Here is a 144179-nt window from a genome sequence, read left to right as displayed (position 1 = left end):
TTTGACAAATGAACTTTGAAATTAAGTCTTCATGGATGTTAATTAAAAACCTCTGTTGCAAAATTTGAAAGCAATGCTATCCCTAGCCAGTTCTGCTCAATGAGTAGAGCACTGGCCTGCAAACTCAAGGGTCTTGGGTTTAATTCTGGTCAAGGGTACATACCCGGGTTGCAGGCTTGATCTTCTTACATAGTTATCCTGATATATAATTCTCTCCAATATGTTGTGCTATTATTAAGCATTGCTAATGGTTATATCTACAAGACACACACACACACACACACACACACACACACACAAACACACAAACACACACAAACCCCCCCCAAAAAATTTAAATTATCTAGGAATTTTACTTGCATAGTAATAAACAGACATTTAAATTTACAATGTTAAACATTTTTGTCCTTTGACAATTGTCCTAACCCTCAGTGCTCTTTAATATTGAGACATAACCACAGTTCTTGTAGCTATTAATAGGATTTTTCCAAGCATCAGTTTACACAAATATATGTAGAAATTCTTACTGTACTTTATAAACTTACTAGAGGCCCAGTGCACAAAACTTGTGCATGGGCAGGGTCCCTAGGCCTGGCTGGTGATCAAGGCCGATCAGGGCCTTCCAGCTGCTGGCTAGGGTCTCCCTTCATTTCATGCATCCCACAGATGTTCAGTGCACGTCATAGCAAACGATCAAACTCCTGATCTCCTGGTTGAACTCCCAGGGGGATACTTTGCATATTAGTTTAAATATATATATATATATATATATATATAATTTGTCACACAGATAAATAATATTATATGGTACATATTATTACAGTGCAATGTAATAGTGGAGAACCTAAACTATAACAAATAGTATGGATTTAAATTATGCCTCTGCCACTGTTATTTTGAATAAATTACTTAACCCCCATGAACCTCAGTTTAGTCACGTACAAAAGAAGTAATAATATGCAATTCATAAGTCTGTAATGAAGATTAAATCATAAAACCCAAGTGAGGTGTTTACAGCAATGCTTGGCAGAAAGTAAACATTCAGTAGAGATTGGCTAGAGTTATCACACTCCAAAAATAGTATCTATCACCATCATCATTTAATTTGTTCTGGTGGTAATTTTTAGGGGTAATATAATCATCTCTTTACACTTGTGGAAATTAAAGTTCAACCACTTGGTCACAAAACCTTTCTTACACCTATGTATTTTAATTCCAAGCCCAACATGTTTCCTACTTGCCCATGCAAGAGTGTTTTACTACTGATTTGATTAAGAACCCAAATCAGAAGGAAATTATCAAAATCAAGGTAGTTTAGTTATTCACTGATCTGTAGGTTTATAGCACTTTAATGGGATTGGTCTTAAGATCAAGTAAACAGTTGGTGTGACTCAAGAATCACCAGGAACGTTTCTAACTTAAAAAGTATGATTTTCATTTCTTAAATTCTTAACACTTAAATGTTTAAATGCAAAAATTTTTAGGAGATACAGAAAATAAGCACTGTAAATAGAAACCACTTGATTACAATTAGCAAATAGGTTTATGCTTTAGTGAGTGATAGATCTAAAGACCACAGTCAATAACTAATTGAAGGAATAGAATGCAGACTAGGTAGTTAGCCTAGGCCCTAAGCCCAGTGATTAGCAAACTCATTAGAAAATAGAGCCAAATATCAACAGTACAACGATTGAAATTTCTTTTGAGAGCCAAATTTTAAACTTAAACTTCTTCTAATACCACTTCTTCAAAATAGACTTGCCCAGGCCATGGTATTTTGTGGAACAGCCACACACAATGGGCCAAAGAGCCACATGTGGCTCACAAGCTGCAGTTTGTTGACCACAGGCCTAGTGCATGGTGAGGATTCAACTACAGCTGCAGTGCATGGTCATTGGCTCTGAAAAAGGAGAGCAGCCCCCTAAAAAGTAATATGGTGTCCAATATGAGCTTTCATAGCTCCCAGATCCATCGGGAATGGGTTCTGTCTGCTACAGATAGACAATGAAGGGGTGAGTATGTTTGCCAAGACTCCTGTGGTGCAGGCAGCTGTTGTAACTACTGTGCTCTCCAAGTGGCCTGTACCCATCTGTGGACATCACCAGAAAATTCCTAATGCTTCCTTCCAATTGCTAATTGCTGCTGGCCTGCTGCTGCTAGGACAATATCCAGATACAAGGGCACTGTGCTATCCATGCTCACCAGCCAAAATCCACTAGGAATAGAGTTGGAGCTCAAACTACTAGGCTTATTAAGCTTGCTTCAGGAGTGGAGTGGGGACACCACTGGGATTTTAGTTGATATTTGGTGTTTAAGGAGAAGATTCAAGGAAGCAGAGATCTATCTAGATAGGGTATTGCTCAAAGCAAGAGTAATTTGACACATGGGCATCAATAATTTCTTATCTAGAAGGTCAATTAGCAGAATCAGGCTAGAGTCATCCTATATAACAAAAGCCTAATATGCTAAGTGTCCAGTTGTCCAGTCAGCCATTCAAAGTGTAATATGCTAATAAAATGTTAAGGCTGCTCAACTGCTCACTGTGATGTGCACTAACCACCAGGGGTCAGACGCTCTGACCCGTAGGTTAGCTTGCTGCTGGGATCTGGCTGATTGGGTTTGAGCCAGATGGACCAGACATACCCTGGAGCCTTCCCAGTCTCTCCGCAGGTGGCCAACCTCTTGCATCCTTCCCCAGCCTTGATCGTGCACAGGTCGGGTCCCTTTTGCAATCCAGGCTGAAGGGAACCCTCCCCTACACCCCGAGTGCACAAATTTTGTGCACTGGGACTCTATTCATTGAATGAGAAGCAGTGGACACCTCATGTTAACCAGGAGAGGGAGAGGCTGGGCAGTTTTGTGGTTCAGGTGATTTGGTTTTACCTCTGGTCAGGTCTGGTTATAGAGGCGTCTTGTTTTTATCTTGTTACATCACAGCCATGAAAAGTCCTCATCTGAAGTTGATACTCTAAAGTAGGGGTGTCGAACTCAATCAGAGAAGGGGCCAAAATCTAAAATCCAGCCTAAATTGCGGGCCGAATGGTTTACTGAACAGTCATAAACTGTCATTGTGATGGAAACGCAGCGGAGTGCAGTGATGACAGCGTGGTGCGGGCCACATTGCAAGGCCTGGCGGGACAGATTTGGCCCGCGGGCCTTGTGTTTGACACATGTGCTCTAAAGAATTATGTTCCATAAGTAAATACCAAAGTCTGACTGTTAGCAACTAAACTGGCTTCCCAAAAGCTCTCAGGAGTTTTTTTTCTTTCTCACCATTACACAAACCTCACTATTACATACCATCCTCTCTTCTACTCTGCCAACAGAGGGAGACAATGATGGAAATCCATGTGGGAAGTAGTAATATGATATGAGATGGGAAAGCAGAAGGTATTTCTATGAGATGAACAGGAACATCTTAGTTAAAGAGATAATATAGTTGCAGGCTGAAACATCAAGCAGGCAGCAAAGTACAAACTGATCATGGTCTCTATACTCCAGAAGCTTATAGACTAAAAGACAAAACTTGATTTCAATATATAATTGTCACATCTATTACGCAAGACTAAGATTTCATGTGCAAGCATGCTAAAGGTTGAAAGTTATTCTTAAGTTCTTTAAGAGGGCCAGATTTGCTTTTATACAATACTCAAAACCTATTTAGAGGTATTCCTATGCAATGTATCATTTTCAGGATGGCTGATTGAGAACAAACTCTAGAACAACTTTTAGAAATTATCTTTTAAAGAACACAAATTAAAGCAATAAATCAATGAAAAGCCATACACAAATTTATTACAATGATGGGGAAAATTCTTGGCAGGCAGCCTAAATGTTTAAAAGATCCTATTAAATGTCACTCCTTCTTCCCCTGATAATGTTTGGACAAGTTGAGAGATAAGATGAAATGAATCAGCAGATAGAGAAAAAAAAATAGCATCTTTATTGTTGGCAAATACTTTGCTGGTGGTTGTGACTTAGCTGACTGTGCAACTATAATAGCTTCCTAATTCTAATCCCAGAATGAATACACAAACCTATCTAGTCACAGACCTGGACCACAGGTAACCTTCTCATATGGGGACCACGCCCTTTGAAACCTGCTACCTGGAATAGTTGGATACAATATGTGTTTCCTTTGGGAAGCTGGACCTTGGGAAGAGACCGTGGAAGGGAAAGAATGATGCATATCCTATTCTTCACCCTAAACATACAAACTTAAGTCATTCCTCCTTCTTTTGAAAGAAGTGATGGTGCAACAGAGGCAGGTCAAGAGTGTTGGAGACATTGATGACTTCATTCATGTAATGTGAGTTCATAAGAAGGGGTTTCCACAATGGAGTGGATTTCCACAGTAGTGGTAGCCTGGTCAGTAGCCACTGGTGTGTTTTCCCGTCTATAGGCTACACAGAAACAACAGTGTCCATTTAAAAAGTGGTGCAGTGCTTGGGGCAGAGATACTGGCTGTACCTGGGAGACCAGCAATGCTCTGGGGGATTAAGTTAGCCACCAGTGCACTGTGGCTCCCTCAAGCCCACTCCATCCTCTCCTCTTCCTGGAAACCGTATGGTGCAGTCTAATCCCAGCTCCTGTCTCGGTCAGACCACACAGCAGAAACAGTGAACAATCTACCAAGGAATATTAACTTCAAGGGTCAACTCAAAATCAATAGAATCGTATTGTTAGTGAATGACTGTACCGTGAAAGATGTTGGGGGGGGGGGGGGGGGGGAGACACAGCAAACAAAAGAACTTACGGTACACTTAAAGAAACAGAATGAGCTGAAACCGGTTTGGCTCAATGGATAGAGGATCGGTCTGCGGATTGGAGAGTCCCAAGTTTGATTCCGGTCAAGAGCATGTACATTGGTTGCGGGCACATCCCAATGCGGGGTGTGCAGGAGGCAGCTTTGATGTTTCTCTCTCATCAATGTTTCTAGCTCTCTAGCTCTCTCCCTTCCTCTCTGTAAAAAGTCAATAAAATATATATATATTTTTTAAAAGAAACAGGATGAAATAGCAATCATACAAGAACTTTAAAATACCATATTTAATATCTTCAGGGGATGAAAGAAATTATTTCATGAAACAAGAAGCAATTAGAAACATAATAAGAGGTGGTTATTAACTAGAAACACATTGTAGCTAATAACCCACAAATAACCTGGCCTTGAATCCTGGCTCCAACAATTGTTACTGATTATATTGTGGTGATATTGGTGGAGATGGTGGTGAATGAGAAAGGAAAAACACACTTTGGGGAATATCGCATTTGAGAAGCCAATAGCAGGCAGAGATGTTCCAAAAGAAAGTCGGAAAGACAGTCAAAGAACTGAAGAGATGGACTGTGAGTCCTGGAATTGATAGTATTAAACCATAGATTATTAGAGAATCAAAAAAAATAGAACAAACTCAGTACTCTTTTAAAAATATGTGATTCTGCCATTACATTGGACTTTTTTTTTTTTTTAAGTCTCGGAATTTCCAATGGCTCCAGCATGGCCATCTTTAAAAAGAATATGGAAAAGCTTTGCATGCTTACCTTGTTTTAGTTAACAGTGGGCCAAGAATTTCTGGGACAAACTACAACATTATCAGAAATGCACTCCCAGAATTACACATGGCCCAGCATACAACATAGAGGCACATTTTTAGTTTTAGATGGAATCTAGAGGAACAGGAGAAAATCTCAAACGTTCTCTCCCTTGGGCTCTCTTGCCATGATGCAAGATGGTCATACAATGTGGTCTTCAAAGCTCCTTCTAGATCCTACTTCTCATCATTCATGATCTTGTATAACCAAAGTTCTTTTTAAATTTAACAACTAATGGACAAGGCAAAATGAATGTTCCATGTTCACTTTTACTTCAAAAGCTTCAGATTTATTTTTTTTAAGTTTGTTTCACAATAAATAAATAAATAAATAAATAAATAAATAAGTAAAGTCATTCAAACCCTTCTTCCTTCATTTAATTCTACTCAACAAGCATTTACTTGTATTCGTCTTGTACTGGGCTCTGTGCCAAATGGATAATGTAATTCTATCTTTATTTCATTTAACTTTTATGTTCAGGCTGTCTTTTATATTTTATTTATATTGAGTGATTATATGTGCTATATCATCACCAAAAATATAGATAAAGCTTTATATTTATTGTACTAAGTACAATAGATAAAAATTTTACTGACTATTCATGCCCTCTAAAATATTTGAGGGCATATATACACTATACAATCTACAATATACACTCAGGTTTCTTCAAAACACAATTTTCTAATATTAATATTGGTAAAATTATTTTATCCTATTTTGAAGTCATTTTCATTGTTGTTCTTTCAATATATAAGAAATACCCTGGGGTATAACATTGTTTGATATTATGTATACATGATATTTTTACATACACAACTACTAGATTTTAAAATAGAAGAAATTTAATTTTCTTTTAGAACTCTCAAATTTGAAGGCAAGTAATTTCTAAGCTCTAAAAACTAAGTATTTATAAGAAATACAGAACATCTTTATCTATGATCCCAAATATACTATCTCCTGAGACAGATATTCTGATGCTGTTTTTGAAGTCATTTGGACTAAGGATGAATAATCTACATATTTGCAAACAAAGAAGTCAAGAATAAGGCCGAAACCGGTTTGGCTCAGTGGTAGAGCGTCGGTGTGCGGACTGAAAGGTCCCAGGTTTGATTCCGGTCAGGGGCATGTATGTTGGTTGCGGGCACATCCCCGGTGGGGGGTGTGCAGGAGGCAGCTGGTCAATGCTTCTTTCTCATCGACGTTTCTAGCTCTCTATCTCTCTCCCTTCCTCTCTGTAAAAAATCAATAAAATATATTTTTAAAGTAACGAATAAGGCTAATCAAGCCTACTATGATGCTTTATATAAATCAGAGGATTTAGCCTAGTGATATATGTCTATACAACATAAATATTAGTTATATCAGAATACATGAATCAAGAAAGCAAAACTTCTGATCAAAGAAATGCTATTCATGTCCTAAAGTAGAATGAGCAGAAATCAAATAAAGCAGGAAATAAGCACTTCCTAAAAGTGTAAGTTAAACATGGTTAAGTAAAGTCTCTTAGCCATAATGGAAGCATTTCTCCTTTCATTTCCAGAAAAGTAGCACATGGATGGACATAAGAACATGTTCTCACCCCATGCTTCACAATTTTAACTATAAAATCTGAATTTTATTTATATATATAGTTAAAATAAATTATCCAGTGTCTGGACACTTGACTGAGAGCTACCTGTACCTGGCACATTCTATGTAATAAAAGCCTAATATGCAAATTGACTAAATAGCAAAATGACCAGTGGAATGACCACCAGGGGGCAGATGCTCAATGCAGGAACTGCCCCCAACCCACAGGTCCGAAGCCAGCCAAGATGGGTGCCAGTGCTCCCCCCACCCCCACCATCACCCCATGGCAGGGTTTAGGGACTCTAGTTATAAATAAATCAGTATGATACCTATTATCATGACCATTTTATAGCTAATAAAACTGATAGGTAGAGAAATTATTTATTTAGCCTATCAGCACATGGCTATAAATAGCCAATCTAATATTAGAAAACAGCCCTGCTCATATAGCTCAGTGGTTGAACATCCACCTATGAACCAAGAGGTCATGGTTCAATTCCTGATCATGGCACATGCCCAGGTTGACTCTCCCTCATCATTGATGCTTCTCTCTCTCTCCCTCTCCAAGAAAACAGTTCTTCCATAAAATGAGTCTCAAATGCTTTCCGCTAATCCTTGCAGGGTTTTTTTTGTTTTTAATTATTGGAAGTTTACCAGTATTTCACATTGCTATCTTTTTCTGACTCAGCCTCTGCTCTTCCTTCATTTTCTAGATACACCAAAATGAAGACGGCCACCAACATCTATATCTTCAACCTCGCTCTGGCAGATGCCTTGGCGACCAGTACCCTGCCATTCCAGAGTGTCAATTACCTCATGGGAACATGGCCATTTGGAACCGTCCTCTGCAAGATTGTGATCTCCATAGACTACTATAACATGTTCACCAGCATATTCACGCTCTGTACCATGAGTGTGGATCGCTACATCGCCGTCTGCCATCCCGTCAAGGCCCTGGATTTCCGTACGCCCCGCAATGCCAAAATCGTCAATGTCTGCAACTGGATCCTCTCTTCAGCCATTGGTCTGCCTGTGATGTTCATGGCCACAACAAAGTACAGGCATGGTGAGTAAGGTTGCAGGCCTGAGGGGTGGAGAGTTTATTGAACAAAACGTTGGTGAAGTCATTAGCCAACTAGAATTTTTTTGGAGTGTTCCAATGTCTTAGTCAAACTGCAATTTTAATAAAATAGCTTTCTAGAAAAAATGTCTTTGAATATTTTTTGAAATAGGAATTTTCCCTGTGACTTTAAGCCCACTAAACACTTCAAAGAGAATACCAGTATAATCTACTGGTTCTTGATGTCTTTTCATTTCATCAAAATGATGAGACATAATAAAAATACAGTTCTTCCAAGAGTAATTAGAACTTAAACCCAAACCAGCAGAGGCTTGTTTGATAAATTTCAAGTGGCTGCCTCTATTAAAAAAATGCATCTTTCTAGACCTCGTGTCAGAATGATATACCACCAATCAAAAAGTGGAGTGAAGATGTTCATTAGCTGGGATGTCCTATAGACTCTGGACAGTGATTATATATTTTTTATATCAACATAGACCCCATAGAGGACATAGCTCATGGCGGGAGGTCCATAATTGTTGGCTGAAAGAAAACTTAGTGTGACCAAAGTGGACAGCAAAATGAGATCTTTAGAAATAAATAAGTTTATTTCTAAAAATCAACAGAGAGCTGAGTTATTCCCACTGTTTCTTTAAGTATTCCTTTACTAGCATGTATACTAATAGCCTTATGTTAGCTAATGTCAAGCTTGAAAATTAGTAAGCAAGAAGGCAATATTAACACCTAAAATCATTAAATGGTGCTTCTAATTCTTCCTTGTAATGCTTTTTTCACGTAGGTTCCGTAGATTGCACATTAACATTCTCTCACCCAGCCTGGTACTGGGAAAATCTACTGAAAATCTGTGTGTTCATCTTCGCCTTCATCATGCCCGTCCTCATCATCACGGTGTGCTACGGGCTAATGATCTTACGCCTCAAGAGTGTCCGCATGCTCTCTGGCTCCAAGGAAAAGGACAGGAATCTCCGGAGAATCACCAGGATGGTGCTGGTGGTCGTAGCTGTGTTCATCGTCTGCTGGACCCCCATCCACATTTACGTCATCATCAAAGCCTTGATCACAATCCCAGAAACTACTTTTCAGACGGTTTCCTGGCACTTCTGCATTGCTCTGGGTTACACAAACAGCTGCCTGAACCCAGTCCTTTATGCGTTTCTGGACGAAAACTTCAAGCGATGCTTCAGAGAGTTCTGTATACCAACTTCCTCCACCATTGAGCAGCAAAACTCCACTCGGATTCGTCAGAACACTAGAGACCACCCCTCCACGGCCAACACAGTGGATAGGACTAACCATCAGGTATGCAGCTTCTAGAACTGGGTATACTTACTGGGGATGATATGCAATGATAGAGCTTTGTACCAATCCACAATTTCAACCCATAAGAAAGAGACCAGCAACTAGGAGTCTGGGGTTTCGCATGAAGATAGAGAGAGGAGGAGACCACACTTTGACCACACTGTGTTGGCGAGGCGCTTCATTCATAAGCCACGCTCTATATAGTTGCATGTTTTTCTTTATATTAGAGACCTGCCAACTAGAAACCTGTAAGCCTCTAAAAACCATTATCTCCACAGTCTTGTCTTCTTTTCAAAATGAATGACTTTTAGCGTGTTGTGGAAGTGATCCTGATCTAAATTTTGCCTCATTTTCCCCAGCAATGCCATGTATTTTAGGCATATCGCTCCAATGTCCCTGTCACTTCTCAAAAGCCAGGCCTGCTCTGGCTCTGTGGTAGAAGAGAAAGGTCAGCACTTTGCTGACTCTGGTGACAGGTACAAGATGTTCCCAGCAAAGCAGTGTCACCGCAAAGGAGGAAAGGAAAGGACAAAATGAGAAATGATGATTTACTGGAAGATGTATTCCTACATGCAGAAGAGTATAGATGATGACCCGCATGAAAGAGTCGAGATATTTATGCACAATCTTATCATTAAATGAGGATTCAAAAGGGAGAAAAGAGAAAAATCCGTCTCTAAGTTCAATATTGGCTTAGGAAGCCCCTGGCTTGCATGATTTGGAGTCTGGCCTTTAAAGTAAATCAAGTATATCACGTCATGATTATGGTTTATTTAAGTAAATTTTCAAATGCTGCCAGCACCCCAAAATCACAGCTTGTGTAGTTTTATAACCCAGAACTCAAATTAACTACCTGTAAACTCTTGAGTCAGACGCTTAGCTAAAGTTGCTAGGGCCAAGGGTGGGCCTGTGGGGACAGATGGTACCATAACAAGGCCTAGAAAGAGAACTGCAAGAGAGGAAGGGAGAGTTCGCTGCCTCCTCTCCACTGTCTCCCCACCACACCCACCTCACTGTCCCCTTTGAGCCCCACTGCAGCCACCCAGCCAAACCCAGACTCACCCTTTCCAATTAACCACAGGACTAATGCAATCCTGGGGCCCAGAGGGGTCATTAATCCTCATGCCCCTGCTATTAAATAATGCTGAAATGAGCACAGGAACTGGTACCCTCCAGGGAGGAGGAGATAATGATGGCAGACGCACTTCCAACCAAAGGGAAATTAACTTATCATGTCTCACTTCTAAATCCATCTCGGAAATAAAAGCCTGAAAGAAATGGTTTCCTAGCCTGCATCTTTCCCTATTTTTTTTTCCACATCAAGACCTTCAAACCTGCTTCCTTTACTAAGTAGCTCTCCTCCTGGGCAGCTATCAGAAGCTTAAAGAGGGCAGGGATTTAAATAGACTTTCTTCAACCTGGAGATAACGTATTAAAGAATGCAATGTAAAAGTTTCCGTTCTAAAATTGAAATATGTTCCACTGAAGCACAATACTTCCCCTGGAGACCATGATGGCCATTATCAAACACGGCTTCTTTCTCCTTGAGTGCCCACCCACACCTTCCCTCTGCTTTCTGGCACTTTAGGGTGTGGCTCAGGGTAGTGTACCTGGGCCACTGCCCCACTGTCTGGGCCTCTTGTCACGTCTGATCTTCCCCGTATCTTGCCCTGTTCTCCCAGCAATTCAGCCCCCTGCTTGCTGGAGCATTTCCCCTGACTTCAGCACGATTGACCTTCCATGGCCCTGGGCAGTGCCCTTGACTCCCTTCCAATCGCAGTGTTTTCACATCAGTGTGGTTCTTGCATAGCCAGAGAGAGGAGAAAGGAAGCTAATCGGGGAAGCTCTGTTCTAAGTAACTAAAAGGTTTGCTTTAAAAATGCATCCAATTAGCGCTTATCTCCATTGCTGCCTCCATGAGACAGCATCAGTGTCAGATCACAGCAGAAACACATTAGCCCTGGAATTGGCTGCTTTCCCAAAATGCCCAGCTGGGAGAGCTGGACAAAGAGCGAGCGGCTGCCAGGAAAAGAGGAAAAGACACTCTGACATATTTGAAAATTAAGATAAATCAAAGATCCTTTCGCTAATCGCCACTAATGTGATCATTAGAATCAAAGCAGTTACACAGGCATCTGGAATGATACATCAGCCTTTGGTGATAGTTTCAATAATACATCAAAATAATAACATTATTTGAAGGAGGAATCGGAGACTTTGTGGCTGTCTCTGTAGGACATAGTGGATTCGTCGTTCAAATTCAGAATGTGACAAACAGGTTGGTGTGTGTGTGTGTGTGTGTGTGTGTGTGTGTGTGTGGTTTTTTTGTTTGTTTGTTTGTTTGTTTAACATCGTGAGCCATTATGCTAGGAAACAAAGCTAACTGGATTTGCATTAACTTTTTAACTGCTTGTTTGAAGTTTGTACTGTTGTAGATGTTTGTGTCTGCCTGTGTATTTGTGTTTTCTCCAAGAAATATATTGTACTGTATATGTCATATCTCAAGCACATTAGTCAACTTCATATTCTGCAGATCAGAGAGCCAATATCAAACCTTCCCAGGGTGTCTATATTCTGACAGCTGTGCACTGAGACCGTGCCCATACAGCGCAAAGTGAAGTGGAGAGTTGGCAGTTACCAAGGTAATTGGATAAGCCATATGAGAAAATTCTGGACCCAAAATAAACTTTGAATCATACTTACATGGTGAAGAGCTATCAGTCAGTTTTAGCTGCATAACAAGTCATTTTAAAATTTAGTAGCTTAAAGGAACCACTTTTATTTTATTTTTTTAGTTTGAGAGTCTATAGATCAGTCATTTGGGCTGCAGTGGTTTGGACAGTTCTAGATCAACTAGCAGATTGAGGATGCCCACAGGAAGAATGGCTAGCTCTACACGGACCTTCCTCTTCCAGTATGTTAGCTCAGGCTTGTTTGCACAGTGGGCACAGGTTTGAGATTCAAGAGGTGGCAAGCAGACTCTGCCTACGGGTGGTAGATGCTGCTGTCACATTGCAAAGGGGAGTGGATAGAGGGAGAGAACCGAGGTCACTTTTGCTAACCATCTACAGGAGGCATATGATGCATGGGACAGGCACGCCATCACTTCTTGAGGGCTTGAACCACATCTGCCTTCTCCTGCCTCCTATAGCTACCAAACCCACTGTCTGGCACATTACAATTTTGTCCAAAAATATCTGTGGACTGAATGAATAATCAGAGGGCTCATGATATTCAGGAGATGTGAGGGATGGTGGGAATGGCCTCTTTCATGCGCCACTGATTGACAACCTAAATGATTATGTAACACTCTGACATTATCTCGGGCTCATCCTTCAGAACCTAAAAAATGCTCACAGGGAGGATCTTCATTTTCTCTCTGCTGATCCTCTGATCAGAAGTTATACTGTTCAAACACATGCTTATTTACACTTGTGCGGTGTCAATTTTATTTTTTAATAAGAATTGGATTCAGTGCCCAAAGAGATCTTGCCTTGGCTAAGTATGAAAAAAATATATATGGTCTCATGTTATTTTGTGTAATTCACAGCTCCAGCTGTAGCACTGCATGCCTGGTTTATGTTCAACTTATCTTCATGGCTAGTAGGTTTTTGTTAAGTAGACTCACACTTAGGCATCCATTTTCCATATGCTCTTCATGCAATTTGATTTCTCTGTGCATACTTCAAGTCATTTTATTTCAAGTTTCTCCTTCAGAGCAAATGATCTCTATCCTAAAAATATTATTAGGAAATAAGTAAGGCTAATAAAGGTGAAGATAATTGTTACAGAAGTAGGAGGCTCTGAATGAGCTCAAATCTTCTGGTGATTATAAAACATTAAGAGAACTTTTCAATGATACATAATTAATGAAACCAAATGATAACTCCAGAAGCAAAAAAATTGGAGGATTCCTAAAAATCTAGAGGAAAGCCGAAACCGGTTTGGCTCAGTGGATAGAGTGTCGGCCTGCGGACTGAAGGGTCCCAGGTTCGATTCCGGTCAAGGGCATGTGCCTTGGTTGCGGGCACATCCCCAGTGGGAGGTGTGCAGGAGGCAGCTGATCGATGTTTCTCTCTCATTGATGTTTCTAACTCTCTATCTCTCTCCCTTCCTCTCTGTAAAAAATCAATAAAATATATTTTTTTTAAAATCTAGAAGAAAGAGATTCCTAATTTTAATGGGAACTTTGTGGCAACCGAAAACCACACAGAATATTTCACTTGATTGTTTTTAGAGCCTAGATCACATTATGAAAGTATATTTTGAGAGCACTTAGAAAGTAAGCAGTAATCTCTAGGAAGCAACTAAGCTTTCTAAGAATTAGTTGTGACAAAACAAATTGTATCTTCTTAGATGACGGTAGAAACAGGGAAATCAAATAAACCCAAGAGATCTAGCAAGCTCTTAATTTCTGTAATTCCACGCTATGAATTATCATCTTCAGTGTTTCCCAAAGTGTGATATGCGTACCCCCAGGGGTACGGGAAGAGTTTGGTGGGGGTACGCATTGCACCGGAGTTTGGTGGGGATATGCACTGCACCGTGCTTAGCTGTGCCTAATCCTACATTCTCATGAGTATGAGGGGTACTCAGCATTACAAAAGTTATAGAAGGGGTACACATATGTCAAAAGTTTGGGAAACACTGAAGATAAATGGTACAGTGACATAGATTTATAAACTTTGACTGCCATCTTAAACATTCAATCAATAGAAGAATGCTAAATATATTAGGATAATGAATCAAAGTTAAGTTATATATTAAAAATTACCAGAGGAAAACTTCAATCCAAAAATCCAACTATCCTATATAATAAAAGGGTATTATGCAAATTGACCAAACGGTGGGGCGACCAGTCACTGTTATGTGCACTGACCACCAAGGGGCAGACGCTCAAAGCCACAAGTCTGGCCACTGGTGAGCACAGTGGCGGTGGCAGGAGCCTCTCCCACCTAAGGATATCTGCCTGTGGACATTCCCCAAGGGCCCACCCTGAGGGACCTGCTCCCCACACCCCACACACCCCTCAGTGCACGAATGTCACGCAACAGGCCTCTAGCAGAAACATAAAATATGAATGTCCACAGATATAGACAAAAAAGTCCTAGAGATTTTTAAATATATATATATATATATATATATATATATATATGATTTTTATTAATTTCAGAGAGGAAAGGAGAGAGAGACAGAAACATCAATGGTGAGAGAGATTCATTGATCACCCACCTCTTACACAACCCCTGCTGGGGATCCTGCTGAAACCTGGGCAACCCCAATCTCTGTTCATAGGTCAACACTCAACTACTGAGCCTAGCCAGCCAGGTGAGGTTTTCTTTCATGGAGTAACAATATGATACAGTCCATCTCAACTGCTATAATTGCAGCTTGACTGCATTATTTTTTGGTCTCAAGAACTTATACTATATATTAACATTTCAAGGCTTTGGAAAGCCCTACTGTGTGTGTGTGTGTGTGTGTGTGTGTGTGTGTGTGTGTGTGCTGCATATATCTATATATCTACATTTTGTTTTTTAAGCTGAATCTCTCAAACTTACCTGAGCACAGCCCCAGTTTTCCAAGGGACATTCTGTAACATCTCAGAGAATGAAGGTTTCACCAAGCAGTTTCCAAAAGCCCACTACAGACCATCAGTCCCATTCGTGCACAAATCTATTCAAAATGCAGTGTTTCACTGGAATAAATGGCAGCATCCCATAATCCCAGGCCTTCACCACTGCTCCAAAATTGTTTCTCTCTTTTACTCGCTCATTTAAAATACATGGTCTAAATGCAAACAAAATGCTGAAACTCCCTATCTCTGAAAATGCAAGAGGCTGGGCTGTGTTTGGGTTTTTACTTCTGCGCTGCTTTGTTTTGGGTCTTGCCACTTTCTGGTTGCCGTCCCTAAAGGTGGTGAGATGGGAGAGAAGTCATTCTATGTTGCTTTCCGATATATCTCCACTGACTGAAACCGCACTGTTGCTAAGAATAAGCCTTATCACTGACACATCGTTTTGAGTGAAACATCTTTGAGAAAAACAGCTTTCTTTTTCAAAGGCGACCCAGGGCAGTAGTGAGAAGCACACCATGTATTGAATAATCTCAACCTTTTTTGACAAAGAGAAGAAAACTGGAAGCCAGGGAACACAGGTCGTGGCAGCTGACAGCCAGCTGGGTGAGCTGGGCATCCACGCACTGGCCATCCCTTGACAAGCAGGACTTTCCAGACTTTTCTGACTGACAACCCATTAGGACTCATTTATGTGTCTGACTGACTATGGGGCTAGCATCTCCTAGTGAGCAAGTGTAACCTCCAAAGCTCCCTTTTATGAGAGAAAAGATAAATTGAAAAAAATCCATATTAAAAGCAGGGGGTAGTATATGGCATATTAGTCTGAGTCCTTTGAACTACCAGATTATTCTACCTCCCCTGGAATTCTTCTTTACTAAAGTTTGACCCCTTGTCATGCCTACAGCCTAGTAGGTGTGAGTCCAGCAATGGAGCTTGGAAGAAGAGACGAGTTCTCTATGAGTTAGTTCAATGGAGAACTTTGCCACTGAGTCATCAACTCTGAAAGTATTCCGTGCGGCTCTGCTCCCACGGTTATGTAATGAATACAATTTTGAAGCTTGTTATTGACTGAAACATTGATCCAGTTCAGCAGAACCCAAGGCTGTGATTAATTTCAATTGCAACTTTGTATGGCATCACAAATAGGAAAGAGACAATGGAAGTGGAAGAGAGTAGCTGCAAAAAAACAAAACAAACAAACAAGAATTCAAATATTAAGCCAATTTTCCCTGACCAATATACTTGGGCATGTCACTTCACTTCTAAAGACCTGTGCAGATTAATGAAGTTGGAAAAATCTCTTCCATTCCCTCTCTAGGGGTAGGGAACATCTTCAATCACCATATGGATAGCAGTGCTTTACATAAGCTTCAGTTCGAATCGAAAAATTTCTCAAAAACTTTATTTTTCAAAATAGGCTAAAAAATAGCCCAAATGGATTTGCTCATTGACTTCTTGGAATGAATGAATGAATGAATGAATGAATGAATGAATAAAAGCTTAAAAAACTGTTGGCAAAACTGGGAAACGGATGGTAGATTAAAATACTGCATTGATGTCAAATGTCAAGTTTACTGAAATGCGTAACATTGCTGGGGTCGCTGTCAGGGAAGAAGCCCCGTCTTAGAAAGCTGTGGGCAGCTGACAAAGAAGGGGTAGGTCAGCGGGCCACAACCATATGGATGAGAATAAACAATGTGACCCAATGGGCCGGAAAAGGCAGTTTACTACCAACAGCTCAGCAAAGAGCAGAAACATTAGCACAGGGGCGCTGGCCCCCTGCCCACATGCCCCGTGGTGTGACACAATGGGCTCAGGTGGCTGCTGTGCACACAGTGGATCGTACTCACGCTAAAGAGCCCGGAGCTAAGGGCTCAGCACCTTTGCAGCAATCGGTAAACAAACCTATCCTTCCCCCGGAGAGCAGGAGCAGGCAATCACGAAGTGGTCATGCTGTGGCCCTCATGCGGTCTGGCAGCAAAGGTTCTTAATTGATGATGCGACTATAGAAATGACTCAGTCAAGAGATATTTAGGCCTTGCATTTCAGCTCAGTAGACAAGAATGTGCAGGGATGCGTGGTGGACTGCCTCTCCCTATAATTCACCTGTCAGCTGGACATATTCTTGTCTGAATTCAATTTTCATATATTTATATCATCCCATTAGCAATTTGGGTTAAACATACTGACAAGGGCTAGGAACAAATCCGTTCCATTTATTTCAAACAGCACTTGACTAGGATTATTATTCACAGAATCCCCATCCACAGGATCAGATCGGATGGGCAGTGTTGGCCTCAGCCATGCACTTTAGGATCCTAGTCCCAGAGAAGACCAATGGGTCTGAGCTCAGACAGCCATTGAGCTTCCTCTTTTATGGTATGCATGAATTGTGCCACCATACTGTTGGTATAATTAGAACCCAACAGGAGTGGTTAGCAACCACACCAACCAGAATGTAGTCTCAGGCCAATCGATGGATCCATGTATGAGCAGGGAGTTTATTGATCTCCTATGAGAGATTGATCTCCTATGGCTTGTTCTGTCTTATTGGCTGTGGTAGCTAAAGTTAAGGACAGGTTCCTGACCTCTCTCTCAAATGTGGACTCAGATGCCAGGGAACAATACTCACACTGCCATACAGAGACAAGAATCCACGTGGGATACTCAGAACAGCTCTTTTTATCTGGAGGCTGAGCAAAAGGAATGTGACCCAAGGAGTGATGTTACAGCTAATCATTGCTGGGGGGAAGGGGGGGCGCGCGCGCGCACAACGATGCGTCAAACTGCTCACCCTTGCTCGATAGATGTCCTGTGGCCCACTCTTCCCCATGAGAAACCATATAACTGAAGGGGACAGGTCTGATTTGGGATTTGTTGATAAACTTAATTTGGATGACTACTACATTAATTTGGATATTCCATATGGGCACATCACCAAATAGCTGTAGCCTTGAAAGCCACCAGTGTTTCCCAAAGTGTGGTACGCGTACCCCCAGGGGTACGGGAAGAGTCTGGTGGGGGTACGCATTGCACCAGAGTTTGGTGGGGATATGCACTGCACCGTGCTTAGCTGCGCCTAATTCTACGTTCTCATGAGTACGAGGGTCCTCAGTGTTACGAAAATTATAGAAGGGGTACACGTAGGTCAAAGGTTGGGGAAACACTGGAAGGACACTCAGGTGTGAGGAAAAGCACAGGGACTGTTATGGGCCTGGCTGTGTTTGTACGTGTACAAGGCACTTCACATTTAGGAGCCGCCTTTGATCCTATCAGGCGCGTAGAGTAACTCTGGGCCAGCCAAGCCCTCAGGAGTTTTTCTGAACCCATGCGTACGGCTGACGTGATAAGCCCTGAAGTAGGTCAGGTTGGCAGTCAGAGCTGCTGCTTGTCTCAGTGGAGCACGTGACTGTTTTTACCAGGCTGCAGGGCTGGAGTTTGGAGATGAAGGTAGAGTCCATCATTTCCTCCTCCCAGTACCTACCTCCAAGGTCTAAAGTATTCCTTCCCCAACTGAAGTGGTCTCCTTGACAGATTCTCTAATTATCTGCAGCCTCAACAAAATGCATGCCTGGATAAGGCACATATTGTCTCGATGCATGAATACTGCAATGATGTGCCAAGCTTCCTTTCTGGTAGTGGGGAGCCATCACACAGGAAGTACTTTCTTTACTGTCATTAGGATCCACTTTGAAGTGGTTACTCACGTGGCTCCCAAAAATCTGAGTTGAATGGTTAGTCCCTGAATCTTATCAGAATTAATGAGCAATCCTGGGCCTTCGCATGAGTCAGCAGCTGCTAATTCCATTGGGGCTTAGCCACAAAAAATCATCATCAGTAGTAGGACCAAGTCACCTGCAAGAAGAGAGATGATTGTTCTGGGTGGCAAATCACAGAAGATCTAAGTATTACTGTGGCTGCTCAGTAAGCATGTTCAGGAAGCTGAGTCAGGGAACTTGATTTTCAAGTGCCAAAGGGATTGAGAAAAAGACATGACCAAAGCCCAAGATGGCATTCCAGGTGCCATCATGGGCAGCTGATTCAGTGATGGTCACAACGTCTGGAATGGCCAGAACTGCAGAAGCAAAAACTGAATTCCGTTGGCAATGATCCTCCACCAGCCTCCAGACCCCGAGAGCTTTTCTCACTTGCCACACAAGGCTGTTCTACCAAAAGGGAACCTGAAGCTGAATTGTCATCTGTTGGGCCTGTGTCCCACCCTCGCCTCTCTGTACATAACTCTTCCGGACTGGGCATGGCTCCCATGGACATTATGAGCATTCACAGAACAAGCATAGAAATTATCAATATCAATTACATAGTCAGTCTTGGGAGTAGCAGAAGAGGTCATCACAGCCCTACTCAAAGGTCACAGTCACTGCCTTCCCTATTTAACTCTGTTTCAAAGATGGCTATTAAATGAGTAGTTCTTATTCATTAGTGTATACAAATACAATAGCATATTCATAATAACCCAAGAGATTATGAATAATGACCCAAGAGATTATATTATATCTTGACATTTAGGAAAAATTCTGAGAGTTGAAGGAAAAAGTATACACAGAGACTCCCAATACAGTTCTGACACACAGAAGATGCCCAATAAATGTGTGCCATAACCCAATCTGAAATGCTCACTGTCTTTTTCTCTTCTTCTAGCTGGAAAATCTGGAAGTAGAAGCTGCTCCATTGCCCTAACTGGTTCTTCATGTCATTGAGACCCTCACTGAGCTTAGATGGCACCATCTTATGTGGAAGCAGGTCTCTGCCCGTGTGTGTGGGAAGCTCTCATGTTCTAGGAATGTGTCTACTCTGAGTCATCAAACCTTACTCCTCTCTGGTCACTTCACTCTGCATTATTAGAGAGACACCCCAACTAAGTCAAGCACTGGGAAGGAAAGAACAACTAATGAGCTCAGCCTGTGTACATAATTACAAGGAAGACACCCAATGGGACCATATAATAGGCTACAGTCTGTAAATTCAGGTCGTCATGGAAGATGAACTTTCTGTAGGTAATATTGTTTTCAAGCAAATATTTATGGCCTCATCAAAGAAAAACCATAGGTCGTTTAATTCACCATAGTAACATGTAAATGCTACCTCTGATCAAAGTACCTTGTGTGGACATCCAAGACTCTCTGGTCTTCTGTAAGATAATACTTTGCTCTGTTTTTGACCTCTAATGTTAACCTTAAAAGTACCTTTTGGATAAGACTTCATTTCTACCTTCATTTTTTGGTTTTATAGCTTAAAGAAAAACATCCCCATTATTTTGCAAGGGAAGAGATTAACATGAAAGGCAATCTGAAACCCAGTAATGTGTCAGCTGCAGAAGAATTGATTCTTGTGCATTGCAAGTGCTTCCTAGTGTTCAAAAGGGAATAGAGGTCAATGAGCTCATCATTTTATTATGCAGGAAGTCAAGCACTACAATGTACTCTTCATTTCTCAGTAGTTTCTTCACACAGCATGCCCCTTTGACATATAAATTTCTTTTGTTAACGCTGCTCAGAATACTTGTGCTTTTTGAATCAAAGTGATAAATTGACAGATGTTTTTGTTGACTTTCAGAACAGCTTAACATTTCCTAAAAATATAGATTCAGTAAGCTTAATCTCAAACAGAAAGACTCATATGACCATAGAGAAAAATAGATCACCTATTTTCCAATCCTGTATTGTTACCTGGACATAAAGTATTAACAATGACCAAGAATACTTTCCTGAAGGTTGTGTTTATGTAATGTCTTCACTGATGTGTTGGTCTTTCTGATCTTTGCTAAATGCCAAGATTTTCTTTGTAAAATGTCAGCCTTCTGAGTAGTTTCTCCAAGACAATTCTCTTTGGCTGGTAAAAACACAGCAGAGATTTGGCAATCACTCATTTTGTTTGACCTATATAGATCTTCAAGTCAGATGGCCCATACCAGGAAGCTCTGCACTATGAATTTTTGTCTGCATTTATTAAAGGAATCAAGTACATTGTAGATATCCATGAAGACACAAGTAGAAAACTCGGTGCCAACTTCCCTGATAAGAGCATTCCCGAGTCTACAAGCTGCCAGTAGCACCAACTTTAAAACTACAGCTGCCTTCGATCTAATAAGGCACAAATATGCACCAGGCATGGATCAGAATAACTGTGCCTACTGTCTCAGATCTGATAGGCTGTAATTATGTGGACCCAACCCAAGTATCAACTGGAAGAAGAAATAACTAAAGTCAAGATAAGTGTTTTAATGTTTCCTTCTAATGAAGTCTTATATTTGCCTCTAATAACCTCCATTTCTCAAATATTATGTTCCAGAATGTATATGCATTATTTTTTTAATTTTTCACATTTTCTAATCAAAGTAATTAAAACTAGGGCCTTAAAACTATTTAGAACGTTAAATAGATGTATTTGTGTGTATATATTTTCATATATGTACTACTAGGGCTTCCACAAGTAAAAGGAATAATCCAAATGAAACACAATAAGGGAGAATGTAATATTTGTATATAAGTCACTGGGGAGGAAAGTTTGTTTTTAATGAGCTATAATAGCATGAGCTCTCTCAAGGGATGCTACAGTACTGCTTTCTGCTCATAAGGTTGTTTCTCAACAATCACTATCTCAGCCTAATGACCAGCTCTCAAATTAAAAGCAAATAATAAGTATGTTTCCATCAAAACCACTTTTATCATAAATTTGCTAAAACTACCTTGAAATTCGCTGGCAAATAGGGAAGGAACAGCCTTGGCTCAGTCAGATGGGCTCAAATTTCTTATGAAATGTTAAAGCAAAGACAGCGCATTGTTCTGCTTTGTCCTTGTAGATGGGACCTCTTCCTACAATAGTTTGGTGGCTCAGTAATGCAGATTGCAGATGTGAAGTGGAAGTTTCGCTTCTTCATCTAATTATTTGCTATGGAGGTTTTAATCTCAAGTGGGTCCTGTTTTCTCCTTTAAACTCAGCCTTCACAGTTACTTTGCTCCTACAGCCTTCTCTCCCTGCCAGTCACTGGAAAGGAAAGAAGAGGGGAGATGAGACTCTCAGCTGGGGCACATGTGAGTGAGTCATTGGGTATTTTATCTCATTTTTTTGTGTGTGTGTGTATTTTTATTCAAATATATTTTTATTGATTTCAGAAGAAGGGGGGGGAGAGAAAGAGAGAGAGAGAGAGAGAGAGAGAGAGAGAGAGAGAGAGAGAGAGAGAGAGAGAGAAGCATCAATGATAGGAGAAAATCATTGATTGGCCACCTCCTGCAGGCCCCAGACTAGGGATCAAGCCCGCAACCTGGGCATGTGTGGGCATGTGACTTCCTGGTTTATAGATCAATGCTCAACCACTGAACCATGCCAGCTGGGCTCTCATTTTTGTTTTAAACTTTTAGTTGTAACTGTCTTGATTCGTATTAACAATTTGTGATGCCAGATAAAAAGTTTGTGAAGAAGCTAAAAGTTTAAGCTTTGAAGTCATCTGCATCCATGCCTAAGCACACATTGTGGCATTTTTTGGCTTTGTGACTTTGACCAACATATGTAAGTTCTGTTCATTCCAGTATCCTCTTAAAAATAGGGCCAATAATAGCAAAATATTGGGCTGTGATAAGGATCAAGTAAGATAATTAATATAACAAGCTTGACCTACCATCTAGTAAATGCTCTCTATTTACAGTGAAAATTAGAAATGAAAGCTACCAATGTAAAAAAAAAAAAAAAATAGAGATAAACTTGGCGAATTCTCATGGGAACCACCATTCTGATCACCCACTATTGGCACAAAACACTGAAAGGAAATTGCCTCTTGAGAAGACAGGAAATGTTTCCACTAGAAACTCTACCGGTGATAGAATGGCATTCCAACAATGCCATCAAAAGAAGTCAAGCTCTTAATTTGGCCATTGGCAACACTTCTCAACGTTGAAATAGACAGTTGGCAGCTTTAAAATAAACTCTTCCAAAAATTAGGTTTGCGTTGGTAACACGGTATTCATTTTCTTAGATAATAGGACATGTATTTCTAAAACTGACATCTATTCACTTGCAAATTTCATCACTGAAAAGGCACACTTAGTTCACTTAATATTACCGGAAAGATGCTAACAGAATTCTTTTTTCAGTGTCCTCACAAAATTCCCTTTTCATCTCAGGATCCAGGGAAAAGTTAAAATTTAGAAGCACAGACACAAAGCCCCATCAAGATAAGTAACAGACATAAAGAAAAGATTCTTTCTGACCCCATGGATCACAAAGTCCAAAAAGCATTTAAAGCCTTTACTTACGTCAAGTATATTTATTTGTTCGAAAGTAAAGTAAAATCCTTCCCATATGCTTGGGTGAAATGTCTCATTCAAAATGTGCTGTGTTTCTCCTATAACTAAGGTGAACATGTGTACAGACATTCTCAGTCTGCCAGCAATCACCAAGATGAGGTGGCCCATAACCAATTTTTCCGGCTTCAGCCGTAAATACTGCTTTTACCTCTTGGGATTTCGCAAACTTTTCAGCCTTCTATCCAAACCAAACTGAGGATAAGACTTGGTAGTTCAGCTTCTCTACTGGCCAGGTGTGCACCTGTTTATATGCAGTCAAAAACACGGCCCCCTTCCTGGAAATAGCCAATGAGAAATGGGTGTCTCAAGAATCCTTACTTCCATTGTAGAAACATCAAGATCCTTAACAAAGATTCTCCACATAATTTTTTTTTCCCCCTGACAGGACATATTGCTTGGGTTAGGAGAAGTAGGAAGAAATATAGACCTACCTGTGTACCTTGGCCTAACCATTATATTTTTTTTTTTCTGTGTAAGATACTTCAGGATTCATGGTCACAGAATAAGGCATCCAGATTATATTTAAGACCATAGCTATTAGGACTTTAGGACCTAAAGCGACGAGTCAAAGAGTTGAACTTCGGGATATCCATCCAAGAACCAGTTGAATTTAATTAGAGATAATTTCAACTCACAGTCGTTTTCCAGTTATGTACATGACTGAGTGTTTAAGAATTAAGCAAAACCAAATACTTAGTGGTCTGCAGTGTATGGTAAATATTCAAACTACTGTCATGAAATTTTGTAACATTTCTTAAAGGGAGCAGAAAATTGGTCAAATTCAACTTAACTCCAACAATATCACTGTGTCCTAGGCACTTGGGTTACAATAAGGACCACTGACACTGAGATTTTAAGAATACTAAAAGTGGGTTATGGATAGATTAAAGGTAAAGATCTTGAAGGAATTAAAAGGTAGCATCTTTTTTTTTTTTAAAGTGCTTCCTATTAACAATAAGGTACTTCTCAAATAAACATTTAATAGCTGCATAGGCATTTTTTAAATAATATTTTTATTGATTTTAGAGAGAGGGGAAGGAACAGGGATAGAGAGATAGAAACATCAATGATGAGAGAGAATCATTGATCGACTACCTCCTACATAACCCACACTGGGGATCAAGACACCAGGCATATGCCCCGACTGGGAATCAAATCGTGACCTCCTTCCTGGTTCATAAGTCGACACAACCACTGAGCTCGCTGGTCGGACTGCATATGCATTTAAAAGTCTTTCAAGAGTTCAGAAATCATTAAGTGAATATAACTATCTTTTAAAGCATCTCTTGTCTCAAATATATGAAGAGATGATTCTAGAGCTTGGGCACATATTCAAAGAAAGATCAATTTTCTGGGGTTCTTCTCATCAGATATTTAATACAAATTTAATGATATATTTTTCAATTCATTTTTCATTTCCTATAAGATGACAGTAAGTAACTCCATTAAATTCTGCATTGAAATTGCACTTAAACTTCACAAAATTGCAGAGGACGCTGGGAGAGTTACTGTGCCTCTGCACTTTGAGAGAGGTGCAGGTTTGCATTTCACAGCAAACCCACTTGGAAACCAATGCTTGGCTATGCCCCTATCCCCAAAATCAACAGCCTGATAAACTCATGTGGTACAAGAGGTGAGCTCTTCCTTCACTCCCAACCTCCAGAAACAGGAGTTTTGATCCATTCATATCCAAAAGAAGTCTTCAGATGCTTAAAGAAAAAATAAAAGTCTCTGGCATTAGATTAAGATGTTCCCAGAGTCTACTACTAGTTCTGAGACAATACAGACATTTGTTAGTTTAGAAAAATTTAGACTCAAGAAGAACCAAGATTGGATAAGGAAGGAAGGGGTGAGCTTATCATTTTTATCATTCAATCATTCGAATTATTTGGCAACAGACTTCACAACTACTTAGAGAAAGTAGCTGGCATTACTACCCTTTATACAAAGATTTTCTCTAAGAAGTACCCAGATGATTTGTGGGGCAGTTACCAATGTATTCAAAGTTGCAAAAGTCCTTTAGAATCTATCAGAAACAGGAACCATCAGAACCAAGTTTGAGTGCAAGCAGCTATAATGGATAGATTTACAGCTCTGTTTTAGGAAAACCTCTGTAGTTGTGAAAACAATATAAAGCAGTCCTATGTTGCTGTAAAAATTGCCTGATATTGATCACAACAATGCCAGATTTTTCAGTGAAAGCACAGATATGTTTATTTCCTTCAGATCAGGTGTCTTTCGTTTGGGTTTTGAAAGAATGGGAATATTAAGTGGATTTCACCAGGAGGGAGGCTCACCATTTCTGCAGTGACTGAATTCGCCTCTATCCGCACATCCCGAAGCTTGTATATCCCAGTGATGTGTTGTCTTTCAGGCTATCACATAAATCAAACAGATCTTGCTTCTCACCCCACAATCATGTGCATGAAATCATGTGCATGAAATCAATCAGTGCAATTGAGAAAAAGGGTTATTGCTTAAATTCCATCTACAGTATCACCTTCTTAGCAATGTGTGCATTGTTAACGAAGAAAAGTGTGCACTTGTTTTATGGCTCCAGGGAAGGATCACACAGGTCATTTTGGAGGCAGTGAAGAAAACTCATCTTAGTATTATCACAGGAACTATAATAACAATGTTTAGCTACAAAGATCTTCCAGTAAAAGATGACTTGAAACACTGCCTACAGCTTTTTTCTTCTTGCCTTGCAATTTTAATTTTGTAAAAAATAAAATAAAATAAAATAAATCATCTTCAGAACAGGCTATCATACTTGTTTTCAAGTCTCTTAAAAAAAACTGTTAATGGTTTTGATTCAATACATAAGTATGATTAGAATTACCCACTAATATTGGAAAAATTTCAATGAAAACACTGGGTGACAAAATACCAAATAAAAATGAGAGAAATGATACAAACTAAAGGAACTATAAAAAGAAAAAGGGAAGAAAGAAAGGAGACAAAGATATTTTTTAAAATCCAAAGAAATAAACTGTTCTCCTAAGAGTCTGGGTAAAATCAAACACAGTCACACACACTGAACAGTGTGAGTGTACTTCATAATGTAAGCAGAGTTAAAACTGTTTGAATTAACAAATTCTGGAGAAAAGGGAGAGATGATTACATTTGTGTGACCTGATGATTGTGATTTCACCATCCATAGTGGGAGGACAAAGTTGATAAATTGCTGAGAAGAACAGCAATTATTTTTTCCCATTTTGAGGAGGGGAGAGGTTCCTCCACCCTATGCAATATTTTCAAAATTCATATATCTCATGGGCCCTCCCATCTTTGGTTCCCTTTGGAAACCAGAGGAGGGCTTCTGGTTTGCAGAGATATCTTTTACATCCCATATCCGGATATGACTGGAATGTCACTACCCGAACTGCTATGACATCCAAACAACCAGGCCAAGAGATCAGCAGGTACCTCTTCCAGTCTAGATTTGGCTTCCACAAATATTCCCATATATAGGTGTATAGTTGTCCTCATGAATTCTTTAAAGGATCTTCTATCAGAATTAAACCTGTGGAAATCCCATTGATTTTTTTTTTTTTTTTTGAGTGACATACTGGAGTTCTTACACTCCTAAGACAATAAAAGGCAATTTGCATGAATTTTCCATCATACTGCATAGCAATGATATTCTATAGTGAGTTCTGTACTTTTCCTGGCAAAGTATTACATATGACTTGTCCCTTGTCAGGGTCAAGAGCTTCTTTGAAATCAGAGCACATTAGTCAGCCTAAGGAATCTGATTACCAGAGACTTCCAAAGGAGAAGTTTCCATTTATAAAGGGGACTGGATAAAACAGGAGTTTCAGAATGCCTGTTTGGTGTTTGACTACTCTTTGATGTGTTTTTGCTTGTTGGTTGGTTGGTTAGTTGGTTGGTTGGGTGTTTTTGTTGTTGCTGCTCTATTTTCTCTACTGAATAAATTTCCCTCTGAAATGACTAGAGCAGGGGGTCAGCATCACCTACATCAAGTGGAAAATTGAGACAAACCTTTGCTCACAGCGTAAGATCATGGTATTACCAACAGGGAGATCTCCACATCTCACCAGCTGCTAATGAGAGTGGGATCCTGCGATATCCCAAGAAAAAGCATTTCCTGAGACTCACACAGGAAGATGAGGCATTGTAGAAAGCTTTATTTCTGTGGAAATAAACCTCTGAGTTTCCAAGGTCCCATTTCCTTTTGTCCCACCAAGAAAGAAGTCCCATTTTGCTTCCAGAAGAACTAAAATCAAAGCCAGTCTCCATAGTTTTTATTTTTTGTTAGGGCATAGTCCAATGCAGCATCCGGCTAGCTTAGCTTGTGTTTTCTGCTGCACACCATCATTCCACTGCATGTGGGATCTACATGGCCACATGGCCATGGAGGGAACCCCAGGCAGGAGCAAAGCCAAAGAAAGCAGAGAGCCAAGAGAGAGTCAATCAAGTGAGCTCCTTGATTGGGGGGTGGAGGGTGGGGTAGAGAGATTATGTATTCCCAAACGTCCACAGGCTTGCAATGGCCCTGCCTACTCTAGCCAATCCATGGTTCCCCAGGCTTGACTGACAGGTATTTTCCTTATCTTATTCCAACTTTACTGTTCAGGTAGTCATCTTCCCTCTGTTGGACCCCTTCCTCAGGTGATCTGTAGGGAATGGGCTGGTGATTCCTTGGGGAGTGTGAAAGTGCAGCTTCCTAGTGAAGCTGCCCAATGACATGCCTATGTCTGGCCCTCCTTTTGCTTCTTTTCTGTTATTAATAACTAGCTAATTACAATGGTACCAATGGTGGGCCACCTACATTATCATTTCATCGAATAATGGCCCCCTTCTCTGCATAATTTTGACAGTAGAATCTGTCAGGATTCAACCTCCAATAACCTGACTACTACAAGAAACCCATCAGCCTATTCTTGTTCTCCTGCCTCTCTGCAGGTGGTAAACTTCATTCCTATTGCCCTCTCCTGCCTCTGCATGGGGTCCTTTGAGAAAACAGAAAAATAACAAGGCCTTCCTGTTACTCTCTTTGGTTGTGAGACAATTTGTTCCCATCTGCCCCAGGCTCTCCCAGTGCTCTGACTCAGTGGGAAGCTGCTACTGATCGCTGCTGTATTAACTCAAAACTCATTTGCTTCTTTATGGAAACTCATAGCCCTTATTTCTCAAGGGAATGGCGAAAACCAATAGGCCTCCTACCCAGCTGAGTACTTTCCATGCAAGTTACTGCATCTAAATAAATGAGTTTCAAATAACATTAGGTTATTTTCAGGATTTATAAAATCAATCTTGTAAATAATAGAATCTGACAAGTGTTGTTAGGATGCCCTTGCTATCTGTGAATCGCTCACATAATTCTACATGGATCGGGGGGAAATAACAGCAATAAGAAAAACTTTTGTTTATATGAACAACTGCCCAGTGATTTTCGTTTGTTTTAATAAATTCCATCCATTTATGGGGGTGAGGGGAGGGGAATAGGGATGGAAATAATCTTGATTATATGATTTATTTTTTCACCTTTATTATGAAATCCTTTCTTCTTTAAGAATAAACTAAATATTTCCAAATCCAAATTCACAATGGCATAATACAATTCTTACTAAAGTTGATGATCCATTCATTTTAAGTTAATTTCACAATAAAATTCCCATGGAAAGGAAGAGTTGGGAAAGTCCATTGAAGTTACTTGTAGCTGGCTTAACCTATACATATGAATATGCACATAAAAAATATGATATCTCTTTTAAAGTAACATTTTATTAAAACAAGGCTGAAGCTTCTAGTAGACACTTGGGAAATCAAGTTGGCTAGTTTCTTATTGATCCTGAAGACTATTGAAGTGATCATGCTGTCTGTCCACTAACTGGCTGGTTTCTTACTTAGATTGAGCAATTAAAGACAGACACTTTGAGGAAAAGGTCTACCTTATGTTTCATGTGGCGCTGTGGGAGAGCAGTTAGAAATCCAGTAAATGCTAACTGCCTGGTAACAGCCATGCTGCTTGCAACATCAGTTTAAAAACAAAGTGTTTCCTCTTTGTTTTTGTATGGCACACAGATATCTTTTTAAAAATGGGAAATTAAGATTAGATTGAATCTATAAACAGAGGTCAATTTGACTCTATTTTACTAAAAGAAAATAATATGACCTGTATCTGTGTTTTATAATGTTTTCAACTCTAAGAAGCTCCTGGCAAGAATATCCCACATACAAGTATAATTTGAGTTTGAATGCCCACTGTTTGAGAAAAATCCATAATAATCAGGTGTTTTGCTTTATATAGTTTATTTTAAAATAAATGTCACCAACACACACACAGTAGCAAAATGGATCCTTGGAAATTAGATGGTAACTAGAGGACTGGTGTGTAAATTCATTCACAGGTGGGGTCCAGCTGGCCCACCCTGATGGGCTGATAAGGCAAGGCCAGCCGGAAGGAGAGGCTGAAGGCTGTTGGCTGGCCAGCCCTGTCCCCTGGTCAAATACCCAGTTGAACTTCTAGTCGAGGGGACATTTTGCATATTAGCCTTTTATTATATAGGATTGTAATCAAAACAGAAAGCAATAATTAAAATTAAATTAATCAAAGTCTTAGCTCCTTATTTGAAAGTTCACAATCAATAAATTACTTGCAGACTCATTATTTACATTTATACTATGAAAACAAACTTAAAATAAAATTAGAAGATGCTTTCAACTGTACTTTTTCTATTTACATCTTAATTTGAATTTCAAATTATGCTATTATCTCACTCAACACATTAATTTCACTGAAAACTTTGAATTATCATAAATCCTGGGTCCATAAAATTCCGTGCTGCAGCTTATAATGTAATACTGCCACCATAAAAAATGTCTACTTTATGACTATCAGAATATAAATCTCCACTAACTTAATGAAGATTAAATTTAAAATATTGGTATATGTATTCCCATTATATTACCAGTGTAAATGGAATATATAAAGGGATCATATGTCTACATATACCAATATAAACTTACTATATATTTATATCAGTATTAACATTTTCATTAATTTTGGGGGAATTAAAGAAAAATTACCAATTTCCACTAACTCACCCTCCCTTTGTCAAGGCATTTTCTGACCTCTTAATCTATTTAATAATTCTGAAAACTTAAAATTATAAGTGATCTTATTATTTTCATTTTATTATGTTAAATGAAAAGCCGAAAATTTTGCAACTGGGGTTTAAAAAAAGAGAGAGAGATTGCTCTAGCAAATGTAGAAAATAGGCAAGTTTTTAAATGTGTAAATCTAACCATTAGGTGCTCTGTGACTTGTCATTACATTTTGGTAACATCAATGACACATTTATACTTTCCAAAGATAATTTCCTTTAGAAAAGAGATATGCTGTACATCTTTAATTACATTAGACATTCGGGTAACTAAAAGCACTTCATTTAAAAATATGCTTCTAATGTTTCCATGGGGAAAATAAAAATGTTATAAAAAATATGTGTCATTAAGTAAGACTCTTTGTGGTTGACTTAGTCCAAATATTTTTTAACAGGTTGTAGCCAACAACCTACCTTTCTCCCAGCAATAGAAATGGCAGCAGAATTGCTACTTTCTTTTCTGAATTTGAAGTCACACCTAACGGAAGCAATCACCTCCCTACCAGTGTGCTCATTATAGTGGCTCCCATGCAGGGGTCTGTGAGAAGAGCAAAATCCGTCATTTTTCTCAGAAGTGTTGGAGGGTGGGAGGGAAGATACAGACCTGCTGCTCTGCCTATGAATTCTCTGCAGCAGACAGATATCTAAAGAGCATCTAGGTATGCCCAACCATAACCTACACAACATCTAGAATAGTTCATGTTTTACAGATTTTGTATCTGAGCAAATGAAAGCACGTTTTTCAGGACAGAGTATGAAACCCACGGATTTAACAATGAGCACAACGTGCTTCCCGCGTTCATTTTCAGATCTGCTCCCATATCTGCCTTTATCACCCTTAGTCAAATGTATTGGCCTGGGTAATGGTGCAGTATTTCATCCATGTGCCCCTGCCCCAAAAATAGAGACAAATGAATATATTGTTGGTTGTGGTAACACACAAAGAGGAATGTTTAAACATATACAACATTCTTTTCATTTTGATGGCCTGAAAATTTTGCTTTTGTTTTCTGTTTGTTTGTTTGTTTGTTTTTGTTTAATTTGTGTGTTAGTCTCCTCATAATTCTTTTTCACTGTTGAAAATTATTTTCCCTTGCAGGAAAGACTAAGCTATCATTCCCAGGTCATACACCCTTCCAGGTAGCTTTAGCTTTCAAAAGAATGACCCACCAAATCACAGTGGTCTGGTGAGCAAATCAAAATGGTGACTCGTACATCAGTGAGCATATTGCTACATTATTTTTACATTATTCTTACTTGACCGTTTAAGGTAATTATATGTAAAATAAAATGTTGCATTGTATTGCTCTTCTTGTGCCAGTATACATAAACATTTTAGGCTGTATTATAATTTTCCTGCATATAATGTATAATGTATAATAAAGAAAAACCTGACCGTGATACAAATTTAGATTTTTCTCTTGTCTTTCTCATTCATACATGATAGCTGACCTGTTTAAAACGTATATTCTCCAGGTAAGTGATGCAAAGTGGGTCAGGCATCCGAGAATCAGAGAAATGGATAGCTTTGCCGTGGATTAGCACTTCAAAATGAAAGAAAGAAGCGAGCTTTTCTCTTTGTAAATTATTTCCATTTTTGTCCCTAAAACTTGAAAACCATGACTCCTTCAGCTAGAACTGCTGAACAAACTGAAAAATCAATCCTCTGCTATAACTTCTGTAGTTGCAAATAGATGTAGCTTCATTTATTTTTTAATATATTTTTATTCCCTTCAGAGAGGGAGAGATAGAAACATCAGTAGTGAGAGAGAATCATTGATTGCCTGCCTTCTGCAACTGGGGACCAAGTCCACAAGCAGGGCGTACGCCCTGACCAGGAATGGAACCATGACCTCCTGGTTCATAGGTCGAGGCTCAACCACTGAGCTACACTGCCAAATAGCTACATTCATTTCTAACCTACTTTTAAAAAATAAATTTGATATCTTATGAAGTTACCTTCTTTGCGAACAAACAAACAAAAAGAACAAGAAGTTCACTAGGGCGACATTTAGAGCATAATATAAATTGTTAGGAATTATTTTTTTGAATGTGGAAGTAGTCTCGACATAAAAGCACTTTACTGTAAGAAAACAGCTATTTCAAAATCACATTGGATAGCTTCAGTTCCATACTGAAAATAGTTGTAGACAAGAACCCTCTAAAAAGAAAAACCTATGTCCAAATCCCAAACCATGAAAATACCTGCTCTGCCTAGTCACGTGCTACTTCCTGCCTTATAGCTTTGTTCTGCTCACAACCTCTGAAAGGGGTCCCATTAGCTAAGAGTTAAAGTCCAACCACTTGTATGGCATACAAGGGCCTTCATACTTTGTGTGAATATACCACAGTTTATTCATTTATTCTGCTGTTCATGGACGGTTGGGCTGTTTTCTGTCTTAGGCCATCATAAACAATGTTAGTATGTGCATATCTTCTAGTGCACATATATATGCACTTATCTTGGGTACATGCCTGGGGGTGGAATTACATGGTAAATAATATTGGATGATCTTCTAAAGTTTACCTTCCCTCTAGCATGTGTGTGAACAATTCCCAGTGTTATGCATCCTTGCTAACTTTTAATATTTTCCATTTTTAACCATTTTAGCCATCTTACTGGTGTACAGTGATATCTTATTATGAGTTAATTTGCATTTCTCTGATATAATTATGCTGAGCATTTCATAACCTTATTGGCATTTGGGAATTCTCTATTGTATAATGACTATAAAAGCTTTTGCCTATTTTTTATGGGGTTATATGTCACTTTCTATTGACTTGTGGTTCTTTGCATTCTATGGATACATGTATGGAAAGTCATTCCCACTGTATGTCTTAATTTTTTACTAATTTCCTGGCATATTAGATTGATGAAGTTCTAGATTTTAATGTAGTCAAATTTATTAATGATAGTGGCTTGTATGTCCTATTTAAGACATCTTTTCCCGATACAAATTGAAGAAAATATTCTCCTATGTTTGCTTCAGGACTTTATCATTCAGAACCTATAATCCACCTGAAAAGTATTTATATGTACAATATGAAGTGGGTATAATGTTCATTGCTTCCATATGACCATTCAATTGACCTAGCACCATTTATTAAAAAGATTATTTCTCCTCTGCATTGCACTATGACTCTGCTATAATTCAGGTAACCTTGTATGCATGGTTCAAACTATGCATTGGTCTATTTAGATGGTTTTATAACCATGACTTTACAGCGAGTCATGATCACCTCATTTGTTCTTGTCCTCAAGATTGACTTCGTTGTTCTTGGTCCTCTACATCTTCCCATAAATCTTAGAATTAACTTATTTCTATAGAAAAGGCCAACTGGACATTAATATAAAGAGTTGTCTGCTGGAAATGGCCTCTGGCGGCAGTGTAGGGTTTGAATGCTGAATGATGGGAGATGCTTCAAGTTTGGCTGAGGCCAAATGTTAAAGGACTTTGAATGTTATTTGAGGAATGTATGCTTTATTCAGAGGAGAGTAGGGGGCCATCAGAGATTGTCAACAAGGAAGTCAGATGATTAGATCTATATCCCGGTATTTTTGAAAGACCAGCAGGACGCATCCATGCCCAACTCTATCCACCTAAATCCCCAGATGCTTACTTTAGAAGTAGGGTTATATTCGTACCCAGGTGTGGGGAAATGAGTTATTCTTCCTGGAACCCCAAAACAGAGATGAGCCTGTTTTAAGCCAGGGAGTGGTGGGGGATAGGACTCCTCATGTGACAGAGTAATCACAGGAGCCCTACATATTATTGTGGATATTAACTTCTTTCTGACGTAACAACATTCAGTCTAAGACTTGGTTTGGGCAGAAAAGTGCTCTATCTCTCTGAACCGGCTTATGGCTGCCTGGAAGACACAAAGTTCTCTGGGGTGTCGAGATGATGAGAGGAAGAAACAATGAATCTGGTACTGGCATTGTGCCCAAAGTACCCACCCAATACCCCACATTATCCTTCCCCATTCTCCCAACCCCTGAGCCAGGGGACATACACTGCCCACAGAAAGTGCCGGAAGCATAATACCTCAGAAGCCATACTAAGTACACTAAAGCTGCACACCAAACAGCAACTTGTTAAAAGATATTCAGCCATGACTCAGACACCTTCCCCTCCAATTCTGACCCAGATAGCAGGAGCAATCGGGCACAGACAGTTCCCTCCCAGAACCCAGCTGGCTGAGCAGCATAGTTAAAAATGCATAAGCATTTTTAGGAGAAGAGTCAAAGAAGAAACGCTCTTTGAAAGAAGAAGTGTGAATAGTACTTAACCCACTTATCAAAAGTAAGCGGCAGGAACAGCTGTTCACGTTAGGTTCCATATTGAGAAGTTGTCGCAGAGCCCTGTTTTATCTCCCTCCCTTCTCCTAGGGGGTCTTGGGGCTCCCAGGGGCACTCTGCTGGCCACCTGGGCCTTTGACCTTTCCTGTAGGTCAAATCCACCCTCCCCATCCTGAGGAAGCGTCATTTGCTGTATGTATCATGGAATTAATTAGAGGTGTCTTGTGAAAAAGCGAAAAAGACCAGAATCACTAGAAGTCTATGAGAATAGATATAGTTCCTTATTACGTTTATATACGCTTCATGGGCGAGACTGATAGACTTAATCTCTGTCCAGACCAGGGGAACTTTCGTTCTATCTTTTCCCTGGTGAGGGACTCCATGGATAGCATATGAAAGGCTTGGGCCAGCCATAGAGCCCAACCTCTCTGAGCTACCTAGGCCTTATATCCAAGCATCACCCTCTCAGCCTTGGCAGGGACACAGGGAGGCTCAGAGAAATGAAGGAAGACGTGTGGGCTTCATTCCAAATGTCCCTGGCTCAGCCCGACGTTGGCAGAGTGCTCAAGCTTTCCCATTAAAGCCAGGCATGCACTTTCTTAGAGGACAATCAACGCAGGCACACTGAATAGCACCAAGACAGAGAAAATTGAAAGAATTTTGATAATAGTATTCCCTCAAGAGCACCATGAAATCATAATAGAAAAACTCAAATGCTCCCTGGAATTTTTTAGTGCTGTTTTCACTATTTTGATTTGCTATGCAGAGCAGGCGGACCATTATCTTTTGAGTGGTGAGGACCTGTAAAGACATAAGTCAGCTCTGCTCTTTCAGAAAGCCTGAGACATCGTGCCCCAGAGAGTCCTGGTTGGTCACATGGAAATGGCTGGATGAATGTGTGGGTCCTGGATATCATAAAAGGGTAGAAAGCCATATCAAAGGGTTACATGCACAATCCTGCGTTCAAACTGTCCCTAGTGCTGTCTTCCTGGCCTGTTGTCCCCATCTTCTTTCCCCTCCCATTCCTGGCTGCACCAGAGCTCCATTCTGAGGCTAATCTATATTAATAGAAGGGTAATATGCTAATTAGACCAGGAGACCTTCCAGACATCCTTCTGGACAAAGCATGGTAGCAGGGCCGAGGCAGAGGTGGTTAGGGGCTATCAGGCCAGGAGGGGAGGGCAGTTGGGGGTGATCAGGTGGGTGGAGAGGCAGTTGGGTACAAGCAGGCTGGCAGGGGGAGGGGGGACCAGTTAGGGGTGAGCAGGCTTGGCAGGGGGTCTGTTGGGAATGAGAAGGCTAGCAGGGGGAGAAGTTGAGGGTGATCAGGCTGGCATGCAGAGTGGTTAGGGGCAATCCAGGCAGGCAGGCAGGCAGGTGAGCGGTTAGGAGCCAGCAGTCCCGAATTCCAAGAGGGATGTCTGATTGCCATAGTCGGCAGTCAGACATCCTCCAAGAGGTCCCAGATTGGAGAGGGTGCAGACCGGGCTGAGGGATACACACCCCCATGCACAAATTTCGTGTACGGGACTGTGAAGGGATTCACACCTGTTCACTTGCAATGAGAAGGCTAAGAACGAGGCACAGCAGAGCAGCTGGTAGGAATGTAAAATGCCTTTGAAACACAGTCATTTTGTACCCTTTTAATGATAATTAAGATGTTAATAAGGATATTATGCATACTCATTAAGTGTAAGCTAGTTACAGTTGTTCCACTGAGGGCTTGACAATCACTGCCTCAGTTAGTCTTCACAACACCTTATCAGGAAATATTACGAGAATCCTGTTTGCAGAGAAGGAAATCAAGACTGAGAGATTACATTCTCCAAAGTAACCCAGATAGTAAGTCTTGGGCTTCATTTCCCCTGCCAGGAGCTGGACCTCCATGGATGCTTGATATCGGAAGATATGAGTAGTCATAGGCATACTGGAGAGGCTTTATGGTAGACCAAGTAGCCACTGCTTGCAAGGAGCCATCAGACAAAACAGTTCTGCAAAGTTGCTCCACAAAGCAGCCATGCACTGGCTGGCCAGTCACACATCTTTAGACCAGTTCACACAAAAGAGGCTTCTTGCCAAACAGTGTAATCAATATTTGGGTTACAGAAAGGTACGCCTGTGCTGTGTGTACAGTAAAAAACTGCTGTGTCATTGCCTTTGCACATGGGAATGGCAGATTGACCTTGAATATCCGGCGTACTCTGATTAGGGTTTTCACAGAAAGTTATTTTAAAACTATGCTTTAACTTCTACATTACACTACTTCTTTCAAAAACTACTCCCAAAGCTTTAGATGGCATGCAAGGAAATATAAATAAAAGCCCATCATTAGAAAAATAAAGCTAAAGTTGAGTTTATGGTTAAAAAAATAATTACAGCTATATATACTAGTAAAAAGAAAGAATGAGATAGTAGTATATTCACTCTTAAAAACATACCTATTATCTCTATGCTTATTTTCTGTAGCATGCCTTGTGCAAGACTTTCTATTTATTTTTATGGTTAAATAAAGAGATTAGCTTTTCTGAGGCTGTTTCTGCCTCAGAAAAATCACTAGTAACTATTGTATCATGGATATTACATTAAGCAAATTACACAAAGCTTTCAGTAATAAGATAGTTATGTGGTTTTCCATAATGTTAATATTTCAGAATCCCTTTGTCTAGAAGTAATTCTTACCCCCATTTATTCATTTAAATAATCTGATTTTTTAAAAGAATCTTTCATTTTTTTAAATATATTTTATTAATTTTTTCAGAGAGGAAGGGAGATAGTTAGAAACATCAATGAGAATCATCGATCAGCTGCCTCCTGCATGCCCCCTATTGGGGATGTGCCCCCAACCAAGGTACATGCCCTTGACAGGAATCACACCTGGGACCTTTCAATCTGCAGGCCAACGCTCTATCACTGAGCCACACCGGTCTTGGCTCATCTGATTGTCTTAACATTTAAAATGTCTGAGTCTGCTTTCGATGAATTTTATACATTCAGTGTGTGGAGGTGGGATCTGGTCATCGGGACTTCTGAACACTCCCTAGGTGATGCTCTCCTGTGTGCCTTCCTGGTTGAACACAGAGAAGGGACAGGAGCTGTCTCCTGTGTGTTTGCAGGGAGGGGAGACAGCCAAGGTCGGTGTCCTGGAATGGATGGCTTCCGGCTGGTGCAGCAGATGTCAGAATACCACGTAAGAGATGGGAGGAGGAGCAGATGTGTACCTTGAATTCCATCGGAGAGGACAGGAGCGGGGTTCTATTTCTCCCTTTAGGGACTTTACAAAGGTCTCCCTGTATGGCTGCATCTCAAATTCATTGAGTTCTCCCCTTACAATGTCTTGCCTTTAAAGTTTCTTTGCACCGGGAGCCAACTACAAACCAGAAACTACACGGAGCTGAATGAGTACAGTAGAAAAGGACAGCAGCTGATAGCAGGGACCCTGTTCGTGGTCCCATGTCCACATTCCCTTTGATCCTGCTGACCGCCCTGGAGATGCCCTCTTTAGTTTAGAATCGTCCTGACAAAAAAGAAGACGGCACTGTGGCCGCCTCTGGGTCTGACGTAGTCATCAATACGTGGTAGGTTAGGAGATCCAAGATGGCTGCACCCAGGTGAACACCTAGCCGCAGCCGCACACAACAATTTCAATAAAATACAACTAAAATATAAAACGGACATTACCCAGAACTACAGGAAGGCTGACTGACTGGAAATTCTACAGCGAGAAGCAAGGAGAAAACCAGAAGGAGGCGCGGAGGAGCTGGAAAAGCCCAAGGTACGGAGACGCGGCACGCAGAGAGGACGGAGCCGGAGAGGAGGGAGGCCGAGTGCCTGGCGGGCGTTCCCTAGCGGAAAGGAGATAAAACTCCGACTGTGCTGGGCCCCCAACTGCTCTGAACCCCAGTTCTAGGCCAGACCCCGGGGACTCGGGCTCAGCCATAGGGAGCCGGGCTGTAAGGCAGAACCCCAGGGAGAGGCGAAAGGAGGTCCCGGAGGCGCGCACACTGCGCGCAGAGAAGGGACGGTCGGCTGTGTCATGGGATTGCCCTGGCGGGAAGGAGACTGGGGCTCCAGACTGCTCTGAACGCCACCTCCAACTCCACTTCCAACTGAACTGAACCCCAATACCGGGCTCATTGTGGGAGAGCATAGACTGTTTGGCAGCAGGCGAAAATCGAGGGCACCTTTCTCTCAGAGGCGCCGGCAGGGAGCACTGAAGGACCCGCATAGGGCGGGGCTGACAGAAGCCAAAGCTGCAGGCTCCACCCTGAAACCCCGTCCCATCTGTAACTGTGAAATGCGACAACAAAATAGATCACAAACGAAAGAAATAGAGGACAAAAAGCGTCTGGATATAGAGTTCAAATCTACGCTTATAAGGTTTTTCAAGAATTTCCTAGAAAAGATGGATAAGACCTATGAGGATATGAAAAGAGATCAACTAGAATTAATAAGGAGTCATCAAGAAATGATAAGGGATCAACAAGAAATAAAGAATACATTGTCTGAAATAAAAAATATTTTACAGAGTCCTAAAAACAGAATGGAAGATCGCAAGAATCAAGTCAAAGATTTGGAACATAAAGAGCCAGAAGACACTCCTCCACAGAAGCTAGAAGGCAAGAGAATCCAGAAAATTGAAGATAATGTAAGAAACCTCTGGGACAACTTCAAGCGAACCAACATCAGAATTATGGGGGTCCCAGAAGATGAGAGAGAGCAAGATATCGAAAACATACTGAAAGAAATAGTGACAGAAAACTTCCCCCACCTGGTGAAAGAATTAGACTTACAAGTCCAGGAAGCGCACAGAACTCCAAACAAAAGGAATCCAAAGAGGACCACACCGAGACACATCATTATTAAAATTCCAAGAGCAAAAGACAAAGAGAGAATATTAAAAGAAGCAAGAGCAAAGAAGGTAGTAACCTATAAAGGAGCACCTATACGATTGTCAGCTGACTTCTCAACAGAAACCATGCAGGCCAGAAGGGAATGGCAAGAAATATTCAAGGTGATGAATAGTAAGAACCTACAGCCAAAGATAAACTATCCAGCAAAGCTATCACTCAGAATCGAAGGTCAGATAAAGAGCTTCACTAATAAAAAAAAGCTAAAGGAGTTCATCAACACGAAACCAGAATTATATGAATTGCTGAAGGGGGTTCTTTCAGAAGAGAAAGTAAACAAAGATAAAAATTATGAACAACAAATACGTAACTATCAACAAGTGAATCTAAAAACCAAGGAAATTAAAAAAAAAATCTGATGAACAATAGTAACTGTTAAATATAATAGAATCAGAGGTATGGAAGGGGAGTGAACTGATGATTTTTGGGAAAAAGGGGAGAGGGGGATGTGGGAAGAGACTGAACATAAACTGTGCACCTATGGATGAGGACAATGGGGGATGGGGAAAGGGCAGAGGGTGGGGTGGGAACCTGGTGGAGAAGAGCAATGGTGGGGGGGAAAAAGGAACATTTGTAATAATATGAACAATAAAAACTTATTTTAAAAAAAATATGTGGTAGGCTAATACATTTTCAAAGAAGCAATCAGAGTGAAAGACACTTGTTAATGTCAGAAATATTCAAACCTGTAAAGAATTTTTATGACTTTGAGGCAAACTGTCAGCCATTGCCTGGAAGCAGAATTTTAATGTATTGAGATAATGCTGTGAAAAATAGAGGGTTGTTTTTTGGGTTTTTTTTTTTTTTTTTTTTTACCTATTTTTATAAATTACCATCAAAGGAGGAGATATAAATGGGTTACATGAAATCCATTGGTGATAGATGAGGGAGGTGGGGGAAAACAAAGTGGGGGGAGGAAGAGGGGGGAAATCTCTGGGATCGAATAATAAGTAAAATGATAGACACATGCTTCTTTTACTCTGGTGGGTACAACAATTAACCTGATAACAATAACAATGAGGGAATCGGTGGCCTCAGCCCTGGCACCCTGGTACAATGGTTGTACCCTGAAGGTTCCAGAAAAAGGGAAGTTACAAGTTATCCTGACTATCAAAGGTGTATTATGGTAGATGCAACAAGACAATAGAATCAGTTAAGATCCAAATTGATCTTCATCAGGGAATATACCAGCCTAAGACAAGACTACCCAGCATTGACAGCTTTTTCATTTAATCAGTTTTGCCCTAACAGGTTTGGCTAAGTGGATAGAGGGTCGGCCTGTGGACTCACGGGTCCCAGTTTCGATTCTGGTCAAGGGCACGTATCTTGGTTGCAGGCACATACCCAGCAGGGAGTGTGCAGGAGGCGGCTGATCTATGTTTCTAACTTTCTATTCCTTTCCCTTCCTCTTTGTAAAAAAAAATCAATAAAATATATTTTTTTAAATAAAAAAATAAAAAGTTTTAATTCCAGACCCTCCTCTGTGGTTACTTTATGTCTGAGTTTGCAAGGCCACCCTGCAGGCTTTGTCTGAGCTGGTCAGGTAAGCATGCGGCCCCTTTTTGTCCACACACTTACAGGTCCTCACAAGCGGGGGCCCTAACACCAGCTTGTAGGAATGTAATCAAATACTTTTCCTTCTCCACGGTATATGAAACAAAAAACAAGATCTGCAGATCAAAACGGCCAGAAATAAAGAGTGTGATCTCCCTGTCCACATTTTAAGCATCCCGAGGATGATCTCTCTTGGCAAAAGTTGCACTTGAACCAACCTGCCCCACAGAAAGACGGAAAAGCCAGAGTGCAGACCCCAGCTACACGTTCAGGCTCTCCACAGAAAGCACAGAGGCTTCTGACACAGGGATATGCAAGTCGCTGTTGGCTATGAGTCAGTATTCTTCTCAAAACAATCAGCAATTACCAGCATTTATTCAGGGAGCAGAAAGCAGGCTGACAGTCCATCATTATCACAACAAAAGAACCACAGCTTTTATCCTCCCCAGAGGAAGTGAAATTTTAAGAACTCCAACTTTCAAGCTCACACTATTCTCAGACCTATTATTCATTTCACCATCAACCTTAAAAATAATATGAAGTTCAACCATGTATTTTTAAGAAGCACGGTCCTCCCAAGGATCAGGTGCAGCCCCAGAAAGCTCTGAAACTACTGAACTTATAATAGATGTGATAGCTCGACCTACAGGGGGCGCCACCTCTACACTCACCATCCTATTGGCTGCCTCTGGGAGAGGGCACCCTTTCTGCAAACCCCCTGCAGAGGGCTGTCTTTTTGCCATACCCTAACCATTCTGCCGCTGTTTTGATGTGGTCAAATCAATCATTCTTTCCCATGTTCCAATTATAGGCCAATAGTAGACACTATGGAAGCAAGAATGAACAGAGTCCCCACTCTTGAGTACTAGACCTACAGTTGGGTCAGAGTTTCAGTAATGGAGCCCAAACCAAACTGGAATCAAATGTTTTCCCCCTGCACCTTTCACTGGTTGCATAGTTTTGGGCAAAGCATCTACCACACGGAGTGTTAGTTTAGCCCCTCATTTATCAAAAAGATAAACCCTACCTCACATAAAAAAAATTTTTTAAAAGATAATATACAAAGTGGGACAAAAGTAGGTTTATAGTTTTTCATCTGGAAATTTATACAATACTTAATAAAAAATAATACAAGAATAAGCTGTTTCACATACAGTACAACTGTAAGCCTACTCTGCCTTACACACAACACCTGGTCATCCGCCCGCCCGGCCAGCCTGCCCCTGCGGGCCTCCCACACCCACCTCTCTCTGGGCTTCTATTTCCACTGCCTAGATGTGGCTCTCTTCTTCTCCAACTTGGTGGCAAAGAAGCACGAGGGCGCCCCAGGTCTCTTAAAGATGCAAAACCACGGGTGGCTGAGTTCTCTTCCAGAACATGTTGACACCTCCCGAGATGAGTGGGCAGAACTCAGGGCGCCATGCAGACGGCCCTGCCCTTGGAGAGGACTGACCCAGGCTCTTTGGAGCTGCAGACTCTCAGCTCTGGGACTTCCTGGAGAACCACTTCCGGGTGAGGAGGTGAAACTCATCAAGGAGATGGGCGACACCAGACTCCCCTCCGCAGGCTACGGCCTCAGGCTGGGCTGGGCGAGGATCTTTCCCCCTCCAGCATGACCAGGAGCCTGTGGAGCCCAGAGGCCTTGGCGGGCCCCTCTGCATCCCCTGGGGTCTGGCTTTTGCCTGAGCCTCTCCCCGAAACCACTGGCCATTCTTTCAACCACCCCGGAGCCCTCTCCCATGCATTGGGCCAAATGGAACAATAAAGCTTTTTTGCAGAAAAATGATAATTAACTAAAGCTAGGAATTTTTTTGCTTTTCTGCTCATAAAGATAGAATTACCTTTTCTATGGTGATCCAAGTTTTAATAAAATCAAATTCAGCCGAAACTGGTTTGGCTCAGTGGATAGAGTGTCCATCTGTGGACTGAAGGGTCCCAGGTTCGATTCCAGTCAAGGGCATGTACATTGGTTGCGGGCACATCCCCGGTGGGGGTGTGCAGGAGGCAGCTGGTCGATGTTTCTCTCTCATCGATGTTTCTAGCTCTCTATCCTTCTCCCTTCCTCTCTGTAAAAAAATCAATAAAATATAATTTAAAAAAATCAAATTCAAATCACATGGTATGACAAAAAGGTCTTTCATGCTTTTATAATAGCTAAACCTTGGCAATCCTGGAATTTCTGGGAGGAAACAATTATGGTTCAGGGCCACAGAGCAGAATGTTTGAAGTAGAAATGTATGGCGGGCACAGTGATGGACATGTCCCACCCCTGAAATCTGTGTATATGTCACAAAGGGAATTAAGGGCATGAAGGAATGAAAAGGTTGGAAATTGAATCCAGGTACTAGTCAGCTAATCTTAAAATAGAGGCATTTTTCTGGATTACCCAAGTGGGCCCAATGTAACCACAAGGGTCTCTAAGAGTCTAAGGAGGGCATAACTAAGAAGAAAGGTACAGAGACACAACATTGCTGACTTTGAAGATAAAGAGGACCAAGAAGCCAAGACTGGGGGTGAGCTGGAGAGCTTAAGGAAATGTATTGTCCCTGGGGCTTCTGGGAGGATAGCCATTCTGGAACCCAAACCCGCATCAGACTTCTGGCCTCCAGAACGATAAGAAAAGCATTTTAAGCTGAATTTGTGGTGGTTTGGTACAGCAGCAATAGGAGACCAGTGCAGGCTTGCTCTAGAAGTTAGGAACACTCTGTACACGCTTTTGGTCTAGAAAACTTTTTTACTGCTTCCACATGGCACCTAAACATATTGTACTTGGTGGTTAAGTTAGAAAAAAGCGAGGCTAGAGCTCAGCAAGTAAAGTGAGAATTAGGAGAGAGATAAAGCAACGTGTTGTAAAGATAGCAGTCAAGGAATTGTAAATCAAGTTCAAATGCAGGCTAACTTCCTCTGATCAGTGGATCCAAAATAAAGGTGATTTAGTATGCTATTTCAGTATTAGCTTTGTTTATTTTTCAGAGCAATAGCTTATGTATTTTAAATAACTGGTATGCCACAAGTTGTAACTTTTATAATCTGAATAAATGTTTAAATCTTTAAGGAAGATGTGGGTGCTGAGTAATGATAAGGGATATATAATATGCAAGTCTGTTTGTAAAGTAATAATTTTGAAATATATATATATCTCTGTGCTAACAAACCTGTAAGCTGAAGACCATTGTAGGAGACCACATCAATTACCGTTGAAAAAGAATTCCCAACAGAATTAGATCTTTTTACAAATAAAAATATCAGTAGTCTAGAATCTATTATTTTAGTGACTGGCACTAGAGGGTGCTGTAACCTTTACAGAAGATAAACATCCCGCCCTCAAACACTTCCTAGAGAATTTTTTTTTTTTTTTTTTTTTTTTTTTTTTTAAGAATACAACATTGCAGGGAAGAAAATGACCACCAGTAGTATATTTTCTTTTTTTTCCATGTAATTTTACTATGTATATATTATTTCACCTTGTTTTTATTTTTGTCTTACAAGTCAACTTCAAAAAAATAAAGCAGGAGAAATGAGCTGTGACAGTTTTCAGAATAATCCAAGAGGGTAGGTGACAGAGAACGAACGCACAATGAAATTGAAGGTGTCATTTCCACATTAACATCTTGCCCCCAAAGACCATGCAGTGCTACAAGTCACATCACCCTCATGCAAGGACATTAACATCCAGGGTGACTTAGAATCTCGGTTTTATTATGGGATACTAAGTGTTTCCATGGGGCATGCTTCCCCTCTGGACTCAAAGAAATACCAATACAGAGCAGGTGAGTGCCCTCATAGCAAGAGAAATGCAAGAACTATCTTTTTAAACAAAATCCATTTTCTTAAATGTTTTCTCTGTGGCCTGTGGTAACATTGGGGAAGAGTATTGAAAGGTGTGCAGAGGATGCAAGAAGACAGCTTCCTGTCTCACCATGTTGAGAAACATGTAGCCGCTCAATATCCGGTTCCCTGAGATTGGCGTCATAGTGTGAACCCGGAACTGTCCCCTCCCTGGTCCATTTCACATGGGTTGTCACAGTCCAGTTTCAGGGTTTCCCTTTTCAACTCCACATCCCAAAAGCCCGGGCAGGACAGTCACCTCACATTTCCAAGACTTGGTTTCTCTTGTGAGATAAATATACAAGAAAATTGGAAGGGAAATGAATGGGAACACTCCAATCAAATACCATATTCAACTAGCCTGAAGAAGAGATGCATCCTAAAACTTTGTTTGGACATGGCAGCTCTTCAATAAATATTGATAGTAACTTTCAGACAGGCAGCTGGTGTGCTTAAATTGCTCCCTAACTCTTCGGTGTGGCTGTACGAAAATATTACCTTTCCATGTCATCTCTCTGAAAAGTACATTTTCTTTTTACGTTTTACCTCTGGTTTTGTTTGTGATTTAAAGGCTCTCTGGGGAAATTAACCTCATAATTACGTGACTGGTGGCCCCTTGCCACTAAGCTCGGTCTCCGACATCTCCTGACACTCTTTGAAAGGAAAACAAAAAAATACGCTCCACTTCTTGAAGTCTATCTCTTTCATCCAACGATCTCACAACACCTCACAAGCAGCAGACTTTTCAGAAGGCAGGCAAGGAAGCTCACAGAGTGCTTAGGTTAAACCCCAATTCACCGTCAATGGGTCACTGAGGGAGGGACAGTAACCTGTGGGAAGAGACTGTGTTCAAGGAAAAGAAGGCTCCCTCCTCCCTTCCCCAGGGGGAATCCAATGGATGACTTTGCAAAAGCCACCACTGCGTGTGCCCATTTCAACACAAAGACATGGGCACTCCAAGTCCAACTACTTGGACGCAACAGTGACTGAACAAAGTAAGGAGAGAGGGAGGAACAAGTTCAAGTCCTGGCTATACCACCTGGGCTCTTTCCAGCACCTCACCTGTCAGAGTATGTTTCCTAGCTCCATCAGACAGAGTAGTACTAAACCACAATCATTCCATGAAGACCACTGGGGGGGGGGGGGGGGAGGGGAGGAGCCTGAAACACACTGTTTGCAAACTATAAAGTGCTTCATATATAAAAGGCATTGGTTCACATTGAAATCTCACTTAAGTTCTTTCTTAGGTTTCCTGGAGTCTACAAAAGTATGCTTTATGATTCTTCTTGATACTATGCTGGGATTGTAGCAGAACTAAGAATTATTAAAAGCAAAAAAGATGGGACCCAAGAATGTTATCATCTAATTTAGCGTGTGCTGTGATGGAAGGTATCATACATAGCAGGCACCATTTTGGGTCTACAGACTAACAACGGTGAGAAATGGTCCTCCCACCAACCCCAAGGAGGAGTCTGATCCTGATGCCAAACAGTAGAAGGTGCCCAAAGGTTTTAGACCTGGTTATGCTTAGAGATTCTCCAATCCCTTACTGAACAGCCATGGTTCTGGGTCATTCCACAGTCCTCAGACCCTATGTCTACAGGTGTGGGTAGAGCAGTCTCCCCTTAAGGGAACTTTGGTCTAGGAGAGCAGGATGCAAATGGTACAGTTCAGTTTAACTTCCATTTGGGGAGATTCTGCACGGTGGCTGCTTTAACTAACACAGCAAACGCTTCTAGACTAACTCGACTTTGAAAAATAACTGAATGGCTTGACTAAGTAATGCCATGAACCTACTTTGCCTCTGGATGGTTCTAAGGAAATGTCTACCAAAAGGTCAGTTAAATATGTATAATAAAAAGCCAAAATAGAACACTGAAATATATCCCAAGCCCTGGTTAAACGCTTTTGCAAGAATTCAATTTAGGGGAAAACAAGCAAACAAACAAACAAAAAACAACTCGTGGAATGTATACATTGGTGCTGGGTACCAGAGAACCAAGGTGGAGAACAGTACGTCAGACTCCATTATCATTTCCTCCATTACCTCTCCTTCCCTCCACATGTGACTGACATTGTGCATCCTCCACAATCAATGCTCTAACAACTGCTAAATGGTCATTTCCAGAGGAGAGATGAAAGCATCAGCCTCTCCTACCAGAAGCTCCAGGTCCCAATCTGAAGACATGAATGCTTACTTCTCTCCAGTGCCAACAGTAACTCATCACGGACCATGCGCCCACTTCTGTGGGCCTGTGACGTCACCCAGCATGGTCCACTTGGTAAGGGAGCTTTGAAGAATTTGCTGGGCTAAATCTTACACAGGCTTCTAACACTTTCCAACACTACAGGTTGCTTCCTCTTTTGTGTGTGTGTGTGTGTGTGTGTGTGTGTGTGTGTGTGTGTGTTTCTGGTTTGATTTTTTTTTCTTTCCTGATTCTTAGGTTGGTGTTTTCTTTTTTGTTTTTGTTTTGTTTTTTGGAGGGTTTTTTTTGCAAAATATTAAGACTTCTTAGTAAAGCTTGGGAAAATATTCAACCACTATTTCCATTTAGTTTACAGATAAAATTCAGGGGTTATTTCCATTTGAATATCAAGCCATGATTAAATGTTATACAGAAAACTGTTATGCTGACCATTTGCTAGGGATAGGGCCAAAGTGGGGTTTTGGTGGTTTATGGTTACTTTTATGGTGAAAAATATTCATGATGATCAGTAAGAAGAGACTTTCATATTGCTTCTCTAATAAAATTAGTTCTCTTTAACAAAAGACCCCTAAATTTCTACTTGTCTTTAGACAAAAGACTACATTAGTTGTGTTTCATTTGGTTTAGGGCATAAATGCCATAAGATTTAAAGTTTATTTACCCAAAGGGATAATGTAAGATCAAAGTCTATTTCCAGTTAAGACAGTGACTTAAAACAGAAATTTAAAACCTCTGCAGGGAGAAAGGGAGGTTGGGGGTAAGGAAGGGAGAGAGGGAAAGGGGGAGGGAGGGAGGGAGGGAGGAAGGGAGGGAAGGAGGAAGAGATAAATCAGAAAATGAAAGATAATTATTGCATGCCCCCTCATTGATCCCATAATATTTCCTGAGCATTCCTCATACATTATATATGTAATAACTATAATTAATCAATCAATAGTATTTCTATTTTTCTCAAGCAAAAATGTATATCCTTTGAGAATATATACTGAGCAAAACATAGAATAGTATATCATCTTTTAAAACACTAGTAATTTGAACTTCTATAAATATACTTAAATAACAAACATTATAGATGGCTATTCACATAGGACACAATGCGACGTAAACGTACAAAAATAAAACAATCATGTTTGAACTCTTTTGCTGTTTTTGTTGGCTGGTTGTTGTTTTGGGAGTAAAGGTATTTAAACAATTCAGATAACAGAATGATCTCATCAATATTTATCTGGGGGAGCCTAGATATAAAGTTATACTGTGCATCGGCACACACCCAAAGACAAAGGCAGCAACCATTCCTATGGGACCTTTTACTGTCCCCTACAGGGGCTCAGGAATGCTGGGAAGGAGTAGAGGCCTCCCAAGTTATGAGACATTTTTGTTAGCTGTTCTGTGGAAAGGAAATATAATCAGATCCCACCCCACCCCCAGCTGGTGAAGTGTGAGGCCATCAAGCTGTCCTTTGAGTGAGGGGAACACAAAGCATGCCTCCTTCTCGGGTTCTCCCACACCCCACTCGCTATGAAGTGTTTCTCCACTCGTGGAAAAGGTACCACCATTCTGGACCAGGGGTAGGGGATTTCAGTTCCACAAAAACATCTGTCCTGTTCCAGTTGCTGCCATGGAAAACATTCCTTCATCCAACAAAACGATTTGGAGAATTCAGTAGAATTGGAGAGCTGAACATTTCTATGGTAAAAGAGTGATCTTTGTCCACAGAACGTTGTAATTCTCTTGAGAGCAGGGAACAGTGTTTTCACATTGCACCTAGAGTCTGGCATAACTGAGCTCCCAGCAGGAACACAAGGACTGTTCAACTGGGCTCCATCCCTCCGGTCTCCATGGGAACGCCACACCTGGAAGGATTCCTGCTGCTCCTGGTATTGGTCCTCACCAAGACTGCATCTCTACAGGAAGCTGATACTTGAGGACATGGTCTCAGTTTTCTTACTGTGAGCTCTGGTAACATCCTGAAGAGTTGCCTGGAGGCGGGTGGGGGTGGGCAGAGAATGCTGGCTTGATGTCCAAACAGAACTTTCAACAGAGGCAGAGGATGGTGGTTTCTGGAGTCCCTAGGGGGAGCCTGCAGGGGCCGATGCAGATGCAGGGTCCTGCTGCTGCTGATAGATGTCCTGAATCAGCATGGTGTTCATGACCTTCCACTCCCGGTATTTTCTGGCTGTCAGCTTCGGATCATCCAGCAACTGGTTAATCATGGCCAGGTCATGTTCTTTACACTGTCCAAGTAGAAAAAAAAAAGGGGGGGGGGGGGGGGGGGTGGGGGAGGTTGTAGTGAATATCTCAATTTCAATAAGCCACCTTCATCTATTTTACAAATAAGTGCACATACACATTCATCAAAATTATCAAAGTGTGTTTACACATTAATATTCAAATCCCTACAACAACCCTAAGATATATGGCAGGACAACTGTAAGTATCCTACCCAATGGAAGAATTAGACATTCAGCCAAGGTCTCCTATGTGACTCTTCTCTGATTAATCCATTTTTGCACACCACAGTGATAGTTCTGTCTCAGTGTGACCATTATTCCTTCCGAAACTCATAACTCTATCATTATTTCATTGGCTAGCCAACTTCACCAAGTAAAATGGAAAACAGTGCTTTCCCTAAGATATAAGATAATAAAAAATATATTTTTATTTTATCTTAATTTTTAATAAATCACACATTTATTTAATTAATATATGCAGAATATTTATATAGGCCTTTCTTTTAATTCAAAGACTACTAACCTTCCATGAAAACAGTATATACTGGTGCCTAACAGAGTATAGAATCTACTCCTATTAATTTACATTTCACCCTGCCTCCTCTGTAATCAATGACACACATTTCTGAAATGTCGGACCCAGGTTAGGGAAGTTTTTTGTAGTCAAGAAATGAGGTAAAAATAAGATGCAACAGCTTCCAGATTCAAAAAAAAAAAAAAAAAAAAAAAAAAAAAAGATGGTTCAGTCCTAACAATTTTATCTCAAATCTATTCTTCCTTCCTCTATCCCTATGACTATCACACCAATTTCAGATACTAAGTCCAATATACCACACTCTACCTGCTGTACAGCCTCCTAAAGGAGTCCCTGTCGCTAATCTCCACTTCAGATCCACCTTTTGCATGGCAGTGCTGGGATCCACCTAAAATACTGAGTCCCTTTAACGGTTCATCTTCACATCCCCTGTTCCATGGGCTGGTGAACCATTTGTTGCTCACTATGTTATGCTTAGATACTCATGGATTCCTCAGACAACTTTTCTAAAGCTTTGTAAGGAAGGTGATAATTAACATGGAATTCATTGCTGTGTTTTTTATACCTAACACACAATGCCAATTGCAGGAAGACATTCAACACATAAATATTAATGAACCACTCTCTCTACCTGCCTCTAGGATAGCCTGTGTGTAGCTAAAAATTTACAGCTGTGATCATTGGTTACAGTTCAAATTCATAACCACTGCCATTAAGTGGACTTTCATCACGTTTTCTCATCCCTTTCCTCTCTCACTCTTCCAAAGGACTAGTTCAAAACTTCCTCTGCCTATTCAAGCCTTGCCCCTATCTTCCCTTACAGCTGATGACCTTGTTCAATTTTTTTTTAGGAAAAGAAACAATGAGAATATTTCTCCCCAGTTCCTATTGCCCACTACCTACATCTACATAATTATTTTACTCAAATTCCATCTATCAAAGATTTTCATGCCTATCCTAATTAATAAGTGATCCCTCAACATTCTTTATACCCCTTCTCTTCTCTATAAATCTATCATTACTTTGTACACTATAAAATTACTTACTTTGTTTATTTCTCCCTCTACCTAAATATAGCTTCATGAGGGCAGGCAATTTTGTATGACATATCCACTGCTATGTCCCCCAGGACTTGAAAGAATGCTGACACATGGTGGACATTCACTAAATACTTGTTGAAAAATTAATATGTGAAATAAGAAATGAATGAATAAACTACTTATTCATTTGCTTTTTAATTTCTCTTGTATCATGAACCCTATTTGGAGCCCAAAAAGAATCCTCTCCAAACAAAAATATTTTTATACATGATACACACACACACACACATAGGATTAGGAATTAGTAAATCCTACATAATTAAAGGCAGAACAACCTGTCACTATGATTTGCACCAACCACCATGGGACAGACTCTCAATGCAGACTCTTAATGTGCTCATGGCTGGTGAGCACAGTGGCAGTGATGGGAGCCTCTCTTTCCTCCCATATCAAACATCCCCTGAGGGCTTCCAGACTGCAAGAGGGCACAGGCCAGGCTGAGGGACCCCCCTGAGTGCATGAATTTCATGCACCGGGCCTCTAATATATATCTTATTATATATTATATATCACACATCTATATCTGTATAACTATACAGACATTTCCACATAGTTTTAAGAATTCTAGAATTGTCAGCATTTGTTTTATCCAAATGAAGTATCTGGTCATAGATGATCACAAATGTAGTGGCACTCAAATCTATTGTTTTATTACATTTTTCTTGTTTGCTTCTTTTCTAGTTTCTATATTGGCCAGGATAATATAGATTTCAAGAGAAAAGTATCTCTCCCCCTCACCCTCCAGAAGTCTGAGTGATGAGATTTATAATCTTGAATCAAGTGAATAAGGATGTGATAATATATGAAGATCAAGAGATATATTTAGATTTAAGAAAAGAGAAAAAATTTTTCAGTAGGAAAGTAATCAAAGAAGGACAGATAACAAGCAGGCTGGCCAGGACCCAGAAGCAGAGAAAGGAGGCGAAGTAAGTGGGTAACTGGGAAGGATTACTGGCAGAATGTCAAGCCAGGGTCAAGGAAGTTTTCTTTCTTCTCTCTGAGTTCTCAACATTTATGCTTCCATCAAAAAAAAAAAATTATTTTTTAAAAAAGAGCTTTCATCCTCTAACACCATAGTGCTATTCATATGAAGTTATTTAAGGATTCTTCCTTTTGCTCTAAAGAAATTTTGTCATCTGTTTACCAGAGAGATCCTAATATTTTATTGAAAAACAAGATCTTTGCAGTTGAACAAAATTTGGAAAATAAATTGTTAAAGGCAAAAATGCACTAATCATCCCTCTAAATCTGATAAAAGGTTTTGGAAAGGGTCTCCAACTTTGGGCTAACACCACATATTTTATAATTCTAAACAATCCAAATGTTTTACCATTTGGCTCAAGTCTGTATTAGTTTGTAATGGATAAAAGAAAAACACTGTAGACAAGAATTCAGAGGAAGAGAATTATGAAACAACAAACCCTCTAAGCTCCCTCCTAGACCCAGCACCCTGGACTCATCAGCATCACACTGGGTCCTGCTCTCCCAATGCTTTGAACCACTTTTACATCTTCCTTAATTTCTGGCATGTAGGCTGGGCTTGGTAGGGCTTCCAAAAAATACTGTGAAAGACAGATGCTATAATTTCATTTTTCACTACAAATGTGCAGCAGATAACTTGAATCAAAACCTAAGCATTGAAATTGTATTCTATCGGAGCAGTTGGGCAAAGAAGGGTTAGTTCCTCTTGAAGTAGGTCAGGGAAAACCTGAGATGAACTTTCAAGCGGACCCCTTAATTATTCCAGTAATCATTCATTATAAAATAAAAGAAGACTTAGCCAAAACTCAGTGGATGTTGAGCTATTAGAAATTCCTAAAGATCTATATTACGGCATGACATGATAGTCTGCTCAATGTTCTTGAAGGATTTCCACATTTGTTCCAATACAATCCCCATACAGGGATTTTTTTTATGTATGGAATGTGCCTATCACTAATATAAACACTATTGTTAAACAGTTCCCTTGTTTCTGCATGAAATTGTTGTCTCTGCTTGTCCACACTCAAGCTTTGAAGTGTTTTATTTTTTATTTATTTATTTTTTAAATATATTTTATTGATTTTTCACAGAGAGGAAGGGAGAGAGATAGAGAGCCAGAAACGTCGATGAGAGAGAAATATCGACCAGCCGCCTCCTGCACATCCCCTACCAGGGATGTGCCCTCAGCCAACGCACATGCCCTTGACCGGAATCGAACCTGGGACCTTTCAGTCCGCAGACCGACGCTCTATCCACTGAGCCAAACCGGTTTCGGCTGAAGTGTTTTATTTTTTAAATAAATCTTGATATTGCAATGTAACATATACAGAGAACAGCACACACACAACAGGGCTTGTGCTTGATGAATTATCATAAAATGGACCAGTCTGTAACCAACACCAAAGTCAAAAAGGACCCTTATCAGTATCTCAGAGGCTGTACTTGCGGCCTCTCCCATCAAATCCTTCCCACCTCCTCAAAGGCAACAACCATCCTGACTGCTTTGAATTTTAAAGCCAGAGAAAGGCAAGTACCATATGATTTCACTGACATATGGAACCTAATGAATGAAATAAACTAACACAATAGAAACAGACTCATAAATACAAAGAACAGACTGAAAGCTATCAGAAGGGAGGTGGAGGGCGGGGCGAAAAAGTAAAGATATTAAGAAAACAAACAAAAAACTCACAGACAGACAACAGTTTGGTAATTACCAGGAGTAAAGGGGGATGGAGAAAAATAGGAGAGGGTAAAGAGGAGAAATAGTGATGGAAGGAAACATGACTTGGAGAGGTGAACACACATACAATATACAGATGATACATTATAGAATTGTACCCCTGAAACTTGTATAAATGTATTATTCAATGTCATTGTAATATAGTCAATTAAAACTAATTAAAGATGGTTAAAATAATCCTTATAGCTTTCCAACTTGAATAAATAAATATACAGTACTAAATTATCTTTGTCCAATGAATAGTTTGATGTACTTTTTTCCCATCAACGTCAACTTCCACACAATCATGCCTTCCTCCCTCCTAATGAGGTTGATAGGAACAGGTGACATGGATGATGTTTCACAGCCCCAGCATCACACTTTTGTAAGGCCTAAGGGATCTGTGGAAAAGGCTTCCTTCTAGGAATGTACAGAGAGTAGTTGGGCATTATAACCCCTGACATGGCCCCCAGTGCTCTTTGCTCCCAGGTATTCATGCCCTTGTATAATCCCCCTCTGTGGATCCATGCTGACCTAGTGACTGGCCTCTAAGGACCAGAATACTGTAAACACCGTGAATGCAATGGGATGTCACGATTGACATTGGCATATGATCCATCTTGTTCCACTCGCTCTCCGTGTCTTACTTGCCCTCGAGGAAGCCAGCTTTCATTTTGGGAGCCACCCTAAGAAAGGGCTACAGGGCAGAGAACTGTGTGGCCTCCTACCAACAGACAATGAACAACTGAGACGCTCAGTCCAGCAACCTGTGAAGACCTGAATTCTGTCAACCACCTCATGAGAGAGCCTACAAGGACTGACTCCCCTAGTGGAGGAATGAATGCAGTCCCAGCTGAAGCTTGGATCACAGGCCCAGGAGGGAGAAGCTCCTCAGCAAGCCATGCCCAGATTCCTGACCCACAGACACTGTGAAATAAGTGTTTATTGATTATGGTTGCTAAGTTTTGAGAATTTTTGCACAGGAATTTGTGCACCTAATGCACAGGAAGAAAGGAAAAAGCTGGACTGATCAATTAGATGGCAACAGTGCTGGTCTATTACCATGAAGTATATATTTCCCACTGCTCAACTCTCGTGGTATATCTTGGCTGCTGAGCCTACAGCTGAGAGTCACTAAGTTTCTGCCATATTTGAAATCTAGAAAATTTCTTCTGGATATAGTACAGAATAGTGGCACTTTGTGATAAATCAGTGGAATCCCAAGATCTTATTAATATTATAGTTTATTCTCACAAGTTAACTATCTTAAGCGCTCATCAACATCTATTGGGCTAGGTAAAAAGGTACATACACAAAAATTACTACACATGGGCCCTGACTAAGGATCTTAACATTTTTATATGTTATATCGAAGTTTTATATATCAGAGTGAATATAAAAATCAAGGCCTATGTAGAAAAGTAGATGGGTTCCCCCTATGAGTGTCTAGAGCTTCAAGAACACCAAAGGTCACCTCATCCCACAGAGACTGGACTTGATTTTACTTCCCTTGCTCCCACCCACACATACACGCAGTGGCTAGCATGAATCTCTGCAGAACCAGCCATTCTTCACCCCACATCCCCAGAGTTCATCTACAGTTTGACATTTTTTACCTTTAATGTGCTATTCAAGGTTCGGATTTTGTGGAGTTTCTCATTTATGGATGGATTTTTACACCGCCTCACAAAGGACTTTCTCAACTCCTTTTTGGTTGAAGGTCGCCGGTCCCCAAGCGGAGATAGACTGGCTTGCTCTAATGACTTGTAGAGCTTCTCCATTTCATCATCTCCAGACACTCTGGTTTCTTCTATGAAAATTTTAAAAAAAGCAATAACAATAAACCCAGTTAAAATCAAGGTGAGAACACTGAACACGGTGGTCCTAAAACAAGGCCCTGCTGACACAATGATCTCAGACTTCGAGCTTCCAGAACTGTGAAACAATAAATTGTTGTTGTCTAAGCCGCTCAGTTTGTGAGTTTATGGTACTTTGTTTTGGCACAGTCATGCTCTCTTTAAGATGCGAGGGAAGGAAGGATCTGTTCCAGGCCTCTCTCTGTGTTTCTGTTGGTTCCTTGCCTTGCAGCAGAATAACTCCATCTTCACAGGGAGTTCTCCCTGCATGCATATCTCCGAATCCAAATGTGTCACTTTTATAAGAAGACCATTCATACTGAACTAGGACTCACCCTACTGACCTCATCTTAACTAATTATATCTGCACCTACTCAATTTCTAATGAAGCCATAGCCTAAGGTACAGGGTGGTCAGGACTTCAATATAGGAGTTGTGGAAGAACACAATCAAACCAACAATAATTCATCATCTAGCTAGCCAAAATTCATGTCCTTCTCACACGCAAAACATATTCATGCCATCTCAACAGCTCCAAAGTCTTAACCCATTCCAACATCAATGCTAAGTTTAAAATCTAATCCAAATATCATCTATTTCTGGTATTGGAGAGACCCAAAGAATGACTCATCCTGTGGCAAAATTCCTCTCCATCTGTGAACCTATGAAACCAAAAGAGTTATATGCTTCAAAAATACAGTGATAGGACAGGCAAACCCTAGCAATCTAATACACACCCTAAGGCTTCAGAACCACTTTCCCAGATGACACTGAACTTCCCATTGAAAGAAACCTGCCTGTGGTCTGTGGCTCTGAGCAGATAATGGTTATTCTTTCTGCTTCCTCCACTCACATTCCTAACTAGGCCTTTCCAGCCTCAGCCCAAATGCTTCTAGTGAAGCAACTCTACCTGAGAACCAGGGGACCATTTGTGCTCGGCTAATCCAATGGCAGCTCCATCATGCTGGCCACAGTCGTTGATTTAGGGATGAGCCTGGGTTTCAGGGCAGGCCAGCTGGAGCCAGGGACCTCAGTTCTGAACTTCGGTTTGGGGTTATCACGGAGTCAATCTCCCTTTTTCCCTAAACTGAGTAGTGTGATGATGTGAATTAGAAGATTCCAGAAATCATCCCAGGAATCATGAGAATGGAGCCAATCTATAGACATGGCCAAGACATGCATTTTAGTGACACCACTGGAGTTCTCAGCCTACGAGAGCTTTCTCTCTCCCTCTTCCTTCCTCTCTGAAAACAATCCTATCTAATAAAAGGGTAATATGCAAATTAACCATCACTCTGTCACAAAGACGGTGGCTCCCATAGTGGCAGGGGCACTGGATGCTGGTGGCATCGCCCCAGCAACAGGCCCTTGTGTCCCATGTGCCCTGGCCCATGGAGGGAGGGCGAGTGGGAGGGACTCTGGCCAGAGGCCAGCTGGGGCACAAGACACTGGCATCATTGCAGGCCGGGGTGAGGGACCACCCCATGCATGAATTTTGTGCACCAGACCTTTGGGGGATATATATATATATATATATATATATATATATATATATATATATATATATATAGTGGTAACATAAAAGGGAAGGTGGGGGTGGATGAGTGGGTGGGGAGAGATTAACCAAAAAACTTATATGCATTAGGACTTTACTTCTAATAAGTTCTAAATACATAGCCTTCAGGACCACAGTATTTTTAAAGTAAGTATTACATATTTAATAAACTTTAAGAAGCAAATCAAGCAAGCATATAGCAAAGATATACAGAATGGTTTCTTTAAGTTTCTCTCTGCTCACTAAGCTGTTAAGTTATTCTACTAAAATGTATGACAGAAAATAAAATTACTCTTGTCTAATATATTAGTTTATAATTATGTCAGCTTTAGTAAAATGATTATATTATGTATCTAATTCACAGATATTAAATTGGTGAAGATAAAAAACAATTAGAATCTTAGAATAATGTGACATAAATACATTCCATAAGTGAAAGATTAAAAAGGACTGCCTTTTGGATAATATTTATTATTGTTTAACATACTTATATCAGTATATGTTATCTTTATGTTAAAATATCAGAAGCATCTCTCTTCTACACACACATATTCCTTTCCTTCACTTCAACTTTGGGATATTAGCAATGAGAATATAGGGGTGTGTGTGTGTGTGTGTGTGTGTGTGTAATTTTAAAATTAAAACATAGGTAACAGGGACCTATTAATATTATTGAAAGTTAATACACAGTTAATACCTAAAATATGAACAAATAATATTCTCTATTAGGATCCGTTTTGGAACTAGAGATAACAGTGAGATAAGGTTAAAGTTCTTGGAGAAATAAGTAGGAAAATGAAAGGCAAATTATTGTACTATTCTTACTTCTCTGTTATCATCTCTCCTTAGCAGAAACTTTAAACTGAAAGCCTCTGTGTCTAACTTCTAATAACCTGACTCCAGAATAGCCCACAAGCGTAAGGACAATAAAATAATAAATGGTGTTGTGAGTCATCAAATAAAAATATCCTTACTGGCTTATTTGTATCATAATCTGAGAAGCGTACAATGTATTGCTAGATACTCAGGATCTAACCATGCCCGCACCTAGACAAGGACTTTATATTGTTTTCACTGCTGCTAGTGGTGAGTCCTTCCCTGGTTGCTATATGGAAGATCAGCACTGGCCTGTTAGCCCACAGTTCTATTCCTGTACCTTTAAGTGGCTTCTCTGTAAAGTAATATTGTAAAAAGCTCTCTTTCCACATTCTTATGTCAATATTTTTCTAAATTATAATCACATATCAGGAAGCACAAGATTATGTCTCCTATTTTACCGGATTGTAAAGAGAGCAGGAAAAAAAGGTGGGCAGGAAAGACCACGGCTCTCTCCCATTGGAAACAGCAGCCAGTTAATTATTTCCACTTCCTGTGGCCTCCGATAGGACATAGAAGGAATTCTGTCCGACAGCCAACTGTTTCCAATGCAATTGTTGTCCTTCCTCTCCAGAGTGTATTTTAGTCTTCTCCCATAAATTAACAGGACTTCAATTCCCTTCTCTACATAAGGCACTTCATTGTCTAGCTCATCTAGCCTCACCAGTGCTTCACCAGGAAAGGTGAAAACTATGTTTATGTTATGGAAAAAAAAAAAAAAAAATGGAGATTCTTAAAACACAGTAAGTAATCTTTCCCAAGGTAAATACATGATGGAATTAAGAATAAAAATTCAATCCTACAAGGCGCTGCTAGACCAGTCTTCTCAAACTTTCATCGGCAAAAATCACCTAGAGATGGTGTGACAATGCATATTCTGATTAAGTCGGGCCAGGAAGGTGCTGCGATTCTAAATGTTTAATAAACTTCCAGCACTGTTGGCCCATGGACCACACTTAGAGTAACCAAGCTAGACTGTGTCATCACTATGTCAGGATTGTGTCGCTAGCCTCAACGCATCAGAAGAGAAAAGGACTGGAGCCACAGTGAGAAAGGTGGGACTTGTCCAGACAGTGGCGTCTATTTGCTCTGAGCCACATCCTAATGAAAAATGTATATATTTACATCTTTGTTCACAGGCGTATGTCCAGAATCCCTGCTCTAAAGCATGGCATCTCGTAGTTGAGTTGGCACCATTTTGAGGGGAAGGTTGGTGACACTTGACATCTGTTAGATCAGCTCAGCAAGCCTCGAGGGGGCAGACTAGAAAACTTTCTCTAAACTTAGGCCAGTAATCGAATAATTTAGACTCAGGAAAGACATGGTATTTTGTTAACACAATCTTTCTTGGTGATATTAGTGAGACATAACAACAGTTTTAACTAATGGTTAGAAGTTCATTCCTTTCCAAGATTATGTCAAATGAATGTGCTGCTCCCTCCCCTTCCTCCCATGCATTTTAGCCTATTGTCTGCTTCAGCTGGGACAGGCATGCTCCAGGGGCCAAGAATTCACTGTCAGCAGATTCTCTCCTTAAAAGCTGTATTTTCAACTTTGCCTCCCCCACTATTTTATTTTTAGTGTTTCCTTGTGCTTTCTAGAATGTGGTTTTTATTTTCTTTGTAGAACATAAATCCTGGCTTCAGAAGACAAGGGGAATTCATATGCCATATTTTATATTAGAATTTGAAAGGGAACCTTTGGAGATTAAAAAAGCCTAAACGATGCTCCAAAGTAGACAATGTTAGTTTCCAAACACGAAACACTTGGAAAGGTTTAGGCAGAAAGTGTCTCTGGTTCCACATGCTACAGGAGATATGAGTGTGCTGGAAAACTCATCCTTGATTCCTCTCTTTTCTTCACACATTTGATTCATTCATTTATTCAACTCATCCATCAAATACTCTGTTAATGTCCACTGTGTGCTGGGGATGGACTTAAACAGAGTATACTTTTTTATGAACCTTACATTCTCACATTCTCATATTTTATCTTTACAATATATCCTAAATATATGTATTTTCTTTTCTCCCCTGTACCCTCATCGCTACCATCTTAATCCAGCCAACATTATTCAACTGTTGGCCCATTTCAATAGCTACATGTCTATGTTAGCTTCCTAATATCCATTTTCCACATAGTGAAGTCATCTCTTAAAAATGAGCATCAACCTATGAGCCAGGTGGTCACAGTTCAATTCCCAGTCAGGGATCATGCCAGAGTTGCAGGCTCCATCCCCAGTAGGGGACATGCAGAAGGCAGCCAATCAATGATTCTCTCTCATCATTGATGTTTCTATTTCTCTCTCCCTTTCCCTTTCTCTTTGAAATCATAAAAATATCTATTTTTTAAAATGTAAACCACACCATAACATCCCCAGCTTCAATTTCTCCAAAAACGTATGACTGCATTTGGAAAAAGACCCAAACATCTTAGAAGACCCAGAATGCCACTTAGTTCTCCAATCCCTTTCTATGCCTCCCCAGCCCACTCTGCTTCAGACACTACAATTACTCATGTCTGTGGTGATGCCGGTATAAAGAAACTTCCAGGGATGTCAGTCATATAAAAGCATAGCACATACAAATACACCTAGATCTGTGTGAGTGGGCTCTCTGATGTTTGCACAACGGTAAAATCACCTAACAACGCATTTCCCAGAATGAATCCCCATCGATAAGTGGTATCTGTATGTAGTTACTTCTGTTTTTCTCATTAAGTAACCTGTACTGCTTAACTGGTAGTTATAAAACAGGAAGGAAATTGTTCTGTTTATACAAATGTGGCTTGGCTCACATCACATCTAACCCAACCCTGTGTCTTGCTGATTACTTATGCAGAATTGTTCTTAATCAGGTGGTTAAAATCTCAAGCTCTGGAGTCAAACAAAACTGCATTCCAAACACAAATTTTCACATGTACTAGGTGCATGAACACTTTCAGCAGTCTACTTAATCACGGTAAGCCCCGGTTTCTTCATCCATAAAATAGAAGTGGCAATAAAGTACCTGCTTTTAAGTGTGCTGTGGTGGAGAAGGAGTAAAAGTTTTCCCTTGGAGATCAGGCACACCACAAAAAAATGCCTGCAGCCACCATTTCTATCAGCATTGCCCTGCATGGCCAACCCATAGCAAGAAATGTATGTGGAAGTTAAAATGGCCAACAGTACCCCAAACTCTCTTTAGAAAGACCAAGTTAGAAAAACTTGCCCTATCAGACATTAAGAATCTTTTTCTAAAAGGGTAGGAGTCAGGGTAGGAAAAAAATAGATTGATGAATGACAGAAGTCTAAGAAGCAACAGAACTGGATTTACAACAAAGATGGCATTGGGGACTCATATGGACACTTTGGAGAAAGCTGGATTTTACATAAATGATACTAGAAAAATGACACATGCACATGGAATAAGATGATAGCAGGCATTAGTAGACCAGGATGTATGCATAATAATTCTCATTCAGAAAATGAAAAGACAAGCCACAGGCTTGGAGGAAGTATTTGCCACCACATATAAAAGGTCTTGTATTTAAAATATACAAATAACTCAACAATGAGAAAAAACACACAAAACAAAACAAATAAAAGTAAGTAAAAGATTTCAGCAGATATCTCACCAAATACATACAGAGAGCAAATAAGCATAGGGAAAAAAATGTTCAACATTTTTATATAATTAGAGAATCAAAAATTAAAACAAAGAGATACCATGACCCACCTACTAGCATGGCAAAATTCCAAAACACTGACAATACCAAATGTTGGTGAGATATGAAACAACAAAAACTCTCATTCTTTTTGGATGGAATTGCAAAATGGTACAGCCGATTTGGCATTTTTAAAAATATATTTTATTGATTTTTACAGAATGGAAGGGAGAGGGATAGAGAGTTAGAAACATCAGGGAGGGAGAATCATTGATCGGATGCCTCCTACACACCACTTATTGGGGATATACCTACAACCAAGGTGTATGCCCTTGACCGAAATGGAAACTGGGACCCTTCAGTCCATAGGCTGATGCTCTATTCACTGAGCCAAACCGATTAGGGCTGGAATTTCTTACAAAACTCAACATAGCCTTGTCATACACTCCAACGATTGCACTCCTAGGCATTTACCCAATTGAGTTGAATGTTTTATATCCCACATTGAAATCTGTACACACAAATAAGTAGTCTTATTTGTAATTTCAAAAACTTAGAAGCAACTGAGATATCCTTCAATAAATGAATGGATAACACACTGTGGTACATCTATACAATGGAATATTATTCAACCATAAAAATGAGCTTTTTTAACCCACAAAAATGCATGGAGGACATTAAAATGCATAATGGAAAGAAGGCAATCTGAAGACCATACCTACTGTAGGATTCCAACTATATTACAGTCTGATAAAAGGTAAAATTAAAGAGTAAGAATATCAGTAGTTGTCTGGGGCCTGGGAAAGGGTTGGAAGAGAGGATGAAGTGGCGCACAGATTTTTATGATACTGAGACTGTTATTTATAATGTTGTGATTAATGGTGGATATATGGCAATATACTTGTCAAAACCCTTAATACTGCACTGAACAATGAGTGAGCCCTAATGAAAACATGGACTTCAGTGCATAAAAATTTGTCAATATTAGTTGTTTGTTGTATCAGGTAAATTACACTAATGCAAGATACTAACAATAGAGGTAATTGTGTGTAGAAGAAAAGGGATTATATGGAAATTCTCTGTACTTTCTGCTCTATTTTTCTATAACTCTAAAACTGCTTGAAAAGATGCTTATTAATTTTTTAAAAAAGAATGTTCATATCAGCATGTATTACAACAGCCCAAAGCTGGGGGGAAAAAAATGTTCAGCAACAACCCTAGCCAGTTTTGCTCAGTGGATAGAGCATCAGCCTACAGACTGAAGAGTCCTGGGTTCGATTCCAGTCAAAGACATATGTCTGAGTTGTGGGCTCGATCCCCAGTAGTGGGTATACAGGAGGCAGCCAATCAATGATTCTCTTATCATGGATGTTTCTATCTCTTTCTCCCTTCCTCTCTGAAATCAATCAAAATATATTAAAAAGTAAATAAATAGAATGTTCAGCAACAGTAGATCAATTTCTTGTGGTATATGAAAATAATTGAGTACTATATGAAAATAAACTAATTCCTCTTTCCCAGGGAGAATCTCACACAGGCATTCATGGAGCCATAAAAGCAAGAGGTAGGTCACCTGTGCCTGAGACCAATGCCACTGAGGTCAACAATTACAGAGCCAAGATTTACCCAATAGTAAATATGTATTCCCATTTCAGAGCATAGTTCAAAAAGTAGGGCCACTAGGACATTTTCTAGGGAGTACATTACGTAACAGAGATACAAGACCAAGATCAGCCTTCGCCTTGATAGGCATGCTGTAGAAATCCTCATGGCTCACCTTCGTTTCCTCTATTTCCACAGCCACCTCAACTATTGCAGAAGCTAAGAGGACAAGTCTCCTCTTATTTTCTTCTACTCCATTTTTCTAAAGCTGACCTAGCCCTATGTAACAAAACCCTAATATGCAAATCAATTGAACAGCAGAATGACTGGTGGCTATGACGCTCACTGACACCAGGGGGCAGACACTCAACACAGGAGCTGCCCCCAAGTGGTCAGTGTGCTCCCACAGGGTGGGGAGTGCTGCTCAGCCAGCAGCCTCATGGCTGGTGAGTGCAGCAGCAGTGGCGGAAGCCTCTCTGGCCTCTGCTGCAGGCAGGCAATAAAGATCAGGGGGTCCCGGTCTGTGAGAGCCTCAGACTGCGAGAGGGATGTCTGACTGCCAGCTTAGGCCTGATCGCCAGGGGGCATGGGACCTAAGCTTGCAGGTGGACATCCCCCATGGGTCCTAAACTGCAAGAGGGAGCAGGCTAGGCTGAAGGATCCCCCTCCCCCAGTGCACGAATGTTGTGTGCCAGGCCTCTAGTTTTTTATAAAGTATAGTTCAATCACAAGATTAACCTGGTTAGAAATGGTCATCCATTACCTATTGAAATAAACTAACAACTAATCTAGTATTCAACATCATCTAAGTTTCTTTTCCATCTCTCTTTCCCATGTCTTTTATCTCTATGCATAGAACCTCCCACTTAGATGTCACATTCTGTATTTTGAGTCCCACTCTCTCTTAAATCTCTCAAGTATCTTTGTATCTCTGTGACACCTATTTTCCTCTGCTTTCTTTGGTTAAATGTGTCTTATTCCTCCCACTCTCCCTATTAGATGTTAGAATGTTTTATACCAGCAATTGTATCTTGCTCATCTTTGTATTCCCTTTAACACCAAGTACCTGAATAAATGTAAAGTACTCAGAAAAGTAATAAAAATAATACTAAATTGAATGGAGTTCAGTATTCAACATTTTCTTACTATCTTCTTACTTCCTAACCAGACACGCCACAAAATTCCTACAGCAACATCTGAAGTAGCTGGCTAAAATAATGTGTCATCTGTACTGTTCACATTCAAATTGTAAAAAAATAAATTAAAAAATTGTAAAATTTGCAAATATCTAAAATATGGCTTATTTGTGCCTCTTTCCTGGGATGTCATACATGCTCTAGTGTGCTTGGGTTGTTGTTTTTTTAATTAAAACTGCTTTTTATTATATTCAGCATGATTCCCAGATTAATTCTGGCTGTACTTGTACTTGAAAATATATTTGCATAAATTGGGTGTTACTCTTATTAGTGGTTATTAGCTTTCAGCATCCAGGGTATGGTCACTCAATTCATGCAGTAAATATAATGAAATTGTTTTCATGTTGTTACCACAATGTAAATAGAGACAACAATGCGAGTCATCATCACACAGGCATAAGTCAGGGGCCAAATAACCTCTCCCAAAGGAAAGATACAGCACAGAGTAAAACTGAGTTGAGATGAACATTCCATTAACCCCATCACCTCTATGCCCCTTGGCTTTGTAGAAATACTCGGGAAGAATCTGGACAGCTCTGGAACTCTGACACTCCCAAAGGCAATAGGATGCAATTAGCACTGTGCATTTTTAATAGCTTACACGGCAGGGGAGAAATGTCTAAGAGGATATTTAAATTCAGCATAGAATTCTAGCAACCGCAATTTTAATTGCATACCAACTGCAAAATATTTCTCTCATTGTCTAAATAAAAAGGCTATAATTCACGCTGTCTGCTTGGTTCAGGACTCAGTTATTAACCTTTAAGAATCTTTTTATTTTCTAGGATAAAAGCCTCTTACTCCCACAAATGCATCTTGAGACTGGGACTTAATTTTAAATCCCAACTCCTATTTTGGAGGACTCTGAAACTTCAATCCCTGTCATGAAAATATCCTGAACAATATTTCAGACCCAGGAATTTTAGGGCTTTTTTGTATTTTTTTTAACTTGGAGATAAAACATAAGTTTTAAAAGTCACAAAAATGAAAAGCCACCTTCTCCAACACACAAATACACACATGTTTAAAACATGCAAAATACACAATCTGAGTACTCCATAGCAGGTCACCGGAAGCATAAGCAAAGGCTAGGTGGCTGTTTCCATAGCAATGACTCTATGTAGTTTAGCTCTTCTGGGAATTTAACCAAACCCCCAGTAGCGGAGGGGGGGGGGGGGGGGGGGGGAATCATCAGCAAAAATGCTGTAACATATGGCAACTGCCAGCAAATCAGTGAGAGGAGAATGCTTTTATTTCCTCTTCCTTCCTCCTGGCAGGAACACTTTCATGTCAGGTGATTTGAGGAAGCGCACAGACTTTGTTGGTCACTCAGCACTTAATTCAAAATTTAAAAATACGAGGCTTCCTCCTTTTCTTAGGATAAACGAGTTGTTGGTGCCCAGCCAGGCCCAGCAGCACATGCATTCCAAGAGTGACATTTAGCCATGGGTAAGAGCTTCTTGCATCTTCCCATGATCTCATGTTATGACTCTTAAGTCAACTCAAGCTGCAGGGTTATCTCTTGGTAAAGAATGCAAATGAGATTTTAATATTTATTTTGTTTTTTAAACCATTCTCTGTGTGTATGTGTGTGGTGTGTGTGTGTGTGTGTGTGTGTGTGTGTGTGTGCGCGCGCGCGTGCGCGCAAGTTTTTAGTTCTACCTATGGCTCAATAATTAAAGTAAGAGTTTTCAGCAGGAAAGAACAGATGTGGCATGTTTTATTATCTTCTTCAGTCTCACCACTCCTGCATCTGAAATGGTCTTCTAAGTATCAAGTTACAGGCCATTGAGTCGGAGGTACTTAAGTTCTCTCTTCAGCATAGCTTTGCAAAACCAAATACAAGGAACAACATGCAACTAGCAGCCAGTGAAAGTGGTTGTCTCAGAATGAGAAAACACTCTCAATGGCAAGGAATGCCTTGCGTTCTGAAGAGCACGTTCTATTTCGAACTTTCTCGGTGTTAGAAACAAGTTTCCTAGGCTGAACCTAAAACTACCTCCTTTTACTCGTGCTGCTCACCCCCGCTGTGTGCTTCTGAGGAGACACGCGCTTCTTCTACACGACAGCACCTTGCCGACCCGAGGACAGTGTGAGTCCATGTTTTACTTTCCTTGTAGTCCCCAAACTCGACCCCTCTCCATCCTCAGTGGCATTACTTTTATTGTCTTCTCTATCCCACCTCATTCACCTCTAGAAGTAAGTTATTGTGCCAATAACTTCCTGCACTCCACTTTTTTAAATGTAAAGTAGAACCGTTGGCCTAAATTAGGGGTGACGATTGAAAATGTCACTAGAGGCCAGGCAGGAAAGGCAACTGTGTGAAACATCACAGGAAGTGGTGACAATGGCGGTGACTGAAGGATGAGGTCCTGCCGGAAACCAATCACTGTCTCACTAATAGAGAGATGTGGACAGGAAGCCCGAAAGGCTGGTCAACAACCTTAATTACTCTAACCACTCACTGTTTAGTTGAAGCATTGTTAGCTGAAGCAGCCTCTACCTTTGTCTTATGTATTTTTTGTTATTGGAATTTCCTGTCTAAGGGCTATGGTTGTATCCCATAGTCTTAATAAAAGAGATAGCAAGGCCAGAGCAGGGTAGTAGTCCTCCCCCTAGAGGTGGGCTCCCACCTAGCTCCCAATATTCCTAAATTAACACATTCCAAGTCTCTTTTCATTTGTGTGTGGCCTTTCCAGAACCTAACCCTGAACCACGTCAACGTGAAAGGGGTTCCCACAAGGTCCCAACCAGAGTATTACAATTCACATTCTTTAAAAGAATGCACACATGCACACAAAACACACACAACTCGGTCTGCAGTTGCAATCCTTGGCCTTAATTACTCTGATAGCAAATACTAAATTAATAGAATATAACAACTTGTGAACTTAAAAAAAAAACAAACCTTTTGCTGATTAGGCTAGGAGAGAGGAACAGTCACCTATGCCATCAGGCCACTCTATCTAAGTATCATGGGAATGTAGCCAGTCAATTTTCTCTCAGCGGTACATTAAAAAAAAAAATACAAACCAGCCCACCAGTGGCTCAGTGGATGAGCATCAACCTATGAACCAGGAGGTCACGGTTCAATTCCTGGTGAGGGCTCAATCCCCAGTGTGGGGCATGCAGGAGGCAGCCAATCAATGATTCTCTCTCATCATTGATGTTTCTATCTCTCTCTCCCTGTCCCTTCCCCTCTGAAATCAATACAAATATATATTTTTTAAATCAAAAACAAAATTGTCACTGCCTCATTGCTCAATATGTTATATCATGTAAGCTTGTTCTCCACCAGAATGAATAAGGCACACCATAATTGAACATAATAATAAAAAAATTAGACTGAATAAAAGGTAAGGACCTACTATCACAGAGTATTAAGAGATGCACATTATTAATTTCTACATTCCATTAGCTCTTTCCTTTGCGAAGACTTAAATTTTATTTTCAAAAGCATAAGCTGTGCTCCCCTTAGTATTTAAAAGTTCTAGTGCTGCCCTCCAAAATGTATGTAAATTGTCTGTCTTCCTATTAACCACAAGAGCACCTTCAGGAACCTACTAGCTAGCCCAAACGTTGTCTGTGGTCATAGTCCAGGGAAGGTAGTTGCTCTAAGTTTGCATGGAAACGAGGAAGTAATGTTATAAATATCAGTCTACAAAGCCCTGATCTATTTCCTACAAGCTTTAGAGCATAGAACATAGGACAAAAAAAAAAATAATAAAATAAAAAAAAATGAGTCAAGTCTTTCCTCAGGTTAGCCAAAAACATATTATTTTATGATCACCTGTCTCATAGTTGACTGTAAGCATTTGGTTAGTGACACATCTAGAGAATAATGCATGGCCTCAATGCTGGGGTTTTCCACATGCAAACTCCTTTTAAAGAAATAGCCCCTTGGCTTACCTCATAAGGCTGCTTAATGACTGGGTCATCATTATTCATAACTAAAAACACTCTTAACAAATTAACGTTAGAGTTCTGCACCCACACCAAATATTGATTCCCTAAAGAAAAAGAAAGGATTTGTGAGTTTACCTCTGTCCATCGTCTTTGATCCCGTAGGCTTGTCTGGGACAGTAAGACGGTCTAGGGTGCTACTCAGTGAAGACGGGTCGCCATTGGATAAAGAGTTCAAAACTCCACTTTCTGACGTGGTCACGCTGTTCTCTGGGGCCTTGTCACTGTGTGCCTCTGAGGGTCCAGGTGGGTGAATCTCCACAGCAATTGCTACAGATTGTCCCACATCTTCAGCAGCAGACGAACTGCTCATGTTGGTCAAGGACTGTCTTTCCTTTGACAAGGAGGTGGGCAGACTGCTGGCTGTCTTTACGGTACTTTCCAGGGAAGAGAAAGAACCCGGTGTTTCACTCAGATTGGGTGAAGATGAACATGCCTGCTCTGCTGCCTATTTTGCAGACATAAAATTGAAAAAAAAATAGTAAGTCATGATTAAATAAGCATTCTCTACTTTTAATATTCAATGAAGGCAATCCATTGATTCAAAAAGTGGCCAATAGTCCAGATAATATGTGTGATATTTATATCCATATGACAGGCATGATGATGCCACTTTCTAAAACCTGGTTTATAAAATTTTAAATTCACTGTTCAAGGATCTGAAAAAAAATTTCCATATCATGATTTACCTTATTCTTCAATGTTCTCCAGAAACTTAACAGGCCTCTTTGGGGAATTCTTTGGAATACTGAAGGACTCTTTGAGCAAAAAAGGAGATTGCAATCTATCACTAAAATGAGCAAAAAATCTTGAGAAATGTAATTAAGAAAGGAAAGCAAAAACTGGAGCCAGAGATGAAGCAAAATAATATTAACTGAGTGATGACCAGTAATGTGGGCAAAGCACTTATATTGATCAATCCTCAAGCATCTTTTACATATTCCTTAGCACATGACCAGTATCACCCCATAGCTACATAGTTAGGTGAAATGATGTTACCTCATTTGCTCTTTAATACTTTAAAAACTTTAACAATAAACTTTTACCAAAGAAGACAAGGACACATTTGCAGGCTCCTAATTCATTACAGAGAAACCAAAAACTGCCCCACAGACTAGGCGAACTGGATTGATGATGTAGGTCTCTTGCAAGCAGTTCCTAACACACAGTCCAAGGCTGAATGACAATCCCCAGTGAAATTTTCACCAGTCCATGGAGAAAATATCAATGCCACATCACCAACTCTCCTCTCTTGGTAAACACTCCGCTTATTCTGAGATTTTATCCTTGTTAGATTTTGATGTTAAAATACAGGGTGTCCCCCAAAATGTATACACACTTTGAATAATTATTAATTACATTGAATTCAATCTGAAAAGAAAGAAACATCAACTGAGCTATCAGCTATAAAGTGTGTAAATATTTTTGGGGGGGATGCTCTATATATTTAGAAAACTGTGATGGTGGATATTAGCTTTTTTTCTTATCTATAGTCATCAAAATAAAGATTTTGTAACTATATGTTGTCCTTCCATTTTTAATTTTATTGATCAGTAAGATCCATAAATCCAGACACCAGTGGTCTATGGCTCACCCTATATCTCCAATGGCAGGTAAGACTAAAAGGGCACTTTATGGTTCAGTTTCATAATGTCATCCTATGGAAAATTCCCATCAATTTTAAACATTCAAAACTCCAAGGAAGTGGAAAGGAAGAAATTGTTAGAGGAAAGAAGCCAAAAAGTAAACTAGGATCTCTACTCAGAGACCTCGGAATCATTGCAACTAACTCAGAATGGTTGACTTTGTTCCAAACCAATACTGTCCCTAGAATTTTCCAAGTTCTACGCTCTGAGTTCTGATGGGAAAAGCCTGTTTTTTGTTCAGTATGTGCCCAGTTGGCTGCATACTAAACATGAAGCATCAAATAATCAACAAAGCCACTTTTTAGTAGCATGACATTAAATTATCTAATTAAGATACTGACTCATCACATGCATCTTCTTAATAATATATGTATGAAGACATGAAAACTTTCCATTCAAGAATACATCAATGAACTTGGTAACCAGTTGCTTTCAATCACTCCACCATTTAAAATCTAAGATATCAAAGGAAGATTTGTAATTCACGAAGTAAAAACCCAGTTATCTGGAGAAAGGAATGCCCACTTGCCAAACTATCCAAATAAATGCCAGGAATAGTTTACTCATTAGCAGGATCTATAAAATAAATATTACAAAAATACCTACTCTGGCCCAGTCCCGACACACTCCCCTACTGTGAGCTATTTTGGCAAAGCTTAGCTTCCACGTGTTCAGCTTCCTTTTCTGCAGAGATGAAGCTCATGCAGTTTCTGTTGCTCCTGCTGGTGCTTCTCTAAATCTAATTATTAGATTATAGCGAAATGGATATGAGCCAAAAACTGCACACACCTGCAGCAGCACATCCCACAAGCCTCTAGGAACCTCAAAAGCCTGCTTAAAGGACTAAGGAGAGACCTGTTAAGTGAGCATCAGAAATGCCTGTGGTGCCTGTACCAGGGGTCCTCAAACTTTTTAAAGTGGGGGCCAGATCACGGTCCCTCAGAGAGCTGAAGGGCCGGACTATATGAACTACTAATTCCTACTGTAACACCTTGGCTGCGCTCACTGCCCAAAAAACCTGGCGGGCCAGATCAGACTCCTCTGCGGGCCGCATGTGGCCCGCGGGCCGTAGTTTGAAGACGCCTGCCAGTATTCCTGTCTGTGGTGCTACTCAAACACAGGGCAAATGCTCTCCATTTTCTCTAGCACCAAGTAGCATTTATAAATGTGATTTTTAAATGGAGAAAAGAATAAATCAAAGAAGAAAGAGGAGGAGGAGGAGGAAGAAGAGGAGAAGGAGGAGGAGAAGGAAGAGGAGGAAGCTAAGTGTATCAAGTCAAAGGGAGCTTCCATTAAAAGAGAGATTGATAAAGTACAAATCAAAGTGAACCTACAGCAACATTACGCAAGATTCCACACAGGAGCGTGCTTTATAGGCAGCATGGTGTCAAATCATGGCTCGTTATTTCTACCATTCTGTAGCTACTAATAACTGCAGCTACATGTCAAACAAAAACCTGTTGGCTCCATGCCTTCTGTGAGCCATCTGTGTAATACTCTCATAAGTTCCCCGCTGCGAATCAAACGAAGGTGGAACGGAGTGACTGACAGTCACACCCTTAGGTGGCTAACAGGAGCCCTATTTCCCAGGATCAGTGCAGAGGCACGCTCCGCCCAGAAGCTTTCTCTGGGGACGTCAGGGCAAAATAGGTACCTTTGCCTAGTGCTTGGGGCTTTCTTCGGTCACACCAGGTGGAATATCATTTTATTGGTCAACTGATACCGTAATTGCTGACTGACTCCTTCATCTTGTTCATCTTTGTTGGTGAGTTACTTGAGAACAGGCTATTTTTCATCATTTTTGCATCTCCATTTATTGCATCTGTGCCTGACACATTGGTCACAAACTAATGCCAACCAAGCGCAGACTGATGAGCCAGCTGTATGAAGAAAAACAGCCTTGGGGTGTCCAACCCGCTACTGAAGAGACCCTGAAATTCTCTGTGAAGTAGCTATGGGTGATTTTCCTAATCCTTGGATCTAAGGGTGACAGGTACCGACTGCAATACAAATGCTCATTCTCACAATCGCAAACAAAATTAGTATTTTATTTATTAGATATTAACAATTGGATGTGGTTTCACAAATTTGAGCACAATATTTTATTTTTTGTTGTGGGTGTGTGTGTTCTGTTTTTTGTTTTTTGTTTTAATCCTCACTTGAGGATATTTTTCCATTGATTTTTAGAGAGAGTGGAAGAGAGAAAGACAGAGAAAGATATCTGTGTAAGAGAAACACATCATTTAGTTGCCCCTGCGTGTGCTCTGACCAGGACCCGGGTTGGGGAGGAGCCTGCAACCAAGGTAGTAAGTGCCCTCGACTGGAATTGAACCAAGGACCTTTCAGTCTCAGGCTGACACTCTATCCACTGAGCTAAACTGGCTAGGGCTAAATATTTTATTTCTTAATGAGATATTTAAAGACATTTTAAAGATTTTAATGTTAATGAATTAAATTAAAATTTCAATATTACTTTTCCCCATTTTCTGTATAAGATACTTTTATTCATCAAAATATAGTTCAAATGCTGATTAGCTACAATTCCTTTGAATTGTTTTAAAACCCAGGTTTGGCATGGGGAAAATAGTTTTAAATGGCCACCAAAATCTTATAATTAGAAGGAAGTGAGTTAACATATAAATTTTAAGCAATATTAGTCAAAACATTTAAAAAATTGAAGATACAGAAATAGCTTAACACTAAACATAATAAAACCAAATGAGAAAAAAGAGGAATGTACACAGCCTTTTTTCCCTTTCATTTGCTCTATCAAGAAAAACAAACCAGTCAATTTCTCATTGGCTCTAGAAAATATTGTTTGCATTTCTATCATATGCTAGTAACATTACCATAAAAATCCAAATACCTTGGTATAGTATACTCCCTACTCTGTCACTGACCTTTTGCATGACCTTGGGCAATGAAGTAGCAAAAGATTCCCTCCTCAATCTAACCCTTAGTATCCATGACCTTCAAAAAGCCACTTTACCTCCAAGTTGTGTTCTACTGACTTCCTATCTCCGCCATCGCTCCCCTCTCCCCTGGTCCATCCTCCAGTCCAAACAATAACTGGGGTATTTTTAAAACATAGAACAGATCACAATATTCCCCTGCTGGAAAACCTTCTAATAACTGCCCATAGAAGTAGAAAAATGGCCCCAAGGCTCCATTATAGCTGAGAAGGCCTACAAGAACCCCTGCCAGCCCCTCAGGCACCATCTGCTGCCACCTCCCCTCCCTCTCCTTTCAAGCCACATTGGTCTTCCTGCTCTTTGAGAAAATCTCTGGCTCCTTGTGCCAGAAAGGCTTTCTGTGGATTGTTCATTGGCTGCCTCCTTCCCAGAATTTTGGTCTCAATATCACTTCCTCAGCAGGCTGTTCCCTGACAATCATACTAGTATACAAAGCAATAGTCTCTGATCTTAGCCCGGCCACTCCCTAGCACATTGCACCATTTTTTCTTCTTCAGAGCATTTATCGACAGTTGAGATTATTTTGTTTAAATCACAAATGTGTTGTGCCTCTTCCTCAATTTAGAACTCAATATGCTCAATGGAAGAGACACTATCTTGATTCGGCCTGTCTTATCGGCAAAAATACCTGGTACATGGTCCATACACAAAAATATTGCTTAGCTTTCTGACCGACTGACGCAGCTTTACTGAGAGGAGCAAATGAGATAACATCAAAGAATAGTCTTAATAAAATGTAAGTTTAAACATGCAAATGATACTTAGGACAGCCATATTTACTCTCTAAATGTGGCTTCCTTGCTTGTAAAATGAATACAGGATTTTTGTGAGTCAACTAGAACCATCCTTCTCAAAGCCATCTGAAAGTAACTTGCCAATTCTCACAGGGAAATGCTTACAGAGCATGAATCAGTAGAGAGTGTGGATGAAGTCACAATAATCACCCACTGGCCCATTTATCACTCTATTAGTAAATATTTATTAGTTTTTGAGTATGTGTTAGGAGCAGTCATAAGTGGTATGGGTAAAAAAGAATATATATTAATAAATAGCTCCTAGTCGGTTTGGCTCAGTGGATAGAGTGTTGGCCTACAAACTGAAGGGTCCTAGGTTCAATTCTGGTCAAAGGCATGTACCTTGGTTGCAGGCACATCCCCAGGAGGGTGTGTGCAGGAAGCAGCTGATCAATGTTTCTCTCTCATGGATATTTCTAACTCTCTGTCCTTCTCTCTTCCTCTCTGTAAAAAAAAAAATCAATAAAATATATATATTTTTAAAAAGAATTTAATAATTAGAGAAAAACAACAGATATACAAAATCAATAATAACAAGACAGGTTTAAAGGTATCAAAAAACTATGCACTATAGGAGTATAAAGGATTCAGAAGAAGGACGGCAAATCCTGACTTAACGGACGAAGGAAGCTCTAATGAAGGAAGTCACCGTTGAACTTGTCTTGAAAGATATTTAGAAGATGGAATTCGGGTGGGGGTAAGAGGTTCCCGCAAGTGGAGAAACTTTGTAATTCCAGCCTGCGAGAGCAGGAAAGTCTGGAAAGTTTTTGGGGAAATAACTGGCAGCTCATTGAGGTGAAGACAATGGAGGAATCAGCATCAAGACAATACTGCTGGCTTAAAGGAAGCCCAGTACCTTACATATCATCCAATGAGCCCAAATTAATTTGATAAGCAGTGAGGGTTTACAGAAAGGCTGTCCTAGGTGAATCCATATTATCGGACTGCACTTTAGAAAGATCAATTTGGGTGTGGATTCTAAAAGGCGAGATTAGAGACCAAGAAAGAAAACTAGCCTTCGATTTCCATAACCCAGGCAACAGCTAATGTGGTCCCAAACAGGGGGATGGCAGTGGGGATGGAAGACACAGACAGGGTGAGGGACAGCCAGCACATCTTGTGACTGATTGCCAGAAGAGCAGGCTGAGAAGATGAGCTGTTAGAGCAAGAAACAAAAATGTAAGAGCCAATTTTAGAAGGATCTGAAAGCCAGTGAAATGTTCAAACCGGAGAGCTTATGATACTTTCTTTTTGCACCTTAAAGAGAAAGCATGCAATTTTCTTTTTATGAAATATGAAATCACTGATACTTCTTTTACAACTGTCTCCCTTGCAAGCATTTGAATTATTTCATATAGTACATTAGAATTATTTTATATAGTATATCAAAAGATCAAGTAAACTTTAGTTAACAGTTGTGCAAGATTTATCCTACCAGGATTACATTTCCATTTCTAACACTGATTCTACCACTTCCTGTGTTTAAGAGACTTCCTCCTCTGCCACTGTCCACAGTGTGCAGGGTTTGTCTTTACTTATCTCTTCTTAGCTGACTTTTTCCCCCCATCGTTTGACTATAAAGGAATTGTGCTTGTGAAAAACAGCCAACTATGTGACTGCCGTGTTAACAGTGATCTGCATGAGCTTCCTGCAGCTGGCATGACCAACATTTAGATTCTCATTTTCTCCTGTGTCTGACCCACGTGGATCACCTGTTGGGTGGTCTGCCTAACTCTATGCAAAATCTGACCATTTCATGTCCCATCTATTTCCTTCTCTGAATCACCACTGTGTCTCTCACTAGATTTCTTTGCGTTTATATGTAGCCTTTCACGGTCTCTCCCACGCAACAACCTGAATAGTCCTTTCAAAATGGAAATTGATCGCTTCACTCCTCTGCTCAAACATTCCCAAGGCTCCCTAACAAACTCCAAACAGTGCAGGCTGTACAGGATATGGCCACCACTAGTCATCCTCACTTCCTGCCGCTTTCATCTTTGTCACCTGCTCTTACCACTCTGGCTTCTTTGCATCATCCTCAATGCACCAAGAAGAGCTTGGCTTGAACTGCCCTCTAGGCTTTGGCAACTCCTTCCCTCAAAATCCACCCGGCTGACTCAACGCCCTTCCAGAGTTTGTTCAAATCTCAGCTCTCACCCAGGCCAGTCCTGGCTTCCGGTTCATTGCTACAATCTGACCTCCAGCACTCCTGCCCTCCCTCACTCACCCTGCTCTACTTCTACTGACACAGCAGGCAATAAGCATCAGTTTCCTTCGCCTGGAAGTCTGGGTCCAGAAAGGAGTGAGTCTGTGTCTTTTTTATTCACTGATATGTGCCATATTTGCTGAGAGCTATTTAGGACAATAGCTCTCAGCAAATATTTGTTAAATGAATTAATAAGCATATACTCACAGATCAAGTTTCCAGGCAATGCTTTTTAAAAATTAAGTTTAGAGGGAAAATACAGGGTAGAGCAAAAGTAGGTTTACAGTTTTCAGTATGCAAAACACAATTTATTCTTATATTATTATTTATTCATTATTGTATTATTTTCCATACAAACAATCGTTGCCCCACCCAGTATGCAGGATAGATTTTTACAGCTCTTAAATCACTTTGTAATTTATAATATTGGGTTTTAAAGGTGACCTGTTTTGCTTTTTTGTGATTCCAGGGAATCATGGATAGTGAATTCTACATATGATCTTCCGTGAAACCTACAGACTCCTATCTATTTTGAGCTGTCTTACTAGGCCTGTCAGAAAGCTCCCATTTCTGATTTCTCTGTGAATAAATGAATGTCCCGCCCTGTGAAGTCTCCTCAAGGAAAAGGAACATAAACAAACACCTCTTGTTCACTCACTGAAGACCCTGCCGTGTCCCCTGTGATTCAGCCACTAGAAGCAGAGGTCCAAGTGGATGTGGTGCTGAGGTCCTACAGCTTCTCTTTCCTCCATGGTCATTAGAATGACTGGATATTAGGCTAAATTTTTAGGTCAAGATTTTTAAAATTTTTGAGAAAATTTTCCAGAATAATATGCTTTTATACTTTTGAGTTCATCATTCCAAAAGAAAGTTTATTACCCAACTTTAAAAAAAAAAAAAAAAAAAAAAACAAGAACTGAGTGGGGGTGGTGGGAGGGTACTGTTTTCACCTACGCTTGTATAGCTCCATCAAAGCTAGACTACGCTAGACTGAGCCAAAACAATAACTTGAGTCACACTCTGGAAAAAGTTACTATGATTTTTTAAATTTCATCTGTTTAAAAAAAAAAAAAGCTTAAATGTTATGTTAACCAAGTGTCTTACATGTCTGTTTTTTCAGAAACAAGAAGAAACAAAAACAAAATCTGCCTGGGAAATATGCAGGAATGAGGAACATATTCTATTTCTAAGAAAAATAAAATCTAGCTCTTCAATATTTATCTATTTCTAACATATTTCTTCAGGGGGGAAAAATGTTAGTCTTTGTGGCCTTCCAGAAAATGCTCAACATAGAACTTGAAGAAATAACATATGAGTGATGACCCCCAAATTCTAAAGGATCCTTCCACTTCAATGACCTAACTTACTGGTCTCATAAGCACCCTTTCAGTTATTTGTTTTAAAACAGCATTCCCTGTGACAGCATGTGAGACGGTCACCGCACAATGCAACTGAGTCATGACCCTTCATCTAAGGCCAGTGGTCGGCAAATTCATTAGTCAACAGAGCCAAATATCAATAGTACGACGATTGAAATTTCTTTTGAGAGCCAAATTTTTAAACTTAAACTTCTTCTAATGTCACTTCTTCAAAATAGACTCGCCCAGGCCATGGTATTTTGTGGAAGAGCCACACTCAAGGGGCCAAAGAACCACATGTGGCTCGGGAGCCACATTTTGCTGACCACTGATCTAAGATGATAATTGGTTTCATTTACTCTCACCAAGTAAAGTCCTGGGTACCTGATAATGCTTCTAATCTATGATACTAATTTGCCATTAAAAAAGAAAAAAGAAAATCACAGTATTTTAGAACCAAACTAAATCATACAAGAGTCATATACAGGGCACCATAGGAGAGAGAAGGAATTTCAGGAAGACAAGGAGGGAGAACCAACCAATCCTTTTATGTTACAGGTTAAATAGGAGAAAGAGAGAGAAATTCAACTGAAACATATGCTTCGCTATTAAATCCACAAGGAACATCTATGAAAGACCTCCTCAACTTCTTTAGGAGCAATAAAGGGTAATCAAATAAGAACTCTGTGCAGAGTGGGGAGACCCTCTGAGAGCTGGAGGTATCATTACGTTTGACACAGATAAAAATAAAAATTTTTCACAATTCAGAGACTGATTTCAAAAGAGGAAGACTACGTTAACAAAAAGCTATGAATGTGTGAAGAAAGGATCAACTGCAAGACTAGTTCAAAAACTGGTCCAAAATCTACCATATTCAAAATTTTATTTTATTGATATCTCATTTAATTTTGGCTAATCCTATTTAATATATATTTTTTTAAATCTTCATTCAGTAAATATTTATTTATGGTTTGGCTGCTAGCCAAATAAATTCAAAAAGTGACCATATCCTGCACTGGCAGAGGGTCAATAAAACAGGAGAGGTCGCTATCTAATTGATATTTAACACCTTAAATCCAGGACTTGGCAAAACAAAAGTCCATTAGTAAACCGAACTTACATTGGATACTTTCAAAGCTTAGACTCACACCTGCACTATTCTCTAGTGAATGTGCAGAATCATTCCATGTGCAGATTTAATGCATTAAACCCACTCCTGGCTTCCAGCTCTCTTTCTAACTCTAGCTTTCTCTTAATGCTGGTATCTTTATCCCTTTTACATTCATTTCACATTATAGCACAGGCACCTAGGCATGGCCCTTTCAATTCTCTCTGAGAGTAAGTAAGGCTATAAATAAACTTTATAAAATGAGTCTATGCAAGCACTGGCCTAGTACCAAGAAGCCCTCTGCATTAACTGTGAATCCTCTGAGAATGATACATCTGTGGGTCACGCACAAGGACTCAAAGTTTGTCATACGAGTGGGTTGCTATGGAAAAGGCTCAAAATCAGTGCCATGAGAATTGCGCTTGTTCTTTGGCAAGTATCTTAATTTAGCCTGTTTGAAAAACTTACCAGTCAAGGTCATGTCTACCCAATTGGAGGTCATGACATCCATGCACATCAAATGAACAGCAGACTAATTAGGTGGGTACATACCAAGGGGGGCAGAGTCTCCGAAGAGTTAGGAGGAGGTGCTGTCTCCACGGCTATTTCTGGATCATCCTGTTCACTTTCACTGTAACATTCTATAACAAAAACAAAAATGCTTAATGTCCCCACGCCATTATCACTTACCCCCATAATGCACGAGCAGAGGTCTGTCCATCTGGCTATTGCAATTCCAACCCAATTCAGAAAGTGCTCATCTAGTGAGCTATTGGGTTGCAAGGGGGTTCCAGGCGAGGGGAAAACAAGTGGCCACATCAGCGTGTCTGCCCTCAAGGAGTGTCCAACCCACAGGAAGAGGACTCCCCATAGGTAGCTCAGGCAAAATAAAATATTTCCTCATATATTAAGAGAGCATACAATCAATAGTGATTAATTCTGATCCCAGGAACCATAATGAGCTGAAATTGAAAGAATAAGTAAACCATCAATGGTGCCAAGAGTGATGTTGGTAGCAGGCCAACAGGGCAACGATATGAAGTCCCTAAAAGAGATGGTGGAAAAAGAAACGGAAAAGTTCCTTGAGGCCATATCATGGAAGGCCTTACACACCAGGCTCTTATGTAGTTATTTTTTTCAACATATCAATGTACTTTATTTTTTTTAAACTTTATTGTCGAAAGTATTACATGTGTCCCCCTTTCCCCTCATTGACCTCTTTTAACCCACCTCCCCTGACCCTACCCCATGCCTTCACCACCCTGTTGTCTGTGTCCATGGGTTATGCATATATGGATATAAGTTCTTTATTTGATCTCTTCCCACCCACCTATCCTCCCTGCCTTCCCTCTGACTTTAAAACTAGAACCATTTATTTTATGGGCAATAGTTAGCAGATTGATTTCACAATATTATAATGTACCTCTCTATTGTGTTAAGCCTAGTTGCCACTTTTCTATTTCTAAATTAAGATTGTTTGATTTTGTTATCCAAAGATACAATCCTCTAGTTTCAATTCCCAAGTTTTGTGTGGTGTGCGCATTTCAGAATAGCATCAGCTCTGTGACCTTGGCACCTAACGCCTCTTCTTTTCCATAAGAAGGAGCACTTGCATCATTAAGAAGAATCAGAAACTTGTAGCTGTGTATGCTGAAAGCTACAGACTGGGCTCAAAGACTGACACTCGGCCTGTGTCCCAATCTGACCTTCAGGTTCCCAATGCAAACGTCAGGTAATTACTCTGAGCACTCATCTGGTGGAAATACTAAAATATCAGAAAGGAAGCAGTGGGATGAAAGTTATCTGTCTAAATCATGTTGAGATGATGCCTATGAGTAAGAATCCAGTAAGTGAGGCGATGAAACATTTGCATTGGCAATTGTGTGAGATGTCGTTGAAGCTTCCAGTTGCTAACGAGTGGGTGAAGTGTGAACAGCATGCATAGCCAGCAGAGGAAGCTCAATTCCATGCTGGCAAGTCTGTGCGATTGTCTCTGCATGTTTTCAGATAATTTTAAATGCCAACGTGTGTTTCATTAGGACAAGGCAATGCATAGAACTTGATATGGTTTTCTCACCTTATTTCATCCTATTCTAATTTTCTTGCTAGATTTTCATAATTTTAAAATAGAACATACCTTCATCCTTTGTAGTGGATTCATGATGGGTTACAGATAATCCAAGCTTGTTTAACCACCTATAATTTAAATAGAAAAAAAACATTTGACCAAAGAGATTCACCTTTGACCTAGACCCTGAAGGAAGGTTTTGGTCATACTTTATAATAAAGTTGTCATAATCCTACGCTCAGTCCAAATATTTCCAGCACAAATTTGTGGTATCGAACCCTAAGAATTCTGGTTTCATAATATTTTCATTACTTAGGGCAGCGTTTTTCAACCACTGTTCCGCGGCACACTATGTTGCCTGGTGTGCTGTAGGTGCAGACAAGACAAGAATTTTATAATTTTTCACTATTTTGTTTACTTAATATTTCATAATAAAGTAATTGTAAAATACTTTCTTTGTGTTTATTTGATTCCTATTCAAGAGAATTACTTTATATTGTATATAGTCAATATAGGCACAGAGTTAAATTTTTTAACATTTTCTAATGGTGGTGTGCCTCGTGATTTTTTTCATGAAACAAGTGTGCCTTTGCCCAAAAAAGGTTGAAAAACACTGACTTAGGGCACTCTTTTTAAAATATATTTTTTTATTGATTTTAAAGAAGAAGGGAGAGGGATAGAGAGATAGAAACATCAATGAGAAGAGAGAATGACTGATTAGCTGCCTCCTGCACACCCCACACTGAGGATCCAGCCCTCCACCTGGGTATGTGGCCTGACCAGGAATCAAAACATGACCTCCTGGTTCATAGGTCAATGCTCAACCACTGAGACATGCCAGCCAGGCCACTCACTTACTTGCAAGAAAAGAAATGAGGTGGCCCATTATCCAGATGACTACTGTGGGTGACAGCATTATATATTCTAAATATATGAACAAATATATTTTTGCAATTGTCCATTTTAAGGTGTTAGCAACCATGAAAATCCTTATTATTAAGTTTAGTAACTTTACCATTAAAGTTTTATCTCTGTAATTCATAAAATATCTGTTTATTTCACATGAAAATAAAGAAAAGATGATACATTTTTTAAGCCAGAGTTTTTATTTTAATCAATAAAATATCTGGCTAGAGCTATTTAATTTAATCAATAAAATATCTGGCTAGAGCTAAATATTCCTAACCTGGGGAAATTTTTAATTCCTTGAATAATGTGACGTAAAGCAAAAACTGTCAATGTCATCTCTTCTATTGATTTACCATTTTGTTGGCAATGAATTCGAACTAAACATCAGTAATGAAAATAGAACTAGATGACCCTTATGGCAGTCAAACTTGGTTTATGACTTCAGGCTACTGCAGTTCTTTCTCAAGGGTTTTGTTAGGAACATATTTTATAATACAGAATTTTAAAAAAGATATAAAAGGTCTATTTCATATGCTCCTAACTATATAACCTATTTAAAGGGAAAATATTATTTGGGGGCGGTGATCATCTAAGCAATTAATTTTCCACATCTTGCCAGTTTTCTATATTTTTAAAAAATGTTCCTTATTGTGTAGTACTTTTGAGAAACCAGAGTTTTTAATAGTGGCCAAAGTCTACCAACACCAACAAAATCACAGTGCTATGTACTTTGAGATTCACTTATATTTTTCATGTCCCTGAGATCTGTAATGCCTCATGAACAATTCTCTGGCCACACACAAGGACAGAAGTATTGCACGTTTCCATCTGTCAATAAGTTAGGAATCTTTACCCAGTCCTCCACCTTCTATGGCTTTGCTGCATTTTTAAACATTTAACAGCAAATATAAAATAAATCTGATTGTTAAAAATAAATAAAATAGGACTGCCTGCCAGGAAAAGATGAATCCCAGCCTCATCTATGAAAACCCCTTTAGCACCATAAGAAACACGTAATCTCTTAATGGCCACTTAAAACTGGAATAACACCTGGGCCCAGATCATGCCACAGGCACTGGAAAATGTTCATCAAGATTCAACAGAACAAACAACAAAACAAGTAGGCAGGAAATCATATCAAAAAAATGCAAATGGCTAATAAACACATGGACAAAATTATCAGCTTCAACTGTATTTTGGATAATGCACATTCAAACACAGGAAAATATTTTTCACCACTAGATGGGCAGCATTTTAAATATCTCTGATTTCAAGAATTTAGGAGAAAACATTGTAATGTTTGTTGAATTGAACATGAAAATTGATGCAGGCAATTCATTGATAGTATTCAAATGTTAAATATTCATCCTTTTTTGCCCAACAAGTCTAATTATAAACATCTAGCCTACAAACCACAACTTCATATACACAAATAAATGACAAAAACAAGAAAATAAAACATTATCTATATATATAAAATCCTAAGCAACTGTCCGACCATTCGACCATCTGACCGGTAGCTATGATGCACACTGACTATGAGGGGGCAGATGTTCAATACAGGAGCTGCCGAGCTGCAGTGACTTGGCAGCTGTGGTTCTTGGGTGTTGCACCCAGAACCAGAGAGGAGAGAGCCCGATCCAGGCTGTGTCACCCGAGAACTGCCCTCTCGCAAGCCGGGACCCCTCGGGGGATGTCGGAGAGCCAGTTTCGCCCCAATCCCCACAAAACAAGCTGAGGGATCCCACCAGTGCATGAATCCATGCACTGACTGGGCCTCTAATACAATATAATTGTCCATCAACGGGAAAATGGGTAAAGTATGGCACTGATTCTATCAGTACTGTGTTATAATGGAGCTAATAAAAGGATAGATGGGAAGCCTTGTAATGACCTGGGAAAATCCTATCATACTGTGAAATAAAAAATTTAAAAAAAAAAAAAAAAGGAAGTAAAAAACATGTTTAGGCTGACTCTAAAACTATATAGTTGTATACATCTACAAATTGATATACAAAAAAAGCCTCAGGAACCCTATACAGCATACTGTTAAAAGGGTTTGCCAAAACGGGTTTGGCTCAGTGGATAGAGCGTCAGTCTGCGGACTGGAAGGTCCCAAGTTCTATTCCGATAAAGGGCATGTACATTGATTGTGGGCACATCCCCAAAGCTGGTCGATGATTCTCTCTCTCTCATCGATGTTTCTAGCTCTCTATCCCTCTCCCTTTCTCTCTGCTAAAAAAAAAAATAATAATAATAATAATAATAATAATAATAAAATATCAAAATATATTTAAGAAAAAGGGGTTAATCCCAGGGAGAGAATTTGCAGATATAGGAAGGTTTCACATTGCATGCTTCTGTATTATTTGGTTTCTACAAGAATATATTTTATGAGTCACCTAACTAAAAGAAATATTTAAAAGCACATTTTTAAACATTGATTAGGCAAAGCACAACAAATTTAATGATTCACTTTTAAAATACCAAAAATAAACTCATTCTTAGTTTATACATAATTTTATAATTATATAAGCTAACCACTCCCCCCAAAAAAGAGTATATAAAAGTGAAATAGACAAAAAAAAAAACAAAAAAAAAAACTGTTGGCATTATCAAGACAAAAAATGGTTTTAAATTGAGAATGCCTGAAACAAGCAAAGATACGAAAATATAGAAACATCGCAGATTGGGAGAGCATTGACAATTAAAAAAAAAAATTCCTCTCAACCCTTTGCCAACAACCATGTCCTTTTAATGGCCATGGTGAGTTCCTTGCTGTGAAAAACTGGTGATTGCTTAGAATCTTGTTTCTTCCCAGCACTCACCGGCTCAGAGCACCTCCTGTGCTAAGAACACGTTAGCCGAACATGGAGGCAGTAAAATGCTCCTAGTTGGGGCTAAGTAGACGGAAGCACAAAAAGACTTGTATTTACATAGACATGACAGATGTTTCCGAGAGTGTGCTGTATGTTGACTTGCCGTGAATGTTATGTTGGAGAAACACGAGTGTGAAGAAATGGATGTGAAAACAAGCACATGCTTCCCGCAGGCACCGTGGGAGAATGGCCGCTCCCACAGCCTCTGTTCAGAACCAGTTCCTTCATTTCCCTAACCGCTTCCCCCGTCCTCACACACTGAGGGTCCCTTCGGAATACACAGCATAACCATTAGCCTTAATTGCCTCTCCCTTCCTCGTCCCAGATAGAAATGTCACCCCCAAAAGTGCCATTTCCCGAGGAGGGGAGCTTCTAAAGCAGAGCCCTCTCTCCAGATGCCCTCCCGTCCTCCTTCCCAGCATCTCTGCATGTCGCTGAGACACACAGTCACGTGATGCCCCGGCTCCACAGGCCACCCGGGTAGGAAAAGAGACTCCTCAGGGGCCAATGGCGGCAATCCCTTCCTCTCCACGTGAACTATACCTTGTGGGAGAAGTCAGCCTGGAGGCCCCAGGAGAGTCTGCATTGGTGGCTATTAAAAAACCATCTTCAGGAAAATAAAACTTCACGCTGTGTCACCAATCAAAGAGATTATGACACATTTGGGTCCAGATAAAATGGGCAGTTTGTCTATGAGTGGCCGCATGGACAGCTTTAAACTCTAAAGGTCATTCAGCACTATGGGATCAGAACACCTTACATGCAAATTTCAACTTACGCCTTACTTGTAAGCTGGAAAGGGAAATGTTAACATAAATTTCAAGTAAAATAAACAGATTTTCACAGCATAGACTAGTAATAAGATCTCAGCTTCGGTAACTATGAAAGGCTTTGACTTAGCCAACTAGACAGTGTGTGTGTGTGTGTGTGTGTGTGTGTGTGTGTGTGTGTGTTTGTATGTATATATACATATATGTCTTAGTTATACTATTATAGTAGTTAATACGCATGTAACTCTGCTTGCTGTCAGATCTCTGCAAATGGAAAACACAAAAATTGAACATAAGTGGACTAGAAACATACACATAAACTGGAAAAGAGGGTGAGCAGGAAACAAAATAATGCGGATGTGTGATGTATAGAGCAAATCTGACTGAAATTAACAGGTCTAATAACTTCGTACTGGTTCGCAAATGTATTTTGCGATGCCGGGAGAGAAATTCACAGGTAACAAGACACTGAGCACTAACGGTTTCTCTGGTAAACCCAGTCTCACCCTCCCCTCATCAGAGAAAACAGAAGCACTTTGAGAGGGCCAGCCGCAGGATGGGTAGGAAAGATGCAGACAGGAAGGAAGCTGGAGATACAAGACGCTGTTTGAAAGAAGCAGGGACAGCAGGGGGCTGGGGGGGAGGCAGGGGGGACCATTTGGGGTTAATGGATGGCTCAGATCCAGACCATCCTGGGGCCCTAAGTACTTCAAGGCAAGACATTAAGCTTTCCACACGCCCCTCACACCCCTAGGGCTTGCTAATCAATAGGATTTAGCGTTACTCCTGTAAGTGAATAAAAAGCTTTGACAGTGAAGTTTTAAAAATCTTCTCCTATTGTGTGCCTGCTCTTATTTTTTTCAGACACTTGAGAAAGCCAGGAAGGAAAAGCTAAAATCAGAAAGAGGGAAGAAACCACTTCTCTCTCCACAGAAATAAAAGGCTTGTTTGAAAGACTCAGTTGTCAATTCCTGGCCTTGTTATTTCGACCACTCCGCCCTCACATGAGGGGTTGTGGTGGGGAGATGAGGGTAGGGAACCAATGAGAATGCTTCTAGCTAGAGTAGGCTGCTGACGGATATCCTATAAGTTGTGTGTGTGTGCTCGTTCATGTATGTTTGGTGAAAAGCAGTTTTTCTTTAAGTTTCTAGAGCAAAAGGGCAAAAGGAAGTTATATAAGGCAGATAGAACAGAAAAAAGTCATTATCTATAAATAAATAAAACAGATTAAGCCATAAACTTCATGAATGGAAGAAGTATGTCTGCATTCTTTATTTCTAGTGCTTCAGATCTGCTACAATGGGACAATAGCAGGTGGTCCATAGACATATTTTAATTAGTTATGTAAGGTAATATGAGACACTAAGAATTCTTGCCCTAGCCAGTGTTGCTCAGTGGTTGTAGTGTCAGCCTAGTGCACTTGGGTCTTGGGTTCAATTCCCAATCAAAGGCACATACCTGGATTGCAGGTTTGATCTCTCACCCTGTCCGTGGGCAGGTGCAGGAGGCAACCAATCAACTGATCTATATGTGTCTCTCTCCCCTCTCCCTTCCTTCCACTCTCTCTCTTAAAAAAAAAAAAATCAATTGAAAAAATATCCTCAGGTGAGGATTAATAAACAAAAAAGAGCAAGAGAGAGAGAGAGAGAGAGAGAGAGAGAGAGAGAGAGAGAGAGAGGGAGAGAGGGTCTAAGAATTCTGAAACGAGAGCTTAAATTAGAGTGCTCTCTAAAGCCTCAGTCCGCAGACCTCTACCATTGGCTCAATGGTAGAGGTCTGCGGACTGAAGGGTCCCAGGTTCGATTCCGGTCAAGGGCTTGTACCTTGGTTGCGGGCACATCCCCAGTAGGGGGTGTGCAAGAGGTAGCTGGTCAATGTTTCTCTCTCATCGACATTTCTAGTTCTCTATCTCTCCCCCTTCCTCTTTGTAAAAAATCAATAAAATATATTTTTTTAAAAATAAAGCCTCAAGCAGGTAATTAGGGACCTAAAACTTATGTCAGCTATACTCTGAGCAAAACTGTCCTGCAAAATATTTGTGATTGCACATGGAGAGCTAATAAATGCATGAATCATCATGATATCACACAGCACATATGAGACGCTGTAAAGATCAGAATTCTGAAAGCTGCAAGGTCAGTTATGTAATACTTTAAAGCCTTCTCCCCATGATTCTGATTCTCATTTTAACATTTTCTTACAATTATTTGGCTCTTCCTTTCTCAAGGTTCCCTACACTCATCTCCTCACCAGAAGAATTCTCATTACTTCTTCCAAAAATAGCTACTTTGATATGTATAGTTCTCCAAAATGCTCCCAAATACTAGAGAAGAAAGCAAGAAGTCTCTGTAGCTGCTAAAGAGATTAATCCTTAAAGCATGAGAAGTTATGAAACAATAACTGATATGAACATATGTTTAAAATTCAAACATCTGACCAAAGTAAGACTATTCCCATAGAGATTGGATTTATCCATTTCCTCTACTTACACATTCATTTCTTGTGTATTCTCAGCTGCAAAATAAAAGGTCTTGATCTGTGGATGGCTGATCTTGAAAGCACTTGAAGGGGAAAAGCACAGACACATACAAAATTAGTGCTTGTGGTCATCAGTGGGTTTGAAATAAATCAGTCAAATATAACTACAGTAAGTGCACCTGCTTTCTTTGTAACTCTACAGAAAATAATTTAGTCACATTAAATATCCATTGTCTAATCTCTATTTCATTTCAAAAACAGAGGGTTAATCCATCATGTATGAACATCCACAACAGGACTGTATCTTAGCTGGTCAGTGGTTTCTATTTAAAACATATGGACACATTCTTTCACTTTCATTTGCTAACTACTTTGCTATTGAGATGATACATTAAAATGTAGGGTGATAGAGGTGTCACTTCAAAATACTTAGGTCAACTCCTTCAAGAACAGTCTTAATTCAATCAAATATGTATGAGAATTCGTTTACACGAAAATAATCAAGCATAGAACTTGTGATAACCTATCAAAAACCTTATCCAGCCACTCTTTAGCACATAAAACATATAAGGTAGACTTTCAGTTTCAAATAAAAGTATAAAACATTAAAGATAACAAATAATAAAGTGTTTCCCCTTTACCATTTAGACCGGAAGTTCTACAGTACGAGGCAAGGACATTTATAAAAAGTTTGGTCTAAACTACAAGAATCATCACAAACTCATGTATCACTGGATAGGTGTAGCTACACCAGAGTGGTAAGGACTTAAAGCTAGCACCAGTTTATTCATTTTTTTAGAAACAAGCAAATTAGCTGCTAATACTAGTAATGTAGATCAATAGGAAATACCCTTTTCTAACAAAAAAGAAAATGATGTCAAAGATAGAAGAAAAAGTAAGAAAAAGGTGAAGAGGACACATATGCAAAATGCAGCTGGATGCTGTCAAGAGCACCTGACTGGGAGGCTGGCTAGCTGGTCTAGAGCCAGCCCTTCCATGAGTTCTAACCAACACCAAATTCTCTGGGCTATTCCCTTCTCAATAAAACTAGGACCATGCCTGGTGACTGTTTTCCCTATTTTTTCTCAAATCTTTGGAACTTAAATTATATCAAGTTGTCATCCCCACATTTAAGACATCAAGAGAATTCAATTTCAAGATTTCTACTAAGAATGCTATTATAAACTAAGAAAAAGTAGTCTTGCCATAATATTGACAGCTCTGGAGAATCCTATTGAACTAGTCGTTCTCTTCACAAGGACAAAACTTTGACATCTGACCTCCACGCGAGTCATGGAAGGGAGCTTATTTTAAATTCTGTCAGTCAGTATGGTCAACAACATGCCATGCCAGAGCCCCAAGGGGTTTTAAAATCCATCTGCTCCACAAAATGCAATTCCTAAAAATAGGAGGTCAATAGCTTCTATTATTGTTTGGGGTGCCAACCCATAAAGTTCAAAGGTCTCAGACACTGAGTGTTACTTTCATTAACTTCCCAATCACCACATCACCCACGGAACTTTATGAAGGGATATCATCCTGGCTCAGAGTTTTGTGGGAAAAGATAGACAACTTACTGCTTTTTTCTGCATTCAGATGCTTTCTCCACAGTGAAGTCAGGCAGGTTGACAAATCCATCCGCTTTTTCTGCCTGAAACACATGCATACCACATATATGAATCAGTGCCTTAGTCTAGCAGTTAGGTTATTGAGATTACATACAAGGAATAAAGAGAGCATAGATGAAATAAAGGAGCATCAAAAGACACCTTCCTGAATCAGCACTGGACTTCTCCTACATGCACATTTTATTAGAGAAGTGTGATAGTCTCCTGCAAAGTCATCTAGAACCTTCCATCAGTAGTAACATGGTGGCCATTGTATGGCACCCAAAGGACCTGCCCTGCCCCTTCCTCTCTTCCTAAGCCATCAGGGTTGCTTTCTGCTGAGCCTGTGTGCATCCTCAGCATCATTCCCATCCCACTACTCTAGAAAGCCACAGCCCATAAGATGGAATCTAATTGGCACTCCTATATGGTGGACAGAGGCTCGACTTTGGAGTTAGTAAACTGAGGTTTATATCATAGATCTACAACCTACTGGTTTTTATATTACTTAAATAAGTCCAGGTAAATAAAACACTTAATGGACACGCAACAAACATTATTTCCTCTCCCAAGTCTGTAGGAGGTTCCTTGGGGAATAAATCACAGAGTCAAAGCTGCTAAAATCTCAGCTCCATAACGGATCCCTAGGAGTTCTTTCTAAGCAGGAAAGACTGCAGAGCAAAGGGGCACCTTTGAGACATCATGTGAATGTCACTTTAAAACATCAATATTTTTACAGGAAATGTAATCATCCTTTCACCTCTCTAAGAATTTGTTACTTTTTACTATATGGATAAAATTTAACTGTACCACAAGGCAGTGGCTAGATTGCTTATCACAGCTAGACCTCGAATATGTTTCCATCTACAACTGGTGTTGAGTGGAGAAGCATAGACCACAGGACTAAACATAAATGAGAGTCAGTGGTCATTAGGAGAGAAGCAAAAATTGATTTTGAAAATACAATCTAAATTTTTAAAATCAGCTTGCGATCAAATTTGCACCATGGGTGCTCTTACTTCCCTTCATCATCTGTCTCTTTCTCTTATTGCCAACTAGAATGCAACTTGCACTCTTTTCTTCAGGAAACATCCAACCTTATGCCTGTCCCATCACTCCTCTCCTACATGAGTCAATGTATGTAAAATATTTCACTTGAAATGCTTTCTTCTTATAAGACTCAAAATGCAATTCTAAAGGGAACTTTTTGGATGGACACTAGACTTACCAGGGTGGTCACATCATAAGTTCCATAAGTGTCTAATCACTGCGTTGTGTACTGGAAATGACGTCCATGTTGCTAAATCCCGCCTACCTTTATGAGCCCTCACTTAACTGAACTCTATAACGGGTACTCCAGCCTGCCCCCTCCACCGTGCCCTGCCTCAATGCCTTGCTTTTCTGACAACACATTTCGGCTGCTCCCTTGCCCTCTAACTACTCCTTGATCTCCTTCTATGGGTCTTTTTCTCTGGTCCATTTCTTAAATGTCACTGTTTCTCAGATTTCTGACTGCAGACCTGTTCTCTTTTCATTCCACTTCTCTCTGTGGGAGATCATACACACTCCTCTGGCTGCATGTACCGCCATTATATACACATATCCAAATCTATACTTCAAACTGAGATGCAACCCAGAAATCCTATCTCAGGGACCAGTTGCCCAGTTTACCTAATCACATGGGTACTCCAGGGGCTCCCTTTATGGACTGAATATATTCCCCCAAACCCCTAGTGTGATTTGGAGTTGTAGCCTTTGGGAAGTATTTGGAGTTCTCCAAGTGGATGTGTGGTTTGCTCAGTTTTGCCCTGAAACTCCAGCACCATGGAAACAGGCAAAGTCTGAATTCTAAGCACAGCTGCCCATTCTCATGTCACCTTAGAACAGTTGTCACTAAATTCTGATGGCACACACAGACTTATGACTGCTAGAGAAATATGAATTATAGTCTCTAAAACACATGCCTAAAATCAATTGAGATGGAAAAAAAAAACATAAACCCAATTTCTAGTTCTACAGAGAAACAGTCTCAGACACGGCTGGTGGTCATGCAAAAGGAACGCAATGGAAGGAAATTGGGCAGTAATGAGCAAAACTGCATGGACCTTCTGACTCCACTGCTAAATATAATGATGTGCAATGACATGTGCAGTGCATTGGAGCATTATTTACAACAAAAAAGACTGTAAAGAATCTAAGGGCCTCTCATTGGAAGGGGGCAGGGGGTTAAATAAACTATGGCATCCACAGGCCAAAAATAATTATAAGAAAATGACATATGCACATGGGCAATCTCCAGGACATGACAAAAGAAGAAGCAACATACAGTGCCACAGATACAGTAGGCTAATTTTGTGGAAGAAAAACCGGGTATGCCTCAGTATACACACTTGCTTATAGCTACAAAAAGAATGAATGGAAAATGAAACAAAAGCAAAAACGGGGGAAGGAAGAGGGTAGAGGAATAGGGAGGAAAGCAAGACATATCTGGCTATAACGTGTAATATAGTGTTGACTTTGAAATTGGGGTAAATGACCTTTATTAATAAAACAAACCAAAAAAGAAGCAATTCCTAAAATTAATAAATAAATAGAAACCAATGAACCTAACTGAATATAAGCTTGGTGATGTAACCTCACAAATAATGACTACAAGGGACCACCGAGCACAGAATTTTGACTATACATAGTGGATATAACCTAAGACTTTTAAAGTGACATTGCTATTATTTTGTATATAGTTTTAGTAGTTTTTCCCTCTCTCCTTCCCCCCAAAATTGCATTTAATCTAAATGTCCCTTCCTCCCCTCCATAGGAGACAATCCACAATGACACTGCTTTGTTCTGTCGGATGTGCCCTCTTCCCTTTTGAAAAGGAAGTAGGCACATTACACACCAGGCAACCTACACTCTGCACATACTGCTGGCTACCAGGCACTGAGAAATAAAAAATAATGTTTTGTTTTGTTTTGTTTTGTTTTGTTATTAGCACTGGGCACTGAGAAATAAAAAATAATGTTTTGTTTTGTTTTGTTTTGTTTTGTTTTGTTTTGTTTGAGGTATCAGAAGCAGACCTGGCAGTGAGAATGCCTGAAGTCCTTTAAGAACTATAATCATCTTGACTAACATCTAATAACAGATAACAGTTATTGAGCGCTAAGCATAGTCCATTGAGGTAACACTATCGTAACCTTCAGAAGAAAATTAATCCACATCCCAGTGCCAGAATTTACAAAATGATCGGTTTCTGACTTAGACAACTACCAGATGGGCATTATAAAATGGGCAAGTTGTGTGGTATTATTGAAGTGATAGACATCTCAGACCAAAAGCCAGAACTCAGTTAAATAATTATAAATATGAGATTGAAAAGTGTCTTTAGTCGCAAGTAGGAGCTAAAATAGAAGAGAATTTGCAGTCAGTGGATGGCACAAAGAAAGGAACATGGATTTGGTATCAAGTGTCTGAATGTAAGCTACCTACTGTGTGATGTTATGCAGAGCACACAGTGAGAAAGCAGGTAGATCCAGCATCTCAAGATGAACTCAATTTCACATAGATGTATATAATACTGTTAAACTGTTAAAACTATTTTTAAAAAAAAACAAAACACTAAGGTTTCATTATTTCATTATCTAATAAGAATCGGACAAAGGAGTGAAAAGAAAGCAAAAGAGAAGGAACATCCCAGGAAGACAAAGGTGAAATAACGTAGGTTTTCCACTCTGTCCAATGTCAGCTGAGCCCTCTGAACAGCTGCTGTGTCTCTCAGCCTTCCCTGTCCTCTTTGCATCAGACTCATCACAAAAATAAATATTTTAACTTCTTTAGAGAACAAAAATGCCAGTAAGCTCACCATAGCCTTCATATATTACTTAGGGGATGTTTTTTTATTAAACTACTAGAGACCTGGTGCATGAAAATTCATGCACTGGAGGTGGGGGGGGGGGGGCGGTTCCCTCAGCCTGTCTTAACCCCTCTCACAGTCCAGGAGCCCTCAGGGGCAGGAGGTAACCCGGTGATCAGGAGAAGGTGACAGCCCTTCACACCTCTGCTGCTGCCACTGCCAGCAGCATAAACTTCAGTCAGCCCTTGTTACCTGAGCCTCAGGCAGCCCTGGGCAGCTGGGCAGCTGCCATCCAAGGCTTGGCTTTCCTGTGCCTTGGGCCAGCCCTGGGCAGCTGGGGGGCTAAATGGACTAGGTGCTACCATCTTTGAGGTATGGCAGTCAATTAGCATATTCCCTCCTTATTGGCTGTGGGCACTGCCATCTTTAAGGGCAGGGCAATTGATTAGCATATTCCATCTTTACTGGCTGTGGGCACTGCCATCTTTGCAAGGGCATGAGGGTCAATTAGCATATTCCCTCTTTATTAGATAGGATTCTTGCATTCGGTTTTATCCAACATTACCCTATGACTATGATGGGATTTTGACCAAATGATACTTATTCTCACAAATGTCTAGAAATTCTACATAGAAAACACTTGGCAAATGTTTCTTTGGCAAATAAACAGAAAGACCCAATTTTCTCCAGACTCCACAGATCCTGGCATTAATTATAAAAATGGACTGAAAACGGTGCTGATGGTAACTGTGACGGCCCTGAGGATGCTGAGGCTCTGACAAGAAGAGAAAAAGGGGCTCTGAGGGCAGCAGATCACTAGTAGCGGGTCCTGCTGGTGAACCCATCACTTCTCCACCTGTGCTGAGGTGCTGAAGATCACTGCCCCCAGAATGAGTCCTCTAGCAAGGACCATGGGACTTGGTGTGTACAGACCCCAGGTCCAGGCCCTAAGGAACAAAAACTCTGAGATGCATATATTTCCCGGGCTCTTAAGAGTCCCCCAGCAGATTGAAGCTTCAGTTATCCACAGTCCTAATCTGTTTGCTAAGGCGAGCTTCCTTAGCTAACTGTCTACCCTTTTTCACTTCCTCATTCCCTCAAGTACTTCCAGTATTACATCCCAAACAAACTACTGGCATCTAAATTCTCTTCTCAGGGTATGCTTCTGGGAAACCTGAACCAAAATGCCATTCCTTTCCAAGAAAAGGACTCTACTCATGGTTCCTACTCACAAAAGCCCAGCTGCTTGGCATCCTAAGCCCTCTTCATTATTTCCTCCTAAACATAACTCAAGGTTGACCACCTCACTAGCATATGAGGTGGTATTTAAGTGGTTGCTGGAAGCAACTGGCACTCTGTTCTGTGATTTGTAAATCAGTTCTCCTAGTTCTCCAATCCTACTTACATTCTTCATTCTCTCCCTATGAAGTCATATTTTAAATGAAATTAAGGTATGAGTGAACTTTCTGGTAATCTGGCACAAAAAGATGGTCACATCCTTCTGAAATACCATTTTCAAAAGAAATTAAGGTAGAAAGATCACAAGGTAAAAGAATCGTGTGTTACTGTCTATAATACAAAATTCTTAGCATGCAGGCCATTCAGGATCTGACCCTGTCCAATTTTATTTCCCACAGTCCTTTTGGAACCCTTAAAACCCCAGAACTAATTTTCACCTACTTAGGGATGTCTCTTCAACAGCATAGTCAAAAAAAGAAGAAAGCACTGAGTAGGAAGGAAATTTTTAAATGAATAAGAAGAAAATTGATTAAATCTCACTATTATAGAATAAACCACATCTTTCATCTAATAAAGTTCATCTACCATTCATGATTAGAACAGAAGTGGGGAAGAGTAAATAAAGGAACTCCACTTAAGGAAAGTAAAAAATCTTGTGCATTTGCTTTCAATATTAAAAATTTAGGAGAAATAAAGAATAAGTTTAGTTCTTTTAAAATCATGGTTAGTCAGTATATTGTAATTATATATATTTTTTTTTTATTTTTTTTTTTTTATTTCAGCGAGGGAGAGGGAAAGAGAGATAGAAACATCAGCCATGAAAGAGAATCATTGATGGGTTGCCTCCTGCCTGCCCCATACTAAGGAAAGCCCACAACCTGTGCATGTGCTCTGACTGGGAATGGAACTGGTGACCTCTTGGTGCATCGGTTGATGCTCAACCACTGAGCTACACTGACCAGGCATTAACACAATTTTTAAAGATGCTACTCCAAGAGTCATTATTTTCAGTAAAGGATGAAAACGCATTTGCCACCGTAAGTTTCATAAGCTTCAGAGTATAAAAACGGTGGTTAATGTGCTACTGATGGTATTGTCTCTCACAGCCACCCCTCTCCCCCAGTGACGGCTATTTCTCACAGTTCTGTTGAACAGACAGGAAGGAAGGCCCAGATAGGTTGGCGCGTTGCCTGAGGTGTGAAGGCTGCAGCATCAGGTAGAACCTGTCCTCCTGATTGGAACCCAGGGATACCTTAGAGCATGTCATTTCCTTGTGTCTTTTGGGAAGACGTTGTTTCAAACAGATTCCCTTACATTCTGACTCCTTTAAAATGTACTCAAGCCCTAGCCGGCTTGGCTTGGTGGATGGAGCATCGGCCTGCTGACTGAAGTTGTTCCAGGTTCGATTCCGGCCAAGGGCACATGCCTGGGTTGCGGGCTCGATCCCCAGTGGGGGATGTGCAGGAGGCAGCTGATCGATGATTCTCTGTCATCCTTGATGTTTCTATATATCTCTCTCCTTCTCCCTTCCTCTCTGAAATCAATAAAGAAATATTTTAAAAATTAAATAAAATGTACTCAACTTTCAAGAATTTCTGCTGCATAGCCTCCTTTTGAAGTATGCTATCAGGGAGGCTAGCGCCAGAAGCAAGATGACAGATGAGATTATCAATGAGCTGGTCTGTGGGAGCAGCTGGGTCTTTGCCCCTTACAGAACGTGCTCCAGAAGGATGATAAATCCTCATGTAATGGCTTCTCAGAAAAATCCTCAAATCCAATCCAAAGCTCAGCTCATCCCAGGGACCACTGCTCATGCTATTGCTTGAGAAATGTACACTCAGCCCTCATCACTCAGTCATGAGTTACCTGAACTCTCCTTCCAGGTTAGCAAGCACTGTGCTGAAGAATCCCACAGGGCTGTCTAGCTGACGCCCCTGTCTGATGCCTTACAATCAGCCTTTACTCAGGGTCAGGAGGCAACTTTTAGAATTTCAAGCACAGGAGAAGCCACTGTTGCCCAAAGTAACCGTAGCTGGTGTCTGAAGACCCTTACCACAATTCTTCTGCCTCCTGAAATCACAATATGATGTAAGCACATTCTACCTAAAGCATAACCAAAATTGCCTTTCTCTGTATGCAATTCCTTTGATCTTTTTTATGTTGTTTTAAGAACCATGTGATCTTCTCAAAGACTCTCTGAATTTTGTAGAGATAATGTTCTTGCCACAGGATACTTGTAAGGAAATGGATGCAGAGAGACACATCACTGACCAAAGGGTTTACAGCTGCATAAGAAAACGCAGAACTAGAATCCAGGTGACATTTCTCCTTTATACCATGCTAACAAAATCCACCTTCCTGCCTGCTAGCTTAATAGAGTGACTAAGTTATAAATACACACATATGTACACGATATGTGTATACACATATTAACATTTATATGCATATATTAATAGTTATACAAACATGTTTATAGGTAAGTTAAATGCGTATTGCTTTATATTTTAGTATATGTGTGCTTCTGTATGCTACCTGCTGTTAGCTATTTTAAAAGATATTAGGCCCAACTGGTGTGGCTCAGTAATTGAGCACTGACCTATGAACCAAAAGGTTTGATTCCTAGGTTAGGGCACATACCCAGGTTGTGGGCCGATCCCCAGTGAGGGGGCGTGCAGAAAGAAGGCAGCCAATCAATGATTCTCTATCATTGATGTTTCTATCTCTCTCCCCCTCCCCTTCCTTTCTGAAATCAAGAAAAAAAATATTTTTTAAAAGATTTTAGAATAAAAGGTATTTCAGATTTTAGATTCTATGGATTGATAAACTATAATAAATCTATATGTAAGACAGCGTTTAGACATGATGTTTGGATATATATGTATTGCCATGGAAATACATTGAGAATGTATTGCATAGGGAGAAAATCAAGTTACATTATGCACAGTATCATTTATTTTTGGAAAACAGCAACGAAGTTTGGAAATGTCACAAAATGTTTTCAGTGACCACACCAAGGGGGTAGGAACATGACTAACTGAAACAAATAGATTATCTTAATTCACTTATTTATTTCTGTCCATTTGCCTCCCTATCTTTTTCATTTTGCTTAAGTACATGTTCCAGCTTTTCTAAATGAACACATATCGTTATGCAATATTTTTAAAAACAATTTTAAATTCATTTAAATGTTCAAGAAACAAGACACGATGGATTGCACCAAGCAGAGACAGAGTCAGACAAAAGTTGTGGTATCACCAGGGAAAGCACTAGCACTGCCCACCGGAGACAACAGGCTCTCGGCATCCCCGGAGTGGGCAGCCCAGCCACTGCTGTGCAGCAGGAGGGTGGGCCTGGGACACAGCCAAGCCCACGTCCTTCGCTTTAGCACCATCCCCCAAAGCAGCAAGCATGTCCTTGCCTCCGGAGAACGAGCCAAGACCTGAGGGATGGCATAGTTGCGGTGTTTCACAATTACTTTTGAAACGTTTGGGAAAAAACATAAAGGAAAGCAAATTGGCAACATAAGCAATTGCTCCCACATTCTATGAATTTAGCAAGTAGGAGTCACTAGAAACTGCCTGCCTCAACAACAGACTGGCCTGCTCATAAAACTATGATGGGAAACCATTATTTTAGAAATGCATTCTGGGAACTACCAAGGAAAATAAATATCAGGACACAGGGATAGCATCATAGACAACCTACAGATGAAGGCAAATGGCCATTTCCAAGACTGTCTCCGCATACCTGCAATGATAATGAGGGAAGTAATAGAATGTTAAAGGTCCGCCATCACTCCTGAGTTCAGACTTTAAGTGAACTGCTCACTGACAGCTGCTAAAGCATCATTCTGCCCTATGTGATCCCTATGTCCAAGTTCTCAACACCTTGCCTCTGGTGTAGGATGCCTCAAGTTTTCAGTTTCCATTCTAGTTCAGGAGTTCATGGCCCAAGGCCTGTGTTTTGTCACCCTCTCCCACTGGCCTGCAGAAAGCTCCTTTATTCTCCAACATCTCCCATGAATGAGTGCTACGTTCATATTTTCACATGCCAATTTCATTAGGTCAGCTTCTGATCCAAGAATATAGGATCCAATCCACATCCCTGCACTGTATGCGTCAGGCCCCATTCACTGCGCCTGGCTCACCTCTACATGTTCTACAGTTGAAACCTGGGTGAGGAGGGTGGGGGAGTAGGAGAGATATGGGTCAGGAAACTCTCACAAGCCAGTAAATGGATTTATAATCTATCCTAGGGGTAAGGGAAAACAATTGTGTGGATTTCAAACCCAGGATTTTAAACAGCATGAATTTTTACGGCTATTAAACTTGAATCTGCTTTTGTACGACTTGGAATACATTCTTGTGTGCTGTATCACACGTAAGCATGTAATATGAGGTGAGAAAAATGGCAGATGAGTGTCTGGACTTGGCCTTTCTCAAGGAAGTCTAGCTAGTACTGTTTGAAGCAGCAAAGCATTGTGAAAAAAGAAGGTTTGCCACGAGTCAATTCCTGGGTGACAGCAATAACAAAAAAACAAAAACAAAAATGCTGAGAGAGGGGAGGAGTCGGTGGTCTCCCAGGCGCTGTCAGGGAACAGTAGAGACAACTAAAGGGGTCCCATGAGGTCACTTGGGCTTTCTCAGGAGAATGACCCTAAATTTCATTTCTAGAGTTGTTCTCTCAGAGCCCTATGGAAGGAGGAAATGAGGTGTCTAATCGTGTCGCCTGCGTGCAGTCAGATTTGCATATGGCAACCATCCTGGGCTAAAGATATTGCTCTATGACACAGTCACAGAATTAAGGAGCTGGAAAGGTCCTTCCATCACCTACCACTAGTTTAATAAAATAATTCCGTTGCCAGGTAACAACACATTTATTCTCTGTTCAATGTTGCTGATCTAACTCTATTCAAGTGCAGGATTTGCTACCTAAATATCACTCTATATGCATTTGCAAGAGGCCCGAGGTGCTTGAGTATGTCTGATGCTCTCTCCTCTTCCTCTTTCTAATCCTGCCTCAGCCAAAACTACTGCTCCCTGTGGAGGCACGAGATTCCTAATGCCCAAAATAGTAATTCATTGCTTGAGCCCAATGAGCTGACGAAGCCAAGTAAACAAATCCGTGACTGTGTGCTGTTCAGCAGGGGCTTCCTTTCAATTCTATAAAGATTAGGACAGCACCCGGGACGTCTCTGCTGAATAATTTGATCGGATGAGAAAATGAATGCCACGTTTCTATCTGAGCGTTGCTATTCCCCACAGATGCGCCATTCTCCACCAGCACCCAATCCTCCCAACAACCTCTGGGAATTCCTGGGGAGCTATTAAAATGGAAATCAGCAAGTCCTCTCATTTTATAAAAGATACAGACTCTCACTTGCCACAATTACCTAAAAGCAAAAGCCTAAAATAATATAAAACAAGAGTTTGAAGTTCAGTATTTGTTTAGGAAAAATCCCTTAGGATAGCAGGTGAGACCCCAGTTCCAGGTGCCCTAATTTGGGTTAAAAAAAAAAAAAGAAAAAAGAAAGAAAGAAAGAAAGAAAGAAAGAAAGAAAGAAAGAAAGAAAGAAAGAAAGAAAGAAAGAAAGAAAGAAAGAATGAATCCAGGAGGGCAGAAGAAAAGGAGATGGTGGAAGATTGCATGTTTATCAAGGTGACTCTTTGTGAACCTCCCAAATCTTTGATCAAGTTGTTAAAACTCACAAAAGGCTTGAGGAAATATATTTTCATAGAACTTAAAGAATTTTATAGCATGTTTTGCACAGGGGCGCCAGAGGGGGGTACAGAGAGAAATACAAGAAGAATGCGTACTCCACCTCATTAGAATTGGATTTGAGTCCAGTTCAACCAATTCCTAACAGAATGGGTGCCAGTGGATTAGTTAGTGGTCAATGAATGTAAATTTATCAACTAAAAATTTTGCCCACAAACCATGCACAGAACTTATTTTACATTTATAAAATTGCATGCTCTAATACTCTGTTGCTTGCTCTACGGAATATACAAGTTACTTTTAAAGAATGGTGTCATATAAAAATAATTGTCCTGGCTTAAGTAATTCCTAACTTTTCCTTAGCTGATCAAAGGATACCCATTGCTGATCTTCACTTTACCCCCAAAACAAACTCAAGCTTTGCCAAGATTAGCCATTGGCTACTCCGAGGTTAATGGAGAGGATTAGCACACTCATTCAAATCTTCAACAACATCATTTTCAAAATGTCTCAAGCCAGAAAGGATCAGCACACCTTCTAACCATAACTTTATTCCTCCCCCTTTCCAAACAGAAAACTAGCCTGTGGAGAAAACCACAAAAGCACACTGCCTCAGAATGAGAGATCAGACAACTCTCCTATCAAGATTGTCCAAGCATAATTTCATACCATCACTGAGCATGCCAAAGAACAAGACACAACAGTCACCAACGCAGCGCTGGCTCACAGGTTAGCAATTCCAAAACCAACCCGTCTAATAAAGAAGGTCAGAGGAGAAGATAGTCAAGGAGGAGAAATGAAAATAGGGTCTGTGGACTGGCACCCCTAATAGTTCTTAAATTTGAGTCTCTTTTTTGTAGAGACTTTAACAGTGTATTTCCCATATCCAATGCTGTCCACGTAAATCCTGAGATGATTGGAATCTCTCATAGAATAGTAACACTCATAGACACGGAAAGTCTCCCTCGTAACGACATGCATTTGGATGGCCTTCTCCAACCAAAGCTAAGTCAGCCAAGCAGCGTGGCTTTCTCTTCCGTACAACACAGGAGAATGGCCTACATGTGTATGGAACCAGAAATGGTTTCTAGAACTTGTTTATTCGCTCTGGTCCAAGTCCCAGAAATTTAAAAAAAAAAAAAAAAAAGTAACTTTCCCAATGGGATCATGGGCTCAACAAGGATCTTCAGCTCAGCCGTGGTGGTGAGAGAGGCTGGGGCTGGGAGGGGGAGTGGACTCACCAGTTGATTGCTGTACCAGTAGAGGGAGGACGCCTTCAGCACCACCCAGACCTTCTTCCATTTGTTGCTCAGGAAAGTTCCTTTCTCCTTCTTCTTGTAGAGCCACCCTTGGCAGTCCGCGTGGCCCAGGTCTTTACACGATATCCTCCTCCGGCTCATTGTGAAGAAACCTGCAATGGTTACATGGAAAGATGGTCACGTATCACCCCGACGAATATGACAGAGAAAGGAAACTTCATTGTTTACCTCCTGGGAGTTGGGCTCTTTTTCAACCAAGATTTATGCAAAGTAGATGCAAAACAAAAAAAAACAACAACAAAAAGTCATTTATCTCTTCTATTTTTAAACATTCACTTAGTGCTTAGAAGGCACAAGACAGGACCCAAGAAACAGTGAGACTGGCATGCAGGTGTTAGTCTAAGACTGTTATTAAACACGAACAAGTGGAGAAATTCAAATCCTGAGGCTGCTTGGCACCTCGTGGCACAGACAGAGCGCCTGTCAGCAGTAACAGCGGTGGTTACGCAATTGGCAGGAAAGGGTTAATGCCCACCAAACACACAGCCACTTCCTGACCCTGTGCCAGGCTCTCAAAGCCCTCCTGACACCCCACAGGAGGTTAAGCCAAAGGAACAGCATGCCGGCAATTCTTAACACCGACCCCCAAATAACCCACATTAATCTCCCGTTCACCCCCTGATAGGAACAGTAAGACAGACAGAAAGCTGAGCCCAAAGAAGACAGCCAAGAGAAAGAGAAACAACGTGCAAAAGGGGGGTGAGCAGACAAAAGAGATCTCATTACCTTGAGTTTTCCTTCCCGGCTTCTGACGAAGGGGAACCTGCTGAAAAGGCAGGAAGGGAAGAAAAGAGGAAATCTCTGATTGTGTTGTAACATTTGTAAAGAGAGAAGGAGGGAGGAGGTGGCAGTGTTTGTGAGCAGGATGGAGCTAAAAAAAACCTCTCCAGGCAGAGCGGAGGGGAGCTATGGCTGAGGCACAAAATGTGCTAATTAGAATCAATAGACATTAGCTGAACCTGAAAAAATGAAAAAATAAAAAAATAAAAAAAGCAGGTAACACGTTTATCACTAATGTTTCCTGTTTCCACCCACAGGCAGCCTTCTCACTATCACTTCAGCTATGACAGGACACTGCTCATTGAAGTTCTTAAAAATATGTGTCTATTTCCTTTTTATTTTTTTGTGAGAGGAGAAAAATATCTGCATCCATCCTGCTTCGCTTCTTGCAATTTCTAAGTAACAGTTATTTAAATTAACCTGGAAGATAATCATTGCAATCTCACAATACTACAGGTTTGCCATGCATGGTCCAGCTACCACATAGGGTTACAGCCAAACCACAGGAATTAAATATCCCAGAAAAGAAATGCCACAGTCTCTTTGGTAGCTCTAAGTTGCCATCAAAGCCTCCTTCTCAGGGAAGTTTTATCTACAGGCAAATTTAAATTGCTTATCTGTCTTAAGTCCCCGTGAATAATTCTCACATTCTAAAAGATCAATAGCGACTCCTGATTTATAATAGTTCTGCAAATACTCAAATCAGGCTTAAGGCAAAAATCTGAAATACACATTTTCATTCCACATTTTAAACCATTGGTGTAAATCAGACTTTCAATAAAAATAGAAAACAAACAAACAAAAACTGGTCTTCTTTGTGTGTGTGAGTGGGTGGGTGGGTGTGGGTGTGTAGAAAGAAAGACATTTAGATTAAAGGGTTTCTTCTTTTTTTCCACAATATCTAAGCTGAATTTACTTGGGTTTAAATGACAGATTTTTATGCTAACAAGTAAAGAAGTTGAAAAAATTGTACATAATTGAAAAGCAGTTCTACAAGTTGGTAGGCCACCTTATTATAACATTTTATATCATTCCAGATGCACCTGGCTAGTATTCTACATATCTAAGTATTGATCCAATAATTTTTATATATGGTTCCACTATACATTTAAAAAGAGAATATAATATAGTGGAATTAGGATGGGATTTTTTTTAGCCTGAAATCAATTCATGACTGTCATAATTAGCAGCTGTTACCCGGGAAAAATTCATTTATCACGCAGAACCTACTTCCGCATTTGTAAAATCAAGATACTCATAATTCCAATCCTAAGGTCTCATAATGTTTAATAAGACTGTATGTGAAAATATCCTGAAAACTAAAAATCATTATATGATTACACGTAACATAACATTAAATGATTATAGATATAAACAAATACTTGATGTATAATAAACAGAAATTTCACATTAACTTTTTAGTAAAACTTGTATTTCTTTCAGCAACAATGATGAAGTTAAAGTGCTTAAATTATATTTTCTGGAAAATCACAAACTGACTTTTTATTTTACAAGTGTTAGAATAAAATTTTATCCCCAAAGAAATTAATCATCCTTGTGGCGGGGGGCGGGGGGAGGAAGAATATAACAAAGCAATAACTGTCCTAAATTTAGTCAGAAATAGACATGTTGCAGATAAGACACGTGACTAAACTTCAGGCATGTTATCACATCAAGGTCCTAGTCTCATCTCCACTTCACAAAATATCTCCCACACTGACCTGCATCCTGGTCTGAAATCCCCACCATCTCCTCGAATGGCCTCTTGGGCCTTTTTTATATGCAGTTCTCTGAGATCAGTAAAACCAATAGTAGCTATTAACAAAATATTTTAGACCAAATCAGTACATTATTTGGAGAGCTAACACTTATCCAGGAGTCAGGACGAAGGGCAAGGGAGTAAATTTGGATAGTGGGAGTGATTTGAAAGTGGTGGGTCCAGAAGAGGCTAGCGAGTACTCCAGACCAACTAAGAACTAAAGCAATAGAGGGGAAAGGGAGCTAGCTGTACAGAGAGGTTCCTAGAGGGTTCTGGCCCCAGACTGACAAGGTGAAACTGCATTACTAGAGCTCACCGAAAAAGAGCAGCTTTAATAAGAACGAGAGAGAGAGAGAGAGAGAGAGAGAGAGAGAGAGAGAGAGAGAGAGAGAGAGAGAGAGAGAGAGAGAGAGAGAGAGAGTCACAAGAGGAATGCTATAGGATCTGTGAAGGGAACCAATGACTCTCCTCCACCCATCCCTTATGAACGCCTTAGTGCTGGTTCTAGAGACAGCCCCAAATCAAACTGTATGTAGCCTTTGTCTCAATCTTGCCCAAGACTAGCCCTTGGTCTGCACTAGATTCTTGTGCCTAGGCTGTATAAGAAGTGGGAGCTCTAAGCAGAACAATACCTATAACAGGGTGATCACCCAACATCAAGAAAGTGCTTTATTTAGACTGTTTTAAAGGGGTGGAGGGGGGTGTGTAGAGGAGTTCAGCCATTGGGTCAACTCTCCTTAAGAGCACTTCTCTTAAAGTAAATTATTTCACAATCTGCAGTAACTGTAGAAACCATTTCCCCAGTGAGAAACAGACTGAATATTATAGAAATAACAAATTACAGGGAGTTTCAGTTTCACTTGAGGTATAGGAATTTGAAACCTATATTGGTTGACATCAAAAAATGAAAACAATCTTGAGAACTTTAGTGAGCTTAGATACATCTTACCCCTCACAACAGGAAGTGGAACTGGCGAACTAGTCAGTTTCAAAAAGATCTTACATGTGGTTTTTTTCAGTGAGAGAGTGAAAAAAAGAAAAAAAAAAAGGCGAACACTGGTTGAGCATGTTATGAGATAGTTTTTTAACAGGGGAATTACATAAAGCTTATACATATATAATTTTTGCCACATGGCAGGCACTGACCTCACTCTTTCTCATAACAATAATCCAGAGCCTATTAAAATATTTTTATCATACTATTTTCTTACCATTGGAATGTTATGGGTAAAATTTGAAAATTACTCTAATTTGCCTTCACTTGCTTCTAACGTTGGGGGTAAGCTTTTCTTTTAAATACATTTCTTCTTTTGATTGCAAAAGAGTACTTTTACTTTTCAAGATGGTTAAAACATCATTAGGTCACTAATCACTCAAAACACAAGCATAAAAAGAAACCAGTACAAAATATAAAAAGGGACCTCTTTTGGTATTGAATGATGTTAACACCCAGGATAATTATTACATTGACTGTGAATATATATAGTAATTTGTTAAATATTGCAGGCATAAATTTGCCCTCATGCTATATTAAAATTAACGGTAAGACGGTTCATCATGACATCAAACTTCATAATGATATTGGTATTTAGCAAAATTATACAGTGATATGCTGCCAAATGGGTACTGATTTGTAACATTTAGCTAATTTCCAGGGTGTAAAGCTTCACATTTCTGTCAATTTCAAGCTACCAATACTTTAACCAAGCCACAAAATTTCCTATATATTGTAGGGCCAGGCCAACATCAGTTGATACAGCTGTTAGGGATATTTACCCACAACACTTTCCCCCACAAACATCTTTACTCCTTCCTAGAAAATTAAACTGAATTTTTAAAGGGAAATTTAAAGCTTTTAATTATTAAAATTTTGCCTTTGAAAATACATGAAAAACTTGCTTAATTTTTTCTGAAGACTACCTACCTAAAATATTACTTAATAGATTAATATTTTATAAAATATCTATTAGTGGGAAATGGAGAGAGATAATAGACAGTCTAATCATAATAGCAATAGAAAACACTGACAGCTAAGAAATATACATAAAGCTTATACACATATAATTTTTGCCACATGGCAGGCACTGATCTCACTCTTTTCATAAATTCTGGGGCTGAATTCTCATATTTGTGGCTTAGGTGCTATGTTTTATTTCCACTTTATAGGAAAGATAATTGAAGCAAATGGAGTTTTAGTATTTTGCCCAAAGTCACAAAAGTCAATGGAAAAACACAAATGTTTATTTTGAGAATAAAACTTACAAAAGTAGTAGTTTGATAAGAGGTTTGCTTGTGTTGTCAGTGTGGTATAAAGGAGTAGGACAGGGAAGCAAGACTAGAGTCCAAGGGGAAGCTGAGTGCAATGGCACTTTCTACATAAAAGAGAAAAAGAAGAAATAAAGAAAGGACGACTGGGAAGAAAAAAGAGACAGGAGAGAAAGATCTAAAAGAGAGGAGCAAAAAAAGGGAGTGGGCACAGGGAGAGGAAGGTGAGGAGGGGGAGGAAGAGAAAGAGGAGGAGGAGGAAGTTAGAACATGTATAGTGAGAGAGAGCAAAATGACAGGGAAAATCTTGGAGTTTCTAGCTCAAATATTTGAACAAATGACAACACTATAGAGAGTATAATTTTATATTATACTCTGAAGAAATAAATAAAAACATATATATATATATATATGTTTAGTAGTAAGCATATTGAGTTTGGTATACACATGCAGCACACAAGTGGAAATAGTATATATAGTATTTAAGGGTCAAGGGATTTGGAGAAAATCTGGAATAAAGATATAATATTGGGAATCATCAGTATACAGAGAGTAGAAGTCTTGAGTTTGTATAAGATCACCAAGATGTGGAAGATCAAAGGACAGAAGTCAGAATCCAAAGGCAGATCAATACATTGCCCAAAAGCAGTAGAAGAGGTGAGTCCAAGGAGACTGAGCAAGAGCAGCCACTGAAAAACCAAGAAAATCCAGAGAGGGATTATCATGGGAGTGAGAGAGAGACTCAAGAGAAAGGTGGGTCCAAACCATCAATGCTGCCAGGATAAAGGAGACAGGAAAAGTTCATTAGAGATCTTGACAAAATAGCTTCATTGTCAAGGTGGGCTAGGAGACCAATTCCAGTGGGTTGGGGATGAAGGGGAATTGAAGAAATAAATACAGTTTGAAAGACTCTTTGTCAACAATATTCAGGCTTAAAAAAATTGATTTCATGTAAAATAAAGTTATCTTCAAATTTTTAATTTTTTGTTCTGTCTTAACATTTTGTAAAATCTTTAGAATTTAAAGTTGCAGAACTGTGAATGGAAGGGCTCTCTCTCTCTCTCTCTCTTTTTCTCTCTCCTCACCCCCCCCCCCCAACCCCCAGTTTGGAATTTACTTCCACTTGGTGTGTTACCAGTCCTACAATTGTGTCCTGAGGCTCTCATGGAGAATCTTGGGATACCCAGTCCTAGACCTAGCTGGTATCTGGGTTCACTTCCTGATTCAGAGACTGTCTCTGTCACCTCTCTCCCTAGGCCCTGAGGTGTTAACCTAAGCCATGATTTGGTAAGCGTTTTAATCTTTCGCCCTTTCACAAGTGGGGGAGCCCCGCTTACCATTGTCACCAGGAAGCAGCTCTCCTCACATGAGCGGAGCATTTTTCACGCCCTAGCCTTGGCCAGGAGGAAACTCCTTCCTGTCTCCAGTGGAGGCAATCAGCAGACCCACAGCTTCAGTCATGCTTTACTCCACACAGAGATGATCACCACATTGTTGAGCCTAATGGTGCTCTTTTGGTTTCCTGCCTCCCTTTGCCTATCATTGCTCTATGTTCATCACTGCTCTATGTTCGCGACAGAGTACATTGTGAAAATGTGAACTCACAGGACCATTACTGAATGGAAACCAGTCATTTCATTTGTAAGGCCCCATCTTGCAATCACAACCCCTGCCCACAGCAGCCTCAATATGCCTCCAAGACATCTGTGCATTTCCTCTCCTGGTTCCTTCAACTTTTTTCTGTCCTGCAGAAATGCCAGGCACTTCAGCAACTTCATACTTTTGAATATTTTATTCCTTTCCCCTGTTTCCCTATTTTGCATCTGGTTAATGCTTAGTTATCCTGTTAGACCCAGATCATATGCCACCTCCACCAGGAGGCTTTCTTGGATTTTTAGAAGGCAGTTAGTCTTTATATTATTCTTATTATCACCCAATGCTGTTTATTATAGTCACTGTAATAATTGACATATTGTCTCCCAAAGATTGTCATAGTAGGTACCATTTTTATCTTCCTTTTCACAAATGAGGAACTTTATCTTGGTGTGGATAAGTGACTTCCTCTCCAATCACACATAACTATCAACAGAGCCAAGAATGGGCCTTGGGCCAGTCAGACTCCTAGCCCTATTGTGGAACTCTGTGTTACTCTGCTTCTGATGTCTGTACCCCCACAGTGCTTTGCTGATGTCTCCGAAATGAATATTATAATTTATTTGTTTTTATATCTGCGTGGCACGTACATATCAATAGTAGTAACATTATACACCCAATGGTCCAACCCCGAACCGGTGTATGATCTCAGATGGTCCCTTTCCCCTATCTCACACATTTACTCAATCATGTTGCATCTTAAAGTTTATCAAATCTCTTTTCAAATCTGTAACGTAATGACAATAAATGTTTATATTCAATGATTGATCAAGACATCAAGAGAGAATTGATGGTCTTGAACTTGTCGTTACTTCCAAATCTAGCACCTAGCCCAGTGCCTGACATGGGTGGAGATTTAACAAAGGTCACTCCATGAATATTTCCCAAAGGATTTACTGTGTCTCACGTCCATCTTTACTTTACGTGATGCCTTAATAGTGGTGTCTGCATGGGTGGAGATTTACCATATAGCTGAAGAGCCATCTACTGCTTGATTATTCCGAGATTATAAATGCCTTCCCTCATAAATAACATCAGTAGAGTTAAGCAATATAAAAGTTGGTCCAACACCTTTCTCACCTCCAAAGCAGCGCACACCAGAGAAAAACCCCTGGGGTTGACTGACACTCGCTTTGAACCCACCTGGGGAATTGAGCCTTGGTGTTTCCTTGAAGGCGAAATGGACTTGTACCAAACAAATCTCTACTTCGATCTAAACTACGATTTCCTCAAAAGCCACAGTAGCTTTCTCCAGCATCCTGTTTTAACCATATCCTTCAACTACTAAGAATCTGGAACCCAAAAATAGAAATGCACGGGCTGGAGAAAGCTACTGTGGAAGGAGGGACTGAGTTTTTGCAGCGATGGCTAACAGGCCCCTACCCAGATGGGCTGCCATGCGCCTCTTGCGTGAAGTCCTACCTGAGATTTAACAGCACATGTGTCGTTAAATGGCCTGAGAGCCAGCCCTGCACAGGCCTATCACAGCAGCACTGGCTCAGCCAGTTCAGCACGGGCTTTTGTTGATGTAGCTTAAAAAACAAGCTGCCACAATCTCAGCGGCTTTGAATTGATTGAAAGAAGTGAAAATATATATTCCTCCCTTCATCTCTGAATATCATCACATCCCTGAGGCACACACCATGGCATGGAGAAGGAACAAGGGGCAGAGCAGGTGCCAATGGTGGCTGGCATCCTATCTGGCTTATTCACTCATGCAGGACACATAAAGACCAGGCACCGAGTCATGTTCTGTGAGGAATGAAGCAGGACTTTCTTGTGAGGCAAACACAAAAAGTACCGGTGTGCTGTTAGACTGCTCACGCCAGCGATGGCAGCTCACGCCAGGCACCGGCAGGTCAGCCAACCACAGGGCTAGAAGTGCGAGTCCCCGGCAGTCAGAAAGCTGGCCCTCCGGAGCGTGAACACCCAGCCAAGTCACCACGATTGACACGCAGTGCCTCTGTTTCAGGGAAACGCTATCACTTGACATTTTCTTTTCAGGCGCTATTTAATGGGGGAGTTTTATTGAAAGGAATTCTTGAGCAAACACTGTCATAAAGTTTTGATCTAAGATCATTCTGACATCTCTTCCCCACGAGAGCCATTGTCAGAGGGAGAAATCTCAGACGCTGAAGGGGGAAGAATTATGTACAACAGTAAAGGAGATAATGGGCCGCATCCCCTTGGAGCCTGTCAGCTTTAACTGCCTTTCTTACCGGAGATCTGCTGCTAAAATCTGAGACCAGGGAACATATAGATATATAGATATATAGATATATAGATATATAGATATATAGATATATAGATATATAGAACACACACACACACATATATATATGTTATATATATATATATTTATTTTTTATTTTTTATTTTTTTTACAGAGAGGAAGGGAGAGGGATAGAGTTAGAAACATTGATCAGCTGCCTCTTGCACACCCCCTACAGGGGATGTGCCTGCAACCAAGGTACATGTCCTTGACTGGAATCGAACCCAGGACCTTTCAATCCACAAGCCAACGCTCTATCCACTGAACCAAACCGGTTTCGGCGACCAGGGAACTTTCTTAATGAAGCTTTGAATATTCATATATGCTGGTTGTTATTTATTTCCCTTTATTTGTTTGTCTCTGTGCTTATCTACGTGAACAATGAATCATAAAAGAAAACGAGCAATACACTGAATTAGTATATAATACTTTGTTATCACCACAGTGTGATGTACAGAAAGCCTTATAAATATCAAGAACTACACAAATGGGTTTTCAGAGATGTTTAGAGACTGCACCAAATCTAATCATGTTGGAGATTTCTCCACAAGCTATGTTGTTTCTCAAGGTGATTTAGTTCATTCTTTTTTTTCAGGCCACAATTTGGTAAGTTATGGTTTTTGTTTATTCAACTACCCAAATTAGTGATTACTGAAAAACTACTGTGTCAAGGATTAGAGATTCAACACCAAGCAAGATCCCAATCCAGCACAGAAGATATAGAGGTAAACACGGATAATAAGGTTTGTACAGAGGTGCTGTGTTGTAGCTCATTATAGCATTTACCCAGAACTGGGGAGCCAGGAAAAGCACCCGATGAGCTGATAAAAACAAAGATCTGAGAGACAAAGACCTGTGCCTAGTGGGTCTAAGATGGCATGCAGGTACAACCCAGTAGGCATCAACCACAGAGTGTGGGCAGTAACCTGTTCCGAGTAGCAAAGTGGCATCATGCAGGGCCCTTGTCAGTTACATTCCCAAGTATAAAGTTTACCGAAAAGCCAGTGGGAAGCCATGGAGCAGATGTCTGCGGATGAGTGGCATAATGAGGAGGTTTGCAGTTAGGAAAATTCACTCTGGTGTCATGTGGCAAGGGGATTGGAAGGGGGCAGGTGTAGAGGCAAAGAAGCCGGTAGGCAGAGGGAAGCTCAAGTGTTGTCTATGAAGGCGGAGAAATATTTAGGAGGTAAAACCAACAGAACTTGGTGAGTTAATATCTTTAACTCTATGTGAAGTTTTAGCTTTGAAAATTCTGCTGTCTCCCTTCAGAAGACAGAAAAGAATACCATCAAATAGCAAATTCAACTTAACAAAAAAGAGCAATGGTATTCTACCACACATATCATAAAAGTTCAAATGCTTCACATCCAGTGTCTTGAGCAATTTTATTAACACCATTTACCATGCCAACGTCCATGCTCAGGTCAGAATCAACAAAATTACCTTAAAAGTATTGCCCTTCCCCACCAGTGATAAGCTCCTCATCTTCATACCCCAGCACCAAGCCACACATACAGCTCAATAAATGTTAGTTTAGTGGAAACGAAGTGAAATCCAAGATGTGATTAGGTCAAATATGTCAAGCTTACTGAAACTACCTGGCATAAAAAAATAGGTCTCCTGTGCTCCATTTTATTTAGGGAACAAATGACAGCAGAAAATGGAACTAATTTTCTGAATGGAAAGATAAAGTAGGGTAATCATTGAAGAGCAGCTGGAAGAAATGCTTAAGAGTTAAGCAGTACAGCCCAGACGCATTGGCAGAAAGACAAAAATAACAGGTAAATATACACATGGGGAGAGCTGAGCTGACTGAATCTAGGAGTAGAGGTTGGCTCATGAAATGAGAATGACCCAGAAATAGCCAGAGTTCCCACCAATAAAAACAGAATCCACTGGTGCCCAGCAGGTTACAGATTACCGCGGTAATAGCTCTAGATTGAGAATGATATGGAGGATCCGTTAGTCCTTAGGGAATCACATCTGCAGCCTTTCTTCCCATATCCAGCATTACGCGTTTTTTTGTTTTTTTTGTTTTTAAGATGTGAAGATTTCAACTTGTTGTAAGTCACAATTCAATCTCTCCTCCTACCTAGTGCAGTGGCTGAAACCTGATGGTCAGGAGGGGTTATCGGTGAACATTAAAAGAATCTCTCAATGGATAATTGAATGAATGAATTCATTAATTTGAAGTGCTTATGTGTTCTCTTGTCTTAATTTCCATTTCTTCTTCAAGGAGAAGAAGAAGCAATGGGAAAGAAGCAATATAAGCATGCAACACTACATTACCTTTCTCAGTGATCCATCAGTCCTAATTCTCCCTTCTCATATTTTCCTATATAGCACATACACATATGCTTCTAATCGTATGGATTTGTTCTTTAAAAAAATCTTTATTATTTAAAGTATTACATATTCTCCCGTTATTCCCCCATTGACCTCTTCTAGTCTGCCCCCGTCCTCCATCCCAGGCCCTTCACCACCTCTTGCCTATGTCTATGGCCTATAGGTTTTTTCTTCTTAAAAATTTTTATAAACTTTGGGCACTCTGAACTTCAGTCTTCCTGGCTGTATTTTTACAGATAATGCGATATCTATTTGCTTTTGCCCTTGACCGTAGGAGCCTCCTTTAACATCCTGTGCATATGTTTTTAATCTAATTTTAGCAAAAGCCTCCCATTGCGCCCACTTTTATCCTCTTGGCTGTTCTTTTCTGTCTTCGTTGAGATTGTTCACATTTCTATTATCGAACAACACCCACCCATTTGTATCCCATGGGTCATACTTCCTTTTCTGCAAGTTTTAGATGGTTCATTTCCTAGGGTACAGAACTGACTATAATTCATGTTTTCATTTTTTTAGTTTTTGGCAGTCCTGTTTCTCCCAAAGTTCCCACCATTTTTTATCACTAGCAAGCTATTTTTCTTCATTTAAAATTAGCATCAGAATTAAAGTTGCCTTCTCTATTTCTGGCACCTGAAATTGTTAAAGTAAGCAGATCGTTTGTCTTCTGCCCTGCTTTTCAGTAAGGTGTTCCTTCCAGGAGCTGTCTGATTCAATTTCCCCGTCACTACCACCACAACCTTCCTTGACATCCATTCTCTAATTTGCAGCAAGAAACCATTGCCCATGTTCCCTATTTGGCAGGAAACTTATCCTACCTTCTCTCAACACTTTACTTCTGATTCTGCTTTTTGGCTCTACTCCAAAAATTCGGACCTATGGGTTGCTCATGAGGTCATCAGATTTGCCCAAAGTTGCACACATATCGATACAACCCCACACCACCCTGAATCCCCTTCTGTGAGAAACAGTCAGCTGCTTATACCAACATCTCAATTCTTCCTGCCTTTTCTTATCTATTAGAAATAATACTCTTGTTCAGTTGACTTACCTAATTTAGGCAAATTTATGAAATGATTTTTAAAGAAACCTACAATTTCAGTGTAATCATTAATGGAATTTGTTCCCATAGAGGCTGCACTGGTACCATAGTTAACTTAAAACAGAAATAATTCATGTACAGTACATTAAAATCCTGGTTATGTGTCAGGAATAGGTAGGAGTTTTAAATAAATGCTTGGTGATCATAAGAAAACCTTGCAACCTAACAAAGGATCATTCAATTCAATTGTGGCTAATGATGTGGAGGACAACAACTACCTAGACAACCTTAAAATTGATTTGTCTAGATTTTTATTCATTTGCCAAGCTCATGATTAATATCTAAAGCCCAGAGTGTTCCAAAGGGTACTTACGAGAAAATTGCCATCTGAAGCCATGTATGATTCCAAATTGGTAGAAACTAAAGTTAGAAGAGAAAAGAGATTTCAGATAAATGTGGGGTTGACAGGTTTATAAAAACCTGGGGGCAGGGGTGGTAGGCATTTCTGTTTCAATTGACAAATTTCACAACAAAAACAATGTATTAAATGGCCTTTTAAGCACAACTTAACAAACCAACTGTTTAAAGGTGAGTTTATAAAATAAGTCAGAATTTCATCTGCACCTTTCTCAGTACTCTTTCAAGTCTAATAGTATTTGTGTACTTGTTGTTGTATTACTTATAAACATATATCTTTGAAAAGTAAAAAACGTTTTCTTCTTCATGATGAACAACGCAATGTAGGAGGTGGAACCACTGGATCCATCACTGTCATTCTGGCGATATTAACCAAACAATTTCGAAAATACAACTCATCCCCTGCCTCTGAAGTCCCAACTATCATATGGAGATGAGCCGCTTTTGATGTATTATACTTTGTAGTGGATTACCTGAAAAAACAAGACATTCTGTGGTTTCCAGAAAAGCAGGTGAAAACAAAAAGAAAAAAAGATCTCTTATTTTCAGATTTTGACAAGCAAGAAACCTGTTAAAAAATCCACAAGCCACTGAAACTCTCCCCAAAGCAGAAAGCTTTTCAATTTCTTCCTAGTGACACCACAAATATGGATCCATAGTCCCTGTGATTTGATTTCTTATATAAGTGGTTCCCAACTTTTGAAGAATGAATACCCATTTTTTATGTCAAAAATGCCATAGTCATATTACATAAATCAGGATAAAACATTTATTTGTAAAATACTAAAGAGAAAATCCATAGGGGGTGATGAAAGAAAAAAGGGAAAATTTTTATCTTTAATTCTTCCTCTAAGCATTGGGATTTGTTTATATTACACAGCTTTGGTCGTAGATATTAAGCCGCTGTTGGATCCTGAGCAATATTTCTCTTGTACATATTGTATCTTTTTACCTAACTATCTCTTAAGTGTGTCCACTCTGTCTATACTCACTGGTACTACCTTAGTCCACTGTTTCCCAAACTTTTGACCCCTTCTATAATTTTCATAACACTGAGTACCCCTCATACTCATAAGAACATAGAATTAGGCACAGCTGAGCATGGTGCAGTGCATATCCTATCAAACTCTGGTGCAATGCGTACCCCCACCAAACTCCTCCCGTACCCCTGGGGGTACACGTACCACACTTTGGGAAACACTGCATAGTCTAAGGCACCAGCGCCTCCCGCTTGGACCATTCCGTGAATATCCTAGCTGATGTCCCAACTTTCTCTCTTGCCCAGTTTCCTCAATGCGTCAATGCGCATAACTATTCATGTCTATCTTTAAATCACTACAATGGCCACTGAGTCTTGAGATAAAGACCAAAACCATGAAAATCTCCTACAAAGAAGGCTTTGTCCTACCTGGCCTCTGTCTCCTCTCCAGCCACATCTTGGATCATTTCCATGTCTGTCTTTCCAGTTCTCTGATTCACTGACTTTTTAAAGAATCCCTTAAACATGTTTTCACCAATCTCAGGACCTTTGTGCAGGCTTTTCAACAGCCCTCTCCCAAGAAGGCTTATCCCATCCAAACCTTTAGCCCTCAGACCAAATATCATTTAGTCAAGAAAGTGTTCCCTGATCCTATGAGGCATCAATCCCTTTATATGCCCTCCTAGCACCTTATCTTTATTCATAGACGTTCTCATAATTGTATTGAATTATTAATTTGCAATTGATTTTTTAACCTCTGACTCCCCACCATAGTATAACTTACAAAAAAAAAAAAAAAAGCAATAGGACATACCAAATCTTTGTGATGTTTTTATTATATAGGTTATATTTAAAAAGAAATCTAAACTTCATTACCATCAAGATTTATAATATGCCAGAAATTACATCTTTCCCAACTATTTAAACATATGACAAAAACTCTAAATGACAATTTAAAGCATAAATGGGTACATAGGGTTTCCAAATTATTTTATGGCTACACAACCAAAAATAATATTTTGAAACTACTGTACACTCAGACCTGCCAAACAGATTTCATTCTGCCACTTGTTAAATATGGAAATTTATGAAAATTACTTAATTTCTCTGAACAGCAGCTGCCTCATCTGTTAAACAGAAATAACAATAACCAAGTCCTAAGATTTTTTTGTGAGAAGTAAATGAAATATCATATGGGAAGCATGTAGGGCACAATGCAAACTCTGTTTGTGGTAGCAATTACCTTCAATGGGAGCAATTACTGAGAAATAGCTTTGTTATAGAAAACTGTTTTTTCCTAATGGAATTACCACCCAACTAAAGGGTTTGAGCTAGTGTGATAACAAGTTTCATCAAATAAAATTGCTCCCGCACTTTAAGGCTGATTTAACTCCCTAACTACTCCCCCAGAAACATTTCTGATGCCTTCCTTGTTTAAGAATTTAAGAGAATAGCTTTCCCAGTCCTATTCGAGACAGCTACCTTCTGTAAAGGACAATTTAACAGACCACAGCATGAGACTTTGCCAAAACAACAAGGTCATTAATTTTTTTTAAAAGCCGCAATATAAAATAAAGTGGATTCTGATAAACTCTGTAACTGAAAAATGGAAAACACATTTCAAATAAATTATACCTTGGCTGGTGTGGATCAGTGGTTAGAGTGTCAGCCTGCACAGCAAAGGGTCTCAGGTTTGATTGTCCCTCAAGGGCAAGCACCTGGCTTGCAGTTTCAATCCCGGGCCCCAGTCAGGGCATGTGCAGGAGGCAACCAATAGATGTGTCTCTTTTACATCCATGTTTCTCTCTCTCCTCTTTCCCCCTCCTTCCCATTCTTGTTAAAAAAAAAAAAAAAAAAAAAAAAAAAAAAAAAAAGGAAAATAATATCCTTGAGTAAGAATTGACAAAATTAAAATTTTAGTTTAAAAAATAAATTATAATGTTAATTTCAAAAAAAAAAGAAAAGAAAGATTTCCTTCACATATATTGGTTGTTTTTTTTTTTTGTTGTTGTTGTTGTTTTTGTTTTTTTAAAATCAATCTTTATTGTTCATATTATTACAAAGGTTCCTCATTTCTTCCCCCTTCCACCAGGTTCCCACCCCACCCGCCGCCCCCTCCCCACCCCCCATTGTCCTCATCCATAGGTGCACAGTTTATGTTCAGTCTCTTCCTCCCTCCCTTTCCCTGAGAACAGTCAGTCCACTCCCCTCCCATATCGCCGACTCTACTACATATATATTGGTTGTTAAAGACTAAATATTTGTGTCTCCTCCACACACCCCCAAAAAATGGGATGTTGAAGTCAAATCCCCCAATGTCATAGTATTTGGAGGTTGTGCTTTGGGTAGGGAATTAGGTCATGAGGGTGGGGCCTTCATAAATGGGATTAGTGCCCTCAGAGGTTAGCACAGTCTCTTCTCCAGGTGAAGACACACTGAGCAGACAGCAGTCTGCAACCCAGAAGAAGGCTTTCACCAGAACTGACTGCACTGGCACTGGATGTCATACTTCCAACCTCCAGACTAAGAAATAAATGTCTATCGTTGAGCAGCCACCATTTGTGGTATTTTATTAATGCATCCCACACTGACTACGTGAAAAAACATTCCATTCTGTTTTAGGCACAAATAAAATGCAAGTTTATTCCTGTCAGCTAAGTTAGACATATGGACTCTGATCCTATATAATTTAAAAACAAATAAACCAAGACTATCAATATACAACAAATGCTCAATTGATAAAGAAGGCAGTTGCTAGTATAATTAGTAATCTTTGAGAACTAAAAAAAAAATTTCACTAAAGGGAGTTATAGGGTCAACTGATCCAAAAGCAGCTGCCTTGATTGTCCCCCATAGACATTAACATTTTGAAAGTGATGCAAGAAAATGAGCTTCATGGCTAACATTTTCACGGTTTTTTTGAAGAATATTATTTATTGTAAAATAGATCATTTCCCATTTAAGTAAACTGTGGGCTAGGTTTATTCTCTTTTTTACAGAGCTTTGATAGGAAAGAACATAACTCTGAACTAAAATGTTAAAAAATCACAGAGTAATTCATAATGTATTTGTCCTTTAAAATGATAATGCTAGCATTTCCCAAGATTTTGTTTTGTTTTTGTTTTTGTTAATCTTAATCCAAGGATATATTTTTTTCTATTGCTTTTCAGACAGAGTGGAAAGGAGGGAGGGAGAAGGAGAGAGACAGGAGAGAGAGAGAAAGAAAGACAGAGAGACAGGAGAGAGAGAGAGAGAGAAAAAAAGAGAGGGAGGGGGGAAAGACATTGATGTGAGAGAGACACATCAGTTGGTTGCCTCTCACATGCATCCTAACTGGGCTGGGGATGGAACCTGCAGTATGTGCCCTTGCTCTGGAATTAAATCCATGCCCCTTTCGTGTGCAGGCTGACATTCTAATCATTGAGCAACCCCGGCCAGGGCTGACAAGAAAGACATTCTTCGAGCAACAAATGGATTTATAGAAAGTTCACGCACACAGACAAGCCATGTGAATTATTCTTAATCCAGGAACTGGAGCTAAAGAGGAAACAGAAAGTGTGGCTTATTCTAGAGGCGAAGTCTCAGTCATCAAAAAGCTTGTAATATATGTGGCAACAAGGTGCATGCTAAGTAGCAAAGAGAGCCATCTATATGCAAGCATGGCCTGTGAAACGGTAGTCCATCAAAACAATGCACTGGGAAGCAGGAGAGACAATTCATTTTAGCTCATCTGGATAAGCAAAGGACACAAAATAATCCATTCGTTTTGCCAATTAGCAGGAGCTTTTTCTTGCCAAGGCAGAACAGGAGAGATGAAAGCAACATGCAAGGTGACCTCCCAGGGAGTGCAGGCACAGTGATGTATGGGTGGAGGTAGTCTGGGGTTGATGTTTTATCCATAAAACTTATGAAAATAAAAAATAAAAACATGGCTCTATTTAAATTACTTAAGAATGTAAGGCCCATTGTCACTCTGATTCCACATGCTTTAAAATACAGTCATTCTTGCTGAAACCAGTTTGGCTCAGTGGATAGAGCGTCAGCCTGCAGACTGAAGGGTCCCAGGTTCGATTCCGGTCAAGGGTATATACCTTGGTTGCGGGCACATCCCCCATGGGGGGTGTGCAGGAGGCAGCTGATCGATGATTCTCTCTCATCTAAGTTTCTAACTCTCTATCCCTCTCTCTTCCTCTCTGTAAAAAAATCAATAAAATATATTTTTAAAAATAAAAAATAAAATAAAATACTGTCATTCTTTTAAATGTATTTTCTCTCTTTGATTAACATTCCACTTGTCTTGCTGCATTGCTTTGCTGCTGTCTCTCCAATTTGGCGATGAACTGACAGATGGCTTTATGGGCCACGTTTTTTTTTAAAGTTGAATTTATTGGGGTGACATTGGTTAATAAAATTATATAAGTTTTAGGTGTATAATTCTATAACACATCTTCTGTAGATTGAGTTGTGTTCAGTACCCGAAGTCCCCCATCACCATTTATTGCCCCTTTACTGTCCTCTACCTCTCCCCACCCCTCTTTCCCTCTGATGATCACCATACTGTTGTCGGTATAGTTTTTTTTTTCTTTGCTTAATCCCCTCCCCCTTTGCACCCAGTCCCCCCCCCCCCCAACTTCCATCCCCTCCAACAGCTGTCAGTCTGTTTTCTGTATCTATTTTGCTTGTTAGTTTATTTTGTTCATTAGATCCCACATATAAGTGAAATAATATGGTGTTTGTCTTCTCCTGTCTGGCTTATTTCACTTAGCTTATGCTCTCCAGATCCAACCCGTAGCCGTTTTTTCCACAGAAATGGTCGAGGTGAAAATTAGTTTTAACACCACTAAAGACTGTGGAGCATCATCTGAGGAGCCTGGCAGGCTTCTACCTTACATTGTGTCGTGCATTCCCACGTAAGCTGTCAGTCCTGACAATGAAGACTGAGACATGAAACTCCACAAATCAAAGGGGGGCAAGCCCTCTTTCCGCCAATGTCAATCTCTGCTCAGAAAGGACCGTTTTACTGTAGTGAAAAGTCAGTGGCAAAGTGCAAGAGTTACCGAACAATCCGCTTCTTTTTCGTGGGACAATCTGCACCAAAGAACTAATAGCTGTTGGCCAGGCACCTCCTGCTGCCATCCCATACCAAAGTCAGGGATTGTGGCCTGCGCCCACACCATGCCCTTACGCTTAGGCATGCAGAGCCCTGCTGATCGGCTCTGAGGACACAGCAGAGGGCCACTCCAGGTGCGCCCTGTGCCCATTGCTCCCAGTTGAGGCGCTTCTCACTGGAGTGTGGGGTCGATCAGCTGTCTGAAGAGTGCTAGGCCTCATCTCTATCGGATTAATCCTGTTCTCTTTTTTAAAAAATATTCACTTTTTTATTAAATGTATTGAGTGTCATTGGTTAATAAGATACATGATCTGGGTATTGCTTTCTGCTCTCATGATCGTTAGTCGTGAGATGCCAAACCCTGATTGCTCCCACTAGCCCTCCAGAATCAGACTAACACTCTGACTTCTGAGTATTCGAATGATTTATATAGGCAGAAGCCAAGCAAAACATACTTGCACATACCCCCAAACACACACACACACACACACACACACACACACACACACACCTTACCAGCAATCTTGCACATCAGTGCAAGGTGCCTGCCTCTTCTCCTAGGCCAGTGACAGAAATCCCAGGGACTTCCTGAAAAGAGCCAGTCACTCTGAGGTCTAAATTAGCTTCATGTGTAGGTCCCATTAAAGGGATCTGTGGTCAAATCCTCGTTAGCACTAGCCCCAAGAAGCTACAGCATGTAGAGAAAGGACCACCGGGCGAGTGATGAGGTCACAGGGGGCATTGGTAGGCAACGTGTCAATGGCTGGGTCCACTACACCCTGTCCCACAAGCACACCCTGTCTGCCTACCATGGCAGCCTCCACATAGCAACACCTGATTTCTATGTTCTCTTCGGTCCAGCCTATGTGGTGAGAGCAGGTACAGTGGACTAAACTGGGCCAGACAAGACTGGCAAATTTAGATGGCCCTTACCTCCCTGTAAGTTGCAACTCTACATTTCTCTATGTGAAAAACGACTCCATGTTCTCTCTAAGGAAGGCAGTATATGTTTCTGCCTACAAAAACCAGACTGCTGTGTGCACTGCTCTGAGCCCAGGCTCTTTAATGCAGCTTTGGCAAACACCCTTCCACCGAACACGCTTCACCTCAAGGTGAGCAGGTGTACCCCGCATAGAAGTGGCCTCTGCCCAGGACCATTGCTGGTGGGAAGGAAGCCAAGAGAAGGAAAATATGATAAAAGCTGACCCAGTGCTCTGGGGTTGGGGCTGAGATTCCTCTTTTGTCTGGTTAGCTCTTTCTTGGGGAAATATCATCTATGATTTTGCAAAGGCAATGCCCAAGGCCATTCAGACAGGAGAGGTAGAGACCACAAAGAACGGAAGTGCTGGGCCTGGTAATGGAAAAAGGTGCTTTTACCAATAATGGGGTGACTTCTCTTAGAGGCTCTTAAGATGATGTTTGGCAGAAGTATTGCAAACTGTTTTCCAACGTCACATCAACTCCATAAAGTAACAGTAGCTGTACTTTTACAACTGAACAGACTGACCGACACAGCAGGTATTGTAACTACATTACAAAGCTAGCAAGTTATAAAGTCAGAATTTAAATTCAAGTTTTCAAACTCCAAGCTCAGGACATTAGCAGCGATTTTCAACTGGTATACCGCAATAATTTTTAAAACATGAAATACCTGAGTATTTAGTCAGGGACTCTGACCTCTTTCGTCTTAAGTTGCCAAATTAAAAAAAAAAAAAAAGGCAACAATTACCAATACAACAATAGTCATCCAGTGTAAATGAATCACAGTTATACCTATTTTTTTGTCAGATTAGCAAAACATACATTTTTGGTGTGCCGTAGAATTTTAGTAATGAATCTAGGTGTGCCATGAGATGAAAAATATTGAAAATCACTGTCTTATAATAATCTCTGCCTTTTCAGCTTCTCCTTAGCAGAGTGCTTCCAGTAATTTTTCAGCAGACAGTAAATTCCATCACATTTTTACAGAGTGAAAGAGTCCAATAATTCTGTAGACACTCCAGGCCAGGCATACAATAGGCACCTACTAAGTATCTGTGGACTTATATATTAATCCTGCCTCTACTTTAAGCCACGTTAGAGCGGGTAACTACTTACCAAATGTGGAGACTTCAGAGGGGCCTGATGTGACTCACAGTTATTGTTATCTGGAACCCAAAGGGCTGCGTGTAGGACCACAGATCAATGGCCCCTGGGTATTTGGAAGGGTCTGATCAGCATGACATAAGGCTCCTGGAAAGGGACATTAGAGAGCCAAAGCAGTTTGTTTTGGAATTAAGCATCCTTGCCGAGGCTCCATTCAGAAATAATGTGGGGCTGACTTCCTGGTCGGTTGGAATCCTAAGTGGGCAGGCTATTGGATCTGAGACTTCCATCCATTTCAGCCTGCCACCAACCCTGGGACAAGTACCTGCATTTTGCATCTGCTGACAATGCTGGGTTAATGTCTTCAAAATCTCGAAAGCAAGAGTGAGCAAGGTAGCCAGGACACAGCTCCTTATTCTTTAAAAGGAACTAGTAAAGTAAAGCCATTCTTACTAGCCCAAAATGGAGATATTTGTTGACACAATCCATGTAAACTATGGCCTTCAGCAAGAGAGTTCTCACTGGAGTCCTAACATGTAAGCAAAGAGACACCTAGTGGACAAGCCCGTAAGTACACTGTTTAGCTTGAGACCAAAGACAGAAACATCATTCTGACTCCCTAAGTTAACATTTTTATTTCAATATAGCACTTTTTAAAACAATTAGCATTATAAATCTAGAAACCTAAGCTTTACAAAAGAGTGTTTCGTGATTATTTCTAAAGGAAGTTTACTCTCTTTTATTTGTATTTTAATTAGAATCTTGTACTGTTTCAACTTCTGAGAATATAGTTAGAGTGGGTTGCAATTGGCCAGCCCCTTCAGCTCACTTTTTCCTGAACACGTGTGCTTATTTTTTGTTTCCATCCCTTTATGGACTTTGAGTGTGAGACTTTCCACTTGTCTTCAGGTTATGTTATTCTTGCCTTTAAATTAAGTAAAGCCAAAGACTTTCCCCTGCAGCCAGCTTCCTGTGGTCTGTGCAGCTTCCTGTGGCCAACCCACTCTCTTCATGTCGTACTCACTTTCCCACTTACACCTCACCTACACACAATGCTGTCCGATACCCACCTCCTCCTGTTAAACTACACATGCACCTGCACCCTCCCATGGTCCTAGATAACATCATCTAACCCCCCCAAAAAAAGGCTGTCATCAAAATATAAGGAATCATCTGGTTTTATTTCTTTACTCTATTTTACTGAAATTTGGTTTGTTAAATTTTTATATTAGAAATTACTTTTAGTTAAATAGATATGTTTAATTGTAATTTATATGAGCTCATGGACCCAAACTCATATAATTTTTAAAGTATATTTTAATTGATTTCAGAGAGGAGGGGAAAGGGAGAGAGACAGAAACATCAATGATGAGAGAGAATCATTGATCGGCTGCCACCTGCACACCCCACACTGGGGATGGAGCCCACAAACAGGGCATGTGTCCTGACCAAGAATCGAACCATGACTTCCTGGTTCATAGGTTGACGCTCAGCCACTGGGCCACACTAGCTGGGCTCAAACTCAGAAAATTTTAGATTTGAAAAAGGAATACTTGTTCTAGGGCAGTTGTTGGCAAACTCATTAGTCAACAGAACCAAATATCAGCAGTACAAAGATTGAAATTTCTTTTGAGAACCAAATTTTTTAAACTTAAACTTCGTCTAATGCCACTTCAAAATAGACTGGCCCAGGCTGTGGTATTTTGTGGAAGAGCCACACTCAATGGGCCAAAGAGCCGCACGTGGCTCGCAAGCCAAAGTTTGCTGGCCACGGTTCTAGGGAAAGCCAGAAGACATTTACCGTACAAAATTCCATTGTTTTGAGGCCACTTTGTGGATAGTCCTAGAAATATGAAGCATCATGCGGAGAAGGAGAAGCCAAGGGCTCCACACATGTGGGTGTAATAGTAACCTTGGAAGTAGTAAATCCTCCTGTCCCAACGGCACTCCACTGAAACCACGTGGGTCAGAGATGAACTGCCAAGCCAAGTCACACCCTTCCCAAATTCCTCTCCTGGGCAAAACAAAGAAGTCTTTACTCCTTTATTTTCAGTAAGGAAAATATCAAACTTTTTCTTTGATATTAGGAATAAACCAAAATGCTCACTATCGTTCAACAATATTACAGAGGGTGAATCTGACTGATGTAGGAAGGAGAGTTATTTTACAGAGATGACTGACGCAAGAATTTTACAAAGTTTGGCGAAGAGGAAATTGCCAGTGTTCTCTGCATCTAGTTTGTCTCTCCTCTCTCTGCCCCTGGCAAGACCTCCAGCTCCATGTGGCTAGGAGAGGCCATGGGACACTCCTGACCTATGGGCTCTGTCAGGGGGGAGGGGACCTGTGACATTTCCAGTTTGGAGAAGAGGATACGTGCTCCACACTCTCTCTTCCCATCATGCCAGACCCTGAAGCCACCGTTTGCCATGGTGGTGCCACATGGTGACCACATGGAGCCTTCCCCTTCGCATGCAGCCAGCATGGGACATGCAGCGTGGAAAGTTTACTGTGAGAAGCCACGGAGATTACGGTTAATTTGCTACCACAGCCCAACTAGCCTAGACTAACAAGAGTTTACTGTGCCTCGCTAATCATTAACAAAAGTCCTTTCTAAATTTTTTAAAGTTATATTTAAATTTTCCTGTGTAAACAAGGTAGTTAATCCCGTTTCTGGACACTCCAAAAGGTGGTTTTATTAGGAAAAGCATTGTTATTTCTCCGAAGGATAATAAACTAAGGGAAAACAAAATCACCAAGAAGCCACTTACCCCCAGAGGAAGCTCCTCCCATCTACTTTCTCCTCGCACTGCACAGAAACAATGAATGCAAAACAATCAAACAAAAACACTGTCTGGAAAGGTGTCCACTAATTTGTGGAAATAACCTCAAACTATTTTGAGATTTTCCACTGATACCTTTCGGTTTTGGAGTTGGATCCTGTCTCTTAGAAACTATCTTCATGTTGTTGAACCAATTTTAAGAAAGCACAAATATTATTAACTGGAAAAAAATAACAGCTCAAATATCAACCTGCCCTCTCAATAATCTGAAAAGCTTAAAAATTCTGTCTCAAAGAATAACCTCTGGATAGTTTTATGTGTTCAGCTGGCCAATTCTCTCTTTGTAATGTAGTTGTCCCCATTCCTGTTCACATTGGTATAGTTTGTGCAAAAATATTATGAGCCTTCAAGAATAAAACACATGTGGTCATCTATTCCTTGGCTGCCAGCACACAGGAGTTTAACATAGAGCTTATTTTAAAAATCAGCCAAGAAATTCTTGGAGTTGAAGTTGTTTTTCCATTAGAGGTATGAAACTTGGCATCACATGTTTCTGCTCTGGAAAAAGTCCACTGACACTCCGAATCACCTGGGAACGTAAATTAACGTTAAATAGTTCTTAGAACATAACTCTCAAAGGCACAGCAGGGGAAAAAATAATAGGAAAACTATAACCTGGTTTTCAAAGTGTATTCACATAAAACTTCACAATCTTCACTGCCCAGTAGGACTATGTCAAAATAATCAGACAAGCAGTCTATACTTAAGAATTCTAAGAATCCTGTTGGTGGGACTATAAGAAAGTACAGCCACTGTAGAAAACAGTATGGTGATTCTACAAAAAATTAAAAATAGAATTACCGTATGATTCATCAATTCCACTTCATGGGTATATATGCAAAAGCATTTGAAATCAGAGTCTCAGATATTTGTACATTTATATTCATGCCAAAGTTATTCACAGTAGCTAAAATATAGAAACAACTCAACTGTCCATCAGTGTAAATGGATAGGCAAAATATGGTATACACACATAATAAAATATTACTCAGCCTTAAAAAAGAATGAAATGCTGCAATGTGCTACAACATGGACTAACCTTGAACATATTATGCTAAGTCAAATATGCTAGTCACAAAAAGATAAATACTATATGATTCCACTTATAGGAAATACTTAGTCAAAATCATAAGGACTGAAAGTATAATGGTGTTTTCAGGGGCATGAGTAGAGATTGATGGAGACTTACAGCTTAATGGGTATAAAATTTCAGTTCTCCATGATAAAAAGAGTTATGAGGATGGATGTGAGTAGTGGTCATGCAACAACATGAATGTTTAATACTACTGAACCATGCACTTTAAAAAGTTCAAACTGTGAATTTTATGTGTATTTCACAACACTTTTTAAAAGTGAAATAAAAAATAGAATCTTGTATAGAACTCAAAATAACCATGAGGCCATCAATTTAGGCACACTTGAATGAGAACTAAATATATAGTTTGCTTCCACTACTTGTACTTGGACTAAGAACTATGCTTGTAATACATCAGAGTGATTATAAGCAAGGCTCCTTCACTATTGCTTAATGACGATGAAAAAGATGAAAACTATCCATATGCTTTTGCATCAAGTTGGAGGACATTTTATTGTCATAGTAGCTTGTTCAAGGCTTTCTTTTAGCTTCGCTCAAAAAATACCACAGTAAGACCCTTGCAACAAAATCTGGAATCCAAAAAACACAATGAGATGAGGCAATAAGAGAAAGGTGGAAGATGGAGCCTTGAACATGGAGAAAAGTAGTGTGATGGAAGTGACACCCACAGTGTTGATATGTAGAAAGCAGTAAAGAGTCAAGCTTTCCCTTGATGTGGGTTTCAGGTGGAACCAACACAATAAATGCATAAGGAACCTGAAGAAATATGTTGTTGGGAAATTGTACAAATTATTGTGCTTCATTCTTTTTTAAAAAATAATTTTACCATTTTATTTATTTACTTACTTATTTTTAAATCCTCACCTGAGGATATGTACTCATTGATTTTAGAGGAATGGACGGGAGAAGGAGAGACACACAGAGAGAGAGAGAGAGAGAGAGAGAGAGAGAGAGAGAGAGAGAGAGAGAGAGAGAGAGAGAGAGAGAGAGAGAGAGAGAGAGAGAGAGAGAAGCATTGATGTGTCAGAAACACATCAGTTGGTTGCCTCCCACATGCACCTCAACCAGGGCAGTGAGCCTGCAACCGAGGTACGTGCCCATGTTTGGAATAGAACCTGGGACCCTTCAGTCCACAAGCTGATGCTCTATCCATGCACTTAGTCAAACAGAATAGGACTATGCTTCATTCCTAAAGGCTTTAAATTTGGGGGATTAATGCCAAATGCATAAAATCTCCAAGATGCACAGATGCCTCCACTGTTGACAGTAGTTTTTGTTCATCACCATCATAACTAACATTTATCGACCGCCTAGCTATATACCTAATATTGTTCTAGGAGCTATATTCATATTAACTCATTAGATCCCCCACCAACTTTATGAGGTACTATTATGATGTCCACTTAACAAGTGAGCAAAGTGAGGCACAAAAAGTAATGGGACCAGTCACACAACTAGTATGCGAGACAAGATTCAAACCTCTGAACAGCTAAGATATACACCAAAACTAATTTTTTGACAGTGAGTTAGATCACCAGGGCCATAGGTTTTAACAACTACAGCAGGGCAATAGTCACCAAAAAGAATGATGGTGACTAATAAGTCATCAATAACAATGCTTCAGAGAAAAGTTAAAGGATAGAAAGCATATAATGGGAGAAATAGTGATTATTATTGCTGTTGCTTGGCTCATAGATAAAAATAGTACTCAAATCAATATACTGATATTTTCAGAAAATATACCTGTGTTTCTGTTATGTCCATAGAGTCGGAAAAGAGCTGTGAAGATAGAGAGCTGTGAAGAGAATGCGTCCCTTGCGTTCCCCAGCAAATTTAAGACTGTATTTCACCTTAAAAAAGAGTTAAACTAAGCAGGAAATATATTTCCCAGTCAGGAGTTAAAATATCTAATTATTTTCAAATCATTTTACAAATAGAAAATCAAAGGAGTAACAAGAAAAATTGCACCCTTGCCCATATCATTGGTTTTGAACTTTAAAATCAGGATCATCCCTAAGATTATTTTATTTTTATATTATATAAAATACAAATATTTTATTTTTAATTATTAGTAAATTCAGATCAGTTCATGCTTCATGTCTAGAGCATTCGACTTACTATTGGGCATCTAAACACAGTTGCTTTTTAAACAGATTTTTTTCATATAATAATAATTCTATAATATTTTGATAATTATGGTACATTCCCGTTCATTGAGGGGATAAAAAAAAAAGATAATTCCATAAATAAATCGCTTTACATAACAAACTCTCCCACTGAAAAGTAATCACCACCACAAATCCATTTTCAAGGAAAATCTAGATCAAATATAGTTGATTATTTATCAATACTATTAGCTTCCGTCTGCATTAATCCTAACCTAGAGATAAATATACCTAGGCTATGATAATCTGGTTCACAGATTAGAATAACAAAGTAGAATACAGGCCCTTCGGGTCATAAATATCACTAACAAATGAATTTTGAAGAATTTTCAATTACATACCTAAAGCTAGGAGTTTCTTCGTCCCAGTTATGTTGCTTCTGATCTGTACAAGAAAAAGACAAGAAGTGGTTATGAGATTTCTACCTGAACTCAACTGCTGAAGAGGCCATTAGAATCCTTCCATGTCACTCAACCCCAAGAAATGGCAACAAAATAGTAACTTGGTCGTCATAATAGCAGCTATCCAGGGTCACTCCAGCAGAATGAGACAGAAAGTTCTCATAGAAGACCTGTGTAGTACACTATCAGGGAATCATTAAACTGAGATTCCGTGAAATTAAATGTTTTCTAAAACATAAGGTGAAAATAATGTTCTAATCCTTCTGAACACTCCTCAAGATACATTTTTACTTTTTTTTTAATATGGGCATACCTTGCATTATTGTGCTTCACTTTATTGCTCTTCGCAGATCTTGTGTTTTGTTTTGTGTGGGGTTTTTTGTGTGTGATTTTTGTGTGTGTGTGGTTTTTTTTTTTAACAAATTAAATGTGTTTGGCAACCCTGGGCAAACAAGTCCATTGGTGTCATTTTTCCAACAGGTCAGATAATTATTAGCAGTTTTTAAGCTAACATATTTTTTGATTACAGTGGATAGAGTGTTATTTTAGACATAACACTATCATTGCTCACACAAGAGACTACAGTATTGTGTAAACATAACTTTTATATTCACTGGGAAACCAGAAATTTCATGTATTTCTCTTTATTGAGATATTCACTTTACGATGGTTTGGCACTGAACCAGCAGTATCTTGAGGCACGCCAGTACCTTTCAGGCATGCACACGGATCTGTTTTCCTGGGATTTTGCCATGGGAAAATGTTTCATGTTAGTAACAATAACTCCACTTATTGCCTAAACCATATATTTTTAAAATACTGATTTTTTTAAAATTTATTTTTCAAAGCAGTTTGCGGCTTATAGTAAAATTGAGAGAAAGGTATAGATAGGTCCCCGATACCACCTTCCCCAACACATGCACAGCCTCCCTCCTTACCAACATTGCTCACCAGAATGGTACATTTTTATGCAAGACGAACCTACACTGACCCATAATAATTTCCCAAAGTCCATGGGACATTTAGTGGTATCACATGTTTTGTTTTAATTTGCATTTCCCTGGTGGCCTACAATGTTGAACATCTTTTTATTAGCCATTCGCCATTTGTATATTTTATTTGAAATCCAGGATTCAGTCAAGGATCATTTTATTGCATACAGGGTTGGGAAAAAATAGGTTTCTACAATAGTTGTTTATGTGGAAAATAATACCTTAATCAATGAATAAATACAAGAATAAACTGGTTCACATACTTGCAACTGTAAACCTACTTTTGCCCTACTCTGTATATTGGCATGTGTATGTAATTGCCTTTGTCTTTGATGATTGACATTTTTGAAGAGTCCAGGCCAGTTGCTTTGCAATGCCCCTCAGACTGGACATTTGTCTAATTGTTCCCTCACAATTGGGCTAGGTGAACATTTGTCAGAGGTTTACAATGCAAAAATGGAATGCTTTCCCTTCTCTTTATATATTAGGAAAAGCACAAAATAGGTTGTATTGACATTTTCTTTCAAACACTCAATAATACCTAATGATTGTCTCCTATAAGACAGACTTGGTGCTACAATTTGCAATTTATGAAATGCTTTGACATGAATTAATTTATTCAGTTTGTACAACACAATGAGGTAAGTATTTTAATCATTTTTCGTATCCTCTTTGTTTAAAATTGATTTTAGAGAGAGGAAGGGAAAGCAAAAGCAAGAGCAGGAGAGAGAGAGAGAAACATCAATGTGAGAGAGAAACACCCATCAGCTGCCTCCCGCACATGCCCAACTGGAGACCTAACCCACAACCTGACCAGAATCAAACCCGCCACCTTTTGGTGCAAGGGATGATGGTCCCATCAACTGAGCCACACTGGAAATTTATCCAAGTTTATAAAACCAGTAAGACCACTTCTGTGGCCAAAACTCAAACACAGAAATACAGTAAACATTAGAGAGCAAGAAGCCCTCTATTTTCGTGTCAAATAAATCTAGTCATTCTTCTCTCCTACAACCTGCACTTCATGTTGTCTAAACATTATGCCATACTCTTCTAGTTTTCCTATGTTAATTTACATGGCAATTCAATGCTATACTTTACTTAAACATTTTTTTCAACTATAATGATTTAAAATTGTAACCGTTAAACCAGAAACATCGCCAAAGTACATAAATGTTAGCTGAATTAACTGCCAACTCATCGGCTTTTGTCCATGTTGACTTCTTTGCATTTGGTGTCCCTAAAAATACCCCAGCTCTTCCCTTCTCCTCGGGTAAGATTTTATGTCACTTCCTTCTACTTTCCAAAGCAGTGAACACAGCATTGTTTCATGGTGTAGTAATCAGCATTTGTATAAAATCTTCTCAGCATATTAAACTAATTAGATTTTTTTTTTAACCCTTGGACTTCACAATCCCAGTATTGTTTAGTTTAGGGACAAGGAAAATTTGAGTATCAGTGTATGTAATTGGTTCATAACTGATAGCATGAATGTCTAAGTAGACACTCCAACCAGAAAGAGCACAAACAGGTCTTCCCACTCCATATGTCAGGGGCACTGTCGGGGATAAATGCCAGATAACTTTTCTTTCAATACTGGAGTTTCAAAAGGAATGCCACCCATGTCCAGGCCAGGGTGACTTATCTGGTCTTCAGACTCAGATGTACTATCTACACCATTTTGAGTTAGGAAAGAACTTAAAGGGAAAAAAAGTGTGTTATTTTTCACTGATAAAAACTCTTTACCACCTCAGGAAGACCTCAAGCTGAGATGACAGATCAAAATCCATGTACGCTCTCTTCCATGCACCATCTCCCCTAACACTCGGTGATCTGAATATTTCATTTGACAGTGAGAGTAATTTCATCTGCCTCAGCAATGAGTGTGGTATCATTATCCTTGTCCAGTATTCAATTTCACAAGGGAGCAGAGACATAATCATGGAAATAAGAAACGAAACTCTCTTTTAAACTTCCATAGAGTTCTGTAAGTCTAACATCGTTTTCTTTTGAATTGGCATATTATGCACCTCCTTAGGAAAAAGAATCTATAGTTTCATCCTAGAAGAAACGCATTATTCTAATTCTTCATTCGAATCGGTTTCCTAGGCCTAATACAGTAAAGGAAGATGCATTTAGTGATAATTCCTGGACTTCATAAATTATAGCCAGACAGAAAGAGTGACGAAAAGTATTTCAGCTCTGAAGTTTTTAATAGAACATATATCATTCATTTTCCTCACCAGTCCTCAACGACTCCTATTATCTTCAAATAACAATAAGAACGGCTGCCTGCAGTTACCTTAATCACCGTGATTTCCTAAGAAATGAAGACTGACGTCTATTGAAAATTATTCCAATTATGTCTTTGAAAATTAGTTCAAAACTGTGAAAATTACCACTTTCAATATTATATTAACCTCCACCAGGTGTTATTAGTCATTCTCACAGTCTTTCTAGAGCAAAATGTGACATGACTGTCCAATTTTTTTTATCCATTAAAATTCAACTTTGAGATTTCACAGTTATTTTTAAAACTTCGCTCAAATTCAATCTACTGAAGGTTTAATCTAACCCTTTTGTAATACATCTTGAGAAGCAATTTCTCGGCTTAAATGCAAAAACGTGGCCAGAATGCATTTTATGGGATCACATAAAATCGATCTAACCACTTGAAAATAAGTAGAAGGTGAGCATAGAGAAAGATCTAACCATGATGAAAATAACAGTAGCCGACGTTTATGAAGCTCTGACGAGGACTGAGTGTGTAGCAGCATCTTCTAAAAGCTGCACCCACATGAGTCATTCACTTTTCATGACCATCCATGAAGCTGGGCCTGTCTTTACTCCCATTTAACAGATGAAGACAACTGCCCTGAGATCTGCTGCTCTGGCTGGAGTCCTCTGCTCTGCGGACAGCTGCCATCCCACTGCTCAGAGGTGGCTGCCTGTGCTACCCCCATCTCCTCTAGGCCCTCCCATACACACATCTGTTTCTGACTTTCATGAGGACTCACAGTGCTACACGCTACCAGCATGGCTCTCCCCCACAGTCAGTCTAGAAGGGGGACTGAGTGGGAAGGGTACAAGACAGGTACCCTGTGTCAGCAACCTCTGCACCCACAGCCATGCCTCCTCCAACCCAGCCAGACTCCTTGTTCATCGTAGCTTTCTCTAGGGCTCTCAATTCAATCCAGCTCCCTTGGGGGTCTTCAATCCCACAATGATGTCTGTAATGCCTAAACCACGACTGCAGAAAAGCTGAGCCCCTCTTCCCTGGGATCCTTGGGCCCCACACAATGCACCTGGCCTTGCCTCTGTGTCCCTGGACATCCTGAGGGGCCCCGCGTTTCACTGAACTCCCTCCGCCAGCCAGGAGGCGGCCTGCTCTGAAGGGCACAAGCACATTCGCAGGTGGCTGGCTGCAGCCAGCTGCAGATCACGTTGGCAGACTCTCATCCTGACATGGCCCGAAATGCCATGCTCCAATGAGCTCCAGGAAGGAGGCAGAACTCATGCCTCCCAGCTTCTCCGTGCTTTGATTCTTGGTATGTTGTGATCTCTACATACATTAGGTGAAGATGAAGGGAAGCACAGGGAGGAAGAAAAGGAAAGGAAGAGAGAGGAAAAGAAGGCCTTGGTGTGGGCAGTTGTGATGGTGTGTCACTGTAGAGTATGACCAGCCAGGGCCAGGCAGAGGAAGGTGGGAGAGGGCTCTGCCAGAGCAGAGGATGTGAAGATGACAGAATACCAAGAACAAAAGTCACCTCTCAGCTTTCCTCTCTGCTTTTCGCTTCCGGAGGCAATATCACTTCCAATCTCACTAGCCCATCTGCAAGCTCCACTCCACACCCCAGAAACACCGCAGAGGAGAGATGCATTTGTGCCAGCTCCCTGCACTTAGGAAAACTGTCCTATACCTCTCTTCGACCAAAACGCTATTTGCCTGAATATCAGGGTCAGTGGTTTGGGGTAAAGGCAAAGTAACATTAAAGTGAAATAGGCTGACAGCTCCCCTCCCACCCGCCCCCAATGAAGGGAGGGAGGGGGAGTAGGATGCAGATGCTAAATCTGTATTTCTCACCGGAGCTTTACCCTTCTGTTCCTTATTGGCATAAAGTCACTGCATTTCTAGTTGTCTGATCTTCCTTGCATAGAGCAGTCTCTGATTGACCCCTCCTACCATGCGCATATTTTTAAACCCAAAGTTGATATGCGAAGTCTGACAGTGGTGCCTCCTCTTGAGCATTGGCAGAGACAAGGTACATTCAGGACCCGTGTTCTTACTCCAATGTTGGCCTCTGCCAATATGGCACTTTTTAATAAAGAAAATTGTTTTTTATATTTAAAACACACAGTCTCATTATTACAAACTTAAAAGTGCAAAAGGAAAAGTTAACAAAAGAAGACAAAAACTACCCAGAAGTCCAGAGAGAGACAGTCTTAACTCGTGTATTTCCGGCTCCATTCTTTTCATTTATTTGGAAAATTTGCAGCATAACAAGGTTATTCAATATCTGCAGTTTTGTGTCTACAAGGCCTAACCTTAGCGCTCTGCACAGACGGGGATTAGAGCTAATATTTGAGCTCCTTGACAAGTCACATTGCGATCCTTTCATCACAGCAGAGGCCCTGGCATTCCACTAACTTCATCAGACATGCGTGAGATTCTGGTCAGCACCCAAATGAGCCGTAATGCTCTGGAGAGCATTCTTTTCTTATCTCAGTTGTGGAGCGCAGGTCTTAGGGCAAAACCATGTGAAAGTTTACATGGGCATGCTCAGTGCTTGAAAACCGGCTCAGAAAGCAGGGAAGTGCTTTTGAGGACAAGCCCAGTAGTACTTCAGAGCTGGGGCAGTCTCGAATATGTGACATTTCTGTGTTCTTTGGGGGAATGAGCTACATGGCTGACAGAATGCAAAGTTTGCTGAACTCCAAATTCCCTGCTAACAGGAGAACATAGGTTTCAGGATCACCTGACTTACCTTTCAAGAACTATAAAAAAAATTAAAGACACATTTTAATGATATTTCATATATGCACCACTTTGATTTAACATTCTCTCAAACTGTCCCCTAAATGTTCTTTTAAAGTTGGTTGTAGAGAGCTTCTTACTAATAACTTAAATGTGATTACTTAAACTTCCTAACACTTTATTCATTATTATAGTCAATGATATAATCTCAGACCAAGAGCACATTTTTTGTGTTCATAGATATAACTTTGCCCAGTTAATTCAACTGAAGGATGATGCAAACCATCCACCACCACCCCCCCCCAAAAAAAAAAGAAAGAAAGAAATGGAGAGCAACCTTCCTTGAAAGCAAGGAAGGGGAAACTTTGTCTTCTAAGAGCCATTTGGGTATTTATGACATCATTCATGGGCCATAAAAAATTTTCAACCTAAAAATGAGCTTGCTGTATTTGGTCAAACATTTCATTAACTCACCCCTAATGCCTGGGCAGGGCCAGACTAAATTTCACAGGTCTTAAATGGCCCACAGGATGGATGTTCCCCACCCCTGCTTTAAAAAATGGAGAACTGTTCAGAGTCTCTTCTTTATTAATAGAGAATGAGTGGTTCCTATAGAAGTTACCTGCATCAGTAGCTCTCTCTCCCTCTCTCTCTCTCTCACACATACACACACACACACACACACACACACGCACACACACGCACGCACACTCACGTGTACAGTCAAAGGAAGAAAGTACACCAGTGTGCCTATTTGTCTCAGCACTTCATCTCAGAAGCCCCTGGAAATGCTGCTGTTACGGTCACAATAGGTCTCCCCACAAAAGGCTGTGAACCCTGTGACATACAGCGCTATTGGCAGCCCCAGCAGCAAGCTGGGAGAGAGAAAGCACAGACGATGGCTGAGTTCTGAGAGCAGGTGTATCTAGAGACAGGTGTACTTGCTTTGTAATTCATGGGGGACCTTAGTTGCTCGCAGACTTTCCTTCGCATTTGAAGGTGTTGCTAGATCGCCAAGCATCGTAATAACTTCCAGTTAACAGGACATCCTACTGGCCAATTCCCAGCACGGAGGCACAATGGGCTGAGGGCCAGAGGTCATATTACACTGTGAGCAGGTCCTGTGTCTGTGGGGAGCAGAAGGACCCAAAGTTCCTAATGAAAGAACTACAGTTACCTTGGGGAGGGAGGGGGGATCCTTCCCAATTTTCAAGCTCACAGGTGAAAGAAACATGAGAGAGAAATCCTAAAAACTTTACATTACCAGTAATACACTAAGAGGACAAAAGAAGTCTCTCTAAATAGTAAAAAAAAAATGAAAATCAATTCTGATCAGCTTAGGCTAGAGATGACACACTGGATTACCTTTCTATGCTCTCTGGAGAAAATGACTTTACAAAATCATTATCATATCAAAGAGGCAACCAAATAGGTAGCTAAACATGTCAGGAAATAATAATTTAGAGATATGAGAGGCAGTTAATTTTTAAATTCTTATTTTTCTGAATAATGTGCTGTTTCTGATATGTTGTCAGGTTTTTCAAATTTGAAATTTATTGCCATTTCTGTCATGTAATTTAAATATTAAGTGTCTTACAAATCCCCTTGTAGTTTTGTATTATTAAAAAAAAAAAAAAAAAAAAAAAAAAAACTTCATATTGTATAAGCTTCGGTCCCCACAAAATCTGGGACACCCTGGGTGTTCCCCAATCTCTTCTGTTTCAGCTGGGCTGTGGCAAATGATGGGGTGGGGGAGCGTGGTGGCCTGAACTGAGCGAGGTCCTCTGAGGGGTGAGAATCTTGAGGGAGTTGAGGCTGTCTGACCCCAGCACACCTCCAACCCGGAAGCACTGGTGCTGGCTTTTGTTAAAGGTGCCTGCAGGCTTCCCGTTCTCCCAGAGAGGGCAGCCTTTGTTTCACCTGCAGCTTAGAAGCTGCCTTCCCACACCGGTCAGGAGCTTTACATTCAACTGGCTGGTTCTCATTGCAAGTCGGATGCTCAGTTGCAATAAGCAATATTTATGTGACATGTCTAAGGGCATATCTATCACTCCAGGTCCCAGAGTTTTTCACTCCGCAGAGTGCTGAGACTTCGGGACATCTATGGTTCGCTAAAACTGTGTGCAGAGTGTCACATGTGCTAGCATTTATAGCTTTCATTGGAGCCTCAAATTGGTCCATGACATGTAAAAATTAATAATCACTAATCTACACTGCAAGAATAAGGGCCTCTAAGGAGATAGTACTAAATTAAATAAATAAACAATTATCTGGAAGATTTTTTTTTCTAAATTACCCTAGATATTTTACAATTCATTTCTGTATGAAGCGAGGCCAGCAGAAATATAGTTCCCTGATTTACAAAGAGGGCCCAGCGAAACAAAGGACATGGCTAAAAGCACTGTGAGTCTCATGACAGCCTATCATTTCTAGGGACTGAACTGTGCAGCCCCCAAATTCATATGTGGAAGCCCTAACCCCCAGTGGGGAGGTGTTTGGAGAGGGGCCCCTCGGGAGTAATTAGGTTGGGAGGGTGAGGACCTCATGATGGGATTCCTGCCCTTAGACAAGAGAGAGATCCTGCTCTCTCCACCCTGTGCAGACACAGCAAGTAGACAGCCATCTGGCCTGGCCTGCGTGGCTCAGTGATTGACTGTTGGCCTATGAACCAGGAGGTCACAGTTCAATTCCCAGTCAGTTCACGTGTCTGATTGCAGGCTCCATTCCCCAGTGAGGTGCATGTAGGAGGCAGCCGATCAATGATTCCTTTTCATCATTGATGTTTCTCTCTCTGTCCCTCTCCCTATCTCTCTGAAATCAATAAAAAGTTAGAAAGGAGAGACAACAGCTACCTGTAAGCCAGGAAGAGAGTGCTCACTAGAACCCGACCATGTTGGCACCCTCATCTGGAACTTCCCCAAACTATACATATCTGTTGTTTAAGTCACTCAATCCATGATATTTCGCTAGACAGCTTGAGCTGATTAAGGCAGTTATTATGATGCAAGGCTTATGGAAGAAATTTCTCTCTGGTTCAGCAGAGAATGGTTTGTATTTTACAGATGTGATCACGAGTCTATAACTAATTGTCTCCTACTCTGCCCACTGAATGACATAAACTTAGAACCAAATTCATCATTGTACTCTTAAGTAAAGGTCTAGAACCTTCCCACATACACTTTGTATATTAACTTCACTCCAAGACACCGCTTACTTTTCATGCTGATTCTTTCTTTTTCCATTTACTTATAATTTTATTAGAGGCCTGGTGCACAAAATGTATGCATGGGTAGGGTCCCCAGGCCTAGCTGGCAATTAGGGCTGATCAGGTTACCCACCACTTCCCCCCTACCCCCACTTCCCTCGCCTTCCCGCCTCGCTCCCTCAGCACCCTGCAGCTCTGCTGGTCACCCACTATGTTCTACGCTGCCCCTTTGTGGTCAGTGCACGCCATAGCAAGTGATCTAACTCCCATTCTCCTGATCAAACTCCTGAAGGGAGACTTTGCATATTATTAGCCTTTTATATATATAGATTATATTTTTGCTGTATGCATTTATTGCCAGTTGCCTCAAATCCTTTCAAAAACAACAAAGGTATTAAGTAAGACTGTAAATGGATGATGAATAAATGATTGAATGAATGACTTTTCTATTTTAATATTTAAAATATAGATGTTCATAACAGCATTTGGAATTATATACAAATATTTATTTGAAAAATTTTAATTTGTTTCAACCATGCTCATCATCCTACAGAAGCATCTTTCCTACTCCAGGGGGTCCTAACTTAGGGCTCATGGACACACCAAGGGGCCTGTGGGCAGAAATCAGGGAGTCCGTACATTTGAATGTACATTTTCACTAAATGTGCATCTCTAACTAAAATTTAATACGTCCATCAAATATAAATATTGGCAACAAACCACCTAAGTATAAGCAACATCTGTGATTTTGTTTCTTATAGAAATCACAGGTGTTTTCATCTCCCATTATGGTTGTTGCAACTATTTTTAAATGTCATTTATGCTCATCACCATCATTAAAATGTCATTAGACTTGCTGCTACACTGTTATTTAATGCATTAATAAAGGAGCACATATATGACTCCATTACAAATGTTTTATTATGTTTTTATATATTTTATTCCTTTAAAATCCTTTACATTTTGTCTTATACTTTTGTAAAGGGTTCCATAGGCTTTCTCAGATTGCCAAGGGGTGTCCAGGACATAAAAGATGGTCTAACTCTTTGACAAACACAAACTGTTTAGGTACCATTTTCCAGAGTGTTTGCCAATGTGACTTGAGTATGGTGGTCTCTCTTGATTGGCATTCTCTTTTAAATAAAGGGAATATAAGAAGCTGCATGAGTCATCTAGTGCAGTGGTCGGCAAACTGTGGCTCGTGAGCCACATGGGGCTTGAGAGCTGCGGTTTGCTGCTCTGTTGACTAATGAGTTTGCCAACTGCTGATCTAGTGCCTTTGACAATATAAGGTCACAGCAGACTCATATGCAATAAGCTATTTCCTACATCTGCATTTGCATTTCCAAAAAGGCATTTAAAAACTTTGTGAAAGTTTGGGTCTATGAGGTTATTGTTGTTGGTTTTTTCACTTTGCTTAATCCCTTCACCTTTTTCACCCAGCCCCCAACACCCCTTCTCTCTGACAACTGTCAGTCTGTTCTCTGTGTCTAGGAGTCTGTTTCTATTTTGTCTGTTAGTTTATTTTGTTCATTAGGTTTCCCATATAAGCAAAATAATACAGTGATTGCCAGAGGGAAGGGAAGATGGGGGGAGTAGAAGAGGGAATGGGGGGAATAAATGATGATGGAAGGAGACTTGATTTGGAGCAGTGAACACACAGTACAATAAACAGATGATGTATTTTAGAATTGCACACCTGAAACCTATATAATTTTATTAACCAATGTCACCCCAATAAATTCAATAAGTTTTAAGAAACAAAAAACTTTGGGTCAGCATTTCTATCACTGAGAGAGAACACAGCCATTTTTTCTCTTCTCCTGGACCCTTCCTTATTTGTTTCTGACATCTGCTGGCTCCGCTCCTTTCTCAGCCCTCCCCCAAGTCCTGCACCCCAAATCTTAACCCTTATATTCGCCTTCAGACTGAGAGTAGTTTGTTTCACGAATTGTGTTAATACTTACTATCTGTTTTGCAAATTATCCAACCCTCTTACTTTTATTTATTTTTTCTCCCTTGCGAGTAAGGCTTTTTAAGTTTTTTTTAACAGACACGTTGGCACTTGCAGCACATTGGGAATGGAGCAAGAATAAGGAAGTGAAACAAAAGGCTGTTAGTGTAATTGCCTCCCATACTGAACTATTATGTTTAGCTGCTGCTGTGATGTTTGCAAAAAGGACCCAGTACAAAGGAATGTGCGTGTTGGTGTGGGTTGGGTGTGTAGGAGGAACAGCATACATGTGGTGAGACCACCCCAAGGAGGCCTCTGTCCCTATGTCCCAGGTTCCAGAAGAGGGAGCAAAGCTAGACTGGGGAGACTCTCTCTCGTCAGCCCACCCCAACCTGCACCTCAGTGGGAAGTGGAGAGTGAGGAGGCACCATGGATCCCTGGGGATGGAGTGTCTCCCCTCTCTCCTTCATGCCAACAGGAGGATGGAATCCCCAAGTCACTTGCCCTGTTCCCATGAAAATTGTAGCTGGAAATTGGAGTTCCTGAGTAAAAGATATGGTACCAGATTATCTATGATCTTCAGAATATATACCACTTTGTATAACTAGTAGGTTTTGCAGGTGACTGAGTTCTTATCCTTTTATGCAATGACACCTTTCATGTTGTTCTTTTAGACAACTGAAAGTATTATAAATATATAATACTATATGACATATTGTATACCTCCTACATATTTGGAAACATGCCTTGAAATGAGCTTAATCCGATATTGATGACTCTGGGTCAACATTGAAAACATCACTTTCTTGAATGGGTAGATTACAGGGTAAGGGCCAGGATCTACTGAGAGTAGTTGACCAGGATAGGAACTGACCCTGACATCTTGGCGTTCCTACAGCTGCTTTTTCTTTTTTTTTTCTTTTTGTTCAACCCTTTCTCATCAGACATCATTCTTACTATTTTCAATAGTCCTAATAAAGTTTCTTTTATCTTCTAGTAGACTTGGAAACCAAATATACAAAAATGAATAGATTGAGGACTTGAAGGCATTTTGAATGAACTATTGTAAATGGTATGATGCATGAGATTTATTTGTTGTTTATGACATCTTTTTGGGTGTTCACAAGCTTTACTTATTTACTGATTCTGTGCTATGTGCTAAGTGTGTGAGTTTACAATATAGAAAACTTTCAAATAAATGAGATCCAACCATACTTCTTTTTCTGCGGAAATCTTCCAGAGAGGGCCTCATTGTGTTCATAGACATGTCTATATACCAACTCAATGAATGCTTAGCCCAGATTTTGGCCGACAGCAAGCCTGTTGTTTGAGTTAAAATCTTCCGAATCTAGTAACTGAAATATTTACAGACCTAACTACCACTAGGTCCTGCCATCAGAAATCTCTGAGTCATACACTCATTTTCATAGGGGCAGCAAAACCAACTGTTCCCACTTCCTCTTTCCCTTGTGCTTTATTTGTCTCATTTAGTTGTAACCACACGATGTGGTGGAAGGACTGTGGACATGTATTGCAATCCTGCTCCTGCCCCCAACTAGCTATTGTTCTCGCAAGTCTCAGCTTTTTTATCTGTTAAGTGACTACAACATACATCCCAGGTGTTTGTAAGGATTAACTGACATCATTTCCATGTCAGGCACTGAGTAGGTGCTTAATAATAATTATTTGTGCTTAATAACAATTATCTTTTCCCAACTTTCTCTATTTTACTGTTTATTGACTCTGCAACACTCAAATGTATAGATCACCTTCAAAATATGGAGTTAACAGCAGGCCAGTGTGGTTCAGTGGTTGAGTGTCAACCCATTCATCAGGAGGCCACTGGTTTGACTCCTGGTCAGAGCGCATGCCCAGATTTCAGGCTAGATTCCCAGTAGGAGGTGTGCAGGAGATAGTGGATCAATGATTCTCATCATTGATGTTTCTATCCCTCTTTCCCTCTTCCTTTCTCTCTCTAAAATTAATAAGAACATATATATTTATTAAATGTGATGGTAACTTCAGTCCATCTATCTATGTGTAAAATAGTCCATATTAGGTCTGATCAAATAATGGAATCAATACTCCCTCCCCCGGGAACTGACCTTTAGGCCACTTCACAATGGACATTCCACTTGTTTAGACCACATTTACCTTGATAAGACCATTCTCTCTCCCCTCTGGACTTTCTAAGAATCCGGACCTGCACAGAGATTTCTCTGCCCAGAAAAGGCCCCCTAGAGTCCTTTAAAAACCTCTGACTCTCCATCTTTGGGTGCTGGCGCCATTTGGGGGCTCGGTCCATCTGATATCCAGAAGACGTAATAAATTCATAATTCTTCACCCCTTTTGGCCTCATACGTTCCTCCTTTGGCTACCCTAATAGTCTGTATATTTTAAATCGTCAGAAAATACATGAGAGGGTTGGTGCCCCCTGATTATCCACTCAGCTGACTCATCCCAACCTTGACCAAGTCTGGTGGCTTTCTTAGGAGGAAAAAAAAAAAAAAAAAAACGCTCAGCTGCGACTAAGTAGTCTGGTTCACCACACTTGCCTGTCTGTTAATTTGGCTTCCATCTCCTTCACCGACAATACCCACTTCTTAGGAATGTCCGCAGTGCCTTCTTCACCAGGTATTTTTCATCTCCAGGACCATCACCCTTTTCCCTTCATTTCTTGATGTTTCTCCCTTCATTTCTGCCTTTGCCTTTTTCTGTCCCTACCCAGCCTACACATAATTATCAGATCACTCTTCCACAAAAATGACATCTCACTAGTTTAAAAATATCAATAGCTCCCTATGCCTAATATTCCTTTCAACCAGTGAAAGCATCCCCAGCTCCCTTGTTCTCCCTTCCCACCAGCTTCTGCCATCTAATCCTAGTAAACTAACCATGACAATCCAACTGGCCTCATCAGTGCTTCTTTTCCGATCTTTTCTTAATACTTTAGTGCACACGGTGCCTCTTACCTAGAATCTCCTTCCTAGTCTTTTCATCCAAACTTGTTTCCTTCTTTTTCTTAAATCTATATAATTTTAGAGTGAGGGGGGAAAAAAGACCTGTCCTTGGGTTTCAATCCAAGAATGCAATGCAATCCCCTCATTTTTGTGCAGTCACAAAACTAAAACCCAGAAATGACTTGTGGCATCCTCTGTCAAAAAGCTCTCAGACACCTAACTCTATCAACTCCTCTCAGGAAAGCACTTGCATGGCCAAGAGGCAGGAGGACTAATACTATGGAGTAAGAACTAAACCAATACTAAGGACTATACCATACTATATATTAGATATACTATCTAATACACTGTATCTTCATATACTAAGGACTATGCTAATACTAATTCCAGGCTCTATTCTAGGTGCTTTCACAAGTGCTCATGTGATCCTCATAGTGACCCATTTTATCAAGGACAAATCTCACACTCAGAAAGCTCAAATAATGTATTTAATTTGCTCAGGGGCAGCTGATCAATGTTTCTCCCTTATCTATGTTTCTCTCTCTTCCTCTTCCTTCTCTTTCTAAAAGTCAATAAAATATTGTAGCTCTAGCTGGTTTGGCTCAATGGAGAGAGCGCCTAAAGACTGAAGGATCCTGGGTTCAATTCCAGTCAAGGGCACTATCAATCACTCTCTCTCATCATTGTTGTTTCTATCTCTCTCCCTCTCCCTTATTTACTGAAATCAATGAAAATGTATATATACTTTTAAATCCTCATATGTTTAAAGTAAATAAAAGTAAAAATCAATAAAACATATTTTTTCAAAAGTGTCTGCTAACAGCATTATGCTCCATCTATATGCTAAGTACTACACTATTAGACTGTTTACTCTTCCAAACTCATCACCTCACACGGACAAATATGACCACAGCAATCAAACAACAAACTTCCCATAAGGATCTCACCATTGAAAAAATGAAAGACCAGGGTTCCTGGAAGACTGCCAGTTCTTGAGTCTAATAGCTCTCCTGAAGCATCAGCAATTTTCAGGGGAGAGGAATGAAAAGAAAGGGGAGTGAATTGTGGGGAAAAATGAGGAGGGACCAGAGTTTTGATGAATGTGTTTATATTCTTTTCTAACATATTACAATGTGGTCCATGAATTCTAAAGTCTACCACTGCATTCATTTTACAAATCAGTGACTTTTATACACAACAAAAAGTTGTGTAAGATGAAGTCTTATTTCATCTTAATTTCAGTAGAGTGTGACGAACTTGCCTGGGCAATGACAGCAGGACGATGAGTCTTATATGTGTGCACATATAAAAAAAGCCAGCATCCTTCTCCATTCTG

At 40.1% G+C, this 144179-nt stretch overlaps 2 protein-coding genes across 2 annotated transcripts in view; one reads left to right on the top strand and one right to left on the bottom strand.

The window, feature by feature from the left end:
• OPRM1 (opioid receptor mu 1) overlaps positions 1 to 9562 on the top strand; it is a 21486-nt gene extending 11924 nt beyond the window's left edge. The window contains exons 2-3 of the mRNA XM_036413846.2: positions 7875 to 8227; positions 9021 to 9562. Of these exons, the coding sequence (XP_036269739.2) occupies positions 7875 to 8227; positions 9021 to 9556 (889 nt within the window). The 3' untranslated portion in view covers positions 9557 to 9562. The remainder of the gene's footprint in view (positions 1 to 7874; positions 8228 to 9020) is intronic.
• Positions 9563 to 48540: 38978 nt separating this feature from the next.
• Positions 48541 to 128750, bottom strand: IPCEF1 (interaction protein for cytohesin exchange factors 1). Its single transcript, XM_036413844.2, has 11 exons — positions 128698 to 128750; positions 114038 to 114084; positions 102277 to 102316; positions 101473 to 101642; positions 89398 to 89471; positions 87832 to 87903; positions 80854 to 80912; positions 79269 to 79357; positions 68711 to 69080; positions 55556 to 55749; positions 48541 to 49603 (listed from the first exon to the last, which is right to left on the bottom strand). Exons 2-11 carry the CDS (start codon positions 114059 to 114061, stop codon positions 49439 to 49441), a joined length of 1257 nt encoding a protein of 418 aa, XP_036269737.1. The 5' UTR covers positions 114062 to 114084; positions 128698 to 128750; the 3' UTR covers positions 48541 to 49438.
• Positions 128751 to 144179: the final 15429 nt, after the last annotated feature.

This window comes from Pipistrellus kuhlii, unplaced genomic scaffold (genome assembly GCF_014108245.1).
Source record: "Pipistrellus kuhlii isolate mPipKuh1 unplaced genomic scaffold, mPipKuh1.p scaffold_m20_p_5, whole genome shotgun sequence".
NCBI lineage: Eukaryota > Metazoa > Chordata > Mammalia > Chiroptera > Vespertilionidae > Pipistrellus > Pipistrellus kuhlii.
This window is presented reverse-complemented; position numbering and strand designations above follow the sequence as displayed.

Coding starts and splice junctions, on each gene's coding strand:
- IPCEF1 (XM_036413844.2), bottom strand. CDS start 114,061: ATGGCTTCAGATGGCAATTTTCTC. Junction 80,913..87,831: donor AATACACAAGAAATGAATGT/GTAAGTAGAGGA, acceptor TTTAAATTATAG/GTGGTTAAACAAGCTTGGAT. Junction 49,604..55,555: donor CCTTGAATAGCACATTAAAG/GTAAAAAATGTC, acceptor CTACTTGGACAG/TGTAAAGAACATGACCTGGC.